This window comes from Varroa destructor, unplaced genomic scaffold (genome assembly GCF_002443255.2).
Source record: "Varroa destructor unplaced genomic scaffold, Vdes_3.0 BEIS01000004.1, whole genome shotgun sequence".
In the NCBI taxonomy this organism is placed as follows: domain Eukaryota; kingdom Metazoa; phylum Arthropoda; class Arachnida; order Mesostigmata; family Varroidae; genus Varroa; species Varroa destructor.
This window is the reverse complement of record NW_019211457.1, coordinates 7,986,251-8,130,429: the sequence shown is the minus strand read 5'-3', so window position 1 is coordinate 8,130,429 and position 144,179 is coordinate 7,986,251. Positions and strand designations below refer to the sequence as shown.

The 144,179-nt window shown below is 40.7% G+C and overlaps 3 long non-coding RNA genes across 7 annotated transcripts in view; 2 read left to right on the top strand and 1 right to left on the bottom strand.

The window, feature by feature from the left end:
- The first annotated feature begins 42,332 nt into the window (after positions 1-42,332).
- LOC147755797 (uncharacterized) lies at positions 42,333-107,620 on the top strand. Of its 3 annotated transcripts, XR_015326466.1 has the most exons (5): positions 42,333-42,443; positions 42,862-43,092; positions 92,163-92,447; positions 106,762-106,800; positions 107,485-107,620. It is a non-coding gene; the product is annotated as an uncharacterized LOC147755797 (long non-coding RNA). The 3 variants fall into 3 exon arrangements; XR_015326465.1 differs by lacking the exons at positions 106,762-106,800; positions 107,485-107,620 and having other exon boundaries at positions 92,163-95,686; XR_015326467.1 differs by lacking the exons at positions 42,333-42,443; positions 42,862-43,092; positions 106,762-106,800; positions 107,485-107,620 and adding an exon at positions 69,910-70,474 and having other exon boundaries at positions 92,163-95,686.
- Positions 64,639-69,919, bottom strand: LOC147755798 (uncharacterized). The gene is made up of 2 exons (XR_015326469.1): positions 69,360-69,919; positions 64,639-66,930 (listed from the first exon to the last, which is right to left on the bottom strand). It is a non-coding gene; the product is annotated as an uncharacterized LOC147755798 (long non-coding RNA).
- A 36,154-nt stretch (positions 107,621-143,774) lies between the features above and the next one.
- LOC147755796 (uncharacterized) overlaps positions 143,775-144,179 on the top strand; it is a 7,283-nt gene continuing 6,878 nt past the window's right edge. For 2 of the 3 annotated variants that reach the window (XR_015326633.1, XR_015326631.1), the window contains exon 1: positions 143,781-144,179. This exon is cut by the window's right edge and continues 504 nt beyond it. This is a non-coding gene — a long non-coding RNA (uncharacterized LOC147755796). The other variant, XR_015326632.1, reaches the window with a different exon arrangement.

The following is a 144,179-nucleotide window of genomic DNA, read 5'->3' as shown; positions in this document are numbered from 1 at the left end:
AACACCGCTTACGTCTTACGTTCATTAGTTTGGTTCAAATTGTCTATAAATTTTAAAGTTAGTAAAAAGTTTCTCCGTAAAATACAAAGGGCTGTTGGAATGAAGATTTTCCAAGGGCATAGAATACCGAGTGCGCTGACGGGTCTTGCCGTGACCGACACAACTTTCTCAAAGGTTAAAAAAACCGTCAGTGGAGTAGCGGTCTTAAAGGCTCTAAGGAAGCTGAGCGCAAAGCTACCATGGAGGCATGACAAGCTGAATGGGCGGCTCGACCAGGCGCAAATCCGGGAACCAGAGTCCGTTAACTAAAGCGTCTCAGAGGAAAGATAGATTTTACGTAACACAGATGATTACGGTTCATAGGAGTAGTACCTGTATGAGATTGGAAAAACCTCATCTGATATACGTATTCACTGCAGCCAAAGGACAAAGAATAATTCCATCCGTATATTACTAACCTATCCCACATTAAAATCACAAGGAGAAGAGCCAGAAACAACCTTGACTAAGCTGAACAAAAAAGGCATTTACTTTAAAACAATCCCTGCTTTCAAATTGCCTGAACAGGGCTACCCGAACTTATAAAGTTAATGTACGCAACCACTAAAAATGAACTCGGAGTGATGACAGCCAGAGATGTCCAAAGCGAAAAAGGGTACCTTACGTGGCAGCGGGTAATTAAACACTTTTCTGAAGCCGTGGACGTCGCAATTAGATTTCGGGTTTCACAAATATTGGGACATAGCACGTTTTGTGGATCTCCAAGATGAACAATTGATCTATACGCATTTACTTTTTTTGTTGCAGTTCGTAGTACTATTAAAAAATTTCTGACTCGCAGAAAGAAAACTGAAGTGTGCAAGCGCACTAATCGGTATCAGTCTCGGTCGAATCCGGCGCCAAACTGGGTGTCCGTATCATTTAGCACTAGCTGTGTGCGTCAGTGCTTCAATTCCGACTTGTAAGGAAAAGGTATACACTCCAGGAGGGCTTTGGCTTAGGTTAATTAAGTATTCGGCTCAAGACATACTCCGACATGTTTTTATCGTGCTACCACTTAGCGCACTTTTCCTTCTTGACTCTGAGCTTCTTTTCTATGTAGATTAGCATCGTCATCGTTGATTTGTCATGCTTTGTTACGATAGGACACCACTCTTGATCCATGCATTCACTTAATTATAGAGTGGCTAATACAGATCCTATAGATATTTAATACCACACGGCTATAATAATTTGCTCGACACTGTCTGTTACTATTTACTATTATCTTTCAATAACGACCATGCAAATTTTCGCAGCCGTAAATCGTAACCGAAAAATCGGACGTATGATAACATCGATCACAATTGCCGGGAGCTTCAAAATCTGCGCAAAAAACAGACACAGAGAATATAACGAGACAGAACCTTCAGAAATGAAGTTATTCGTATGACACTATACGAAATGTGTGCCCGTCTCTTCTATTAGGATAATTAGTGAGAAGACATTTAATGGCTAACCTAAGGTATGTTCACGCCAGCCTAAAGGATGGAAGTCACTTTGACCTAGAATTTGCCTCTGTCCCGACCACTGTTTGTAAGATTCCTTTGAATTATTTCCTTCTACGTTAGACAGCGCAGGGAGATGCTATTATACACGCACGTAAAGAGTTTGAACCCATCAAAAAGGGCAAATGGTTTGGATTCGATAGTGCATGTGTGTGAGGGAATGCAAAGCCAGATTTTTATTGAGAACTTAAAGTTGTGCTAAAAATGCCAGGGAATGGTAAAGAAATTTTATATATACCCTGGTGCCTGGTGTATAAAAATATATACCAGGCAACTGAATCGCACTCCCTGAGGCTGACTAAATTTAATATAGTCGCTTACCACTTGAACACGTGGAAATATATGTATGTCCACCACGTCTTATCAAAAAAACGAGACAATCTTTGCGTAGATTGTGCAAATAATCAGATTACATGAGACGAGCTAAGCAAATAGGACACTTTTTTGTTAGGCTTGCATTGCAGCGTCAGCGTATCAAGTGTGCAGTCAATCGCCACGCGCCTTGACTTTGAAACTGCCGAACTAACAAGATTTTCCTTTACAAGAATAAAGTTATAGCCTGTATGTCAGCTGCTTTCTCTAAATCCAACAGTTAACCCATCTTGCTTCGTTCTTCTGTTGTTTAGATCTTCGAAAGTGTGTAATAGCTTGATTTAGTGAATCTATCGAAACTTTCTATACCTTAAAGCGTTTCTGCCATCGCAGCTTCAACTATAAATGCCAGTTATCACGTTTGTTACTGACTCCCCGTTATTGGCACTCGTTGATAAAAAAATCCTCGAAGCATTGCCTAAGTCTGCTCGGTGCAATTTGGTTTTATTCCCAGTGACCTGCTCTGACAAACACGCGATTCTGGCAAGCTACCCTGAGCGCATCCGTCGAGACAGGCCTCCTCGTAGTTATCTATTCGTGCAGTGTTGCTACTTGGTTAACTGATCAGAAGCATAGCAAAGGCTATAAACGGAAAAGGGAAATGAAGATGAGAGAAACGCCGTCATTGTTTCAATGTTAGCCGTTCCCTTGCGGACGAATACTACCTCGATCCCATCTTTTGTCTTCGTGCACTATTTAAGCAAAGCTCAACGGCTCGTTAGCTGTTTGACTATCAGGCTGGAACATATAGACAAGCGCAGAATATGGCACTTCGGGCTACGGACGAATAGAACTCCAGACAAAACTACCTCAGCGGGTTTTGCCGACCCACCTTCTCCTCCAAGTGTCAAGCGTCACTCCTCAGAACTTTTCTAAGTCTAACAAAACTTTTACCGGTAAGTCTGCTACAGTTGTGGGCGATGGCGTCTAGATCTACTTCCTTCACTTGTGACACTAATTGTCCCGTGTCCATATGTACACGTGGTTTGATACCGGGTGTCGTTACGTCCAGCTCATATTCAATGCATGCAACTTTAATTAGGTCAGTATCCATGTCTAACTTTACGGTCTGTGGAGATGCGATCGTTTGCTATATTGTGTAGATTTAATTTATGTGCCGCTATGCATGTTCATATTACCTTAGCCGGGTTCTTTTTCCAGCTGAACGCCTGCTGAAATTTCCGGAATCGATATAACAAAACGGTGCTGTTTACTTTCTTTCACCTATATAATCTGCGAATGGCTTCTTACTGAGAGTTTGCTACAATAGGTCATTGTAAGGCCGATTTTAATCCGGTTCATTTTATGGACGTTAGGCGCAGATCCCTACGTAATCTACGAGCGATAATTGTTGCTGATTACTATCGTATGTATACTATCTTATTGTAGTAGTCGGCTTGTTAACAAGAAGTGCGCCTTTTCGCGCGATTTACTATTTTCCACTGCTTTCAAGTCGATATTGATTGTGTACAGCCATTATTACGCCGTTTGATACCTGAGGTTGGAAGAGGTTCGTGAATTTTTCAACTTTACGATAACCTCCTTGCTCTTTCCATGCGACGCATTACAATTCTGCGATCGTTTCTACAGCGGAAACGGCGCGTCCAGTGAGTTCATGTTGTTAGGTGCCGCTGGAAATCCCACCTTTTTTTTTTTTTTTCTCTACAGACCTGTTGTTACCATTTTGTCGGACTCTAAAATTTGGATCAAACAATGAATAGCATTTGCAGTGTCGGATGATGATAACCGAAGTCGGAAAAATACTCGACGACAACGGTGAGTTCAATACGCCCGACATTTTCTAACTATAACTGCTCTCTAATGCAAAAAAACAGAAACACAGATATTTCAGAATGTTTGTTAGGCTTTTTCTAATTCACAACTCTAATGCGTTGGGGCGCTCCTATTAATGCACCACTGGTGCATACTCTTTGCTTTCCATGGAGCATTATCCTGACAAAGGAACTGGACCAGGGTTATTGGCGGGGTGTGGGCGCTACAGACAAGCAGAATGCATAAGAAAAAGGATACGTGATTAGAATGTGAAGCACTCCCTTTCCTTTCTGCCCTTTTCCAGCTTTGCCTCATCGCCGCTTAAGCGGAAAGCGATGATTCGGCCAGACAATATTCAGCGAGCATCGGTAAACTCGGTCGATACGAATGCTCCGTGGGGGAAAAATGGGCGAAAACGTTTAGAAACAAAAAATAAGGTTTGTTGCCAAGGTTGGGCAAAGCGCGGGTGAAAAAAGACCGTACGCATCGGGGTATCTGGGGCACTGATATATATAGACGCATATACATACGTGTTTTATTTGCCGCTGACTCGGAAGGAAATAGCCGGCTGGCCGCAATGTGCGAACACGCATTTCATTATCTCATATCGACTTGAATTGAATCTAAAGTTATTCCGGAATAGGCACGCCATTTAGGCCTAACTTTTCAATTTGTTGATATGTCTTTAACTAAGTAGGATCCTTGAAGTACGTAGAAGTTATTCAGCATGGCAAATGTAGTCCCGAATGTGAGATGCAGTATATGTACACCGTACAACTAAAATGCGCAATAAAACGCTATTCGTTCAGATGCTAGTATGAAAAGACCTAAGTTTGAAAGAAGGAGAAAACTAAGAAAAGGCATAAGATTTTTATTTACTCTTCTCAAAGTCAACATACAATCAATGTTTACATCGGCGTAGTCATCGTCACGTGCTATCTGCTTCAGAAGACTTCGAGCCGGAGGACTAAGTTTCTTTAGGTGTCCTAGGTAGGTCCTATACCTAAGAGCACCAGTTCAATATCTATTACACCTTCATTTTTTCGTTTTCCCTCTCGGTATTGACATTACTGCTCTCACTCGTAGTCTTTAGGTTCTGGATGGAAACCTTCTAGGAAATTAACCGTACTAACAAGCAATATAAGTATTGTCGGGCGACATTTTATTTGAATGAATGGACATACAAATTCTAATAAAATAGGCCTCTATGACTTGTTATGATCTGTTGAGGTTCTATGCGTGAGGTCCCACGGTAAAAAAAAGACGCAGAAGACCTATTGATCATACAAAAGAGACCTTTTATGCGAGATCTATATTGCTGTTTGTCCTAAGAACAGGTGTAGTTGTTTTCGTAACCGTTAAACAAGTTAAACTGTGTAAAGTGTATGGCATCGATCTGTTCTGCTTTTTCTCACTTACTCGAACATCTATCACTTGGGTTGCCACATATTAGTTCAAATGCGGTAAACTATGGGTTGTATCTTGCATTAAATTCCCGGCTGAATTCCGACAAGCGAAATGATACGCTATATGGAACATAGGTAATTTCCCATTACTTTTTTTTGCCTTTAGTTTATATCTCTCTGCATCTTTTACAAAAACATACTTAAAGGCTATATATTTCCCAACGTGATATAAAAATCGAGGGAGAGGCATATACAGGTCACGTGGACAAGCGATGAAATGATATAAGTAGAAATCAGTTAAGTTCATAAAAGGGATAACTTTATCGTTTTCCCTTCACCCAGAACTAAAACCTTCGGGTATCAGTAATCCCAAGGCCCTTGCTTATTATAGAATTATAAGCTGAAATATTTGCCATAATCGCTAAGTCCTAATTTAGGGAACGAATCCCTCTAAAGAAAAGTCATTCATTAGTTCATTCTTTAACCTTAGAAAACAAAGTTCTCGTTGAACACTTAAAATATCATACCGATGTCTTCCCGGGCCCAATCAGAAATACGAAAAAGACCGGTTCTTAATTAAAAGTCATATATTAGCGAACAATGAAATTAGCTAACCCGTAATACTATGGTATGGTCGGTAAAGGATTCACAACAAGAGACTGTGCGACAGTACTAATGAAATGAATCCTTTGACGCTATTACTATGCTGATGCGTGTCCTGAACGTGCAACGTCACTCCTACCAACTACGTCTCTGTGAAGGCGCCAAGAAGATCCGTCTTGAGTCATAGCCCGGTGTTCCGCCTTTCGCTTTCCAGAAGTGCCCTTCCATGCTGTTACGTGCCATCTAAAGGCTGTCTTACCCAAAGCCAAGTGGATCAACAACGGCATAATCCACATAACGCGCGCACACTACGGTAGCAGCTGTAATGTCTGAAATGTAATTTTCCCCTCGGTTCTCCTTTCTCCTTACCTCACATGAAGCATCCGCTACAAGCAAAATGAGCTGTTCATTCATCTCGATGGATATACTTGGTACGCCCCTAGGATGCTCGGAGCAGAACCGTGTTTCGAGGGCTTATGGCGCAGCACATCTGTCTGGATGTGTCCCTACGAAACACTGTGCATAGCACACAAGTGTCAAGGCTCTGTCCCTGGAGTACTAGAAAAAGCCAGTGGGTTTAGACAAAACGACGGACACGATAAGGACAAGATCAATGGCAATACGTTTGGGGTAAGATTTGTAGTTGTAGTAACGTCGAAGCCACTAGTGAATACAGCCTGTCCAGCAGCCTTTCATCCAGGGGCATTATGAGACTGAAAGAGAGATCGTCGAGTTCTCAGTTAGCGGAAAGCAAGAGCTGAGGGACTGAAAGCTGTCTCAGTAGGTGCCCTCCACATCGGACTCGACATAAGGCATCATGCAGGCGTTTGCTAGCATATCACACAGGCGCTAGTCCATCATAACGTAGCCTTCTGGAGACCTGGTTCCATTTGACTTGTCTAGCACTGTTTGCTTTTTCTTCCTATATTGTCTCGTTCGCAAGTGCGCAGACGAACTGCTATCTGAATCAGAACTGGAATCTGGCGTATCGTTAGCGAATATCGTGAATTAGTCAACGCATCGCTATAATGGGGTCTGGGTTTTGGCCGCATTTGTGACTGCTCAGGCGTCGAACTGTTTGGGAGACTGTCAAGCACTGATAGACGCGACAAGCGAGCGTTCGCCCAACGTAAATGCCGTCTTCTCAAGGGACAAGTAAGCTATTGGTATTTGCCTTGGCCACGATCAGCAGTTGTTTTTAGTCGTTGTAGCTGACTTATCCAGTACAATTTAGCCTGTATGGTCTGACGTTGGCCACTACAAAGACATTGCATAAAGATAATCTATCTTTGGTCAAATTAGATCTGTTATCATAGCGACAATAACAATGAAAGCCAAGTCAATTATTTATTTCTTGACAATCATTGTCAATGGACATCGCTCATCTTAAGTACTATAGTAATTAATTATACGAATTATTTGCGTGTTTCTACTTTGCCCGATTATAATTAGAGCATCATCCTTACATACTATTTTTCTTTTTATTAATATAAACGCACACTCGTTATATGTAGCTATTTCATTAACGAAATCACCTAATTAATAACTAGATTTTCAAAATTCAACTATAACCGAGAGTAAATGATTTTCGCGCATCACCTGACGACCCGTGCCATTAAGCATGGTTCCTTTTCTTCTGTCCGGAGGCCAAAAAGCCATCTTGCCAGTCTGAATGAAATAGCTATTTTCTTATTTCAATAGCGTTTAAGGATCACACGTGGCCATCGTAGTAGATGATGGGAAGACAGATCTTCGTTGCAGCTATAAAGAAGCTATATATAGCTATAAATAAAATAGAACCTAAACGAGTGAATTTCTTATATTATTCTTATTATATTATTGTTTCGCTCGGGAACAGCCAACAAGCATTCGAAACCCGACTTTAATGTGCTCTGACAAAGCGCATTAGAATATACGTTATTTTACGAAACGTTTTTAGGTATAATTAAGCTAAATTGCAAATTATCGTAACGAGTGTACGCTTGTTAACGCTCTTACAATCCTTGTTCAGCTAAATATAAATTTTTACAATATGTACGTATATATAAAATAGTTACCTTGTAAGCAACATAAACATGCCAAGGTGAAGGTGTAGCCTAGAGCTCTGTTTTAGGCTGAATACTACTGCGTATGTTAGTGGGAACGCCGGCAAGCATCGCTGACGCAAAAGTCAATTCATGTTGTTATAGCAGATGTTCTATCGCAGAGAAGAGCAGCTTGTCGCTTAAGTAGATTGTGGCCATCGTGTTATTTCCGCAACCATTTGGGCAAACAGTGCAGTTACCCCCCTCCTCGCCCCCGAAGGAACTTCACGAGAAAGGAACAGAAAATGTAGAGGGAACATACGGATGATGGCTGGCTAAGCTCCGTTCGAGGTTGGGTCATCTCCGTGTGTCGGCTGCTAGGCTTGTCGGCGTTGGTCAGCAATTGCGATTTCAGTAGACGCCATCGTTTTACCGGCTAGATTCTTGTTCATTGCTTGTAGCATTGCGTAAGCTATAAACGGGCGGAAGTATTTAGCCTCTTTGCCTGTGGCTTCCCTTTAAATTTCCTTCAATTTCCGTTACTAACAGCATCATTGGGGCTGACGCAGAACCTATGGCGACGCTGGCTAGAGCAAGCTGTAACTCGTATGTGTACGGGGGTATAGCTCATCGTACTGTTGCGCGTGTCTGTCACGGCTTTGATCACCTTTACTTCAGTGTTCACGGAAGAGATAATGACTTAGATAAAACTATTACAAGACGCCACACAAAGTTGAAGGCATAATGTGACAACCATGAATTTCGACACACTTTCTTAAAATCAATTAAATAGGAACCTACTTAGGCAGTGAAGAGTGCGTTTATACTTTACGAAATATGAAATTATGTATAATCACGCTTGATTTGTTTATTACACACACTGTGCTTCCATGGCCAAACGCAGGATGTAGCCGTAGTCACAAAACAGTTTAATTATAACCGCAAACTTACAATTTTGTTTGTTTCTATGCGGGGGGTGGCTTCTCCACCCCTGGCTGGCAAAGTTAATGACGTAATTAAGAAGTCCAGCTTTAGATATTACTCGCTAGTATATGCGACGGACCAACCGATTTCATTTTAAAACGTCCCCATAATACTGTTACGTTACTACGCACTTCGTCGTTGAGAGCTAGCTTTACCTAGCAAGAATTATTACAGACGAGCTATCGCCTGTTGCTTTGTGGAATATTTGCAAGTTTATAGAATGCAAGATGTCCGATCTTTTATTGTGCTCGTGCCCCTCATCTTACTTATCAATTAGAAACGCTCTTGACAAGTTTGCAAATCTAAAATAATGCCCTCTGTTCGAATAAATGTTTAGCTTTAACTCAGCTAAATATGCTATGGAGGGACTCCATAGGCACAGCTGAGTGCGCGGAGTGCCTTTTTACTATAAACTGAATAGTCTCTGTTTTAACTGTGACGTCTGGTCCGCTGTTCAACGATCCTGCAGCGTCAGCTTGGGGGTTTCCACATCTTTATGTTGAAACTGATCAGTTGGTGACATTCAAGCTGTGAGGCTTTCGAAATCGAAATAGTGAGCATCTCGAATGGTGCTCCAGTAAGCATTCTCATAGAAGAATATGCGCAACTAATTTTGAGGTCGTATAGGTTCAAGGCCTTCTACTATCAGCGAGGCTGCGTACCCTTTCGAAACAGCGAACCCTCATCTTGGTGAGGATTTTTTTATTGAACAACAACTACTACCTTGTGATATTGAACTATAAAACAGCGTTACAGCTGATAGTTATTGTTACACGTTGATGATGCTCGACAAATATGGGTAGGTTGTTGACAGACATGTCGAAGGATTACATGTAACGAAAAGTAAAATTCAGAATTCAACATTTCAATTTTCAGCGCAGCGTACGACGCGACTATTTCGACTCCTAGCACCCTTTAAGAAAACCCTTATAGGCAAAGTATATGATTTTTAACACATACTCAGAAAATTGGGAAACAGTGCCAGTAGGCTGGTAAATTTAAGATGAGTGAAACCAATCGGACAAGCTCTAGCTGAGGTCAACAGCTTAAAAACTATCGAGATACCGGTACATTTACGTGGGTCAGACGTTTAATGATAAATCGAAGATGTGCATGCAATCAGACACATAATCATTACTACACATCACATGTATACATGAATAGTACGTATGTAACGGTTTACGTTTACGTGTAACGTTTACGGGTAAACGGTACATTTCTTGTTATTGAACACGTTCACATAGTTCTTTTTAGCTACTGCTAACAAACACCGAACCTGAATTGTTAGCTCTATTTATTTTAATTTTACTTAGACTGTCTTACTTATCTACGTCATTCTAAAGTCGCATGATGAAGTCTCTAATAGACAGAAAAATAAGAAATTTCGCAGTGAACCGTCGTTTGGCCGCATCACTCAGATTTTCTCTCATTGAAGAGCATTTACAGGGTGGGACAAATTTAGGCTTACAGTAAAAAGAACGAGGTGAGTCGAAACTTAGGACAAAACCGGGTTTGCATGTCAAACAGCGCCTGAGCGGACTACAAAATAACCATTTCCCTAAACAAAAGTAGATTAAGTCTAGATTTATGTCATGCCAAACTGCAACTTTACTTTTGCTCCACCCTGTATACTGTAATATCGCATAATATTAATCCTAACTTCTGAGTTCTTTTCTCGCCACTGCCGACAATGTTTTTTCCCGTTCTCGACCGCTCTAGTTATCCCATCCTGCACAAATATAAAAATTAATTAAATTTCGCTCCTAAATACACCGGCGACGGAGCTTCCTGCTGGCGGTGTTCTCGGTCGTTTCGAATGCCGCTATCAGCCCTGCGTACAGCTGACCCACTCGGCCGTCGAACATGAGCTAGACCGAATCGACCAGTGCACGCTAGCAAAGAAAAACTCGCCGTGAGTTGACGATGGTCAGTGTGTACATTTCTTGTTATTGAAAGTGGGGGGGGGGGGGAGCTAGGGCGACGTTAGCTCGAATTTAGACCTTATGCTTGTCGTCTGCTACAGCCTATACTGTTGCACAGATCTTCGACAGTCGCCAGCGTCAGCAAACGTCAGCCAGCGCCGGGCAACATCGAGTTCCACAGAGACGGAACCGCTGCTACCACGAGTGTTGCGTCCATGGAACATGGTAGCTGGCAATACTGCGGCGAAGCCAGGAGAACTTAGAGAAGTCCCATTAGAACCTGGGTGCCTTGTGTCCGCAGGCGCACCTGACATGGTTCGTTCCAGACTTTGGCGGACTATTAGAAGTAATAACAAACGCGGAAGGAATAGCAAAACTGCCCGTCCACTGGAGTCAAACCAATAGCAGGCAGGGTCAGTTCAGCTGATAGAAAAATAAAACCTTCATGCTTATCTATCAGAGTACTGAAACCGCGATGGTGGCAAACATAACAATCGTTTAACATGCGCGTCCGGAATACGTGTTCCCTTGGATGGGGATAGTGCGGACCGAGGATGTTGCATACAACATTGCAGGATAACTCGGGATAATTCTAATTGTCCAAGATACTTTCAGTGGATGTCACCTTGTCACCTCACTTCCCGTGCAGTTTGCTTTTCTCTGTAATCGGCAATAGAGATCTGACTCGTCAAATTAATTCAGAACGTAGTTCACTGGCGTTGGTACAGCAAGTAGCTACGACTCTCGAATTTGTGTCTCTCGAAGGTTTACAATAACGAATGAGGGTGTAAAGATTTAACTGAAGACTAAATAGAAGGGAAGAGAAAGTTTGAACAGATCACTTAGTAGAATTATTCAAGATGGAAAGCACGAGTTGAAGGTGAAGCTTTTTTTTGTGACGGTGCTATGCTAGAAATACTAACTGAAAGCTTGACTAATCGAAATGACGAGATTTCTTCGAGACTAGTGCGTAGAGACTTTCAAATTGTGTGAAACTGGCTGCCGGATTTGTTAGTAACGGCGATCGAGAAGAATAGGAGATGCCTGAGGATATGTGGGGTAGGTCAGCAAAACGAATAACAAAGAGGCGTTGCGCTGTCGAGGTTCTAATCAGTTGATTGATTGGCATGTTAGGTGACCGAAGTGGAGCCGGTGACGTAGGACATGTCAAGAAGGCAATGAGGTGTATGGGGAAAATTAAGGGGAAACAATTACGAATTCCGAAAGTAATACGTTAGGCGTTATTTTGTATATAGTTTTAGGCATAACCATAACCAGGCAGTGAGAACAACCAAACCAACAGGAATTTATAGGCAAACATTTGAATTTTGCCGACCAGACCAGGATAGGACTTGAAATAGACAACGAAGACATTAGGGACCAGGGTATAGTTACTAGGTTTTCTAGAAGCTTTTTATAACTCATTGAATAAGCCTTCTCTGCTCTCTTTGCTGTTACCCCGTGTCTGACAAGATGCCAATAGAATATATGGAATTTCCGTTATACACTGGGTATCGTTTAATTTATAGGGAATATTTATAGCGAATATTTTGTGTGACAAATAGCTAGCCTATAAACTTCAGCAAACGTAGATTAGAATTATTAGACACGTGTCCATTGCGTGTGTTCGCCTTTTAGTCTGAATAACTGTCATTAATCGAATGAATCTTTTAATAGCTATTTTTACTATCTCAGCTAGTCTCTCTTATAGAGTCGAGCCTTTCATTGTGCCCCAGATCTGATCAGAATTACATGGATAGATCATAGCTACAAGTGGTTCTTTAGACTTGTTGGCCGAAAAAATTTGACTTTTAGTGTTCAGGCTCCGGAGCGCTCACTCTAACCTTATCAGTATTGATTTTCAATTTCAGGCTTCAAGTGCTAACGTCCCTTATCGCTTCACAGCTGCCCATCTTGATGAAATTTAAAGAAACTAGGCCAAATAATAATACCTAGTAATAGTAGGCTTAGAGGTATGCCAAGTGCAACCAAACATACAAGCCAATGCTGGTATAGCCCAGCAAAGAGGCTTGGTAAAACAATAAGTTAAACGTTCGAACATTTTAACATGTGTAATTTAAGATGAAAACTTTTCTGACTCTACACAAATCGAATACCATTTGTCATAGGTACGGTACAGAGCAGAGACTCGGCCGTTCATTATAGGCATATACTGTGTACCTTTGCCCTATGTAATTGCTCCTTAATCGTAAAATCGAACCAAGCTGGAACATCTTTGCCACTTCGTATGGATAAGTATGCTGTAAAAGAAGCGAAACTATATTGCATACGTTTCGAGTAGGACTTGAAAATAACAATAATAAATAAAAGTTTATGAAGATCTGTTTGATCTAAAAATACTATCATTAATTTTCTTTCGTTTCTCATTAATTTCTTAATTCGTTTCTCATTTTACCCATCTAAAAACTGTCACAATATATTATGGGTAAATAAAATGTGAGGGTTGAAGTGGTAGCAAAAAATTTCGATAGCACCAATGGTCGGCTCTGTAAAGGCGCACACACTTATTGTACAAATACGAATTTTGATATATTTCGTAAAAAATTAAGCATTTAACTTCTTGTTCAAGTTTCCTACTCCAGTTTTGTTATATTTTTACGCTTATTTTTCAATGACGTTTTCCTTAAATCAAATCTATCCATCATAACTATATGTAATAACCATTAGTAATAATAATTATCATCATAGAGTGAAAGCAATTCCGTTTTATCATCGATCCGCCAACGCCAAATAGTAATAGGCTTGTCGTTGACAAAACTCGTTTGCCCCACTTAGTACTCTTCCTCTTATTGCTCACTATGCGTCGAGGGGCCTTTTCGGTTGAGAAGCGTTTTTTACCTCAATCATTTCCACCATCGCTTCTGAGACTCAAACGGTTCCTTTCGCATTCACCGGTGCTGCTGCTGCCGATGGGCCGTGGCTATGGATTATATCAGCATATATTTCGACTGAGGTCGCTCGCGCTCAAATATGTGCACGGTACCGCGCTATTCTCCACCACGTACACAAAATTCAAGGGGCTTAGTGTGACGAATCGGAACCCTAAACACTATAAACTCCCCGTGTTCTGCGACGTCTGCTAGTCCACGAGAAGGTCACTCCCTTTACTTTGGCCTTCGTCTGAGCCGATGGCGAACAGATGCAGCCGACCTTTCACGCAGTCGTTGGCACGTAGACTATACATTACCACCGAGTCCTGGTGGCCTAAAGTCCTGAAAAACCTTCCTCTAGGTCGCTAAGCCCCTTTGAGAGTGAGCACGCGCAGTTGGACTAAATCGATCAGTTATTTTTGCGTATTGCCCGCCTAGAAAAACTGCACCGTCGAGCGAAGCATCTAAAAAACATCTGTTTGAACGTGCAAAGAGCAAGCACTTACATGATGTATTGTGACGCAACAACCTTATTCAACAACATTATTTTTTTGTTTATCTAAAGCAATAGACGCGTGGAACAATCTACTTTTTCTTGGTCTAGACGGTGCTAGGAGGCTTAACCATAGGAGGATTATTCTACGATGGATCAATCGATCAATTGATAGACGACACTTGTCTCTCTTTTTTGTATTTCTGTTCTCAATAATCGAGAGTCGTATGTTTATCGTGTCGACCACTAGCTGCGTGGCAAAACTTCTGATTATTCAAGAATTACAATAAGTCCACTTTGTATTTAACTAGTTTCATTAAAGCCTCCTAGCAATAAAATTATCTATTATTTATGTATATATGCCTTACATAAATTTGCAAGTATTTTAATGTGTGTTGTTATTGTTGTCTGATTACTTCGGTAAAATGTCGTGGCCGAGGAGTCTCAGTACTTAATTAGTAAGCCAGTTCGTTTGATTTTGATTTGACATGTCTTTCCAGTTTCAGCAACACAGGGGCTTCAAATTATTTAATAACCACGAGCTTGCATGTATATACATATATAAAACGAGCGAGAGAGGAGAGGGAGGAGGGAAATAGTAACTTAATGCAATGCTAGGTATTAAGTTGTCCGACGCAATTCAATCGGTAGAAATAGGTGCACGATTACGTGCCATAAAAGAAGAGATTCCGAACGAGTATATATATATATACACTGAAACGTACGCGACATAAACTCTTTGCACAGGCAGGGATAAGAAAATTTTCGACTCTGGGGTAATGACAGAGGACGTGCATTATTTCGAAATAACTAGCATGCTCTGATGACTGTATGTGTATATATGGCTAACAAGACGACTTCACGGTTTTGCCGATGCTGCAGTCATGTATTTTACTTAAAACGGGTGGATGACTTTTTAGTGGTGATATTAGACAGCTGCTGTTCGCCGGAGCACAGGATACTCTCGCGAATTTACAACGAATTTTTAATATATTAAATTATCAAGCAAATTACAAGCTATTTAGTGATATGAAATAACTTTTTTTTTGTTGCCATTCCATAGTACTTTGATTTATGTGTTCTTAGACACGCAGTCTTAGAATTAGTACATTATTTCAAACCGTTACGATACTGAACAGATACGACTATGGGGCTTTTGAGGCCCAAAAAAGCCAGCGGAATTATTCGCTTGCTATCGATGCCTCTTTGGAATACCTACAAAGGCTTTCCCTGAAACGCAGGAACGCGATTAGTTAGGGAAAATGAGCGCTTTCAACTAGCGATGGAAATCAATAAAGACTTACAACGGAAGTTGTTTATCAATATGAGCCGTGTAACTTCACTGAACGCGCTATACTTAGAAGCCAGTGTTATGGTGAATTAAGTTCAGACTCAACAGTTTATCTGTCTGCGCCGCAAAATCGTTTAAGCCCATCAAGAAATCAGGTTATCGATTTCTAACGGTAGGAACTATACGAAACAAATGGAAGATTTTCCTAGTTATATGAATTATGTAGTCGGAAATGTCAGCTAGATACTTTGCAGCCGCTTGCCTGTTTTTCCCCCTTTTTTTTTCTTCTTTTTTTTTTTTAAATGATTTTCCTACTAAATTCGATTCCACCAATCATGGTAAACACTTTCAATTATGTAAGGTCAAATCTGAAATTGGTGAAATTATAACTAACATTTTTTTTTATATATAATATAATAATATATAAAATTATAATTAAACTCATTATGTCTATATAGTAATATCTGCCTTGCCGTACGCACTTAATAAAATGTTTCGTTCCACATGTAGTACGATAACAGAATAAATTCAATTACCTTAAATGATATCTTCTAGTTCAATTTACGTACGTTTATCTTTCAGCGATTATCTACGCTTGTAGTTGGTCCTTACAGTATCATTAGTTACCACACCTCACGAGTATACGCTAACAGCAAACTATAAAGAGTCAATACCACTGCAGAAGCCCTTAATTTTTGCTTGTTTCACGGAAGTTAAACAATGCATATATATATATATATATATGACATTGGCGTTCACACTATTCATCGTTGTTGTGTTCTGCCGTGGTGCTGATAAACCCGATAAATAGTTTAGTCGAACGAATCGTTCAAAAATGCTTAAAATGAGTGCTCCCGTCGGGCCGATTTCAGGACCCAACACGAAGTGGATTTCTCGCTGACATGTACGGCGGCGGGCAACGCTTTTCCGTTGGGCATAGAGATGAGACGCAAGCGACCAGCATCTCGAAGAAAACCAGGGCGAACCAGTCGGACAATCGAATCTCTTGAAACACTACTGTGCTCTTTGGATCGGCATTTCGGATTCGAATCTGGTCTCACGGGAGCGACCGCAGGCCTAAAAAAAGACACTGCTCTTTTCTAACTGCAATGGCTCCTTCGTCCTGCTCTTGTATACGGTTCCGTTAGCTGCTATAATATTGCAGATATCCTGCAACAGAGAAAAAGCTTCTTTATTGTTGGTTCCGGTGAATTTTTTCGACAAAACAAGGATAAAAAAAAATGCTACCGTGTCACGGGTTCGAGTATTAGGGAAGATGCGTCTAACGTTTGTAGATTATTTGAACCAAATACAGGTTCGAAGTGGATCCATTGAGGTGCTACACGAGAAATAACTTGCCTTTATTGCAGCTTACATCCGTTTAGACCCATTAGTTTGATTTTATTAAACATTTTAAAGTATTACGATTATGGGTTTCGTGGAACCTTGGTTGAGCTGTCTATGCACCAATCAGATTATAACCAAACAGTTCGATCTAAAATACAATTCTAAAAAACGTAGTTTATTATGCGCCGACGTGTATTTATATGTTTAAAAAAAAAGCATAACAACTATTGAAAAGTCAAAAACAGATTAAAGAAAAAGAGTTTACTTTGTCACTACAACCTACGGTCTTATATCTACAAAAAGCCTCTCGTTTCCAAATGACATCTATCTTTATACTCCAGGTATGTTAGTGAGTAAAGAAGTTTAACATCAACAAATAATCTAATACTGGTCTTTTTTTTTTTTTTTTTTTTGTATGAACACCGTTCTAGAACAGAATCAGCTGTGAAACTTTGTGAAGCATTATGGGGCATATGTTTATGAGAGTTTCGCCCTAAGTTTACAGTATCTTTATTTTTCACACGCATAGTTAGTGAAGGATTTTTTGCGCTCGCCTCGAGGACTACGTGTTTCTACAGCTCTGTCGCCTTCGCCAGACCCAGACTTTTGCTACATTAATTTTCACTAGTGTGTTCACAAATTTTCGTTGATGGTAACAGTGGACGGCAACAGTAATGTGAGGGGTTAAGAAATCGTCCACCTAACTCGAGTTACCCGCAAATAAACTAGCTGTATAATGCTCTGATCTGTAGAGGCCGACATGCTCTTGTTATGAAATGGAAGAGTGAAAAAAGTAGACTTGATCCAAAGATTGATCTTCGTTAATTTTAACATAGGCATGCCAATTTGAATAGGACCGTGGAAAATAACTGAAACCTGAATTTTTGTTCATCGCTTTATCTTCGTCAGAGGTAATTGGCTATCCTGCTATGACTTTAGGTGTAGAAAAAAGTTACCACTCCGTGATCGACTTAATATAATGATTTTATTTCTTTATCTATCACTGGCTATATTAATATGATTTTTTTTTTCTTTTAAAGACACTGTAGTATATACATATACAGTATGTATTCTGCGTCCGTTTAAAACGACTATTTAGATATTTTAAATAATATAGTCAAGGAGCTTAATTCGCACTGCGGCCTGCCCAGCTAGGACCAAGCGCGCTATGGGTTTGCGTTAGCGGAAGGCAATCACAACAACTAAAATAGCTTCAGCCAAAGCCTACCAAACATGCAGTACTAATTTAATGATATCATATCATAATGCACAGTTATATGCAATAATGCAAAAAGATCCGTTTCAAACGATTTCCTGCCTGAAACAGGACGATCTGCGCCCAGTTCCTACTAGCGAAATTGTCAGTTAGATATTTTATTTGTTATAAGTTCATTAGCCGTAATAGCAAAGCGCGTGCGTGATCTCCAAGCGTGTAACCTTCTGCAGTTTTCGCGTTTGATCCTAACGATTCGTCTCTGCCGCTGTTGTTAACCCTTCTAACAAATTTAGATTATTCGCGACAGATCGGTGTGCTCAAGATCACCCGATGCGGCGTCTAACAGCTTAGAGGAGTCCAACGATCGGGCAAGTCACTTCTGCGAGGTCTTCTGTTATTTGAACCGAAGCCGGAAACCCAAAGGGTCCGAGAACGATATTTTCCTATCGTAAATTTTCGGTGAGCTTAATTAAGGCCGTTTAGTCGCCTGGATTGCATGCCTGAGTTGCCAAAGTTTGCACAAACCAGAGCCGGGACATGAGTCAGGGACATATACCTTTCTAAATCGTCTGTTCTCGCTTCCTCCACACCCTTCTATTTGCCCCTCCGCCATACATTTGCTCTTTATTTAATGTTTAGCGGTATAGTAAGGCTACAACGAGGCTAGAGAGACTATTGTTTCTATTATTACTATACCATGGTTATCAGTAGCAGTACTGAGTCTCGGCCAATTAGGGCGACCCACTTTGTCTTTGGAATACATAAGCCTATGACGAAAACTCTATCACAGCTCCCTATGAACCCGACCATTGGACCCACGCAGTAGTCGCTATTGTGGGTTTTGGTACTGTGTGAGTACTGAAACAGAGACAGGAAACATTTGGGCTCGTGGGCGAAACTGCCCAACACAGAAGCAGCTCGGCCGATTGCTGATGCCACTACTCGTCGTTGATAAGTTCATTATCCTCAAACAAGACAATGTATTCATCTCTCTCCATTTCGTTGACCGACAGGCGTTGCTTGAATGGTCCTTATCGGAGAGTTTGTTGTTAAAATAGCGTGCGACAAATATCGAAAAAAGATGGCCTACTTTAGCTTGCTGTGCTTAGATCCTATGCGACATTGTTAAAAATGAACGGGATGTGGTTGGTTGGAATATTAAAAATTGTTTACCCATTTTTGACACGATGCCACACTACAAGCATACGCTCTATGCGTAGTGTTACTTTAGTGGATCAGTAGAGTAATAAGAATGTATAACTAATGTAGAATGTGCTAGTTAAAAAAAAGTCATAGGAACTAATAGTTGTCATCGTCTTTGTAACAATATAGTGGTGACGACTGGGAGACGTGAGGTGGTCTAGGTGCAGACCTGTATAATATAATAAATTTGGCCTTTCTAGTAAAAATCTGAGTAGCATTGGGAAGGGCAATAAATAGAGCGATCATTTGCCCTACCAAATCTTTCCGAATTGCTCTTATTAAGGCCGTTTCTATATTGACAACAGATTCTTGAAGGCATGCCATACAGCGATAGCGAGGCCCGTTGCTAAGGGTACGACTAAAACTGTTCGCTATGGGAAATAATTTTAGCTGATATTGCTATTACACATTAGCCTATACCATATTTAGTTGACGTTATCAATAAACATCCTTTGTCCTTGCACCTGTTTTCTGAATAATTTTTATATTGCCGCAGGTTGTTGCTTTGTTGTAGCAAGTAGGAGTGCCAAATAATGTGTGGAACTTTATTGGGAATATACTCTTATTGCACAAAGCTCGTATCAATAAATATGAAGCAATATGCCGGACAGAGAGGAAATACAAGAGAGTTTGACTGAAATCAACACCTAAATGTTTGTACTAGCCTAATATAAGGTTGCAAGTGCTGTCATACTTTATGTCATCCCCGCACATAATAGTACGCTTAAAGATGTTTTAAACAGAATTACTGCATAATGACAGTTAAGAGGAAATGGCAGTAAAAAGAGTAACCACAGAATTTTTAAAAAATCTGACTTTAGTCTTCCAGTTTTGAATTTTGTAATTTCATTTGCCACGGCTAGATCGACTGTAGCATTCATGCATCACATAGAGCATAGTTTGTGCTTTTGTGTAGAGTTTTTTGGTTGGGTTAATTGACCAGATCTCCGACCAAACCCGCTATCCCAACTGTCGTCCCAATGTTTTTAGCGTATTCGCTCATTCAGAATCTAAAAAAAATTTCTCGTCAAATATTGATACTTACTTACATTTGAATGACAACACCGGCGCCAAACAAATCATTGAACAATATATCGGAATTATGCATCTGCTTTGTATATTTTTCGATCGCTCGCAGCTCTCAATGGCTTGCAATCCCAGCAACTATAGCACCAGAAGAGCGGCATCTACACTGACAACGTTATACTTATTTCTGCTTGGGTCGGTTTTGTCAGATCTTAAGAACGACCCATTGGACATAATGGTCTTTATGTGACTGTATGTTTGAATATATTGTGAAAAGACGAGAAGTCTCGAATACTGGCCGGGTGTGTACACGCTTTCGGATTTGCCTAAGGTAAATGATAAACGAGAGAACCAGCGGAGTTCGAGCAAAAAGGCACCCAATGCTCTGTGTACCTCGATCTGGTCTTTCGGGATTTGTTCTCACCCCACTGTAATACACGGTCGTGTGTTCCTGTTTAAACGACACGTAGCGTAGGGCAAGGAGTACGGTATAGTCAACCTAAATTGACCCAGGCAAACGGAACTTGCACATTTTAGAGCTGCCGAAATCTTTCTGTACTAATTGCCTCAGCAGATCAACCTGGGGTAGATGACGACATAATGGCCGACAACGAAATCCTATTTCCCATAAAAATTCAGCGCTTTCAATCCAATTGTACATACACGCTCCAACGTAAAGTTTCTCAGAGGGAATCTCATGACTGAGTTTTATAGATGGCAGTTGAGAACAAGAGATAATTTGGCGCCTGTAGCGTCAAACGCCCTTGAAGAAGCAGATTAGAGTGTAACCGTAGTCATAGCAGGCGAAAGGGCAAAAATATATAGGGACTTAACAAAGCAACCGTTATGGTCGAAAAAAACAATCTCTCGATGATTAACTCAAGAAGGCTCATGGGGATAATGCTTAATAATTCGAGAATTTTACACATACTGAAATATTCTTTATACATTTATTTATGTTGGTCAGGGTTTACTTAGATTTTAGTTATACATTGGCTAACAACGTTGGTATTAGGCACGTCGCCTACATACCGGTTGATTACAAGCAGGAAATTGCTTCATTTTCTTTTCCGGAATGGGCCCTTTCCCTAGCTGCTGTGCAGGGTGGAAGCCGAGAGTGCTTCGAGAAACCGAACAGAAAAATTTTTGCGCAAATTGGCTCCGTATGAGGCTAGCATTTCTGTACCTAGACCAATGGTCCCCGATATACAATTGGGCCTAAAATAGGTGCATTATCATTTGCGATTTTGATGTTTTGCAACAAGACGTACCTCGTATTCTGATGCTTGCTCTCGCAATACTGCACGAACTACTGATCCACATTTGTTCCTGAAAACCTTTCCAAAGTGACCTTTTGCATAGTAACTATCTTGAAAAGGTCTCAGTTTCTTAAATTAACGAGTCAAGCGCCATTAGTTACCATGGTCAATCTCGGCAGATGGAGAGTAACTCATCCAGTCGTTCTTTTGCAGATGCTTTTAGAGAATCTCACACACGTCAAGCTCAACACTATCACATTTATCATTCGTAGTAGATTACGTAGTTTAAAACCAATAATTGACCAGTTCAAGCAATAAACATTAATCGTACCATTAAGGGTTCGCTTCGATGTTTCGAATGGCTTGTTCTCCTTTGCATTAAACGATGAAGGATATTTCGGCCTGGAGAAATTTGGCACCGCTCATGTAACGCACACTAACTTCTGTTTAAATTTGCATTAGCCTTGACTCGTCGAGGTCGCCATATTCCAGTAGGCCTAAACAGATGGTATACCACACCTCTAGCGTACTTCCCGAACGAATCTAATAAAATAATAATCATGTTCCATTTATCAATAACGGAGAGAAAATGTATCACAAATTAGTGATAAACGATGTAGATCGCCTGCCAGTAAGCTAAGATACTGCTGACCACTGGACGCCTTTCAGCCGTAGTTTTTCTTAAACTGTTGCAGGTATATATTTGAATCCTATCAAAGAAGCGCTGTGCTCTGTATTCATCTAAATATATTTGTTTAAGCATGATGCGTCTTAACGCTACAATGTTAAATAACCTTTTGTAGGAGCTTGTTCTGCATCTTGACAATCGTGGCCTTATTACTTTTATGTCTGCATTCCATACGTGTACAGGAACGTATTTTGTACAGTGGCACGTACAATTTAAAATCTTTCATAACAAACTTGGGTTGCGTGACGTATTCTTTAAGGCCGTACTGAAAGCGGCATTTCAAGGCCAAAAATAGGATACGGCCCTTTTCGGCACAGAAAGCGTGAGATCCAAATTAAAAGACCACCTTCCGAGCCGTTTTAGCGATTCTTGAAAAGTAGTCGTCTGGTATTCGTCATCGACTACTATCTACACTCTTACGTTGTCAGCGTAGACTTTATTATGTAGAGTGCTACACGTAATATGTTTACATGAATCAGTATAGAATATGTACACACGAAAGTCAGGAATCGTCCCCTACAGACGGCCTTACGTGACCGGACAATAAAAGGGGAAACTGTCGTTCAGGCCTTCTGGGCACTTAACGACTTTTTATGAAAAAAACGGTTCACGTTTTCTTTCTTTGCCAGGCAACTTTTAGTACTAAGTAAAGCTATCGTTCGAACAGAACCTTATTAGGAACCACTCTAAGGGGCGGTCTTTTAGAGCGACTACACCTTTAGATGAACCCTAATGAAAGACCGACCTGCAGAAAAGGAACGCTTGGGATACGATGGAAACTAGATCGTTTAGGTTGTGCCGTTAGGTCTGGTACGAATTTTCATGAAGTACAGAGCGCAGGGCCATCCACCTGTGCTCGGAGCTGAACTTCCGCGAACAAACGTCTCCTTTACGACTCTAAGTACCGCGGTGCAAATCAACGCGATCGCCGAACAACTGACTTCGATAGACTCGCTTATAAGTACCAACGATTAGTGATCTATAACCCTTGTGAATTGCGTACGTAAGTACTTGTATGAGTGTCAGCTTGGTATTGCCAATAAAGTACGCCTGAAATCCCTAGTCCACCATTACAAGTACTATGTTTTATAGAAAACAGTTGTTAAATATAGAATCATCTAAGGCCCTAAACATTCAAATGTACCGATACGATAGCAATGTTAAAAAGCCGCAAAGAACCGCATATAAGTTGTTTAGTTACGAGGTTGAGCGCGCTCAGCTTACGCCAATTCCCGTAGCAGTGAAGGTCCTAAGAGTTCCAAAAGGCTAAAACTTTGAGGCCACGGTAGCATACAAATGTTCTCGTTAAGTATTTTCCCAACAACTTTAATCCCAAAAACGCGCCTTAAAGCTTCTTATTGCTGACACGTGGGATACTAGATATGGAACTGCGTATTATATGTGTTTCAGTATTAACTACGTTAGATCGTGCACCGTTTGCAAGTCGGTTTTGAAGTTCGAACGCGGCTGTATAGATATGCCCATTTTGGCGGTTGACACACTCACCTCTGAAGTCTTTACTCGGTCCTTAATGTTAAAAGAGGCTACATTACATAAATGTGCGTATTAAAGCCACATCGATAAATGGTCTGACTTGGGGGTTTTCAGATTTCCATAAATAAATGACAGGGCTCAAACTAGCGTTAGGGCGATACGAACATGCGAATACTCCAATTGTTTTTAGCGAACTAAGTGGAATCGCCTTACCTACTTCAGTTTGGCTCAAAACAAGCGCGCGATTAATCTGCAACACTTCCTAGAGCCTTTATCTTGAAGTTGTCGAAGTTGATTTGAAGCAGTTTCTATTACTTGAGAGATTTCCCTTTCTTTAAAGTATCCCGGGCGGTCTCTACCAGCACGAATTGAGCTGCCCGTCTATCAACACCCGGCCACTTCGAACTTCAACCCCGTCTCCTTGCTTAACGTAACTTACTTTAGTAGCAATTCAACTGATGACCAGTGCCCTAACGAACATGGATAGAGTCACACGGCTAAGTTCGTTCCAAATGTTTAATGCGGTTCGGGGAATTTTGATGGTAAAATTTGAAAGGCTTTTTTTGCCTTTAAACGAAGCCGTTGGCTTTTTTAATTCTAGGAAGGATTCTTGGGTCACTTCATGTATAGTATCAAGGCATGTATGGTACCGTGCACAGAATAAAAGTCGCACGTGGAGTCGATATATTTTAGCGTTTATGAATCCATCTAATAGTCGGATATCCGCTTTGCCAAAATTTTCGCAGGAAAACAGTACAGGGTGAGTACAAGCTATAGACTTTTACGTTGTTGCTTTCCTCGTCAGATAGTTTTTTTCATATGAGGCTGTAATCCATTAGAATTCATACGCGTTCCTCTAGTTTTTAAGGACGGGGCCAAGCTCTTTATGGCTCACCTTCGTCGGAATACAGCGCATTCTAATGGGATCTATTTGATTTTTTTTCTTTCATATAGATTTTATCGTGCTCGAGATAGGTAACACCCTCGGTGACTTGCCTTAAATGTTAGGTGATCTTAACTCGAATCCAAGCGTAGACACACGAAACGTGAAACGCCAAACACTATACTTATAAGCAGCTGCATCCCCCGAGCCACCTCGAATACTTTTCCTGATACTCGACCTCCGATTTCTCTGATACTAAATCTCGAATATTCTGATCTTTTAGATCATCCAGCCGTTGTTAATTCCGCTCTCCATATTCCTTCTAGTTTTAATTGAATTAGGCAATAGACTCCGTAAGTACGACGGAAAACGTCGTATCAGATGGGGTCTCTAACAGGTTTTATTGTACGTGACAGTGAGGGGGGAAAGATTGGAATCACAAGGCAAATATTGCTTAATAGCGGCTTAACGGACGTGTGATAATATGCAATAAAATCATTGCTTTGATGTAATTTCAATAAACTCGTAGCATTCTGCAGAAGATAATGATATAAAGTCAAAAGGCTCTCTGAGCAGCCTATATTCCATCCGTGACCTTAACCTAAACCAGATGTAATACTATAATAATCAGTCTATTTGGTAAAGCTGCGAACCGAAGCCCGCAAAAAGATCTGAGGATACACAATAGTACTAAAAATATCCCTGGTACATTTTAGTAACTAGAAAAATTTTAAAGCCAATTGACGTTGAAAAAACAAACATATTCGAATAGGCTCAACTCCGCTTTGTCGGTGCAAGATTACAGGTCCTAGGTTTCATGGCAAGCTTTAATCACTTGACCTACTGGGTGCTTGTCGAATCGAAACGTATTCGTTGAACGTACGCCGACGTAGCTCTGAAGATCTAATGAAAGCTAGCCAGTTCATTGAGCTGATATCACTGAGCCCCTTGGGGCGTAAAGCGGTCTGTTACATGTTTATTTTACCTGGACGCCACACATAATTTAAACAGATTTTTTAACAGTACAACGAGTTAAACTCTATCTAAGCGTGAAGAAATAGATGTTGCAATGGTTAGTATACGGACGTTGCTGTGGCTGCTTGTACTGGTTCGGCTACCGTAAAGTATTACAAATACGACCATTTCAGTTGGTTTATGAGACTGATGAAAAACCGTGTATAGCTTGCGATGGTTATTTTATATTGTTGGACGTTGTAATGTTCTATTCTCTAGCAGTGACGGAAAGTAGAGCGAGGCTTCGGGAGACATTATGTCAAAGAGCTATCCCCAATGGTCGTCACGTCCTCGACCAAATCACGCACCCCAACAAAAAGGTAGTGTTGAAACAGCACGTTGCACTGGTAGCAGACCGCATCCGCCTGTTGCAGCTTTTATGGCAAGGGAATAACTACATTTGACACCAGTATAGCTCTCCTATTCTGGTCTCTGGGAAGTCGACGTTTTTCGGCCTGGATATGAATGTACGTTGCTAGGAACATGCACGTATAAATATTATATGTATAAAAATGGAAACGTACCAGAAAGAATGAAACTGGAAAACGTGAGATTTATTATGACCTGTGTATATAGTATATACACAGTATTCATAGTAGCGCTTGAATAAATATACGTGACTGAGATAGGTGTCATTGAATTGAGGGACACAGTGTAGTTGTAGGCATTAGGTCAATGTTGTATACAATATTTGTCTTTGTTTTCCTTTTTGATTTGATTAAATAACGGAAACTGAGTGAGACATTAGTCAGAGACACGAGCAGTCGACTGCGTTGGCCGTGTTATCCGATATTAAACGTATATAATGATATGTCGTATTATAAACATTCGGCCCAGGGTGCCTCACAACCCGCGCCGGCTACAAAGATGTCTCCAGATTGCACTGTTACTGTTAAGGCAGTACAATTTTTTCGACTTTTTATTAATTTCCCTCTATTTTAGAAATATTTTTTACTGCAAGTAGTTCTTGCGCTAGATGTGCGCGTTATATGCCCGTTCCATAGATAAACGAGCTGAAACAGCATCGTTGTCTATGGCTAGCTAATGGCAGCTCGAGTTTGGCCTTGACCGTGTCAAAAAAGGCCAAAAACTAACAACATGGAGCATGTTTTGTTTGTACTCTTCGATACCAGATTTCTCTCGATTAACATATGTTGCATGAGATATGTGAAACGTATCTGCATATAGTCAAATATCTCATCAGCCATTTGTGGTAGAGGTAATTCACCTACATTTCGAAGGCGCTGTATGGTTACGCAGATGCCAAACCGTCTCTCTGAAATTCCTTTAAACTTCGGTATCTCAGATTTGATGAAAATCTAATTAAAACTAAAACCTTTATTCCGTCTCGTGTACATGTATACATTAGGACGTATTTTGCGGATCAGCTATGGATACCACAACTTTGAGACTGCTTAAAGCCAGTGTAGAATTATCTGACCTTTTAAGGTTTGCTTCATTCGTACGTTTGACAAAGAGGCCAATTAGTACTCGAACACAGATTTCATTTTTAATTGACTAGTCATTGCCCTTATAGACCAGAAATCCACTGAATACGGCGCGGTATTAAAAAAAAAAAAAACTGTTCCGCTTCGACACACACTGGTATGCCCTCGATCTAGATTATTCATCTTTACAAAGCATAGGATAAGCATGATCTATCGCTATGTGCCTTTGGACATAACCCGAGGCGGCTGATCGTCGTCTTACGAGACTAAAGGCCCGACAGAACGATTGTTATTTTTGAAACAATTCAATAATAAGCCTAATTGCATTCAGTCTTGACGTAGGCACCCGTTCGAATACGATTTTTTTGTCGACCCGTCTGAAAATGGCAGAAGCAATGGACTAGGCATCCTAAAAAATACTAGGCACAGTCAGGGCCTTTCGCTAATCAAAGCGACATGGCTTCCGTTCATAATTACATTCAGCTAAGAGCAAATGTTCAGACCAAACAAATAAGCAGACGAAAAGTTGTAATAATTTAGTAGAATAAATAAAATTTGGCCTATTTGACGGTCCTCTACATTATTACAATATCTGCATACACTATAAATAAGGCTGTTTAGTGATAAATAATTGATGAAGTGTATACATAGTGAATAATATCAGCCATTAATAACTTACATAATTCAATTAAATAATAATAATTAAAATTGAATTATCATTTCATTTAAGATAAAATGTTTGTGTTTTTATAATTCATTAAGAAAAATAGAAATTAATTAACAAAAACAGTTTTGTGCTTATCAAAGATTGTGATGTCAGTCTTCTATTCAAATTTGACAACAGTTTTAGATCGCGGTTGGTGTTATGATTGTGATGCTTAACGCTGAAAGAACAACGTTTTCCTAACAGGTTTGCGATAGCATCGACTAGCTTAGCTGGTAAATGATCATTCTGTGATCGATAACGTCTGCGGCTATCTGATTGATCCGGAAATACTTAAATAAAAAAAAAAAAGGTTAGTGAATAAGAATTATCTGACCTGGGAGTAAACATGCCTAGGCTGTTCCGGAATCCGAACGTTTTCTTCGATAACAAAAATCGACTCGGTGATGTTTCGAGGAACGCCTTCGTTGTCCAGGAGGACACTAACTTATTTAAATATGAACATTTTTAAGCGTTCATAAGATTCATGTAATGGAAAAATTATAAGTGCAGGTCAAGGTGTCCTTCTGAGCTCAGCCATAACATTTTCTTCTATCGTTGTTATTATTATTTAACGATGAATCGAGAAAGGCGCGTTTCATGATAGGATTTCATATGTGATTTTAGTTTACATTTATGAGCAATAGAAACGTACAGCATTATGGGTAAAATGATGGAGTAGTGAGACACCTTTGTATGCATAGGACAATCTGTAGTGCGCCTTTATTTTCATTCATTATCAAAGTACGTACAATTAGGACGAGTATGGCAACCCAACTTGAAACTTGTTTTACCTTAGTATAGCATTTGAGGCGGCCCTTCTTTGCTCATAACCAGTTGTGATCGCTTATATTTAAAAAAGCTTGTATTTGAAAGCTTATATTTAAAAATTGAAGTTTCTGGTGTAAAAAAGTGCATTTTCGACACCTACTGCATTTTGCCTTCTGCTAAAACCTAGGCAACCAGGAATATTTATCCACAAAGTGAGCTCAGTATCTGAAAGGTCTGCTCAGAGCTGGTTTGCCTAACGGGAGACTTTTGAACCAAGGGAACACCTCTCGCTTTGGCTGGCCATCTGGTGCCCGTGAGAATCGCATGAAGGCGCTTGCAAAGCAAGCTAGTCGGTAAACAGCTCGTGAACCGGACTTCACGTGACTTCAGCCGTTGTATCGCGCTCATTACAAAATTAGCTTGAAAATTTATCTGAGAGTCTGACTGTTCGTTAGATCACGCGAAGAGTACGAAAAAATGGTAACTTTTTGGTCTTTTCTTAAGAACCGGCCTAACACTGAACCACGTACAGCCATAATAACAGGTTTTTTTTAATATAAAACTGTTACGTGCACCGAGAGGTAGTATCTCTGCGTCTATGTAAAGCGGAGAATAGCTCTAAAAGATACGCTTATGTGCATAGTTAGAATAGATCTCCATCCGTAAAAAGCCGTGATGCACGTTTGCTGAAATTGGACCGGAAGAAAATTCCAGGAAAAGCAGCCAACCAATAGGGACCTGTATATGGCCCAGTTACATTAATCCTTAAACGAAGCTATAGCATAGATAAAATAGATAGACAAATTCATCATCCTCCTCAACGACAATGCCAGAGATGGCTAAAGCCATCCGGCAGAAGAAAGGTTCCTTTACAGTCGACACGCCCATCAGATTTCACGTTAACCGATGGCTGTCGAATGAAGTTCGTATGAATACATTAAAAATGTGGTAGGTCTCAAAAGCTGGCTGGACGAGTTCTTCTACACCAACCTAGATATTTCTAGCGAAGAGCATAAATGAATTAGTGAATAGACGAAAAATGACCGTTAATGATGACGGCAAATTTATAGTAAGTTATTGCACACAAGCCACTGAGATCATAAGCACACAAGCAAGTTTTTTTTTGCTACTAGAATGCAGTAATTAAAAAAAATGACACAAGTCAGCAGCGGTAGATTGTTAATGAATTCCTTCACCTCAAGGTTGTTAAATAACAGCGAAAAATGATCATAGAGACCTTATTGTGCCCTGCGACGAGCTGCATCACTCGAGTCCCTAATCGACTTACACTCATTACTGTCTTGTCTATCCTAACCTAACCTGGCTTAGCAAACGATATTAGTAGCATATTCGTCTTACCTTTCCTTTTCAGTCGCCTTGTAACACCACTCGTTCTTAGTACCCAGTTCGCTGTCCATCGCCTCCAAATTGGATTACGTGGCAAGACCAACAAAGACTCCTGGTGCAAAGGAAAAGCTGAGCTCGTCCCGATTGTCGAGGGCAGTACCTTCACTGTCGGGCCCTGGTTCGCCCCTGTGTCCACGCCTTTCTTGCCAAGCAGTCAGGCATATTTATAGTGTTGGTCCGGGACTTTACACACGTCCTAGCCAAGCGCTGGTAAATCTCCGGAGAGCGTCGGGTCGTTTGAACTGGTTAGCTTTCGCGCTGGTAGCAGACGCCATGGACGTGGTAGCTAAGACTAGGGGCAAGTTTGACTAGCAGTGCTATGCAGCTAGTTTGTGTTGCTTTTTCCCTTTCATTGCTCGTCGCTGTCGTCCTTCCTACTTTGTCCCCGGGCTATATCCGCACTTATGCCCAAAAGCCCCGGGAATTATTGTACTCAAGGGAAAGTGGTATAGCGTTGTATTGTACGGTTGTTGAAAGACCGCTAACGCTGGGTGGACAGTTGAATCGAGCTGCAGCCTCAATCCGCGGTCAACAACTGTGGTAATGTGCGCAGGTACTGTGAAACTGCCACTGCATCCCCAGGACATCAAGATCTATCCAGGAAGTGAAGGCTTTTTGTGCACACTGCCCTACATTAATTCTGTGCGTAACATATTGTAGCTTCTAGTTTCAATAATATACAAGAATCTGCTAGACGGCGGCGGTAGAAACCTTGTGGCGTCCAGCTGTTTTCTGCTTATTATCATTGCAGGTAACGTACAGAGACAACTACCTGGAGTAGTAATCCAACAGTACATTGGCGCTTATAGACCGAAAAAAAACTGACAGAAAAGCGGTACATGATAAGTGTAATCAATATATCAAATATAAACTACTTCAAACAAATTTTGTAATACAACGCTAATAACTAGTCACGTTTCGTTATCATGTCTAAACATATCTTGTCTTACTTTCCCTGATAATATTACTCTATTTTTCTTAAAATTATGCTTTACTTAGCAGAAAATTCTTAAATCCACAATAAGTTCAATTATAATAAAAATGTTTTGTAGTTAAGAAGTTCTCTTACTGTTACAAATCCTCTTACTATCACTCGAGCAACTTCTAAGTGGTAATCGGTTTTCATTTGATCATTGGGTCATCATCACATAATTGTCCTGGTCACTACGCTTAACGTCTGGTGACGTATATTTGGTGAAAGATGAGATCGCAAGTTAGTCGTACAAAGTTATTTGCTAGCCTTTTCGCAATCCCTACAAGTGACAGGGATTAGCGTTAGGTAACTTCATTCTCCTCTCGCCATATAAGCCCATAGTGTTCTTTGTTACATGATAAAACATGCATTATTGCCCGCATGCTTCATTGTTTAGCTCAGCTTTAGCCCAGACCTCACTAGGTCTCTCGCTGGTCTTTTTTTTACCTTAATTTTACCTTGATGTTTGATTATCGTAACCTGTGTTTTTAGCTCCCTACTACATCGACCGTTGATTTCGTCCGTATTACAAAGTGATATTTTGCTTGTCGAAGAAGGTCAAAAGCTCAAACTTGGAACTAAAGGACTCATGCGGTTAGACTTCAAGATTTAAGAGGACAGTGCAGTATCTTTCGAGTATTAGTAGCCATCAGCATAAAGGACATGTGATCCTGCATCCGTTGTCTTTCCATCGATTCCTATAATGCTTTTAGATCTGGATGCTTGCGGGTGTATGGGCAGTCTGCTAATAACAAAACATTTAAACCGTACAGACCGATATGAGAGCATGCGCAACACGTTTCATTCCGTCCTGGTACGTAATGGTCTATGTACTGCATTCTCTCTGTCGAAAAGGCGTGTGGCTGGATCAACTCCAGGCCCTTCCGCCTCTGAATATTGACATGATGACATTGCCTTGCCAACTTAATGTTTGACTGCTGAATGTTGCAGGCAAGGACGGCAACCAGATTCGTAACACGACGATCACCATTTCTGCCTGGCCCTCAGCTGCTGTCCGTTTGTTCGGACTTCAGAAAAATGAACACAAACTACATTAGGAACGAGACACACTACCACTGCATACACGAAAATCAGAAACTTGATCCGGCCAGACATTGAGCATATATTAGTCAGATACTAAAAGCAAGCATATTGCGTCGCGCGAATTGGCTGACGCAAGGGCCATAATGATTATCTAACTTATACCATATCACAGCCCCGACCCACAGATTCGTATGGGGATATGGCGCGTGGCTGTGAGCTTCGAACGGGAAGGGAATGTTACAGGAGTCAAATAAAGTCCCACCTTGTCCATCTCGTTCGATAGCTGTTGTCCCTACTGCAATGCTCAAACCAACTGTTTCTAGTGCCGCGTCCACTCGACTTGTTCAGGATATTTCCACGTCAACTGGACATCCGGTAGAGACATGACTACATTACTGGCCGAGCTAAGCTGACGACACAGTTCCCACTCGGATTTTAATGCCGCAGCTAAGGTAACGTCTATTTATGTTGTAAAGGTGGTCCAGCTTTCGTATCATATAGCCTATTAGCTCGTGTTCTTCTATGCTTGAGGTCGAAATCCAAATAGAAGATGCTGGACAAGTAACATATAGTGTTGTATAAAGCTAAGTAGCATCACTTAGCGGAGCTGTGCTTGTTGGCAACACGGAGGGTCATTGAGAACCACTCTATGGGCTAAATATATATATATATATTTTCATCATGATATATGGGTAATCATTTTTTTCTCGTAATAAAAACATTTATGCTATATGAATGGAAGGAGAAAAGGAATAAAAAATACTAAAATTGTCCCAGTTATTACAGAAAATAATTTTTTTTTAATATTGAGAATCCATGAGAATGTAAGGGACAACGACAAATCAACCTATTCTGAGCCTTTGCTTTTTTATAGTTGTCTATTAACCCTAATGCTCAACTGCGTATAGCCCAGCTATTAAAATACTATGTTTGGCAAACTAGGACTTTGCGATAAAGACTATGCAATAGGCCAATTCTATATTTCTGTACGAACACCTTCTCCGTGCAAAAATGCTGTCCTGCGCCAGAACTTTCAACAGGGGACAAAAACACCTAGAGAAAAAAAGGTCAGATCAATACTGGATGCACTATTGCGATGATAATTAAATACTTTTACGTATAATAGTTCATTACACGTACGTATTTTCTATGGACTTTCCCGCAATAGCTCCTACTAGATAAATATTAAGGTCTATCGTGTAGCCGACTACGTCCTCTCTGCCTATCATGTAATATTCTAATTGGAGGCTTAGACGCAATAACTCCCTGATCCAATTGTTTTTTTGCTTGTTACCAACGGTCGAATGAAGTTCTACTTTGAGTACTTACTTTGAATGAAGTTCCACTCTAGAGCGAACGTGCGTTATGCCTTTTGTGGTAGTTGCTGAAAAATCAGGTAGTATTTCAGCAATTATCTTCCATATAATGTTCTGATTTTACTGACTTTTGTTACAATTCTTGGTCACGTAATATTTATCAGACTTATTACGTAACTGAGGTGATTTAGAGTTCGCAGCTTAGCTTAATTCTATACAATCTTACAACTCAAGTTGAAATTGCCAGATCCAAGCAATTTGCTGAGGCAGGGTCAGTGAAGTTCCTTCAATGCCGAGTTACACACGTTATGCTCCTGTCGAATATTATACATGTACAGTATTAGTTGAAGATGTCTCATTCAAAGCTGCCAACTATATTTTTTAGTACTACGTCACATCTTGCGCTGTCCTTCGTTCTAGTAAACACATGAAGTCGAACGTCACGTTCCGGTTACATAGATAACTGCCCAACCGGAGTAAGCATCGTATTCCTGATCCACGGTCACGTCGGGCGGGTCGACTTCCGATAAATCGAACTTAGAACAGCACCACTGGAACCGTTGTGTATCATTTCATACCGATAGTAGCAAAACACGAAATGACTTCGTATGGGGAAATTCACTTGCAAATGTAGGCTATAAACAAAAGCGGCAATGAGTCCCCATATTTTAGACTAGTCTATGCAAGAATTACAAGATCCTATACAGCGAGATGTTTCTCCACCGACGATTAGGATTAAGAACGAGATTATTACGCTTACTTATTAACATTATACCACACAACTTCCCTTTTCGAAAGATTGCTTCGGAGACGGCAGTGGTCCTAACGAAAAGCTTGGCTTCCACGTAGAGCATGTAGTAGGCGAATCCAATTAGCTTAAAATAGTCGCTATAAGCTATTACCTTATAGTTTTCAGCTAGATATTTCGAAGCAGTGAAATTAAGCTCTAGATCGTGAACGGAGTAAATGAGAACGTCTCGTCTTTTTTTGCTTTATCGGATCGGCATTTGATGGTTGCTCGCAAGTGCGTCGACGAGTAACCTGCCCAAATCATGGGCACCATTGTGCTAAAGATGTTATAGTGTATGAGCATCATAATACTCTTATAGGTGTGTTTATTTTTAGAAAATAGTATCAGTAGGTGCGACAGGCGATATACTAAGTAAGTGACAAAGCACTTGAGCCAAGCAAGAATATCTGGCTGTAAGACGTGTGTTATTTCCAATATTGGCCTGAAGCAGCAAAAATTTACTATTCTGTTTAGCTGCCCGATACCATCCCATCGCATTGGGTACCGCTAACAAGCAGACAGACAGCTGGTCATATTACTGACCCATGAAACATTCATATCAGGGCTGAAGCGTGCTCTTGAGAGTTCGTTTAAGCCGCTCAAGCGAAACAATATGTGGGACGAATGTGAGACAGTTTCTCCAGCTATTGCTGAACTCCTTAGACACTCTTCGTACAATGACTATCATTACTACTACGTTTGACCTTCAGATGGGCGACCCTGCGGAGTCACCTAGGCGACGCTAGTGACACGATTTTCGTCATAGAAGCTCCCACTGTGCCGTAGAGATGGCTGCCTTTTGATAGAAATTCCACACTGATGTATATACGACCTACTTGTGCGAAGTTCTCGTCAGTGAAGTCGAAATTGAAGCCCAGCTATCAACAGTACACACAATGTTGCCACACTTCGGTGGCGCGACCTCATCCTAGTCAGAGGTGGAGTAGGGCTAAAAGCCAGAAGGGTAAAATGCTGAAAATCTTGGTAACTGATAGCCATCTTGTGCATCTTGACAAGTCTACTGAAACGACTAACCATGGAAGATAGCTTTTGTACCACATTCGGCTTTAGATACTAATTCGAATTGATTTACTCCTTTGAAGTTATATGTGAAGAGACAATTTGAAGGGCTCAGTGTCTTCGAATTACGAAATGCTCATATTTTTTTAACTCAAATTTTCGAATAAAATCCGGGTTTTAAAGCACCAATCAGGCAATAGCTGTGAACGATTCATTTTTTTCTATATATAATTTTTATTGTAAGATACATTATGAATGCAATGTGTTTCTTCAAAAAACAGATATTTTTGATTATATAGAGGCCGTTTTTTTAGCTGTGTCGCGTTTTGAAAATTCAATTGTTCTTGATAGATACCTAGTTATATCAGTGGTCATTGCTTCTGTACCGCCTCGATATTGTCGAGTCCAATAGATGCATACTTTTCTTGAAACTCGATTTTTCTAGTGGTCATTGTTTTGCGATTTTTCAAAAACCCCAGTGCCCTTCTTTCCTCCGAGCCCAGCCATTAAAAGTCACAATTACGTACGTCACGCGTCGAAGCACTTGTGAACAACCGTCAAATTTCGACTATTGTTTCGCTTCTGTCGATCCTTAAACCGGAAATGGCACAATTTCCTTTCAAGTTATGTTCCTCTGGGAGAAAAGTTTGAGTGACGAAAGGATTCAAAAGATCCTCAGTTGATTTGAGATCATTAGTCAAAATCGATGTTCACACACTACAGTTACTGAAGAAGTTTGGTCAGTTCTTCCGGCATGTGAATTTAAATTTGAGTTTAAATTAAATAACTAGGATTATGCAGAATTTTAATATAATTGGCGTCTCCCCACAACATACGTCCAACTATTGAACGATATAAATAGCGAGCTCCGATAATGGTGAAATGAATTAGTTGTGAGAATTCAATAATCTACGGAACGTCTTACAGTGACATCCATCACTTTATTACGAAAATAAAGTTTTTCGCGTGGTCGAATTTGCAGCGTCAGGAGTTTGTTACAAGACACTGTTACAGGAGATGCCATGGGCTGTCCTAGCTCGCTCCCGTAGCCTCTACGCACCTCACATGTGTCCAAAATCAATAATCACTTGATAGAAGCAGTACGAGGAGTGAAGAAGTGTAAGCGGTTGAAAGGCATTGTACCAATCGAATTTAATCCTAGCTATTTGTTGGTCCAAAGACAAGGCCTAGATGTGAAATAATGCATTTAAATTCAGCCCTTCTTTTGATTTTTGTTAGTCCCTTCTCAAGAAATTTCTGAACTTGTTTAATATGTATCAAAACGACCGGCAACTATTGTCTCGTGCGACTTTCGAGAATGGAGAATTTCAGCTTTTGCCCAAGAACTCTGTTTAATAAATCTCTCGATGTTTTTGTCGATTGCAGGTGGTCTGTTCGACGTGTAGCCTGATTTCATTGTGAAGAGGAAGGCGGGTAATGTTAGGTAAGCTATTCGCAAAGAGACTTCTGTAAGTGTCTTGACGCCATTATCACGTGGCAGGTAGGACCTGATCGTCGTCTTAACAGCGAAAAACATCCGTAATTTTGTTTTTTTGTAGAAACATCATAGTGAGTAGGCGGAAGTCTTTGTATACAAAGCCCGTCAGAGAAGTTTGGTCTGTATTAACCTGAAAGCCTTCGAAATAACGAAACTAATTTAAATAAAGGTGACACGTGAATAATAAATAGTAAGGGTACCAGTGAAGTTGAACTTTTCGCAATTCCTGGAATCCGTATCTATTCGCTTTTTGCCGCGACGCAAGCCCTTATGCCGCTTTTTTAGCGGTGCTCAAAAGACCCATCAACCAAGAATGCTCTTTGAAGGCAGCGTTGACAAGTCAGTCAAGGGAAAAACTACAAACAAGTACATTAATAGCTTTTTCTATTGTTACTCAGATTTTTTAGGATCAAAGTGAATCTATGGCTAGATCGGAAATGAACGTTTCAAGTTTTACTTTTTACGTTCAAGGTTTACTAAGAGTTATTATTTCTGTAATTATTATTATTACCATCGAAATATGCTTACGTCTGCGTTCGGCCTTCACCTCGTCACCGCGGTTCCTCACCGCGGTTGGCAAGCGACCACTTTACCACTGCATTATACACTGTGGGAACGCCACCTATTTGCATACCGTGTGGGAAAGTTACGAAATCTTTTCACCGACTAACAATGTTGTTTTTACCCAAGCAATTGTTTTCTCTACGATACGATCCACACCTGCATTATTATCAATAAAGGTATCTTTCTAATCTATTGGATACCCAACTATTGAGCAGGAAATACGTATCCAATTAAACTAACGTCTTCCTTAAATTTCCTCCGAACCTAAAAGTCTGTGGCCAGTTTTTTTCAGGACAGCGTAGCAATTTGAGCAGCGCGCACCGAACCTGTCAAAGGCGACTGTGTAGTAAACGAGAAACAAACAAGTTAACAATTACCAGTACAGACTTATCAAAGCTGTTCTCTTTGAGTCGTCCTGGACTCGCATTGCACGACTGTTCCAGGTTCGTATTCAAATACCTAAGCTGTTACCTACCCGCCGACAATTTTCTATTGAACACCGGAAGTGAATACGCAATGTGTAAAGACTATGTAGATCTCTCCTTTATAAAATTGGCTTTCGGATAGCGATATATATGCATCGGCTTTGATATCGTATTAGATAAGTTGATGATGAGCTTCGTTCCCGGTGCCCCTAGCAATACAACTTTTTGCTATCAACTTAAAATTCCATTTGAAACCCCCAGATGGCCAAGTTAGATTACCTCTCAAGTTCTGATTCTCAAATTTGATTCAAAGGAACTCAGTTGAACCCTTAAAAAGCAATAACCTATTTCGGCGAAGTGCCACACCCTTGCTGTGGTACGTAGTCATGTAATGCTGTGACTGTTGCGCTTCGGTAACAGGAAAGATAGAGGCTGATGATAGATACCCCCATGACGTTTTTAAAGGCGTTAACGCGTAAATTAGGCCTCAAACCTCGCTTCCAGGATTCTGCCATAGCTGTGCAAAGTGCTAGTTAACGCCGTCTAAATTTATTTCGTGTCGTCCGTACTCGTTTCTACACAACTTCGGCTCTTTAGTAGTTTAATGAAGGTTGAGTAACGTTTGTCTAGCTGATCAAAAAACGCATGAGGAGAAATGCTTGTTGAAATTTATGACCATAGTGAAATACGGAAGTTATTATTGCAGCCATGAATTTGAAGGCGAAGGTTTTAATTAAATAAAGTGTCGACTACATACAAACACATAATATGAATAAAGTCTCTTGACATACCTTCCAACGTTATTTTCCTAATACGTTATGTTAAAATGTACATTAAAGCGTTACTGAATGTTTATTTTTGGACGAATATATTTGCACGAACTTGGAGGAATATTTTTAGATGTTTCACATATATGTGATAGTGACCGTGTAACAAGCTCATATAGAGATGCAACAACACATTTCTATTTATATAATATAGGTTCTCTATATATAGAGCGAGGGGAGGGGAGAAGTTCCGTAAATATTTGACGGCGAACTTATAATATTATCCACGTCCAGCTAGTTACATATAAATGCCCGCGTATGCCACCGATGTACACTAATTGTTATAACTATTGACGGCCATCAATTTTCCAACATGCCAACGTCACATAATCCAGGTTTGGTATATTGGCAATACTTCGCGCCCGTCGGACACAACATTTCATCGCTAAAATAGCAAGCCTAAATTAAACTAACACACCCTTAATTAAACATTAATACTTAACTTAATAGTAATTAAACAGACGCTTCTCAACCGTGTAAAAGTTACTCGCGGTTAGCAGATTTCCCCTTACTCCTATCGTTTATTGAATCGCTAAAACGGATGAGTTTTTCATTCAATGACAAAAATCCAGTCAATGCGTTCGACCTGCGATCGCCATCCTTACTAGCCGTTTATAAACAGCCGACAGCAAATATTCTGCAGTCCTCAAGGTTGTTTTAACAAGTAGTACCGTTACGATAGTAACGTCTGAGGCCCAAGTGAGCCTCAAGCGTGGGTGTACATATAGCCTAGAGCCATCATAGCTGGCTACGGTAGAACGTTCGTGCCAGCCGATAGTGACGGGTACCGAATATGTGCCGAGAAATGGAATACCTTATGGGATCGCAGCTTCATTTAGCTTTGGCAGTTCTGGCCTGTTTCGTTAACCGCTATGATGCATCTCGATTATCTTCATGTGTTTTCTCTTATGGTCCCTTGTTCTGTTTTGGCCTTCTTTTCGCGGTGTATGCGCCGCCTACTACCCGTCCTTACGTTTGTGCGCGTCAAACGTGAGGGCTAAACGCTGGAGTCTAGCAAAGAGGTTTTTACTGCTGTCGGTGGCGGTGTTGCTGCTGCCTAAGTCGCAGTAAAGCGGTAGTGGATTCAAGTGATATTCGTAGCTGGCTAGCCCCTGTGTGAGTTAGAGTCCGATGTAGGTTGGGATGGATTCGCAGTAGCAGGAGAGTTTCATCTAAAGTAGCTCATTCCGCCGCTACCATGGCCGGCACGCCATTCGCTTGGTGCTATATGGTAATTAATACAGGCTCGTCGTATGCTATTTACCAGCAGCAGCAGCAGCAGCAACAGCAATCGCAGACCCTGTGGTCAGTAGCTTGTCGAAATGAATGCAGAGACTTTAGGCCTTCAGGCTCACGCTGCTACGCGCTGCTGCTGCTGCTGCTGCTGCTGCTGCTGCCAGGGCCCGAAGGAGTCTCGTGGGAATTACTCGAGCGCTTACGACCCTCTGGCAGCAAAGCTACTAGTCTGTCAGCTGGGTTGCCTGCCTGCAGAGCAGTCGAAGATTCAGGCCGAATTTTCCATTAGGACGATGGCAGCTAGGTAGCACCGTTACGAGTGGCGTAGCGGGCGAACGTCCAGTTCTGCACTGCAAATACAGCTTTGCTACGCTATCTTGCCTCGGTACGGTACACCAGTCGTGGCCATGGCAGGAATCGCAGCAACCATATTCGTATAGTCACATATGCATATAATAATAACAATGAAATTTCCCAGTGTCCAAAAAAAATATCTCTTTTGGAAGAGGCCAGCGTGTTGGAGCAAGGAGTAAAGGGCTAGTTGGGCCTTGTAGTTCCGCCATTGGTTAAAAAGACACTGTGAAAGCTGAATGGACGGACGTGATTTTCTAAAAAAATCTTTCTTTATTGATATTTTTGCGTCGCCATCTTTTAGAAATGAATGTACAAATGAATGAATAAACAAAAGTTTAGGTTGAATATTGGAAGCTAAATGACAATGAGTTTTTAATGCGGTTCAGGTGACTTGAGTGACCATGCCGCCTACAGCTTTGAAAAACTCGATTTATAGGGGAAAGATCGTCACATTTATGTGACAGAAAGAGAGAGAGAGAGAGAGAGAGAGAGCTTTTTAGAGAACTTGTTAGCTCAATCTTTGCCTGAAATGAACTTTTATGCCTTTACTTGCATGGTAACGTGAAGAATGCGGAATCTTTAGCTCATTCATTAATGAAGACACGATCTATGCACTCGATAGGTTTAACCACCTGCTAAGTAGGTCGTCATCTTTCACTTACCAGCAGCAGTAATAGTGAAAAATCTTGGAATCGATTTGTTTATAACGCCGTAATGATAGACTGCAATTTCTAACCTTTGACATGACGAGTATCGCGCTATACCCTCTGTACTTAATGTAAGAACATGTCGTAGCTAGAAGATTATAAGAGTATACAAAGTCAAATACTAATAAGCTGGAAAAACGGGGGACACAGAAAAGAATGTTAACACTACTCGGCCTTCAAATCAACTCTGCTTTCCGACAACGACAGATAACAAGAATAGCTACAATGCAGTGCAACGATATCGTAAAATTAAGCTTTACTTAATCTGACGAAGCTCAATGCTCTTCCGAGTTACGTTTTCGCACAACGTAACGCTAGTTTTAACCACATCAAAACATCTTGTACCTAATACAGTAACATGGAGTGCTTTTTCAAAATTCACACCCTTAATGCCTGTTCTCCAGGCAAACAACTGTCAAAAAGATCATTTGACTTAGGTTACTTTTCTAAATTATTCCGTTCAGATTTGGAGAAACGATCTACGCACCTGGTCATCTATCAAGACTAAACAAGCCCCCCAAATGATGCTCCCCACCTAACCTACCTGACCTCACCCCCTATCTGTAGAAAGGATTAGGTAATGTTTACACAGCACGCTCGGCAATACCATCCCACTGGCAAATCAGACCTGTGAGTGGATTAAGAATCAGACCCGTTCATTTATGAATGCTAACGCATTTATTGAAGCCATTATGGTTTTTCATAAACCAATCTCTGCGAGATACTGTTGCATTTCGCTCAGAATGGGGGCGTCTTCGCTAGGGGTTTGGAATCCCTGAGGGTTTTAGAAATATTGCAGTACTGTGTATCAAAAAATATAGGCCTTATATAAGTCTGATGTATTTTTTTTTACCAACGCAGCTCTTGGGTGGATATTCACGACTTTTTTGGTTTCACTGCCCAGGAGTTGTTTACGTGCTGTTCATTTGAACTTCCTATAACGTTATTCGGCAAGTTTATTTTTGAATACAGATAAACATTAACGCGCTGACTCTTTGACAACTGGACCAGCGGCTGATACTAAGATCTCAGTCTCATTATTTTATAAAATTACAGCATTTTTTTTTTCCAAAGACCCGTTTATGTGGGAGACATTCGTTCGGATGCTCTAGATACTGTGATATTTTTAATGTCCTAAATAAATATGTTACACGTATTCATGGTTTACAAACATGGTGCAAATGGCAGAGGAGCTGGATAGCAAATTGTTTCGCTTTTCGACATCTGCTTCGTCCATATAGTTCCGCGAACTAGACCAGCAAGTTATTTATATAAACCCATAGTTATTATATTATATTAACAAATCAGCCCTGACAACGAATTATTGCATAGATCGATAAGCTTTGTTTTGAGAATCTGAATTTTCAAACGAAACGGGCGTAGTCTGAAGGTTAAACTCGGACCCAGAAAAGTGTGCTTGTCCTTTAGGCCCCTATGACTGATTGATCTGTTCCAGTCATCTTGTCGAAACGAACCGACATACACAGATGTTGAATTATTCAAACATTCATTCAGCCATAGACAACGAATACACGGTTGCTATTCTGACGCTTCCCGTTTTATGTAAGAGATAACGAAGGCGAAATACTTGCCGTTGCCGAAACACCCATTAAGCTAGAAATTAACAGTACATGTTCCGCGTTTGTATAGTTCACTGTCGAGTGTTCGATGACAAAACCTGTACAAGGATATACGATCGCTAGAGGACGGCCATCTGACCTTTCCATCAGAACGATGATTGGCACACACTTAGAAGATTAGGCAATACTTAAGGAAGAGCTATTTTTCAAACACCCTATACCTTTCTACTGGTCACCCTGGCCGTTCAATAAAACTTGTCCAACGAGTAGCCCTAGTGGCTAATAACTATGCTTCAATGAACCAATTTCTTATTATGACAGTCAATCAAGGACAGAGAAAGAGGGTAACACAGTTTTACATTAGTATTATTATTTGTATTATTAGATATTATATATTTTTTTTTAATTTTAAACTGTTCTGTAACTTGTATTTATGACAGGTGCAGTTAAATTAGGACGATAATTTTATATTTAATGAATTCAACAATTCAGCTGCGCAATTAAATAAACAAACAATTACTTAATCACATCTGTCAACATTGAACCAGCCACTCTAGTACTTTGATTCTATTCTATACTATAATACATTAACAAAATTCATTGTAATTGTCCAAGGACACTATATATACGCGTCATGAATCGCGCTGAGCCACCGCTGTGAAACACGCCTCCTTTTCATGTTGTTTTGCCTGCGTATATCGTCTTAGTCCTGGCTACGTCCTTCTCAGCGTTTTCTTAACTGGCTTAATCTCTATATAACAGCTCTCGTAACTATATGGTGGTGGATACTCGCTAAAACCTCCGATTGGCTGGATTCTTCTGACTATAAAAGATGAGAATGATGTTTAGCCTAAGGCAGATGAGTGCCAGCGCAAGGCCAGCCCATCAAAATGACAGCCCACATCCCAGCAACGCGCTGACGGCAAAAACTTGTAGGAAAGTTACATTATCGTAAGGACATCTCATCCTCCGAATCGTTGCATATTTTCCAAGGTGAGCTGAACGCTATCCAAAGCATTAAGCTGGTTGATCTTTTAAAGACTAACATTCGAGTTTTCACTCTGTTTTTATGGAAGGTCCAACAATTCCACGTTTGCTATCTAAAAATGGCTTGATTTATTTGAGATTTGCCACCTACTATATGCGTAAAGTGATAAAAACACTTCATGTAACTGTCACTACTTGTCCCTTATGTTACCTTTTCCATCCAATTTCTATTCGTAGATTTTTCTTACGGCGAAAATTCTTGTAACGTTTTTCTTAAAGCCGCTGGTAGGTTTTCCAGATATTTCTCATGGCGTCAGGTCGCATTTTTTTTAGCGCGTAACAAATATGCCTTGGAGATCTTTATTGCGATAGAGGACTTGTTGCAAAATTGGAGACTAAAAGCAAAATATCGTTTTCAAATTATACGTACGTATATTACTTCGGAGTATCAGCCTGCCTTAAATCAATTGGCCTGCCAATCTCGTAATAACCTAATATTCTAGGTTGGTTATGGTATAATTTTAAGTCTGTATGAAATTTATCATAAATATTTCTTAGAAGGTGCTATTATATCTTATATACTAATCAGAACTAAGGTATACTCAACCAAACCTCCGATATCTTTATTATAATGTATGCTATGCAATCAATTCCAAAATTCATCTGAACGCTTCTTTCTATCAGTCCGGTAACTGAAGAACTACTATAGGCTTTGATACTAAAAAAGCTATGTTATATTTAAATTTCTTATAGTCCGCTTTCTTTGATTGCCCCAAAACGTTTAACATAATTATTTCAGGTATGAAATAAAACTTGTCTACGGCCGCTTTTAAATTGAGACCACCACATGTGGCTCCTCCAAGTTTACTAGTTAACTCTAACACTGCACCATACACGAAGACCTCTTCGAATGTTCATTCTCGCATCGAAGTCTTGCCTGACCGTTTTCCGTTTAATTCGAATACACACATAATTCTGTCTGAAAGATTCTTCTGAAAGGGTTCCACTGTTGCCTCTCAGCACCGCTGCTTTACGACGTTATTTTCCAACTGAAGGTAGTCTTCTCTTTTTTTTTTTGTTCGATTTTGTTAGATGAACATTTCGCCTTTTTGCGCGCTTTGTCTTTGCTGTGCCATCTCCGATTGTCAGGTCGGAGCTCTTGCGATCTATCGGTCCTCAATAGCCTGCCGTCGGTTAAAACCTTTCGAGATAAGTGCGCAACGGGTCTTTTGTCACGGACCCATTTTTGCCGAGTTCTAGATTTTGCTGTATATAGAAAGTGATGCGTTCAAATTAGGAAAAAATTTCTATATTCTATACTGGGCATGCATTCATTCACTATTACTCGTACCAGATGAGAGCTCTTACCTTCTAGAATAAAACGACAAATCCGTCGTATAAAGGTCCGCTATCATCTAACATTAATTAAAAACAATAAAAAACTCGACTGAAATCGGCGCTCTGTATTATTGAAATATCTATTTATATATTTCGACACAATCTTACGAACAATATATAAGGGGAAAAATTTATTCAGACACACTGAGCTGAAGGTACGGTTGTGGCATACAGGTCGAGCTAAGTTAATGACGCGCAACGAAACTTCGTAGTGTACGAAGATTGTACGTTTGGCGTAACCGTGAGGTCTAAATGGCTGGATGTTTCTGAGCCGCAATGAGCAAAAAGGAGTGACGTGCGGCCAGTGCAGGTTAGTTAAGATGAACTCGTCCGCTTTTTTCGAATCCAATGTTCTTTGAAGACTTTGCCGGATACAGGGTATGTTGCTGCCTCTGCCTTTCGCGTCAAGACACGCCTTAACGTACGCGCGACACCTGCAAAGACGCGATGGCTCTTATGTATCCGAAGATCAACTGTACAACACTAACGGTAAGCATGCCGTTTAAACACGCTTTGAGAAAAAAGAACTAGCAAGTTTTATGCCGCGTTGTCTAGCATGCTTCGTTATTTAACCGCTTTTCGATGAGTTACTTATTAGATGTCATGGACAATGATACTCGAACCCACGTTTATATGCCCAGAAAAAAAAGCACACTGACATATGTACATATGAACGAAGTTCGTGCCTCGGTGCGGCATGTGCACGGAGTTGGACGATGATGTGGAACATCAGAACACTCAGTAACATCAAACGCAATGCTGTACTGCATTGCCCAGCAGGCAAAGTGTGCTCAAAGCTAAGACTATGGTTATCAAAGGTCGAGAGAACTACAAGATTAAACTAAGAAGTACTAATAATGTGACAAATAGTAAATGCACTATTCTCGATCTAAATTCGTGAGACAGACATTTTAGATAGCCAATATCATTTGGCTACTTTCACAAGGCAAGCAATATATAGCAATTTAGGAAAATGATCGGCTCGTGATTTTCCATACGAAACGCAATAACGGCTCGATACTATTCATCGAGCGACTTCGTCATAACTCATAATGGTAGTTAGTTTTATATAACGTTCGTCTTTTATTCTTTAGTTCACCCCATAATTTAGTATAGTACTTTTCCTTATATACTATAATACGACGACGCTTCAATCCAATATGACATGCCTACATATTCTTTCTAATGCCCTAGCAAATTGTCATGCTCAATGCTATAGATACAGAGGCATATGTCATCGTTTCGTATCCGTTCTTGAATACGCCTGCATTCTCAACCGTTGTCCCTACATAAGCGAAAGTGATTGTGTCTGCGCCCCCTAAGTAGTGTCTACGATCCGCGCTAATGACACGTGCACTATCCAAGACATGGGGTAGTCTCAGAGTAAGGAGCGCCAGTCACTTCAAACGCTCCAACCATTTCGCTTCCATTTTCTTTTTCCTGCTCTGCTGTTTCATTAATATATATGAAAGAACGACACTAACTGGAGCAGCAGTGTGGTCCGGCATCTCATATAGCCTTACCCTTTTCCCTTTTGTTCCTGTTATATTTTACTCGGTCCCTTAGATCAACACGAAAATTTCTCACCAATTTCACGCCGTTTGATGCCAGTATGAACCGCCTAGCTAGCGAATAAAGCAATGGTGTCGCTGAGGGCATTAAGACGTTTTGGCTTTCGTCGGGTGCGTTTAGTAGTACGTTCATCATCAGCATGCTGTGCGGTCTAAGAGGCCTCTACATATTACGCGGAAGCGCTGTTCTGGGGACTGATACTCAGGGTTGTAAAAAGGTTTATTTGAGGGTGCGGGTCAAGAACAAGTGTTCGCAGCAGAACAGATGTCCTTCTGACATAGCTAGCCATTGGTGCTGCCTGCTGAGATGTTGAAACTCATGGGGCTCGTCCGCGAGCGCAGCAGTAGCAAGCACAGTAGCAAGCAAGGTATTAACAGTCAATTGGCTTGTTTGGTACACTTTAGGGAACGATGGGCTTCAACTGGAACGCGTTTTGGTGTTTCGGAGTCTTACTTGCTCTTTTCCTTCCTGCTCCTGTGCCTTTGCGTTAGTCACAGTCCTCTCATAGGATCACCTGAGCTGGAGTGGGTTAGCACAGACTCTTGCTTTTCGACCCTAATAAATGACGACGTTTACACCGATTGCGGCGGCACGAATGCCTCTGCTAGATGAACGGTACTAAGACAACGGAAGACCAGAATAAAAGATGACGATATTCTCCTGTACGCACTTAGTAGCAGCGGACGACTACTTGTATGGAAGTCGATGCACTCGTGCTTCGAAGGACTTCTACAGCTTAAAACAGCTCCCTGTCGACGAGTATGTAACCGATACCAGAGAAAGGGACAGGATTGTGATTTCAAAACTATGGGTCCTGCGACAACTTTTTCCTTTTTTATTGGCACCCGCGCATACTCGATCTGTCCTCAGTCTCTGTAAAGCCTGTCGCACAGTAGCATTTGACCAATGCAATCAACGGCGCGTTTTTACTCGTTCGATAAAAAGAAACCGTAGTGACGAAGTAGCATCATGTATCTATATAGTGTGGAGTGAAGCTGGTGACTCGTTACTCAGACTGACTTATTGTCAAAGCACCTCTACTTACGTATGTTATTGTTCGCAACTCTGTTAACGACCGTAGCTGCGTCGAAATTTCCGTGAACCTAATTTAAGGTAACCTAGTCCATTCTGGGCATATGAAGCGCAATAGCTAATGTGGCTGGGTCTCGTTTAATGGCTATCGACCAATTTTTACAGGGATGTGTGAAATCAATTGAACCCACTCGCGCACGGGCCGATACTTCTGATCGTCGTTTTGGCCTAGCAGCGTCGATCGAATTAGAATGGGCCGATTTTCAGTGGCTTACGTGCAAGTGAAATATTCTTCGATAATAATATTCTTTAATAATATGATATTCTTCTGTTTTACCGCAACGTACGCGATGCACTAAATCGAGACGATTACGGAAATGCTCTCTAGCCAGCGAACGTTTTCAGTAGATAGCACCGGGCAGATAACCTAACTAATAACTAAAATATACCTTGCTAAAGAAACAAAACTTTGTCGTGGCTTACTTACTCATTACCGGTGAGCGTCTCAAAGATAAATAGCAATTTACGCTCACCATTTTTTTTGTGCCATGTTTATGCCGTAGATCTCGCTAGAGAAAAACCATATTTTTCATTCGTTTACAATCACTATTACTATTAAGATTGCCGTTATAACCCAGCATCACTGAAACTATGGGCCTTTTCAGTGAAAATGTCATGTTTCGCTTTCAGAATCAGAAAAAGACACTTTATGCGCTAAGACCTATTAGAGATCCTATAATAATGTACGATAAAAGGAACAGAAAAAAAAAAACTTATTTGACCTTTATCACTTTTCAAAACATTTTCAACGGAAACAGTGTACATTTACATCACCATTTCCTGCAGGGTAGAGAAAGATTTTAAACTCAAATGGTGTCGCCGCTATGCGCGCAGCTGTCCAATGCCAAAAAATTCGAGAACGTCGACAATCCTATTGTGCGCACCGTGCGAACATTTCCGGAACATCGCCAACACTATCAGATCTAGCCATACTAAGGCAGCCTTGTCCTTTAGCTTTTACCGGGTAGATGTGTCTCTCCTCACTCCAATTCTCTATCTGGACAATTGCAAATGATACTTGCATGCCACGTTTTAATGGCAGTCAAGTAGGATATTGCTAGGTCTTACGTTTGTCGTCAAGGTTCCTGGTGACTGACCATAGGGTGCAATGTGTTAGACGCATTCGCCTATCTGTTTAAATGAATGTCGAAGATGTTATATTGTCTTCGTTATTAACATATTTTTTAGTATATTGTAGGACACGACAATCGTGACGGCGCCACTTGATGTCAGTTCTAGCTTTAAGTAAAGCCTATAAGTAGCGTACCTTCACGCGGTTTGGCATTTAGGGCTGAATACAGTGGTATTATGATACACTACTATGGCGCTAAAATTCAATCAGCCCTCCAGCTTCAGAGGAAGAATGTCAGCTGGGTCTTCATCTGCAACTAAGTTGCCGTCGGCAATTGTAATAAGGTGGCTAATGCATCTACTATATTTCTATCAAGTCGTCTTTTTATAACTGCGAACCGTTTGGTTTTTTATGAAGAGACGTGACATGACAAGACCTTGCAGCCAAGGTTGCAACGCCTTCAGACATCTCAGAAAGACAGACAAGATGAATCTCAACAAGCTCATGTGTGAAGGCCCCATAACAATAAGACTTAAAAGGATTTCAGCGAATATTTCTTCGGCCCATTCTCTTGATATTATTACATTTCTTCCACCTGCAGTTGCTATCGTTTTTCAGATCTTTTTCAGGTCCACTGTTCAATGCCGGCCCATTTTCACCCCTGACGAAATGAGTACCTGTGAATAGATAGCCGGATCTGTAACACAAGAATGGATCATCGAATGGTTGAGACTCTGTTCCACCTCGACTATTCACAATTGTACAGCAGCAAGGAGCACCGCGCTTATCTACCTAGGCACAGAAGCTGCTAATCTGCCCAAGGCTAGCGCCCATCTCGCATCGCTTGGCTCAACGCGGATCGAGCTCGGACCAAACCCAAGCTCAGCCCCTTCATAGCGGCCAGCAATTCCCCCTGCCCATGTCCGATCCGAAGTAAATAACGTCGTATAAAACCAAAGACAAACACACTGACGTTCAAAGATAACACGTAGCAGAGGCAGCTTTTGCTGCCGGGGCTCTTTTATCTGCTAAATGTGTGACTCTGCTGTCTCATCCCATAGCGTTAGCTCTACGCTATTTGACGACCCCAGCCAATCTAGTCTCGACTATCCGAAACTGTGTACTTCACTTTGCAGTCAACCTATCATTTTTGCGCGAGTGATGGAAAACCTTTGATGAGGTTGAGGGTTAGCCGGGGTCAGAACGTCTGCGTTAGAGACGCGGCGCTTAGATGAGGATTTGGTTTTCTAACACCTTCCCCCACCTCTCTCGCACGCTTTCCCGTTCTGTTCTTGTTTTCAAATCTCCATGGCATCTACTACACGTATCACTCGATAGGAATTTTGCGCAAAGCTGTACCGTTAAATACGACCAGTGGAGACTGTCCGACACGAAGAAACGTACCAACGATAGGCTCTGATACGGAGCAGCTGGACGAGGAACAATATGGAGAAGGACGCGCTGATCCCTTGAAGTGTTTTTTCGCTTGCCGAATATCAAACACCGTTTGTAGAGAAGGACAATTTGCAACGAACGGTCTTGTCATTGATATACACATGAAGTTTGATCGAAGTAAATCCCCCAGAAAATTCTTTTCACAGTATGATTTGGGCTTCTGCAGAGAAGCCTGTGTATCGACCAGGGAAAGAGAGCAGGGAGAAATTTAAAAGGAAGATTGTTAATAAAAAGTGAATCGAGGTAGAATCGGACGTGGGTTAAGCAGCGAGATCGTCTTCATAATACGTCAGACGTAGCGCTGCACAGACCGGCAAGACGACGAGGGAGACGCATCGTGCGTTCGTTCACATAACTACAGACAAAATCGTTGATGCCAGAGTGGCCTGTTTGTCGTTTCAAGCACCTAAAGGCATAGAGTGAAATAAGACAGATTGCGGACTGAACACAATGTGATATGGTTTGGGACGACTTGCTTGCGATGTATTGCTTGTTTGGCAGCATGTGGTTGTTTCATTTTTGATAGGATTTTATCATTATTACCTAAATGTCAATATGGAAAACGTATGTTTTTTGGACGGGTGAATATAAGGTACCTCATAAGTGCAGCTGCATAACCTAGATCTGTGAATGTTTCTACCTCGAGTACTCGACTCAGAGAGCTAACTCTACACTTTTCGTTGTTTGCGCAGGCTCCTATGGGTCTATCCGTAGCTTATATCGACTTGAAATACTCGTTGTATGGTAACGCGTCGGTTGGCACCGTAAAGTAATCCATAAAGTAGGACAAAATTTAAATATCAGCAAAGAGGAACGAGTTGTTATAAGAATATCACTTCAATAACCTATAATAAGTGGCCCATCAACGTCAAACGAGTTGTTTATCGTTGTACAATGTAGTGAAGTTACGTCGGAAACAACAAACACGTATAACTTCATTCGTACGATTGAATGCTTCCTTCTCTTAGCAAAGGTCTCCTACGAGGTTTAGAAACACGATTGTCTTCGTTGATTGAGCAACGTGTTGCTCATTTAGTTCAAATGAACATGTAAAGATAGCCATGCTAATACCACAGGATTGCTGGTTCACGTGCCGAGTCCATAGGCACCATAGCTAAATATCTATACGAACTAGAAGAAGTACGTAGATCTTTATCAGGCTCGAATCACAAGAGCGCTATATGCATCTTAAACCCTATAATAGTACCCTAAGCTTGTCTTCAGTGCCAGCTTCGTAAATAATCATAGATTTTGATAGAGTAGCCTGCGGCTGAACTTTGTTTCGTAGCGGCAGCAGCAGCTAATCGCCTATAGCAACGCTTAAACAAAGCAGCGCAGAATGTAAAACTCGACATGTTTGCAGGCCACGAAACGATAGGATTAGACATGTTTAAAAAATAAACTGCTTAATTAGACGCTATCCATTATATGTATAAACCAACTGGGATACTTTTTATAATATGGTCAACCGGTAATAAGGCTTATCTTTTATATGTTTTCGTAGTGACACCAGTGGCAGGACGGTACTCGGTTAGTAAGTACTTAACTCCAAGGCAGATTCTTAGGGATTGGGAACTTCTTCCGGGCAGGTGTCGTCTAAATTTTCGTACGTATCTAACTTTTTCAAGTTTTCTTAAGGAAAGAATACTTGATCAATGCATTTGAGGTCGACTACACTGCATAGTATATCAGGCCTGTCAAAAGTGAGGACTTCACTTTTATTGCCTGCATGGTTACGTCGCTACCTTCTACTGGGCAAAGCTCAGTAAAAGCATCTCGCACTAAATCCTCTGAAGTTGGAGGTTTTACTTACCGTTGCAGAAAGCCCGTAGCGATGGTTAATATTGAATAGAACTTGACGGATTTGCTTAATATACATGCATCGGCAATCATAATTCGGCTGAAATCTAGTATCATACGAAATCTCTTCTGATTCACTGAAAAAAAACATCCATATGAATTACAAGTTACACTGTATGTTATGTTAAAAAGAAATATAAGCTTCTTGCAAGCTGCGCAGGGAACAATCTGAAAGTTATTTTAGCTGCCATGAGTTCTACCATTTATCAGGTACTAATACAGGAGTAGTCACACTGACGCAGAGAGTGTGGAAGAAAAAGCGATGTCCTTGATTTAAAGTAGGCCTCATCTTATTTTACTGTCAGGACTAATTTTCAGCTCAACTGCCGCCGTCCTTCACCCTGCTGCCTGTCGACAATCTAGGAACTAGTTAGAAATTTTAAATAATCTAGTGAAACATTTAAATTCGCACAGTTACCAAGAATCCTTATTCTTTTTTTATCACTATCTTTATATTAATTATTTATATTTATTTATTTTATTTTTTATTATATATATATATATATATATATATATATATATTATTTATAATAACTAATTATAACAAACTGATTTTGAATTTGGAATCAGCATGCAAATGTGTACATCTTTCAACGACCCAGACGAACTTTATCGAATATTGGGGATGTTAAAGTCCTCCGTTGTCCTATCTTGAACTGATAGGTTTTTAGTTTATGTAGTATATATTGCATTGTAGATCATTGGCCAGGTAAATATGATATAAAATATTATAAATGTAAAATGATGTATTCGGATCTAATAATAATAATAATAATCTTTAAATGGATGCTTCGATGATAGCTGAATATATATATACTTCTATGAACCATCAATTATCGCTCACCTATTTATCATCACTACGTATTAATAGGATCTTCTGTTGGGATTTGCTTTACTGTTGAACACCTGCATACTTGTAAAATATGAACAGTAAAAGTAAATAATAAAATAAGGCAGATAGACACCCTGGTAGGTTACAAGTCACTGGGCAAGTTGACGGTACTTATCTTTCTTGTATACGAAACGAGCGAAGTGCGGTAAAAGTATAAGCAAAAGAAAAATAGGTGAAAACTCTCAAATTTTTATGGAACTTTTAGAGAAACTCTTAAAAGACCTTTGCCTTCCCTGTCCGGTTTATAAGTGCAACTTCCCGCCGCGCTAGCCTTATGTATGGTGAGTACGATACTATCTACACGTCTAAATCGAACCGGTCCGGTGATTTGGACCACCTCGAAGAGTTTAACATAATCTAGCAGTTTAAAGTGACCTAGATAGGCCTAACTTTCGATACATTGTCGGTGTCTATAGCATTTAATATACAGTATAAATTTATTTCAATAGCTGGGTTACAGAATAGAATTGGATGCAAATGAATATTTACACGGTATTGATGTTAACCACTCTAAAAAGGCGGAACTGATTTATCTGTATTATACAATAGACGCGTGAACACCGTTTATTTCTTAAACAAAAAAAGTACATTTTGCCATTGTTTCGGATGGTGCGCCGTATAAAGCCGCCGGTATCGTCTCGAAGCTCTGTTCTTTGTTTTAGTCTCGCGGGAGTAATGTTATTTGTACTGGAACCATGGGCATTTTAAAGGAACTATCTGCAATTTATACGAGGGCCGTTACGACAGAAAGTGTAGACAACTTTATACAGTGGATGCTGATAGAAGCGGACTCTGATTTAAGCACAGATCGGCGTATCAGTAAAAGTGTGCATGGTATGATAAGTGAAGGCTATAAAATAAACAAAATGCCATAATAACTTTGTTTGTGAACTATCGTCACGATGTTTATTTTTTTGTCGTGCCGATATATTTTTCGCCTGCAAGTAATTGTCGTCAAGTTCAATGCTGAATGAAATTTCATGTTGTGTAAAATGGATTCTCATTTTACCTTAGTATCATGGGCTCATTATACTATATACTTATATTCGATGGGTATTTGTTCGTTAGTTAAACCGGCCTCGCTTATGTCCAGTAGAAACAGGAGTGGTGGTAGTACTAACTGGACATATATACGACGCGCGTAATGCTATATCATGTATGCCTTCATAGAGGCATGATAATTTTTTGCCTGCGCGTATATGTGTTTTTCTGATGAGGAACACGCGTGTTTTAGCTGGTGCGGACAAGGCCAAAAACTTGAGTATCATCATAAGGAATAAATAGGATAGGAAAGATTCACGTCAGTTGCACCTCTATGTCACGGATACGTACAGGATATAGGTATAATTGTAGATTATGTCCTAATTGGTAATCAGAAATGAGAATGAGATCTACATCATTTACTACTATTCTTCTAATTAACAGGGTCTAGAATTATTTTCGGATGATGTTACCTTAATAGCACGCATACGTACTCTGTTCACGAGTTGCCATAACACAGAGGCTTTAAAAGTAAAAAAAGAAAAAAGTGCCCCCTTTGCAAACGGAAGTTCTGGAAAGGAGAATTGAGTCTGCAAACACCGGGGGAAAAATTTTCTATTACCCCTTTGGCACTTCTACGCACTCTGTACAGGCACTTCGCATTGACTAAATAGACATTTGAAATCCATGATTCGAATTAAGCTTAACAATAACGAGCTCATTTCGACGTTTATTATAAACGTTGCCGTATGTTTAACATGGTCGCTCATCTAGATATTTACATGACGCCCATACAGCTCATCCAAAATTTTTGGACTTAAAGGACACGCTTGTTTATACAACAGACGTGCCCGCTTTCAACGTGGCATGTTGTTTAATTGGACCCAATTAAATCCGATAGTGAATCCCCATTACGGTACAGTGGTATCGTGTTTACCTACCAGGTGCGAAAGCAGACGCACAAATACTTTATTTCAAAGTTAAATTCGAATCATCCAGTATGACTATTTATGCGGAACAAACGAACACTAGCAAGATTCCAAAAGCACAACTTTCTTCCCAGCTCTTCTGTAGGTTCAGCTGTGTTTTTTTTCTCTTTTAAATACTTAAATTGCATCCCTCTCAGAGAGCCAACGATGTTTGGACTATGGACAAGTTTAAGCAAAGCAGAGTACTTTGCCCTTCCGCTGAAGCCAAAAATGAAAACGAGATATGCGTATCTTCATTGTCATGTTTATTCTGTTTTAGACCGCCATTGTACAACAAACGGTATCTGTTCGACGAAAATGGCTGGCAAGCTATATAAGTATTTAGTAACAGCCCTCGATTGGTATTCTCAAGCAGAGAAGATAATCAATAAAACATATTTACGGCATCCAAATCACATCTCTCTATTTAACGATCTAGTTTTAAGCAAAGACAAAGGGTTGCCAGCACTTGACCAAAGGTTGGCGCATCGTTGTTGTTGTTCTTTATAGTCGCCTTATAGTCTCTTGCAATATTCTTAGAAGTGCCAGTTAGATACGCAATCGATAAATGCGCAATAGATCATATATTTTCATCTTTCCCCCTTCTCTTGGCTGCTTCTCGATTTTATACAAGTATGCTCTCGATGTTTTTGCCCCAAAGCAAACCGTCAGGAAATTTTCTGCGAATTAAGTAGAATGATCTGCGTCGCCATGATACCTTGGTGCATACGCCTCTTAATCCTAGGAACACATTGTGGACTAGGTTCGGATACGAAGATAGGCAAACGCTATTTTGTGGATGAGAACCAATCGTGCGATAGGATGCGGAAGGGCAATATCGGACGTAAGATTTGCAATATAGATAGGTAAAATTATCTTTTTTTTTTATTGGAGGTTGAGGGAAAATGCGTTATGCAGACCGGACTTCACAATTCTGTTGTTTTTCTGATACTGTGGGAGCCTCACTCACTAAACCCTGGACCCCCCAAAGGCTTGGCCTTTGGTTCGGGATATAGTTTGATATTACTTCGAAACCGTAGCGTGCAGGAACAAGCATCAGGCTACCTTCCCCTTTGTCGCATTTCGGTAAAATTATCTGTTGACTAACAACAATGACAAATTAGACTATAACCCACAATTGCATAATTTAACCCTGGCCTTCGCACTTGCAGACGCCGCCTAACTTCGAACACTGCACTGAGATGATGGCCATATTTATCAATGACACTATGATATATCTGATCAAGTTTACAAATAGTGCCCATACAGCATATCAGATGGGAAAAGGAACAATTTCAGATACACGAATTGCAAAAACCTATGTGGAAGGTACGATCCGTGACCGCAACCTACCCCTCGAAGCAGTAATAGGAAAAATCCCAACAGGCACTTTCACAATCATCGATGTCTCTCTTCTATGACTCGTAGGACTATTTAAGTACAAAGTATTAAGACTATCTGTTGAAGCGTCTCATAAAACGAGAAAGCTACCATCGTTGAGTTCATTTTCCCCCTTGCACTATTAAAGACTTGATCGAAGAGGCGATTTCGAGTAAGATTTAAATTTGTAAAACTCAGAGGTGAATAGGAACCGACGACGGTGGGGGGCATGGAGCGTTAGACCCAGAAGCTACTTATGTTGATCGTTAAAATACATTGGCTGATGTTCGGCATTGAGCCGCTGTGTTTCTTTTTAGTGTGGGTGATTCGGTAACATTTCGTTTCCATTTATCGGTGCAATATGGCATGGAATTGTAATGAACATGGCGACTGTTTCCCGCGGGACGTTATTCAAGCGGTGCGAACAATATAACGATAAGACAGTTCATCTTATTACTAAACTTTTAAACGACTAGATATTATAATAACAGTGGACTCGATAGTTTAAGCGGCTAAAGCTCGGATTAAAAGCGACCTGGGGTAGCTATTCCAACAACACATAAACTAGCCCATTTGAAACAGTGGTGATCGTTACAGACCCACCAACGGGCATGTTGTTGCACACAATATGTATGTTATGCTTACATCCAAATAGCGTTATACAAATAAAAACACGTATGTATATTTGTTTGGTCTAAAGAGTACTGGTTCTTCCTATCCGCACTCAGGCATTCAGATACCTTACATATCGCTATCAAGTGATTATTTGTTCAATGTAGAAATTTGCAAAGGCATAAAAACGTCAGGAAATTAACGAAGCGAATCACTTCTTGTCCATCCCGCAACGAACAAGATGCGACAGAACCAGGCAGAGGCCCAAGTACAAGCTACTTTATCGATGAGAACGAAATAGGACGTCGTTTTTCCACTCTCTCGGGGACAATTTTAAAACAGGCAGATCTCAGCAAGCTGCTAGAGCGATAGCACTAGACAATGAAGCAGCGCTGAAGGCAGTGGCGCTGTCGTTGTTTCTATGCCCTGCTGCTTGGCACAACAGCGATGAAGACGAAGAGGAGGAAACATAGGAAATAATAGAACCGCTCATTTCTACCTTTCGGAGGAGCAGTTCACTATGGCAGAAAGTTGCACCAAGGTGAACGCCACGTTGGCTTCGTCGAGCCACTTGTACAGACCAGACCGGTTAGAGCGAAGGACCCGAGACGCCATCGAAACATTGCGCCAGTCCGGAAGTACGAAGCCCTGGCGTTCTAAAGCCAGGCAAAAAGCTTGTTCAGTACCCTTAGCGTGACAGGCGTTTTCAGCACTCCAGCGCGCAACTGCCTTCGAGTTGTCGTTAGTACTGCTGCTGCTGCTGCTGCTGCTGCTACTACTAATAAAAGTTTTCCAATATCCACCACAGAGTCCTGCATTGCCCCTCAAGCAATGCAATAGATTACATATGAGTTTAATTTGTAACGGCTTTTCAGCCCTTCCTGGGGGATAGAACGGCGGGAAAAGGAAAAAGCGGTCAGCGCTGTCAGCTCTCAACACATCAGCTATAGCAGGATTGCCGCTGGGTTTAGAATTGCCGCTTATCAATTAGCCCCGGTAAACCGGAATCGAAACAGTAGCTTTTTAATGTAAAGGTCAACACAGGGGCTGGTAGGTAGCGCAGGACTAAACAATGTGATCTTTATAGAGAGAAAACACCGTACTAATGTCTATTAAGTTGTTGCACGATTGCATCGATGGATAAGCGTTCGTCGACTATGAGTTATATGGATCCACAAGGTGATGATAAACCACGGTGATATATGGAAAAGATCATTTTGTAATTAATAGCGATGCTATAATATAAATATATTATATAAATAGCGATATTTTTGTAATAGCGATGCTGGGTAGCAGCTAATGACATTGACTTTAATTTTGCCTTTGTCTGATCCTTAATCAGGCGTATATGGCAGGCGAAAGACGTTGGCCATTTTCTTATCTTTTTCTGAAGAATCCTGCCGGCTGTAGTTATGGTACACATCATACGAAGCCTCGGATCCCAACGAAAACTCAGCTAGTGGTGGCACCCGTTCTGTGGGCCTTAATGCTAAACACAGTTGTAACAAGGAAGCGTTTTGATCTATTTATGCCTTCGAGATATTTGATTTTATTTATTTAAATTATCTTATAATTCGCTTCTACAAAAATCATATCCGGCAGGAAGATCGAATACATAAAATTTCATAGTAAAATCCATGTCTAAAGATGTTGAGCAATGAGATTGCTCATAATTCCATCTAAATAAACCAATGATTAAGTTGTCTTTGACTGCCTTACGAGATATTGACATAGCAACTATATGTTTTCCCTAAGGAAATCCAAAATCCATTTAATAGCGATGCGTTAATAAATCATCCATTGCCAACAACTGTGCGCATTAAATGTGTTAGTGATAAAAACAGGCGTTTCGTGTAAAATAAAGAAGGGTCCACTTTTTATTTAATATTTATTACATACTTTTTTTATTTATTTCTATACACGTTCATATGCGTTTACGTCTATATGAGGCATTTCGGAAGTAAATATTGTAGGTTCGTCTGTTTATACCCATTCCAAACTTATATATGTTCAGTAGGAACATATATAGGTCTCGTTCCACCTCGGTTGATATCTAGTTCCTAAGCTGTCGGTGAGTTGTTAATATCAAGCAGATGTCCAATCAATCAGTTGATGTTGCAGTTTGATCAGACGTTGACGAAGTGTCCAGTAATATTTGCTCTGAGTTTGCCTTTTAAAATTATTACCTCAGATCCATACTAAGAAGACGATCTGACATCCTTGCCTGGTAACCATTTAGTAGAGTTCTTTGCATATATGTATAAATCGATCAGGCCAGATTAGGCTGTTGATCGCTAGCCGATAATAAATCGGCAAACGGCTAAGGTTTTTACACTTTAACAGTAGTCGAATTAATAACTGTTCATTGTTTACATTTGTTACCGTAACAGTCGGCTACTGCTGTCAGTCATGCTCCATCCATAAAGCATTCGCGTGCCTCTCCTGCGGCTGCGTTTTTGCATTTTCATGCCTGCCTGAATCTTCTCGTGTGTCTGATGCGACGCCTCCGGCTGCTGGCCACACCCCTAGTGATCGTGTTCCGTCACTGTCGGCGCCCGGGCATCTCCGTCGAACGTTGTGGTATGTACCAGACGCTCTTTCTCGGTGGAATTTTGCTGTCTGAATCTGACGACTCTGTACGGTATACGGCGGCTTGCTGCCCTTACGGCAGATATCTTGTCTCTCTTGTCGGATTTCCGTCGGTACCGGTACTTCGTGTTTGTTTTCTCGTCCCTTGCCTAAGCACCGGTGATTATATGAATCGAAAGTGGTCTGCCTACTGCAGCAATCTGACTGGCAGGTCCCAGTCTGATCTAACGACAGTTGACCGGTTTTCAGGTCTCACTGTTTGGCCGCTGCCACAGGTTCGATCAAGCATAGGCTTCGTAACGTCGGGATTACACCGACCTGTGATGGACTGACTGGCTCGTTGGTCGAAAACTGTCAATATATGAACTAGCAAGGAAAACTTTTAAACCCTAACCACACCCAGCCTAGTGGTCATTTACTATTTATATTCTTGAGTATATATATTGAGTTGTTGAAAAAGTACCGGGCAATTTTTTTAGCTAGATGGCTCCAAAGTCATATACCTAGGTGTTCGTGTCGAATGGGCATTGGGTGGCATTTGAAATCTGACATATGGCAGTAGTCTTTTAATATTGTTGAAATGTCCTCATTTCAATTTAAAGTAGAACGCCTCGAGGGTAAATAAAAAAAAACAAGTTTCTGCAAAAAAATTACTATATTTCACAATTTTATTATAACAAACACTCAAGCGCTACCCAGATCCATGTAAACAAAAAGTCTGCTATTTATGGTCAAGATGCGTAAATCGAAAAGACGGGCCAAACATGGTCTTGTCTGGAAATTCCTATGTTTTCGGTAGTGGTTAACTAATTACTAGAAATACTGTATAGTGTAGTCTATTCAATCAGATGTCCACTAAGTGCTTAATCTTAAAGACTGGAACTGGATGTAAGCAGCCATGATATTACCATGGGACCAAATATTTACCAGAAAACAGTTTTAAACCATTTGAATAGAGCTGGCTAAAAAACGAATTTGCGATGCAGTAACCACTTTGAGCTATTTATGAAGCGGTTGGTCACTGGTGATCAAAAATAGATTACATACAATAACAATAATGTGCAAATAAACAAAAAAATAGAGAAGAATGGTATCATGAAATGCTGTCCTCGGACCTCTAGCGTCAACAACCTACGGGATTACATCAGATCATTGAAAAAATTATACCGGAAAAAAGCTACCCTAAAACCGCCGTGCAACATGCATGCTTAACTCCCCAGAAAACTTAATGTATCCGCCACATAGCGCCGGATCCTGCATTTCCAAAGCAACATTATGGTGCTATTAGAACAATGGCAAAAGGTCCTCGATTAAAGTGGCGCATATATAATTCGTTTTATTTCGGATGAAATCGGTCAATACTTTTATCGATAACCTATTATATATATATATATATATATATATATATATATATATTAGGACCCAAAAAAGAGCTAAGGAACAAATCCCCCCTTTATAGTAATAACCATAGTAGCTTTCCTGCATGAGATCATGCTGGTGGCCAATGAAAGCTACCAATTCCTATTAAAGTTCTCTCGTCATTATTCTAAACCGGTTACTTGGACGTCGGGGCCATCGAGTGCCATTTATCATAATATATGCTCGATGGAAAAGTTGAGTGGTTAGGCGTAGAAGGGCGCGAAAAAATGCATATCGCTGCCACCGGGTTAATCCACCCTGTTCATATCAACTACTGGGTCATAGAAAGTTTCATCCGAGGGTCAGCCACTTCACACGTGGCAAAGCAAGTATTGTTGCACTAGGAAATCTACGAGGGTGTTTTTAAAAACAACGCGATTCGTGGAGGAAGATGCGTGTGAATCAGGCACTTCTATATTATCTCTTCTAGGTACTCCATGGAGAAAAATAGTTTCTACAGGACGTTCTAAACGCACTCAGCTACTTTTTTTGCAGGTATCGTGTATAGCTTTTCTGTACATATTGATCTTGAGTTTTTCTACTATATCTCCTCTGCGCCTGCTATTAGATGCATATACGGCTATCAACTCTGTATTTTTGCAGAGATATGAAAATTGATTAATCCTGAGGCTTGGTACCAAAGTTGCCGTTCGAAGTTCTTTTCTAGACTGGCCTTTCTGTCCTTATGATACGTGTCCATCCGTGCCATCTTACTCTATTTGTTTGTCTAACTATAATAATAGCGATGTTCCTTTTATTGTGCAGCAGGTAACATGTGCGCGTCATAGATGTTGCGCTATTTTAGCGATGCTCTGATCGCTATAATATTTGCCTAAAATAATGGGCACTGGGATTGGTGACTGCAAGCAATCGTGTATTCCAGACTGTAGTGTTCCGAAAAACTCAACCGATATTAAGGCTAAGTATCTTCTATTCGAATATTAACCGTTCGCATTTTAAAAGCTAGCTGTGTACTAATATGTTTCTGATTTTTTTTTTTCTACTTTTGTTTACTTGAATAAAGAATATTTATGATTGTCCGTTGCGAGAGTTTGTATTTCAAGCGTAACAAACGTGAAGTATAGAAATTCAATCAAGCCGAGTATTTTTTTTATTATTCATTAATATTACATACACAGGGTAAGCCCTTGATAAGCGATTTTCTACTCTAATTACATCCGCTGTGGTCAGCTAAAGCTTATAGGGTCCTAAACCATGTTGAAAAAAGCAATTTCATTATAAGTGATAGACTCCCCGCAGTAAGTAGCCTAGATAGCAAAAAGTCTTCCTATGATTTTTGTCTCTAATATTAACCGACTCCCCTCGTCGTTATATGTAGTGAATACGAACACCTGCATGCTTCCAAGTTGGGGTGCGCTACTAGAATACGATTCCTATTGTAATGCTTTGAACGGCGATACTGACGCCGAGATCTGTTAGCTGTTATAACAACTTGACTGTGGTTTAATTGCAACTCGGGGCAAGTTCTACACTTAGATCTGAATGTTTTTTGAAAAAAAAAATAGCCTGGTGGTTCTATTCGTACATAAATGCATTTGACCCACACTGTCTAGAAAAGAAAAATCCCATCGAATTACCTTTAAGAGTGCTTACAAAGATAATATCTCTACCACCTAACATCAATATATCAAGCAGTGTAACGCATGAGTAGTATTAAACGGACTTCGTCTACCTGTTTACCTGATCGATCTTACCGCAATGTCTTGATTTTCATTAGTGCTGCTGGCCGTGTTATTTCTAATGTCCAGAGTCCTAGCCGTCCCGCCAAATGGCTGTTTTTATGCTTTCACTACTTTGACTCTGTGATTTAAATCTTTTTCGTACCTTCCGACCGCAAGCTATTCTCTAACGAACTCTACCGATAAACCGTAAACGCCCCTGTAGCTCTGGCGTTTGCCTTGGCGATTTTCGCAAAATGGTAGATATAATAAATGGTTGACGAGTTGCTTCAACCCCCGTCTTTTGTATAAGACTGGTAGCATTCATTATGGAGGCATTCGCGCAGGACAGATAGGCGGTCTTCGGCCTGAGGAAGTAGGCGACGCGGTCGGTTCCCTTAGCATCGGCATCGGTTGCTAGGCTACGAGATGACTGGTCCAACAAAAGAAGAAGTTGCCCTAGATAATAGCGGAAGCTCTTTTAGGACAGCCACCTGAAACGGACGTTTTTGGCCACAGATTTTGCCGACGCCGCGTCAAGGTCGATAGAAATCCACGGGATATTTCAAAGCCGCGTCGTGTATTTGATGCCGTTCGCCAACGCTTGCAACGTTCCACGTTAACAACAGAGGGTACGCCATGCCTCAGCCCCCTCAAGACGCCCACAGCTGAGAAAACGTTACAAAACAGATTATATGAAATTGCCCTCGAACGACAGGATCGGGTACCAGGAGCAAAATTTACCATGAAGGTGCAGGACACAAATACTCGGCAGGACCCAGTGATGGGAAGAACAGCGCTAGCTGGCTGTGACGGCAATAGAGGTCTACGGCGTAAAATGAGATAGGAAAAGAAGCGTGGCGCCAGCGAAGGACGGCCGGGCCTCTCATGTGTGAGCCACTGATAAATTTCAAGTTCAAAGAATATATAATATATCCTTTGGGAAAACGCTTCTTAGGGTTGTCGGTACTCACCTTCTTTTGGTTATCCAGCCCTTTGCCTTACGCTCTGGCTGCAGCTTGAGCAAGTGACCTGAAGGAGGATACGACTAAAGACGTTGTCGAAAATAAATGGTCCTAAGGAGCAGCATGGTACGAACATTATAGGATATAATAGATAACCAATATCTTTTGTTTTATAGCCCGCTTTATGTTGAAGGAGATTATTTTATAGCGATTTGTTTGCTAGTCGACGTGCAGGATTAGCAATAAATTAAAAACGATTTTATTCGGCAAAGGGCGAATGGTGTGACCCATATTACTACTATACATGGTATGCGGAGTTAGAAATTTTGATTATTTTTGAGGGCAAAGCGTTGAATTCACGTCCTTCGCACAGTTCATAGCAAAGGTACATTTTCATAATTGAATAAGACTGCTAAATAGATAGAAATAAGACCATAAGTACGAAGTAGACGATTTCTAAGTTTCATAGAGCTGATGATAAATACATTGAAGATTAAGCATTTTTGGTAGGGAGAATTGAGAAAAAAAGCCTTAAACTTATTTATAACCTTACCCTTTCACGCGATTATAATAGGTATATTTATTGAAATTTGAAAGCTTATTTGTTTTACCTGATTTTGTCAGCAAAAAGTAGATTGATCACAATTCATCTCGCGTTTATGTGTATGACCGAAGCGGTGGCACTATCACAATATTAAAAAATCGACTACGCATATTTTCTGGGTATATATTCAAATGTAAATTGTGGGGTTAAACCAGACCAGCTTGCAACCCAGGTACACTACAATCGCAGGCCCATACCACTCTTTTATCTCATCGAACGGACGGTGATGCCTCACTACTTCAATTTAAAAATTTCAGTCTATTCGACTAGCAAGAAAGCAGTATCTGTACGAATTACAGATGTTAGCCAACCAAGCAGAACGCAGTAGCAAAGAGAAAGAAAAAATTTGCTTTCTATAAGGGGTGCAGTACTCTATCGAGAGGTTTCAAACGTATGTGAAAATAGAAGTAATTTTAAAATACCTATCCCAGCCTCTTGCCGTTGGCGTTGGCTTTCTACGGTGATGCCAAAATCAGTCGCGTCGTTCGATCAGTTCGCCTGTATTTCCTGTTTTGGCTAAGTGTTTCTATTGTCGATATGTGAAACATCACTAGGCACAACCAGAGACAGCTTTCCAGGATTGGAAGCTGTTGGTTTTGTCGGGGGTAAAATGAGGGTGGAAGGTGGATGGGTTATTCGTTGCTCGCCTGTAGATGGGGCAGACTGAATCGTGGTAGGAGCCACTGCTAAAAGAGATAAGCCATTTCTTTTTCAAAGGGAAAGACAGGGGCGAACTGGCAACAGGTAGAAGGTTTTCCTAGTCGTCAGCTGGAGTAGCTAGCTTTTTAGTTAGTGGTTGTCGAAAGCGTAGGTCGCTGGTTCGTGCGGGGCCTTGTCTCCCACTGGCTCGACTAGTCGTCGTCAGTACTTCGTAAGTGTCAGTAGTAATACGTCCTTTAGTTCGTACTTCGAGGTCGTTGCTTGTTGCATTTAACGCATGTACATTAGATGATTTATTACCCAATTCAGTCATAAAATATTGTTCAGCAATAACAGGGAAGAGACAGATACGGATTGAAGTACAGAAAGAGAACATTCGATTGGTATATTTTTTTACGATGCCTAGTACGTCAAGCCTATAGCTGTGTACTCGTCAGTCGAAACACCGCGACATAGTATCTTACTACTACTATTATTATTAGTATAATATAGGCTCGAATATACACTAAAGCTTGGGAAAGAGTAAACTTACTGTTTATATCCAAGGGTGCCAGTAATCAATTTTGATCGATAAGGGAGCGTGTACTAGAGAGAAGATGCAAAGTACATCCTATAGGGGCTTAACCCTAAACTAGCGAGATTTTCAGTTGACCTTATGTTGTATAGTATTTACGATTTCGATAAAGAAATAAGCTCTACTGCACTGTATATACACATTAAGTTTTCGAATTCAAGAACCGCTCACGTATATTGGAGGATCTGTGACATTTCAGGCTGCCTTCAATATATTCTACAATTTTATGGATTTTCACTATTCAATATGTCACAGCGTCCGTGTTTGCACATACGCCCGTGCATTGAATGTACAATTCATAAATTAACGCACGATGGAATTACAGTTTTCAGTTTCATACGCTTTTTGGGCCATTTTCCTACGCTGGAATCTGATACAGCCGATTCGTATGAGGTAAAACAACAATGCTGGTCAAGGAATTTTTTTTTCAGTCCTTAATTTTGCCCCGTTTTTGTCAAGCTGGCAAACAGCATTTGGACATAAAATTATCGGTAAGACATTTTCTTAACTAAGATACCATTTTGTGAAACGGCACCGATAACACAGTAGTGATCATAGACATAGCGAGATTCGACGTTGGACGGCGTTAGTCGCGTCTTTTTTCAAAATTCAAACTTCAAGTAGATCGCGTAAATCTGCTGGTCAGCGAAATCGATTTTGGGTATCTGCATAGTGTTTTCAAAGTAACTAATTAAATCGTTCTTTTTGATGCAATCTGGTAGATGAAGGGTCCAGCTATGGTCCAATGTAATGCAGCTGAAAAAACCTCCGCTAAGTAGTTCTTGGAAACGCCAACGTTTGAAGTAGCGAATACTGCAAAAAATTTCTAAGTATCTATATTTGCCGCATATTCTCGATCTCGTCATGAACGGCCGTTGTCCTTGTGGGGACAGCCAACATATATATATAATTTTCTGCCAGCTTCCACACGACATTTGCTCGAAGCGCCGGCTAATCTTCGTTTGGAATCGACTACAAAGTACCTGCTGAACTACTAATTAGAATTGTGTCGTTCACACATGTACATACGTGTATAATACACGTAAAATAGATAATCTTCTTCGCCTTCAGCTGTTTATTGTCACAGAGTAACACCGTCCAGGTATTGATATTGTCATCCAGTAACAATCCGTAAAATTTATGTAATACTGCTAAACCCGTTTCGAGCAGTAATGCTTAGGGAAAATTTTCATCATAATCATGTTCTCTTTATAAATTTTTCGCTCGACCTAAAAGGTGTGCTACAGATTGACGTCGCCATGTTACGCCGTAAACACAAACAACAACCGGCACTGATGTCTAGGCACACCGATGCCAATATCACAACCCGGGTTTCAATGTGAAATTGGCTGTCGCGATTCACTGCTACCTAATGCCATTTTGTCGATGACGTCGAGAAGAATTGTTCAGCTGAAGAAAACGATTGAAACTCATAAGATTTTTATTATGTTGGGTTGTGGCGAACGCCAGTTCAAATTGAAGGCAACAACCTCGATAATAATAATACACTGTCTCCTTTAGTGCCGTCGGAAAAAATCGCACAGTCGGGAACACGCTATCAAAGAGGCGAGACAAATCAAGGCAAGACTGTTGGCAATCTGCGAGTTATCAGTGTGGGGACGACTGTGTGGCCAGCAAGCTAGCTAGTTGGTTGCCTTTTTAACGGCCGAGGCCACTAAGTGACCAACTCGATGACTGCGTTTACTGCTGCTGCTGCTTGAAGTATCTCCACAAGAAATAACAGAAGCAGTACTTGTGGTCACCTTCATGGGCGCGGCTACTTGGGTTTGGTTCTGTGCGTCGGGAATAGAATACCAATGACCATCACAAGTGGCCGGGCGGATTCGTCGGCATTGAGGGTGAAACACTAAGAATGCGTTCTCTTTGCGCCCACATCGGCGTCTTGTGCCTGTCTTATTTCAAAATGCACTTTCTAGGCCCAATGTCGACATGCGGGGCCAAGGGGTTCATTGTTTGGGTGATACAGTTTGCTTCGCGGTCTACGGAGAGGCATCTACCGATTAAGAGTCCGGTCGTGTTTGTATCCCTGGCTCATTGTTGACATCAACCTACTGAAAAACAGAAAGAGAAATTGCACGGGCGAGGGTTTGCGTTTTAGATTGAAACGATGTGCAAAAATAGCGTGAAACGTTCCGATGAGACAACGTTGTCACAGTCTACTGACACCATACGTCCTAGCTGATCAGCCTTCGTGTTGTGTTTGCCCCTGACGATATTAACTGTTAGGCTGAGATATGAGACTATGCACATTGCACAGTCATTTTTGCGTAATTTTCAAGTTGCTGACTGTGATGGATGGAAGGAATAGTATTTGTAGCTCGTGTGTGCAATGGCGATGGTGGGGCAATCACGAGTGTGATGCATAAAGTTGTCTAGTCACTATAAAGCCAGTGTTAATTCAAGAGGCACTTTGAACCGTCAGTCAGTTTTGCAGGGCCTCTTGAGAAACGCCAAGAACGATAAGGGCCGAATTCGTTTTCAATAATAGTGCTCTTCGCTTACCAAACGTTTTAGTTGAGGTCGAATCTAAATAAAACTTCATATTCAATTCAAAAACAGAGGAAAAAACACGATTCGATTCAGCTTTCGTACGCGAATTCAATAGGTACAGTTTATACCGAGGATGTCGTTTATTAACTTCAGCAGCAATCAACCTCACACGTGTCGATGCATTGGGTCCTCCTTTACTCCATGTTAAACAAGACCAAATCACGAACTGTTAATTAATTTTCGGCGCGTCGCCCACACCAACAACAAATACACCTCAATTGCGGTCAGCTTTGGTAGAAATAGGCTTTCTGTGCATCGGTTGCTACCCCCAAAAACGTAGAGCATTTGGGTCTCTCCGCAATACAAAAATGTGGGTCTCCTATAGAGTTCTTAAATACCCATGTGAGGATAAACATTATGATTTATCATTCGCGAACGTTTATTTGCAACTGCGTTTCAATTCGTTCTAATCTTTCCTGGCTCGTTGCGTTCCACATTAAAGTAGATACACATGAAATGGGTCACTTGGTACGATACTGACCCACCATCGCTTTTGCAGCAGATATATAGCAAATAACCGTATCGACAACAGCCTTATAGAGTGTAATCGAGAAATTCCGTATTTTTTTTCACGCCTAGATAAACATGATAATTGCCTTTCAAGTAATAGGACGATTTGTGACGCCTTCACGGAACCAATACACAGTGAGGACTCAACGAATGTTTGCCAAATGTCAGCCTGACAAGTTCAGGACCTTTCGTATTCGACTCTCTTGTAGCTGACTGCTGATTCATCTTCTCTCACTTTTGTGTATATTGTTTCGAAAAATCACTTCTGCCCTTTCGGCATGAACTAGAAAGATGCAATCAATCAGAGCGGCACCGCTCATTGCTTACCGAACGAAACGCATTTAGTGTTAAACGACGTTGTGCCCCACAGGCAGCAAATATTCCACCGTGTAAAAAATGCACTCACGGAAATTTGCCGGCCTTCCTTGATGCCCGAGTAAGCACAAATGGGGGCATATCGCCGAGCGCGCTCAGAGTTCACTACTTCATTGCGTTCAGTGGTTCGTCTCTTGATTAAACTGAGATCAACAGCAAACCTTGAATTTTCTATTTCTGTGGTTTTGGCCATTTCATTCGAAAACGAAAAGTGTTTTAAAGTTAGGAAAAGTAAATGTACATAGTTTTTTTTTTTGCCTCAAAACGTTTTATCTCGTAGTTGCTATACGTTAGTGGGGCGTCCGATTGTGGCTAAACTATTTACTCATTCAAATGGCGACTGTCTGATTTAACCGATAGTATAGAAAGCTGATAGGGTAAATGAGAGTGATGTTGTTCTGATATACTATGGCAGAATATGTATGCAAGGTTTCATGTAAACACATTATATCTACCGGCACTTATTAGCTTTTTTTTTTTTCTCTAACTTAGTCCATTCCCTTTCGATTTATATACACCCACGTGATCATGGCAACTCCTGGCATGTGTAGAAACCTGAACAGAGAAGCTGGTCTGATCCCGACATGAACTGTTTAGTTGTTACTACTTAAAACGATGCCTCCTTCGAATTCTCTCGGGAACAGATAAACTAAACCATGCAAAAATGTTGGCATTGAAATATAATTAACAGTGAGACACACAGACGTCCTTCAAAATTGGAGGTTCTTCTATAGGTTATAGGTAGCGTTTGAGTCGTACGTCGCTCCGGCTTCACCAAGATATATGGTAGGGCACGTCCTAATGCCACCGGAAGGCACATAATAAGCGCTTCCACTTGGGCCAAATTATTATATTCTTGCGTCCGACTTAATTCAATTGGTAAGGCTAGAGAACCGATAGATATAGGTTACGTAGAATCAGGCTTGGAACAAGGGTTTTCGCTTCAAGAAATACAACCCAAACAAATAGTAGAACAAATAATAAAGCAATAGCCTCTTTTAGAAGCCAATAGTTTACTGACACTACAAACAATTTGTATACTGACCTGTCACTATGCTTGGTTTACTAATCTGTGACAAATTAATAATACTGCACAAATGTCCAACGTTTTTATCCAACTTAGATACTACGTCCGAAATATCGAAAGCTCTATTTCACCTATATAATATACTCATATCGCGCCCGTGTATTGCGATAACTTCTTTCATTTGGAGTCCCAGTTCATATATGGTCAACACCTTCGTTCACTGCATTAACTAGGCCTATCCCGTAGGTAATTCACTACTTACACAGTCATCAATTATTCCTATACCTTCTTCTTGTAGTATTTCATATTTGCTATATTCGTACAGATATATTATCTGGCTATCTATATCTAAGGCTCCTCGCCAATGTTGTTTCTAACATCGGCCACCATTATCGCCTTACGCCTACAGCCGTGCACGTTTACATTCGAAGTGATGAGCGGCTGGATCGAGATGTTTATGCTAACTATAGCAGACTCTCCGACATCTCCCACCTGCGACACGGTTTGTTGTCATAGAAGGTATTATCGTGATTTTCCGCCAAAACGCTAACATTGTCATGATGACTACTGCTATTACTACATTGAGTGAGAAACGCGAGTATCTCGACGTAGCATCTGGTTTAGGAGCGGCGTTTCTGATCAGATGTCCGACAGACCAGTCCTTAAGGCCCTAGTCTGTGATAAAAGACAATGGCACTTTGCCCCACCTGCATACAGCGGCAGGGGAAAGGAGATAAAATCGGCTGATCAAACATGCGTTCGGCGACACCAGCAAAGCACTAGTGCGGTGTGCAGCTTATGTTTCATTTTCAGTGAGGCCTACTTGTACTGATTTGTCTGTCTAACGCATGTGGTGAGCGTCATCTGGAGGCTTGGTAGTACGAGCGGCTCTGAGCGATAACGTGCCGCCTATTTTGGCAGTAGTTTTTTTATAATATATATATACATGTGTGTATATGTCCTTCCCCGAACACATGTTGACCTTCGCGATTCGTGCGGTGGCATACACTCACTTTAAGTGGCTCGACTGTGGCTGTTAGCGGCTGATGCCTGTAACGAATTGAGGTTAGCACTTGAGCCGACGCTGAGGCATCGTCTCACCGTGTCGTCAACACGTAACGCGTGAATGTCCGGTAAGGATTAACGGGTAGAAGTTAGCATCCCGAAAACACTTCGCGTGCGGTACTGATTGATTAGTCAGATCGTAACTTTAAGTAATCGAAGCCCGCGGAGCACTGTAGAAACGACAGAGATATACGAAGGCCAGCATTTTTTGTATCATCTCACGAGCAGGTAAATCTGCTACTAACATTTGCTGTTGCTTCGTGGATAAAACCGCAAGGCATATGCGTTTATGGGAGCAGCCGGGTCAACTTAAACAGGTGACGACTGCACAATAATTCAGTCCCGTGAAATTGTTAAAAGGGATTTCGAAGGATTTCTAAGGCAGCCAATGTCGCCGTTATTATCTAATATTCTGCTTTCTAATACATTTAAATCATCCATGATTGCGCGATAAAGGTAGCTAATATCCTGTGCTGAATACGGTCAGATTTTAATATACCAGATGTAACAGTGTCGGATTTGAATAGGTTCGAGCCTACTTGCAACAGCTGGACGCTTAGTAAGCCCTTGTAACAATTTAGTGACCTATGCCGTTTTTTCTGCTCTCGCTTCCTCATCTTCATACTGTGAGAAATACATCTTCATAATGTCGGAAACCCTGAAATGGTCAAACTGAACGTCGTGACAATATCCGAAAATTTCAAAGAATACGGGAATAACAGAACATTCATCGTTCTTCAACATTACGAAATGGCGATCTGGCGATTTGATGGATATGGTATACTTCATCTTTGAAAATGATTTTCTTGCTCGAAATGAAGCAACGACCAAGAAAGGATGTACGAAAAACAAAAACCTTTGAAGTACGCCAGTACAGTCGATAACAACCGATTGTATGTTCCACGTGTATGATACAATCCATGTCAACACGTTACTGTCGATAGGATTCCAATATTTTCGCAATCATATCGCAATAAACCATTTCATCGTTGAACAGTTTCAGGTCTAGGGACGATTACCTTTCAGATTAGGACACAGTCTAAGCTGGACTTTTAAAAATAAAAATGTAGTTTGACTACAAGTTTTTTGCGGCGGTAAAGCTTACGAGTATTATTGTACTGTGAACTTTTACCAAAAATAACCAGACCAACTTTACGAGCGATCTATTCGACATCACTTCTTACAAATTGTCGATGTGTGCGCATGTTTCTCTACTTTTACAAGCTGATTTTTGCCTCGTCCTGTAAATCCATCCGTTTTCGTCTTCTAGGGGACTTCATCCCAAGGTCTGTGTCTCGCAGAATTGTTGTATAAGCACTAGGTACTGACCACTAGCGCTTCATTCCCTTGTTTTACATGTCATCAATAATGACAGTAACGGGTGTAGAAATATTCGTTTTTGAAGCGGGTACTGAACGTGACATTGTTGAACGTGACACGCTATCAAGAAGACATAACCATGAATGAACATATTTCAAGCAGGAGAATATATCTGTGATCATTCGCTTACCTTTTCGCTGTTCCTTTTTTCTTTCCAATCGAAGACGCTTTTGAAAGGTTTTGGGGATGCAGTCAACAAAGCTTCCATCATTGTCCTCGGTCTACATTCAGTAGGACCACCGATTCTTGAATATTTTATGTGGAAGTTTACACAGATATAGCAGCATGCAAGATGTCACGGGCGTACGGAAGTTTGAAAACTGTGTGCGGGACTGAGTAATGCCAGTATTCTTATATGTGTAAATCATTCTCTGCGTATGCACTGCGCGCCTATGTTCGGTGAGTCCTTAATTTCCACTGCAACGTTCACAGCTTGAACATACGATACAAAAAGGTGGGCTTCACTCCGCGCATCTTTCGACTAAGGTCTAATGTAGTTAGTAACTAATTCATCTATTCATTTGTGCATGATAAGCGCCCTTCGAAAGACGTTCTTCGCTCCACAATATCTTCTTGATGATACATTGTATTTTGTATATATATAGAAATATAATCTGAAATACTCCAAATACCGCAGTATAAACTTGTACGCTTAGGGAACTTCCGAAACTGGAAATTTTTGTTGGAGCATTATTCAGATGTGGAGAGTTGCCTAGCCCTCTAGGAATGGCATGAGGGAACGAACGCCTTTTAAAATTGCTTAAGGAGGACATATTGTTCAGTTTATTATATGATACGATACGACCACGCTTCATTTGTCACAGATGACGCCTGAGGTCCCGATATAACCGAAGCCAGCGGTTTATTGATCTAGGGTTGTGCAGAAGTGCTCACATATCATTTCTCTAAGTGAAGTTAGAGTTTTCCTGTGCTTCCTATTTCACTATAGGAAAACAGAAAAGTCATACGAAGCTATAATTTATCACATTTAGATCCATATTTATTGATATAGTGCAATGTCACGACCTTAGCATATTCGTATTTTGTCGAATATATATATATATATATATTTTTTTTTTTACCGTATTTTGTATAAGATTTAACTTCCTTCTTAAGTATATTCTTCCCTTATAGTTTGACATTGTCTTTCAAATATCTGAGATGTACATACGCGCTTTGTCGGCGTCGGGGATTAAGTATTGCTTGTGAAAGACGTAAAGTGGGAATAGACAAGGTACGTATCATCACCAACACCCATAGCGACGAACACATATAGTCTCCGTCTATTTCGTTCAATGCGTCACTCATTGACAGTATGCTCTTTAAACAAGAAACCTCCTAAAATGTCACCGACCCGTCGAATGTAAGCATAAACTCACCGCCTTTTAGTTCCTAATACACAGTAGCTAATATATATACATATATGCATATATATCTCTTTTGAAAAATGAATCGGCTTTTATCTAATTATGGGTACCCTATACTATATCCCATGTAAGCTAGAATATGTATCAGTCGGATCGATAAAGATATTTTAAACAATTTTTATCCATCTAGCATCTTCTAACGAATGCTTAGTTCACTAACAGAAAAATAATACTTTTTTTTAGCGTGGCAAGTACATCTGATCTGTATGGTTCGAATTTTACATCCGCTATTGCCGTTAGGCAAGCATTTCATCAGATAGACGGCCGACTCCCAGCGATCACGAAACAAAGTCTGTCTCTCTATGCACCCACTGGAACCTAGATCACAGCGTGTCCTTGAGATTGGTAGGCAAATACGTTACCCACTAGGCTATCACAGGAACGTAACCTCATACAAGTCACAAGTCACCCACGCGTCAGCCGCCGCCTATGAAGCAACTGCTAATAATCGCAATTATTTAGGGCGTGGCAATTTTTTTCGTAGTCCCGCGTACCTGCTTGTACTACTAGAACTGCTACTATCGCTATTATCTTATACTTACAGCCTTGTCATGTCATGTTAAACAGGAAACTTACGTGTGTTTAACCACCAAACCTGTTTCGAAAGAGCTCAACTTGAGACTTCTCGAACGAAACTTTAACAAAACGACGAAATAGACTTATCAAACCAATTTTCGAAGAATGGATGTATCCGCGGCGCTAAAAGACACGCGATGTTGTTCTGTGTTAGAGATGAACTACTAAATATAGATTTTGAATAATCAAGCACCATATAATATTCTCAGGGGACAACAAGCGGCATGATATGTATCACCATTTTTACTGTTGTTAAAGTATCCACATGTGTCATCGGCTGGTAAAAACCTGGGTTCCTATGGAGTCTATAGTGGGACCGCTGCATGGAAAAGGTAATGACGTCATGTCTGTTAGCCGATTGATTTCTTCCCACTCGATGCGTCTGATCGCACCCTAAACAAACAAATCCCTATCGACCTCGGCGAGTTTTTGCACTCGTTCATACCGCTTGTTTTGAAGGCTTCTGTTGCTCAAAACGATGTTGAAGATCCTCAGACACTAGTGGGGAGTCGACAAGAAGATACGCCAGGCCATTTCAAGTTATTACGTTTAGTCTTAATGCTTCTTTTGATGAAAAAGGCTTGGACGTGATGTTAAAAATATTATAGGCTATTAGTTGGCCGAGTTTAACCTAACGAAACGGGTTTTTAAAAGACTGTTGCACAAGCGAGCAAATAGGGCCATAACTGACCTTTGCATAGGGTCAGCTTACAATATGCCATATATGAATATTTATGCGTGTGGCTTAATCTCTATATATAGAGAGAGAGAGAGAGCGCGCGCGCATGGGGAAAGGTCACTTGACAGGTATATATGGTATGTAACTGTATTATTAAGATGTAAAATGAAAATTTTTAAACAGCCAAATGACTCTTGCGTTACCCTGTACGCTTACAACCGGATTAGAATTACGGATAAAATATCTTAAATTCAGTAACATCAGTACTTTGTATTTTGTTGTCTTCTAACAAATTATTCCTACAACTCTTACAATCATCTGTTAATGTAGCAAGTATGCCTCCTTAAGCATTATATCAAGCGCGCCCAATGAACACGTTTTTAAAAGAGGCCCTACGGGAATCCTTAAGAAAAGGAAAAGAAGGTAAAGAAACACGTCAGTTTCTTCCCCATGTCCGTGTACTCTAATTGACTCGCAAAAGTTAATAGCTAACAATGGGATGAAGCCTCGGTCTGGTTTTCTCCGGAGACCTTCTGGTTAGCCACACCTACCTGATAACGGCTCATATTCGATGGTCTCGTTGAGATTTGGTCAGCTTTGAGTGGTTTCCCTCTATCAGCTGCCCTTTATGATCCATTGAATTTTTTTCAGTGTGAATGGGCCATTTTCCTTTTCTGGGCCTATTGTTGGCGACAGCAGTTTTCTAAAGTGACCGCATAACTGATTCATACCCGATCTACAAACGAAAATCATAATGGACCGGGTTTAGCAATCGATAGAAATACTGGTATATTGCAAACTTGATCGCGACCGTGAAAAGAGAAAAAAGCCATCCATAATGCTGACCGGATAGCCTGGATATTTTTCCACTGAATAGCAGAGCAACCAGCACACGTGCATGGCCTCAGATCATCAATTTAGTAAATTCAAAAGGTGCTATAATCAACTCAATAAGTTACTTTAAAGTATATATATAGCGTCTTACGGTATCCCCTGGCGGTTCAAATATATCGTACACAATCACACAACTCTTCGCTTAAATATTAGAAGGGCCATAAATCACTATATCCTACCGTCTTTATTTTATTTCGTTGTTTTCCAGATGTTTGGATATCTGTGTACCTTCAGGCACTGCGTCCCGATACACATGTGTAACCAATTTTGCAATTAACTTTTACGTATTACATATGCAGCTGTCGATGTACCAGATAAAATATTTTGGGAGTATTAATTCAGGTGACCTTTAGTTGTCTAGCTCTACCACTGATATTTCGTATACTACCTAGTAGCCAACCTGCACAAAATCCCATAGAAGGTCTAACTACATCGACGGTATGGGCGGCTAGACAAACAGCGTGTTTCTCAACGGAGGCTCCATCTGCAATCGACTGAGATAAATCTGCATATGTGTTGTCTTATTCTGACTTCTGCCCCATGTTCAGCCGTACAAAGCACGCCTACTATGTCTCAGGTGTTTCAGCCCGAAAGTAGGCATACATAGCGAGTTTTTATGATATGAGTTTTGAGATGTTCCCTACACCCTCGAGGCATTTCGGCTGGCTGACCGATTCACTAACCAAGAACTCTGAGGTGAGACTTAGTCTAGTCGGCGTCACCGCCAGCTTCGCCGCTGACTTCGTTGTACTGGTTCTATTCTATAAAAATCTAGATCAAACGACCAGCAGCTGGCCAGTGAATCGCTCTCGGATTAGCGGACGTTGGCCGTATCAGAGCTTTCGACTTAGTACAACTGAATAAAAAAAACGGCTTTTGCTTCTTCATGCGAACTGAAGAGGATACTCTTTCTCTTCTTCACTGTATCTTTGTCCCTATGACTACCTCCTTTAGAGCGCACGTGCAAACTGTGCCGCATCGTTGTGCCCAACTTTCAAGGGCAGTGAGGCGTAAGGAGTTAACGCATGGCGACCTGGTGGGGCGTAGCCGGGCTTGAGCAAGTATAGTCCTCTTGCGCTTGATTATTCCAGTAAGAGCTCAGTGCATTAGTGGCCTCTTCAACAGAAGTATGCATGATGCTAATGCTCATGAACGAAATCGTGGAATAGAAAAACACGGCGGTATGCAAGGTCGCCTCACTGGCTATCCGCCGACCGCGCGCTTCCTCCACCGCAAGGGCACTAGAGAGAAAATCCCAGACGTCTCGCTTTACCCTAACTTTATTTGTCTCGCTTTCTGTTAGAATTCAGAAGAAAACAACGTCGCACTATTTCATTTTCAAGAGAAATTATTGGTCAGATCTCTTCCTTTTGGCGGTAAGATTTTTATACATTTCTGTTCTTTAAATATCAATATGGACACAAGATCGTTTAATCTGTGAGGCGGTTTTAGAAGACGCGTGTTGCCTTAGAGCTGTGTACTTGACGAAGAAAATCCTTTTTCATAATGATCCTATTGATAGGTCTGCCTATTTAATTAACGTTACATAGATTGGTCGAATTGACCTTACGGAAATAAACAATCAGAAGTGAGCTTGGGGTCCCAGTTTTATGGTGCTAATTCTTCTGTTATATGCTGGTAGGAAATCCTTTCTCAGATACTATTAATTATGCTCTAGGTGCAATTAGAATTAGGTAAGAAAGTGTTCTACTATTAAAAAAAAACTTAATTTAAATTTAATTAAGTTAAAAACACATTACTTTTTCACTGTTTCCAACTTAATTGTACATAACGGCACTTGGAATTGATACAATAGGAGGTGAGAATTTGTTAATAAGTTTACTGGAAAACGTGGCTTTAAATTATATCTTGGTAGAGTTATATATATATATATATATAAAGTGTGATAAGAAAATATTTTATAGTATATTTATAAAAGACACAATCGTCACAATATCCAAACGGATCTTATCGATAGAATGTTTCAAAGATGTATTTTATTTGAAGGCTGTACTAAGTATAAATAGTTGCGAAATTTAGTCAATACCGATTTACATAAACTTGGACTTATATCGCGCACTGGGAAAGTAGCCAACTCCTTTGAATTTTCAAGGTATGCCTCTATGAGCGACGTAATTATTAAGAATTTTCGATGAGGAACAACACTTCAGCAGTTAAAAGCTTCAATAATCTTCACTTAATTTCCACAGCCATATATTCAAGGCTTTGCAAAGGTTTATTCATTATTTTTTCGTTAGCGCACGCACTAAGGCCTGTTCAAGCCGGAGGGAAAGAGGCAAAAAGAAGCTCGGAAGTATCTGATATACAATAAGGACAAAGACCTCTTCACTTAGATGATGCAATAATCACAAATACGTAAAACATACGTGAGTCATCTTAATTTGCGAAAATTAATTAGTTAAATTGGCAGCTGAGTGCAGGGACCACTTTCATATATTGCCAGATATGATTTCTATCAGTTATTACTATTCATATATTCGTATGTGAGAAAAATGAGCATGTATCCAGACGCATATGTTGGCATACCTTGATTTTAAAATGCTACCAATCTCAAAATTTTTTTCCTACGTTTGCAACTTAAGGTTGCTTTTAAGTATTTTTAGTTAACGTCCGATCATCAATTATTTTGAATTATATCTGTCTTTAAATATTGACTATGGATTAAATCGTTGACTTCCAATTCATGCTGATCAATAATTCATGTGAAAATTTACCTGCTTTATTTATTTTAAGATTTGATAGAACTATCTTAGGTGAAGCCATGACCAGTTTACCGTTTCGCCATTATCACACACTTACTGACGATGTCTCTTTGTTCCAAGTAACGACACCGTAATAGACAACAGCCACTGGCCAAGCAGCCAAACGGAACCAATGAAACAATAAGTGGAAAGAACCCACAGGCGAGACCAACCTCTTCTTCCCAAACATATTAGTCTCATCAAAGATAGCTTACCACCCCTCAGGTGCCTTTTGGCCCTGTTTGTTTGCTACTAACCCATTCCTGTTTTTTATATCATACACAGTGTAACTGTACTCCGCCGCCGTGACGGCAGCGCCTGTCTGAGAATTCCACTGTGTTAGCTATAAGCAGCCACTGCAGTCTAAGTAACGAACAGGGACCTCAGAAATACCCAGTAGTGAGGCAGTTGTAAATAGGGCAGCTACTAGGGTTATTGCAGTCTACTCAATGGCCCATTTACTTGAAGTCCCCCTTTGTCCCCGGGGCTTTCTTGGCCCGTTGCATACGTCCCTTCCCCGACGCCCTACCTGACATCAGCAAGAGTGGTCACTGCCAAAGAAATAGGCGAGTGTGAAAGACTCTAATAGTGGGTGACGCTGCTTCCTGCTGCTACGTCCACTACAGCTGGCGCCGACGGCACTGCCCGTGTTCGCCTACCGACCTGTCTGTTTTTGTATCTCATATAGAGTTGTGTATTGGATGACAGCCATCTGAGCTTGTCCTAAACCTAGCCCAGTGATGTCAGGCAAGCTTGGCGTGCCCTAGTCAGGTCCAATCCAAGCCAACGACGGCCTGAATAAAGTATGAACGTGTGGTAACTTTCTGTGATCGCGGAAGGGACGAGAACGGGCGAGGGGGAGGGGGAGGCGGAGGCGGAGGGGGGTGTATGAAGAAAAGCAAGAGAACTCAACTTGCGATTGCCGTGGGACATCGCCGCTCCTCCGCTGCTAAAAATGCTTATCGCATTGTGCGTACTTTGAGGCCGACATGAAGCTAGCCGGAAACGCGACTGCACGAGCAGGCTGAGAAGCCACTTTTTTTCTTTCGAAATAAAAGGCAGAGGCAAACGTTATTCAGACTAACTCGCTTACGCGTCAATGCTGTGAAAGTCCGCTCACATACAGACACTGAAACAGCAATGGAGACAAACCTGAAGAGAGCGAAAGAAAAACGAGGCCAAGCAAGGACAAGGAGAGACCTCGAGTAAGCTTTGGTAGCCCGCAGTTGTGTGAATGTGTACGTCTCGACGGCTGCGACCATTTTATTCTTGGTCAATCGATTTTTATCTCATACTTTTCTTTTTCCCTCTTTTAGCTTTTTCCTTTCCTTTCTATTTGCCCCTGGTTATAACCAGCCCTTATACCATTGATGCAGAGGAGCTGGCGAACGACAAGTGTGAGCAAGGGCAATTTCACAACATATCGCAGCAGACATGAGGTAATGGAAGACATCGAGCTATCTGAAATGCTACTGTAAAAAGAAAGGCCCTGCAGTTCACGAATATATATATATATATATATATATATATATATATATATATATATATATTATACTTGTGTTAATAACAAGGAGCTATCCGGACATTGCCCACGGTTTATGGTTCGCAACACAACCTCGCATTACCATTACACCCAATGACCCTTTGTAGCTTTATGATTTTATCTGGGTGACCTCTTTCCCTATCTCTTAAATAAAAACAAAAATGCACTTTATTTAACTATTTTAACCTGCATTTTGCCCCTCTTTTCGCGTGCCTTAGTCCACTTCTTCTCTCCTCCTCCTCTCATCAGTCATCATCCTTTATTACCTATTATAACTTCGCTGCGCTGACAAACGCTCCGTTTACTGTCCTTTTGGAAAATCGCCACAGCAGCAAAGGCTCTGTGTGGAATAGGCCACAGCAAGGGTGAAAGTTTGACAGAGAAGAAAAGCGTACATCTTCTACCCAAAATGGTCTATGACAGGAAGAGTCTTATTTTTCTGTCGTTTTAACAGCAGTCGCTGTCGAAGTAACCCAAGGGCGAGTGTCTATCCTTCACCGAAGCGGCAGATCAAATCCAGTCAGTAACCAACGGTGGCCGTTGGTAACTGCTGCCCCTAGGCGAAAACCAGACACACCGAGAAACATCCGCTCTGGTTTTTCTGACTAGTGCCTCTTCTGACAAACTTTTCTCTGGTTTTTAAACGGGTTCGTATAGAGCCGGGTATAACATTGTCAGTTGTTGTATAAAATGCGTTACTTGCCCTTGCCTTGTCTCCTCGCCTGCTCTATTCCTCAATCCGGTAAGTGATACGTCACTCAGATTCGCTACGAGTATCCTTTTTTTTCGTCGCTTGCTCCGCCTCTAAACTTTTGCTACCGTGTAGCGAGCACAGTCAATATTAACTCTAGTTGCACCCGATGCTTATCCTTTTGCGCCCCCGCTGTAAGAACCAAAGCTGCCGTCACTACTAAACCTTTTCTAGCTGTTTCGTACCCCTATTAGGGTTAATTAATGGCTAAGCGATGTAGTGGCGCAGGCACCTATGTTGATGGACACGCTCGCTTGGAAGGTTCGAGGTTGGGGTAAGATGAGCTCTCCACAAGTTAGCGATCGTGTCTGCTGTCGTGGAACGTCGATTTTAGCAGCGCAAGCGAATTTAAAGGACTTTTTTTGGATGTAGGGCTTAATTCTGTAAGGAGTCGTTGACCAAAGAGAAGTTAGTGTTTACATACCTAGAACTACTCGTATGTTAAATCTAGGTTTACCTAGCTAGTTAGGTAGGGAGCAGTCAAAACGTATAATGCAGAGTAACGTATATGAATGTAGACCTGCTTTTAACACCAATTTCTCCTATCGCAGATTCTACACAACACATTTAAACACCTTCGATGCAGCAGCCAAGATAACTAGGTCAGCCTTTTTACGTTTCGCAGACACAGTCACCGTCGATCGGTGTAACGACTCTGTTTCCATTGAAGAATTTAATTAAGTTGTTAATATTTGAACGATTTATTATTATTATTTATTAGTGTATTTTTTTTCGGGACGCTTCTGGAAAAAGTGGGTTCAGTTAATCAACATTTGGCCGAGGTTTTTGAGTGAAAACATTGAATTCACGTCGAGCCATATCAATAATAATTCATCCTAACCCGCCAGAATATATTGGCTGACAAAAAGTATTCCTTCCCCCGTCACATGTATTTCTACGTGATACTTGGTCCGTATCATTACACAGAGGAACTTCAAATAGTATTTTTAATTCCTCTATTGAGCCTACGTCTTCGTCTCTATGGCTTTCCAGCAGACACCTAGAAGAAGATGCGGATGTCAGAAACGAGCTAATTCGTCTGTGTCTATATTCTTTTTGGGCACAATTTCTAAAACTAACTACTATTTTTAAGGGTTAGCCCATCAGGTTAGTCATGCATAAACGACAGGCCAATAAGCCCAGTTGATGGCGAACAGAAATGAAAACTCCTTATCATAGATTCTAGCGCCGCTGGCCTTTTGCCTTGGCGTTACGAGTCGATCGGCGACAGCTGCTCGATGGATCTAATGCTGAATTTTTTTCCCCCACAGACTGAATATAGCCAGTCACGATATTGTTCCATATACTCTGCCTTTGAGCCGCTGACCAAAACTCGTTCCCTGTCATAGCTTCCTGTTTACGCTTCTTCTGTTTACCGAATTTGTCTTAATTACTCGAAACGTCAAATGAATAAAAATGAGCACAACCGTTTCATGAAGTCTGTCCTATAGGTGACTTTGTTTATTTACACAAATTACATAACATCTACATTTCTGCCGTTGATGGCATTCAAAGTAGTCCCGAACAAGGAAGATAATCATTTCTATTATTATTACTCCTCAATCGTCACAGCCTTTGGCGCCTAGGTAAATATTAAGGCTCCTTGTTCACTATAAATGTTGATAATACATACGCATGTGTTGTATGTTAGCCTATCTACGTGTAGCTGAATCTGTCTGTTCCTTCTTAGAAAAGACAACCGTAAACAGATGCCTCGCTGTACAGTTGGCATTTTTGCCTGTAACCCCGTTTCACGCCCTTTGTATGCGTTATAACAATGCATACAGCATGTCGGCATTTCATATCGTCTTGTCAACTCCATTCTCTCCAGTTGTCGTACAATTCTCTAAAAACTTGCCGTATTTTGGGGTGTTCCTGACGATATACGTGCGATGCTATGCTGGTGTGTTTATGCTCAGCGTCCACCGATCTGCCCCCAGGGCGGTCACGAAACACTAAGAAATCATTACAGTCGTTAGTATATGGCGTCGATTGTTACTGCCTGCGCGGACAATGCGTCCGTGAATGCTTCTTACTTTCTTCAAAACCCGTGGCCCCCTTTTGCCAACGCTGACGCGTTCGCTCCCGGCGTCAACAGTTCAGCGCCTCCATTTCCCACGACAGAAATTTCGTTATCGTTTGCCTTTTCGCGAATGTTGGCCAAACAACGGGCGACGACACGGCCCTCGTCGTTGTTCGGACCGTCATAGTTCCTACGCAGACTCACCCGCAGTGCATAGTACATGCGATACGGGTCGTGATTGAATAGACGCGGTTTCGCTTTCGAATAGAAGACCATAAAATCCACTTTGCCAGCAGTAGCGAACCGTGCGACCCTATATTTCAGCTACCGGCCGAGCGTTTGAAGTGGTGTCGAAATTTAGAAACTAGTAATATCTCAAGTTGCAACCACACCGAGATTCACTAGAGTTGGCACTACATCCAGCTAGTTATAGCTTGTTGTGGCGCCTACATCGACCCGGCGACGTGTGGGTACGAAGTCGGCTGTAACAAGAAAAATTCAGTACACAGAAACAAAAGTTTAAACAACGCAAGAGAACAAGGCAGAGTAAACGAGTCTGCTATGTGACCAAGCGGTCGAGTGAGATTCTACGAGGTGCAGCCATTGATTAGGTATCAACCAGCCAGCCAGCCGACGGTGGACCAATGGAAGTGGATGAGGCCGAACCTATCTATGGATCGATGTCGAGATTAACCTCTGGTAACTTTTTGGAGTGCACGTGGGTCTGCTTTGCGGAAATGGCCCACATGTTTATGGTAACTCCATCTCGAGTATGGAGGTTGTATGAGTAAGTTTATAGGGGTTCAAAGATTTGAAGCAGTGTTTAGCTCCAGAATTATGAGCCTGCCTCTCCAAAGACAAGACATTTGTTGGCAATCGTATCGACTTTAGTTCTTTTTTTACAGTGTAGTATAGTTCGAAATTGTTTTTACTTGCGCGTAACTTCGAATTGGGTACCCTGAGAAAGTGTTTCGGAGAGGGTCTAGTAGCGGAGCTGATTTAAAAAACCTCTATGTTTCGCGTTTTACGTCCAGTATCGCCGTTAAGCGTTCCATCAGATAGACGGCTGGCTCCCAGCACGAACCCCAGACCTAGTTCGAACCTAGATCACAATGTGTCCCTAAGATTAACAGAGGAGTACATTACCTACTATGCCATGACTTCAAGGATTTGACGGATGGCCAGAGTCTGACAGTTGTGCAAAAGAAGCCACACATTACCCATAACATCAACCCAAAATCAAAATGATAAAAAATAGTACACATTTGGCAAGATCAAATCCAACAGAATTATTAGACAAACACAAATAATAAATGGGAAAAGTTTTTCAAGCTATCTTTAAAGATAACGAAGTGATACGCCGCAAACCAGCTTACCTAAGTGAATACTCAAGCTCTTAATTACGGTAATGCTGTTTACGTTTGATTAGGGTTTACGGAAATGATATTGGCAAAAAAACAAGCTGCTCTGAAAGTTTTTAAAAATAAATAGTTGTGTATTATGCGCCGTTGCTTTATTATTTGTTCACTTCCGATGAGCCTGTGGCAGTTGGGTCACCCTGTTGGACCGCCTGCCGACACGTGCTTTTCCAAAGGACTTGACAACAAACGGCCTTCTATACGTTTGTAGAAACAAAATCGACATCCCTGCTGACCAATCTTCATTTCTGTTAACCGTACAGGCGCTCTGCATTTTTTATATGTGGCGAGTGACGTAGATAAGGTAGACATACCAGCTTTTGAAGAACTCTCAAAAGCGAACCCACGGAAGAGCTACGCTGATATTATAAAGGGTTATATATAAAGCTGGGTTATGAGTAAAATGATATAGGATGTAAAAACTATCGGAATAAATATACAGATAGGTACGTTTTATATATGTTAATAAGTGCATGCAGTAAGTAGTGAATCCGTCCGTTAATTGATTTTCTGGATAGGGTTCATCAAGACATATATTGTGGCGAAGTCAATGATAAAAATATTATACGTCTGACTGACCTCACTCTCTTCAGTAGTCGCGTTATTGGCATTACAACAAAACTTACGACAGTATGTCATGGCTTAGCATAAAACTTCAATCTTAGGTCTTCGATAAATCTCATAGTTTTCAACAAAGGATACGCGAATTATTTTTTTTTTCTGTAGAGTCTCATCAAAGTCGAAATCTATTGGTAATCTTCGCTTAGGTTTAATCATTACTATGAGCTGGACGAGTGCATTATTTTTTTTCTAAATTAAAAAGTCCGTGATATGAGATAGGTTTCAATATTCTTCTATTATTAAGTTGTCCGCGGTTTGAAGCGATGTTGCATCTGCTTCAAACTACTGCGCCTTTTTCATAGTATTTTTCACGTATCTAACCTGAATTAGGTAGTCAACTCGCTTGACCTTCAAATTAATTTGATGCCCACCACGTTGATTTTTAGCGTTCTAACGAATTTCTACCATTCCACGCAGTGACTTCCATGCAAGGGTACGAGTGACAGTGAACGTTAACGCGTTTTTACCATTCACGTTACCCTGCTAAATATAGCAGTGCATTATTAGTTGAACTAGGCCATCTATTGTTTTACCGTATGCGCACCACCATGTGCGCGTATGTAGGTACTGAAGCAATCTATTTGACGCGCCATTATGAAACGACCGCTGCAGTGTAGGAACGCAGACGAAATTACGTGTGAAATATTTGTACATCTGTAAGATGTCAGACTACAAGCCTTTGCACAAATTTGGCTCAGCACGCCAATTTCGCCGAGAATCCTTCCATCTGCATTGCTGTATCATTATCATTCTTAGCTTTGCGAGGAAGACCGAGACAACTGGGCCTATCGCAGGCGCACGGGGATTTTAGATGAATGGGTGAGCTCTTATAAGCGTTTGAGATCTCAATGAATGACCTACGAAACTGGATTGTACCCAGATGCAGGCTTAAGGGGAAATGGGTGCAGGCGATTTGACATAAGAATGAATGCGTAAAAAAAGCTGTTTGCCAGAAGGCGGCGGCGGCGGCCGTTTGTAGACAGAGTTACATGAAAACTCGATCAGGACAATAAACGAGAAACTAAATAAAAAACGTTTCCTACTTAACTAACAAAGCAGGCCTAAATCACACAGGACGTGAATCTGTGTGAAGAACTACGGAAAATTTCGAAGTTTTTAGAAACGCCATTATATTTCTTGGAAGATATTTTGCGAGAAGCAACACCTGATTGCTTGACGGAATTTCCGAGTTTGTCACATATAGTCGTAATGAAAAACGGGCAGTGATCAACAAGCTTGGTCTCAATAAATGACTTGTACTTCGATTACTATTATTATTACTCTTACTTTTCTAATTCATGAGAGCCCATCAACGGCTCTGCGAGCCACTCTGCTCTCATCCGGCTCTGCGACGTTTCGCTATTGTCACCAGCTGGAGAACACGGCTTGGTCAACTGCGTGTTGTGGAACAAGGCGTACTCTGTGGCTTCCAGTATATATCATATTATGTCAATTTCTTTTGCAGTCGATCCTTTTGAGAGCAAGCTTATCGGGAAGGACGCCTTCTGTATAGACAAAACTAAAATTAACGTAGTGGTAAAGATTAGAAACTCATCAGTCGAATTACCAGCTTTCACATTGCATTCAAACAGCGGACGCTTTTTTCAGCACACATAGAAGGACAACAGAACAGGTCAGAAGAATGAGGTCTATTGAGAAAGATAGAACACTATCCACGAGTTGCCTTTTACTGGCCTCATTTGTCTAGCCGTCGGGTTCCAGTGTAGCATTCTTCCTGATGCACATGTTTTTGACTCGCAAAAAGATCAAAAAGACTGTACCCTTTATGAAATGGCGCTCTTCAGGCCATAAGGAAAAACAGGCGCTATACCTCGGATTTTACCTAAATCTCAACTGGTGACACTATTGATAATGTGCCTGTACTCAAGCGAAGGACCTGTTTTGTGCGTAGCTATTTTTGCTATATATAGCTTAACTAAATGGCTTGTGGAGTGCTAATGTAAGTGTCCTCCGAAGTATCGACGTCTGTGAACTTGTCTGAAGATTGGTACCTGTGTAAGCTCGTGCCTTGTCAATAGTTAAGCTAACTTATAATAAGCTACGCCATATTTGATATTTTTGGTATATCGGATTTGATATTTTTCGATGAAAATATTTTCACCACCTGTTTGATGAAACTATTTTGGTAATTAACGTAGCTTGATTTTACTTTTCATAATTGTGAAGCTATTTTTTTTTTACTTAATCTTTAGAATCTCTCACAGGTAATGCCGAATTAAGACCCTTATACATAGACTAGTTTCATTGTTTGTCAATAGTTTTCAACAATTGGCTAGAATTTTTGCTGAGGTAAAATTTTTACCGGAGGAACAATCATCGATATATGCCGAGTAGCTTCATTTTAAGATTTCTTCAACTATATTCCTTCTTTTTTTCCCTTCGTACGAACGTCCTTTTAAGATACATAATGAAGCAATTGACTAGCGCTTGTTCGAAGGCAAGGCAAGGCAAATCCATACATGTAAGTACTTCGACTAGATCGTTATCCAATTAGCACGCCTACAAAAGATCGACAGGACGAACCATGCTTCTGTCCAGGTAATTATCCAGCTACTATATAAACTATAGATACCCACTCACTATGACGATCAAAGCATAAACTCCGTTAGCTATTTGTAAGTACTTTGCTCATCATTTCATTTGATTTCCTGACGATAGTCTTTGTATTTGCCGCCAGGGTCCCTGCCTTATCCCGATACCTTCTGCTTGAAGATTTGGTGGTGGCCGATTATGTTACTAAAGTAATAAATTAGTTAGCATGGTGCAGCTCAAAGATCGTCCTTCTTTTGTGCCATGTTTATGTGCACCCCTAAGTAAATGTACGTTAAGAGATACAGATGGAAGAAATTCATATTAGCCGGTCCTAGTATCGAACACCGCAGAGGCGCAAGAACTAAAATAATATCCTTTCACTTCAGGACGGCACACCTCGACAGGCGAAGCGTATGAGACGAATCATATCTGGAACACTGCATAAACGTTCGACCTTACTGGTTGGCCTAATTGAAAAGCTAATTGGTTGAATTGCGTTAGAAAGGGTTATTGACTCTAGGTGTCGTGTAGTTATTGTGAGCTGCGTAAGTGCTCATTAACAAGTTGATGAAGATAGAGAAAGAAGGTTGCGTATACTATACACTATGCAGCTATACAGTAGTAGGAATCTGAAATGGACTAAGAAAGAGAACGACTTTTCGACACTTAATTAGAATCACCAGTTAAGTTCACGATTCAACTTACGCTCATAAGCAGCACTTATCGTACTGTATTACTTTGCTCGCTTGTTTTATAAAAATAACTATTATAGAAACGGTTTGAGTAAAAACTACACTTAATGTATATCTTGTTATCACGAATATGCTAGGGGTTCAGAATGAAACCACGTTTCATGTACATATTTATGTTTCTGAAACCCCTTTTGCCTTATTCAGCTCCACGTTACTTGCTAGCTTATGTTTATGGATCGGCTATGGAAGTTTTGCTAAGGAATCAACAACCTTCTCGTCTGATAGTGCTAAGTTTCCACACTACACTGACCGGGCGGAAAATATGGCTAGCTTCTTTACTTCAACTCGTCCCCGTTGAGGCAAGCACAATCACCTAGCCAGCGTCGAGCTTCACCGTCGGTCTTCCTGACCGTTCGTTCCGCTCTTTGAATCGCCCTAGGTTTTTTCCTGGGAAATCGTGAGTTGAGATATGGATCATCTTACAAGCCGTAGCTCAACCTTGACTTCTGTGCCGCTAAAAAGGCTCGAAATCTGAGTATAAGCATGTATTCAAATGATGCCATAAGTCTAACGGGCACAAAATGCGGCTAGTTAGCGCAAAGCGGGTTAAGCTGCTTGAAAAGCAACTACTTCCCAGAAACTGCGTCGTTTGTGGTTAAGGTAATGTATTATCCAGTGCTATTGGCTTTTGACTCGGGCGAGCCCCACTTCCAGTTCTGCGTCCTAGTCAGACCTATTTCGTTTTTAAGTGCGCCAGCTTGCGTCGAGCAGCATGAACCCGATGTCGCCTTTAAGGAGATTTTGAATTGACGGTGTTATATGTCTCAATGTGTCTTCCAACTGTAAGCTGGAGTTAAGGATGTGGTCTGGGTCGAGAAGCGTTCCTCAGGGTTTTCCGGAGTCTTTTGTTATCGACGGAAATTGAAAGTTGGAGGTACTTGTAAATGGCGAACTAAACCTTTATGCACTAACCCATCTCATGCTATGCAGGCAGCTGTATTTATTGAACGGACAGACCAGTGGTTGCCTCCAGACGATCAGAAGAAGTTAAGTTCAAGGGTAAGGAAGTTCCAATAGTTAGTAAAAACCAGAGTAATCAAAGACAGGATTGGGACGAGTTTGCCGACCCCACACTATGCGGCTATCGTTTCTAGCTTTCGGTGTCTTATTGCTGATACTCAATGCTCAAGATAACTTGGTTATATGGGCCATGAATACAGCAAGAAAAGCACAAAGGACTAGGTAACATTGTGCTATGCTCCTAGTTGCTCTAGAGAGAATTTGTACGAAAAACATTTTGAGCGCGATGGAGCCCGGAACAGCAAAACTATGTAGGCTTTTCTGGCTTATCCATAAGCGTAACAAGAAGACTTCGACTGATTTGCTATACGAATATATGCTACGTTTGATCGTAGTATAAAAGAAAAATCAAAAATAATTTGTCAAACTTATTTGTATCTATGTACAGTCACCGTTCGAACAAGCGTTCTGCAATTCCGCGTAGTTTGTGATTGTGATGAATGATAAAAAAAGCACCTCCAGATTACTTACCATAAGACTCATAAGAGTATACCTGTTAAGTATACCTGAGATAACCGTGTTAAGTAACTTTTTCTTGAGTGGTTTTATGTGGCGCCTCTATTGTTCCTCCAGATTAGACACCAGTAAAATTTCATTTCAGCTGATTTACTTCTCTGCCTTTCCATCCTTATCGTACCAGATGTTATTTCAAGGCGAACGCTACACCCTTTTCAATCGTATATTTTAGTCACCTACTTAACAAAGAACATTATGTAGATCGCCTGGCTGTCGTCAAAGCGGGCCAAACCTCACACAGTTATTCCTAGCGGTCCTAGTGTTCCCTGTAACGAAACAGATATTTTCGTTTTTTAGCAGAACATGACGACGAGGAGTCGTAAAGGCTTGTTTATAGACGCATCTGTGTGCTGTTGTTTACAGTATGAGTTCAGGTATCCAGTACTGCAGGCCGGACGGATCTGATGAGTAGCCCTTTTAACTAATTTGCCTTCCCAAATAAATATCTGTTTCTAGTTTTGCATCTGGTGCTATTGCCCTAGCTGAGCAGTGCTCCCGAACTTAGAAGGCAGGAAGTATAGCGAAATGTAGTGCTTCTGCCTGTGTTCTCGAAAACACCTTCCGGAACCGTGCTAAAATGAGCGACGGCCAAAAGTGAGCAGCTGTGTAAACTTGATTTATTTAGGGTGGTCACAAGGGATTCATTGCCACGACTGTCAAGACAGTAAGACCCAATTGTAATCCAGCCAGTTAGCTTCAAACGGTTATGGACAGTAGCGAGGAACAACGCAGCTTCGATGGGGGTTAAACTGGCGGGGGTCCGACGACAGATTTGTTTGCAAAGCGGAAACGAAACGCAGATCGTTTTGTCGCTTTGTCGCCTATGGAGTTAACGATACTTTAAAGACCGCAAATGCTTAAATTTTCGTGCGTGTGTATATCAGTCACCTTTCGATAATCAGGGATATTGCCCTATTGCTAAGGCCACTTTGCGCCATTAAGACTTTGAATTTATTTGTTCATTAACTAGAAAGTCTGGTTAAGCTCGCCCTAAGCTACCATTTTTCAAAGGTAGCTACGATGTATAGTAACAGATACGGATCAATGCGTGACCACACGAGTTGAATATTCATGTAATCACTATTTATATTTCACGCGTGAAATAAACCTATAGAGCATTTCCGAACATGAGCTCAGTGTACCTGGTTTATTTCCTGCACAAAAAATTCGTTTGAGCCAATATAGGTCACTGTGTATTTTTTCTTTTAAATTATATGATCTAGGATCACTGAAAACATCAGTTAAAATTCCAACATTGAAACTAACAGACCAATGAGCAAACCATGAGAGATAGATTTTGCAAATCCTAATAATATAACCTGCGAAACCGACCAAAGCTTACTCTGCCTTAGCTATATATAAAAACGTCTCCATACTATAAGAAAGTAATAACTTAGTTCTTCCCAAATTGCCCTACATATACCCAGCACGATGGTGATCACTTACTGTTATCGTATCATACATTCATTCTATAAATGGGCGAGCACGCAGCTGCCCAATGATCGTTCAGACAAAAACAACTACCTAAGTCAATTTTACACCAGTCAAGTAGATTATTTTACTGAAAAGTGGTTCAAATTTGTCCCGTTTATGCAACTGTGTGGACCTAAAAACAACGAACGAGCTTAAAATGACAAGAAATCGACTTTGGGTTCTCTCTATCGTTATTTGCATAAAATCTAAGCATTACACGGTACAGCCGTGTTCGACGCTGGGATGGCCCATGGCAGAAGAGTCGGCCGGTGGACTTATTTAGATCCCCGATTATTTCGCTAAGCCTTCCTTTGTTTATGTACTACAGAAAAAAACGCACATATTCTTATACGCTCAGATCCATACACGTACTTCCATCGAGGCATCGAGGACTGAAACTCTGATGTGCTCTATGTAATGCTAACAGCGGACGAGTGAACGCTTTGAAAATTTGTTATACGCTTTGCATGGAGAACGTAGAGGTGTTTCAGTAATACTGGAGCTCAGTTCGAAATGGAGAGCGTAAATGATAGATAAAAATAGTTTATGTTATTTAATGTAGAAAATTTAACGAGAAGTAGTTGAGGAAAGTATGTTAGAAATCATTGAAGCGGCGTAGATATTTGCTGATATAACTCGTTTCTATCTATCCATTATTCAAGTACGTTAAAACGTGTTTTTTTCTCCTTGAACGATTATGCGGCGTAAATTATACAGATCCTCGGGAGTAGCGGATTGAAGGCCGGCCTAAAATGCATTTTACCCATCTCGTTGTATTTTGCTTATCAAAACGAAGCACATCAACTATCACTAGGCAATGGTTGTTCAAGTCGAAACACGACTTCAGGCACTCCGCAATCACTTAGAAACCAAGATCTGATACCGAGATCACTTATAACGTTATATTTAGCTTCCAAAATAAGTAGAGACAACTTACTGAATAAAACTTTCAAGTACTATAAGCAAAACAATCTTATTCTAAACCCGAAATGAGAATCGACTGTTCTTCAATTGAACGTTGAGATCTTCGGCAAAAGTCCCCAAATATAGAAGCCTCTATCCACGTAGATACGTTTGTTGCTTCTCGCATTACTACCAGCCTCACAGACACGTGCATAAGAGCGTGTCTGTGTATAATATATCAACTGCGATGAATGCAGACGTGTCCGACCTTTTATTTGGAACATTACAATACTACAGAACCGTAGCATGCCACAGTGAGTGCCAGGCGAGCTTAAGTTAGTGCAGTAGCCGAACACTGGACTAGGGAGTCTGTTGGCGTTGAGGTTTGTCGGATTCCTTCGGTGGCGCGACGAAAGCCACCGCTGAATGGCCCTCTTTTTACTTTCCTGTTTCCATTGTATCTAGCTGCGCTGTCGGACGTTCTTCCAACGGGTTTTGGTCATCGGGTCTCGATGAAGGGCGATCTCCACAGGCTGCCACGTTCACGGCCATAACCACCGGGCCATCAATGCTTTCATCCAACATTGGAAGCCACAGCGTAACGAAAAAAGGACATTGCGGCGTTTTCCGGCCACAGGCACACCGGATACCGCAAACATACACAGACGTCTATCAGGGGACCGAGAGCAGAGGCGCGGAAAGGTTACTGATGACGGGGAAGACTAATGCTGGTCAGTGAAGAGCGAGCAGGTATGGCAGAGGTCAAGCAAATTAGATTACTTACTCTAATAAATATTAGAAATAACATTTACTATAGAGAAAATGTGAATGAATTTACAGGTGTTGCTTGTCGGCCTTCGAGATGGACGTGGTCTTAGTCAAAATACAAAGTACAAAAAAGATCTACCGATTAATACACGATCAATTTTTCAAACGTTGTTATTTTAAATTGAGCATAGTATTGTTTTTGTTAAGCTAGTTTATATTTTTCATTATTTTTTTTATGTCTTATTTTACATTAGAAAACTCGCCAATTTGAGTAAAAAATGTCAAAATATTTAACCTAAAAAAGAGTGTAATTGCAATGAATGGATTACTTGGTATGGGCAACATTAATCTCGTATCTCATAACTCCACTCCAATTTCTTCGGTGCTTAATACGCGGTTATACTCCCCGAATTCTAAGACCAGTTACTTGAATACCGTCACTAAAGCTTCTAACAAGCGAGTAGTAGTAGTAGTAGTAGTAGTAGGGAGCTGCGTAAAAGGAGGAAATTAGGATGTTTTCTGATCTCGCCGTAGAAACCTTGTGAACAAAACAGCCTCAAAAAATCCAGAAGGCAAATCTTCAATTGATATTGAGCGCTCTCATAAAACAAACGATATATTTATTTAACATATCTTAACAGCTCAATTTTATTTTGTAAAACATTGTTAAAAAGGTGCCAGAACTTATAGTGGGAAAGAAGAACTTATAGAAAGGGATCTAATATTGAAAGAAACATATAATAATAACAAACGTTTATAGCCATATTTCCAGACAGCCTCTGCTAGAATTGTTGTTCTAATCAAAGCATATGGCATTAGCCTTCAGACAAACGAACTTACTGATTCCTACTATCTGCTAAATTGCTTTTAACCAGATGCAATTTTCAACCCTTCTCATCGACAGAGTCCGGACCTGCATTTAAAACTATAGCGAATTCTATATTTGTTTTTTTTTTCTAAATATCAACATACACCTTGTGTGTATGACACTTCATCTAAATGAGTTCTATTAAAGTACTTAACAGGTGACATGTTTTGAAGGGAGAATGATGACCGGGAGGTTCTTAGCTTAAAAACGGTAACTCATCCATTTTTTAGATACCTACAAACTTCTCACACAAAGGATTATCATTAAGCATATTAGCTTCGACTCTTCGTCTGTGTTAGCAGCTTATCCATGTATCATGTAAGTCATGATTTTGTCCGGGTTTGGTGCACGGACCGCCACTTTTCCGAGGCCTGTACGTTCGAACCATTCTTACTCGTTGCTTCGTACGAGACCACTATGGTACTAAGTATAATTATGTTTAATGACTGTGTATCAAGCGCGACAATGACGATGACGACGACGACAACAGCAATAGCTCAACAACAGAGTGAGCAGAATTGTCGCGCCTGATAACGTGTCAAAAGCGTCTTATTATGTTATCATACCAAAGCAAGCAGTACATCCGCGAGGAGGCTTTGCCGCGTACCAACATATCTGGGCATGTTTTTCAGACAAGCTATGACGTGCTATAGATACGTTTTACGTAAATGTAAATTCATACATCCGCTGTGGGCACCATGAATCTGAAGTAGCGTCATGAAACATGCGCTGTCAAATCACATTCCTTTATCCTACAAGATACGTAGAATTTCCTACACCTCAGACCTCATTTAGGTTTTTCCGACGAAGAAGTTGTAAAAGAATCGGCATTCATCCATCGAGTAGTTATCTAACAAACGCATCCAGCCCAAGCGACAACCTAACATTGTGTCCAGCTACCTTTGTGCATATACACTGACGTGTTCGTGCATCTCTCGAACTTATAGTAAATAACGCCCCATCTGAGGCCATACATATGTACGCCCACAGCTAGCTCAATGCTAACATTCTGTTCCTTATAGCGACCGCAGTAGTCGAATAGAAGCAATCCTATCAATGCTATACGACGTTTATCTGTACCTTTACCAAGAAGCACTTGATCGTCTCGTATCCTGAAGAGACGTCGTACGTTGCAGACCTTGACGTCGGTTAGAGGCTGCTTTAATGCTTACTGCCACACCAATTGCAGGCAGCGAGCATGCAACGGCACATATCCAACGTCAACGGCTATGCGCATTGCCCCTTCGGTTCTATGGGAATCTAGCTTTGTTAGGCAAACTGGGACATCGGACGACGTATTCGGAACAACTTTTTCGTGTGGCTGGTCTCCGGCTTTTCGCAAAAATAAATTGTGGTTTGCTGTCGATTTGTCCTCTTTCCCTCTCTTTCTCTCCCTCTTCCTCTTCTTTCCCTTTTTCTTTTCGAGTGAACAAGGAAGCGAAGCAAGACCCAGACATAAAGATCGAGTCTAATTTCAACGCATCACTTAACATAAGACAAGGAAGTGTAAAAGGAAAAAACGTGAGAAGAGACACGAACAGTACCATGTCTCGACGCCGTTACGGGACAGTTCCTGCAGTCGGTAGAAGTAGTCGCGGCGAAAGCAGCGGACCAGGAAAGCAGCGAACATGACGGGGTGTACGGAAAACTAGAATTGACTCCGTGGGAATACGTCACAGGAGGAAAAAGCCGAAAAAAAAAGAGGAAGAATGGGGAAGAGACAACACGATAGAGCGGCACCGTAGGCAGGAGGTACGCTGGCTAGCAGGCAGGGCCGGAACGACAATAGGGATCGTTTCAAAGGCAGCTTATTGAGTACCGTGGCCGACCATCGACCTTGTTCAAGGTCGCTGCGGCTCGCCACGGGAAGCGTCGGCGCATTTTGGCAAAGTGCGACGTGGTACAACAGAGCTGGCTTGAAGAGTAGGAATCGGACGTCGGCAAAGACGAAGGCAAGCAAGACAAAGGTAGGAGCAAAAGGAAGAAAAATAGTCGCAACCAGCGAAAAGGCAAGCGCATCCGAAGAAGCGGGTTCCAACGGACTTAAAAAACAACACAACTGGAGAATCGAGTAAAAACGATGTACAGGCAACCTGAATCGATCGGTTACGCTTTTCGCTGACTTTGCTGACATCGGATGTATCAGAAAGAGCTGGTCTAAGGTTCGAACTGAAAAACGTGTTTCGCGTGGTGAAATTTTTTTTCCCAAAAAGTATAAGGGAAGCGGAATTCTGAATCTGTAATACATAGTCTCCATTGGATTTCTGCTAATCTAGGATGTAACTGTAATGATATGATCGCATTCAAAAGTGTTTAAGGTTAAACTATTAATAAACAAAAAACAGGACAAAAAGTTTTAATGTAGTGATTGCATAATGGTTAATACAAGATGCAAGTGATATTTAAGTGCAGGAGAATAGTGGAATGATTAACACTAATCAGTCAAATAATTTAGTTCAAATTACCTCAGGGCCAATCCAAAAGCGCCTATCTGGCTCGTAAGTAGATTGGTGTAACTAGTAACTTACACCGAATTAGAACTTAACCCCATTTTTTACGTAGCCATGGTTAATCAACGTGTTATAATTTAAATAAGCCGGTGTTGTCACTGCCCCACCCAGCCAACCCTAAATCAACAAAAAAATGTCTTGCCAAACATTTGATTTTAACAACAAAACGATTTTTAAATAGTAACAAAAAACAAAACATCTTTAAATACTACGCGACAACAAACTATACGGACATAAACCGATACATTTATAGCAGTAGACCAGTATTTGAAGGCGATGACGTATTTTTCGAAGGGTCTGAAGGGTACATAAAAAACAAGAAACAACTTGTGACGCTTATGACTCGTATCTGCCGCTACTGAACTAGGCCGATCTTTCATACCTGGCCGTAGGCAACACATTATGCCGATTCGCGCACTCTGCCGTGTTAAAAGCATCAGCAAATGGCCCACATCCGCGTAGCGCTCACAGTTCAAAACCCTTCTCGAATGCTGGGCGAGGGAGGATCGCATATCGAATAGCGTGGCATCAGACTGGATGGATCCAGCTGGCTACGGGCATCGTGTGTACGATCTGCACATCTTTTCCTTGTTTTGCCCCCACAAGGGTATGAGGAAGGGCCATCCTATCTTTTTCGGAAGTAATCGTGAATAGATCGTAAAAAAGGCTCGTCTGAAAGAAGGCGCTAAGGAGTCCAAACAAGGACACAGAGTGCAGCGAAAAACAATGATATGCAAAGTACACAGTTCATGGCTGCCAGGGCATGTCATCCAAGGAAACAGGAGGTAGCTTAGTGAAAATTACAGAACTGTGGAATAGTAAGCGTTTTGACGGGACATTTCTTGCAAAGCGTGAACATATTTTGTAGCACCTATCGGCATCAAAACGCGTAAAACTACAATGACCGCTTCTACGCAGTCTCACTTCTATAAAAAAATCTAATTGTATTAAGGCGACTTCATTCCATTCAAAACTAGCAAACGTTATTATATGTAAATCAAAAGCCTCACGAAGCGGCGAGGTCAGCTAAAAATTGTAATGTGCCAACTCTTTTTTTACTACATACTTCCACATACACGTTTCTGTTTTGTTGTTGCTTTAGCATTACAAATATTTGATCTTAGAGGGCCTTCACTGGGCCGGCGAAAAAAGTCTCTTTACCATTTCTGCAAAGTTATTTCTGTTGACTTCACATCGAACTACGACACGAGAAACGTAGGACGTTTTGCCTACCTAAGTCGTTATGCACTGCTAAGATGCAGAACCCGTTAGGACCTATAGCGTTAAGTAACCTAAAATCGACGCTTGAGATCTGGGGAGCCTATGTCCTGCCAAGTAAACGACCCACTTACATAAACTTTACTACGATTTTTCATTTGTTCTCGGCCTCACCTCGAAACCGCGCCTGGAACCGATTTGTATAAATGAACCCGCGAAACATATTTTTCTATTTCGTCGGAAGAAAGTGAACTATGTTGAAAGAAATCATCGGAGTTATAAGTTTCTTCCATATCTCACCTCTATATGATTTAAAAACTTTTCATAGAATCATCAACAATTCGAAACCTGTTAACCTCGACGGATCTTGCTTACAGGAAATCGAGTGGCCTCATTCGCTTTTGCGTTAGTAGAAAAAAGACAAAACAGTTAAACTGGCAAAACATTTTAACCACCGAAACGAGGCGTCAGCTCACACTCTTCAGATTGGAACCTTTTTCTGAAAACAGTATTATGACATTATTAAGCAAAAAAAAATTTAAAAAAAAAAAAACATCAACCGATTGCCGCACTGAATATCATCTAAAATAAATGCACAGTATTCTGATAGACAATGAAGCGAATGGGTGCGTCCAGGTACCATAGATAAAGAACACTCAGATCCGTTCGATGTTCCGTGACAATGTTTTTACGCATACCCTTGTGCTGAGATCAACGGACGCAGGTTACGGCCTCACTAAACCACGTGTCATCTAAGCGAGGTACATCAAAAGGCGGAGAGCAACAATTAGTAGACAAGCCTTTAGGGGCACATAGATAGTCTAATTATGTGATTCAATGATTGTATATATATATATATATACATTGCAGCTCAATATTGATCATAATGGAGTTGTGCAAAGTACCTGCCCCATAAATGACTCGATAAATGGTAAAAGGCTGAACAGTTTGGAAAAGCATCTTTTACATTATTTTTCGCAAAGGCAAACATCTATGAACAGGTATTATTTAAACCCTAGACAATGTACATTCTCGTAACTCCTTCTCTAAAGTGACTTTCGCTTTTGTTATCATATGTTGATTATACAGCATCCATGACCGCCAGCGAACCTTTAAGAAGCAATTTCGCTGTGAGCAGGGATTACTTTACTTTGTCGATGGCTAGCGAGTTATCCTATGCCATTCATAGTCAATGGGGGCCCCCCTTTAGTTCGCATGACACCCTTCTTTTCGGACTCATAGATGAACGATTCAGCCATGAGCGTCAATGACGTTTTGCAGGCGACGGTGTGGTGGCCAACAAGCTTTTCCCAATGCTCACCCCATCCGACACCGCTAGCTGAGTCTCAATATTAGTACAGCAGTAGCTGTTAACAATCCACATGGGAAAATTGGATGTGCTAGGGGATCTTATTAGGAACGCGGAGTAGACTCGTTTTCGCAAAATTAACACTAATAAACGTTTTTGGACTCTTATTTTCACATCAACGGGAGCGTCGCTTTATGCTGAAAGTGTTGTAAAGCTCTTCTGATAGACTAGTTTGGCAGTTGTGCAGTTCTTGCTATCAAAGGATTAGACGGCGGGCGTACCATGAACGAGGGGAAATGCCTTTTGAAGGTCCGTTAGCATACTGTTCCATTTCAGGAGCAACGTCGTCCAACGTGATTTGCTCGGTAACAGTAACTTGTTCTGATGCAGTGCGAGATAAAAAAAAAAACACTTCACAGCTTGACTAACGCTTCATTCTACATCCGTAAGAGTAGTAGGATGGTAAAATGCAGTAGAACTGCGGTAGAAGAAAGTACATTAAACCGCCATGTGCTTTTGCCCCACGCAAATTTATAGAAACAAAAAATTACATTTACAAAAAAATAAACAAAAAATGGTTCGCTTTAACTGAGCATACACTTTTCTGCTAGTGAGTTATGAATCAATGACTCTTATGTACCGGGACAGGTCCTATTACTATGGTAACTTTAAATTTAATTCTATTGGGGTGGCGTCGCCTGGGGGGTTAATGCTGACTTTTTTTAAATGCGTTGCCATTATAACTATCACTAACAAGCACGCTGCCACACTAATTTAGATCCGAACGCTGGACAAAATAAGTATCAGCAATGAATAATAAAGTATTAAAAGGAAATTTAAAAAAATATTATTAAGGGTAGTAGCTGCTTGTATGGCCGCGATGTCGTTTCATAGATCTGTTGCGGAAAGCCCAGATAAATCTAGGTAGATTCCCAGGTGGGCAAGTACTTGATGCTGTACTTAAAAATTCGAGTAGTTGTTTATACGAAGAGAATAACTGAAACATTTCAATAAATACATAAACCCGATTCGATATCTGGCATCGACACACTTCCTTTTCATGTTGGCGATCAGCCCCTGGAAGCAGTAACACCTGACGACACTGGCCCTAGACATCGGACTCAAAGCACTTAGTACCTTTCAACCGTTCATTTCATCTTTCACAATAATTCCTATACGATAGTGTAATGTTTATTTGATACGCCAGTTATCTTTCATTCCCAGCAACATACACAGCTGAAAGGCCCACACATGTAGCTAATTAAGCCTATGCCCTTCTGGTCGATAAACTCTCGTACCACTACAACGAACAGAAGTTCTACATTTGAAATGACTAAGCTTCTTTTTTGTGTTTAAGACAAAGCACGTACAAAACACAACGAGAAAGCTCAGCAGACAGCGATCCAGTTACGAAAAATCACCAGCTACTCTCGGTAGGCAGTCATCGTTCAGAAACTTTCGTCTTGTACCTGCCTTAAAGTTAACGTCCCAGAACGTTTACGCAAAAATGTAACTTGTTGCTTAGATATGGAGCACAATGGGATAGCACAATTTGAGCTAGAGATGATGCGGAAGAACGCGAATCAGTTAGATCTATTGAACTGGATCTGTTGTTTGCTCCAAACAAGTTTGCGAGTGGTTAGAGTTTGCCGGGTGTTTTTAAATCCGCATAATTCTGCTAAATTAGCAATTATCGCGCAAAAATACAGCAAATAATTTCATAAATCTAGATTACTTGTCACTTCCTTTTAGGTCTATTTATGTATTCACGTTGGCTGGGTCTACACTGCGCGACATCATAATAATAGCGGACTGTTTATTCCAAGGAATGATCCTAAACAATACGTACGAAGGGCACACGCAAGTACTCTGGACCACTTCAGCCTTAAGCATCCGACCGCTGGCCAGTCCAATAATAGTTGCCATATTCGTGTTAAAACATTAGTCCACTTAGATATATCCACTATTACAGAAAGGCAGGTGTCCTTGACAGGGTAACACTTCCTTCAAGCAGAGAAGGCCCAAGGTTTCGGATACTTAGATCCGCTGCGATTTCTGATGTTCACTTTGCTACTCCGTTAGAGCGAACCTCTCGAAACAATCTCGATCGGCCTGTACATCATATACAATGCATTAGAAACATGCCGGGAAGGCCAAATAGTGAAGTTGTGCAGTACGGCGGGCCGAAGCCGTCTACATAGGTTCCGCCGACGCGTAATAGGCTCATGGTTGACGGCTCGGTGCTACGAGAAAGGATGTATAGAAAAGGTGTCGGGCACTGATAGGTGACAGATATTACTTTTATACAGCTGTGGTCTATAGTAATAAGTAGATGGGTGTGCACATAGTGTCCATATGTACACACGATACAGGCCTAAGCGAACCCGCTGTTACGCGATGTGTTCGCAGTAGATAGGGTAGGCATAAGCCAATATATAGAAAAATACGGTGACACGATACGATCTAGTTAACGGTCAGTTAGCTTATCGCCCGAAAACATTCTTCGAAAATGTTCTATTTCTGTTCAGAATCATTTGTATCGTCGATTGCGTCAGCTCTTCGCTAGTAAGTGTCCTAGGCAAAAAAAAAAACTAGGCTTTACGTCCGGTCTAACCTAGTTGACGTTGTACCTCTATGTCATAACGAGCTAGCGTACGACAACGCTGCGTCAAACCACCGCCTGCGTCTTCACTTCAAGACGTCATCGTTTTCAATTTTACCCTTCCTTCATTCTTTCCGACGATGTTTTCACGCCTTCAAAGTTACAGAGCGGTCGAGATTCGATGGATACAACGTTCTAGAATTGGCGCAAGTTATCGTTGCTTGGGGGGTGTTATCGGGTAGACTCAAGCTGAAACTCGACCGTTTTAGCCACACGTGCATTGCATCAGATGAAAAATGGCAACAGCAACATGGAAAAAGTTCTATCGTGGCCGAAAGAATGAATGGAGAGGTGCATAGCTAACTTACGATCCTCAGCCCAAAAACAATAATATAAAATACTGGTTGTCATTTGTATTCATTGATGATCATTTACATATGTACGGGCTCTGAATCGAAAAAAAAAATACAGAGCAGAAAATTATCCCCTAGTGGCTATCTTATCATCGTAAATCAGTCGGAACCATACAGGAGTAGCATTTTTGTATTATTGTTAACTCATAAATGTACCGATGAACCTGACGGCTCATAATTACAATCGCAGTGGTAATCGCTTTTGGATGTACGCGAGAACAACCCCCGGAATGGGCATCCAATACTATATCAGAGGAGTATTCCTTCTTTTTTTTGAATACAAGTGATTTTTTTTTTTATCAAACCTCATTATTTGGTAATGTGTTATTTATATGATTAATAATGGCAACAACCATGACTATAACGTGATTGTAATGCCAATAAATTCGTTATCTAATTGAAGCATACGTTGATGCAACCTTGTTCAGATTTTTAAAAATTTTTGTTTCCTAAAAATAAAGTGTTATATACTGTTGAAAAGGATTTCTTTGCCATTTGCTACCATTTCGTTTCTATTGGGAGACCGCATTCCGAGTTTAGACTTCGAGGCGCATGTGCTCGTTTTCAAAATGCTTTTCAAAAAAATCGTTTTCAAACGTGATATTGTGTGAAGAAAAAAGTCGTTTAAAATCCAGAAAGATAAGACTCAAACGCCGCCACGCTACAATGTAACAAGACAAGGCAGATTAAAAATCAAAGACAGCAGTTATAACAGCCAAACAACAAGTATCGCAAGAAACGGAAAAACAGTTGGGGGCAACTAAAATATAACGAATACAGTTGAAATCTCTAATTCCCATTATGAACTTATAACTATTTACTAAGTTACTTTGCGTCTGTTTACCTGCAATACTTTTTAATATTCTTCTTATGTGTTTCTAATTAATGTATCTGCATCTCTGCCTTCTAACCAATTTAGATTTCTCATCCTGCATTATTACAGCTCAATTTTAGCTTTTTAGGAAATTTAAAAAATGTCACATTTTGAAACAAGGTGCAACAATTCAGCTCATATGAGAGACCTTTCGATCTGCACAAGATGGTGGCAATGGGATTCAGCAAATAAGCCATTGGAAAGATGCAGTAATGGGAAATGGCAAAAATAATAGCTTCAACATAATTATTTATCATATCAATGATATTCATGGGCCTATATTGTCCACTTTCATTTGACGTAAGTTTATCTTTACTGAAAACTACCAAGTTTCACTTATAACTATTAATCTTTGCAGTGTGAATTTTACCCCAACCAGAATCGTATCGGCTTTATCCTTATATTGGGTCAAGGCCCACATGTTCGTAATAAGTCTCACCTAGTCTACTGTTTTTAACCGAAACTTTGCTCGTTAGATCATTAAAAAAAAAAAGCAATAAAGTAGACTGCACCCACTGATGTTAGGTTAACGATCGATCCCACCCATGAATAGGCAAAGTAGTACTACACTCATTGTTACAGTCTCAGGATAGTGAGTATCCCAATGGCAGAATTAATGGGACACTGTTAATTGCCTTACCCTTAACTCTACTCCTTTTTGACCTCGATATATACCCCGTCCTGAGTGAACCTATATGTCGGTGATGTGATACAGTGAAACCGGATAGCGCCAGGTCTTTTTTCCTTTCGTTCATGTGATAATGCTTATTCTATCGCTTTTTTTGCCGCGTTAGCCTCCTGGCAACGAAACTTTCCTTTTGCCTTTAGCAATTTGGTGAACGCAATAAAACCCTTACGAGGCAGACGCAGATGAAACGGAAAGCAACAAAGTATGTGAAAGAGACCGGAGAAGTGGAGCAAGAGCTCACGAAACCGAACGGGCAGATTCCGAAAAAAGGACCCTGTCGGGCTACAGTGGACAGTTGTTTAGGAAAAGCACACCGAGGCGACCAACGACAAGCGCAACTTGAAGCGACAACCCTAGACACCCCAGCTCGGTCAGGGGTTGCTTGTTGAATGTGTGATCGAAAGCCGCATGTCCCATATTACCCTAGCATGGCGACACAAGTGGCAGTCGCTTAGATTATATCCCAGCGAAATTTATTGTGTTTTCAGCAGAAAAGAGCCACATAGGGATAGCAGTTGAGTATGATGGTAAGAGATCGGAAGGTGAAAGGAACGGCAAGCAGGATAGGAGAAAAGGAGAGGCAAAACAAAATGACGCGCAAAATGTACTACAATGATGGAACCCGCCTGCGGGAAACTGACAGGGCTCGCTAAGGCACAGTAATGGCGAGAGTACCAGGCGAGAACACTGGTAGTATATAATACCGCAGACAGCAACGCTGAGCAGCACCCCCCCCCCCCCCCCGCCCTTCCTACTGAGCGTGGTCGCGCTACACTGGAAGGAGAGGTACCACGACGAAGCTTCGCCGTGCTTCTCTACCACGACACTGGCACCGTACGGCCCTGGATAGAATAACATTATTCCTAAGTATAAAGTGAGGATGCGGAGAAACACAATTATTGCGCTTAACGCGTTGAACTTTTTTCCCATGTGTTCCCCATTCCGAAACAACCCGTTGTGCCCATTCTGACGCAATCAATCGTGGCTCCTGTGGCAGTGTTGCCTTGCCTACGCTTTGCGTTAACGCAATGTCACCCCATCTCTGATCTTAGTGGGTAAGTGAAATATTAGAACTTAGCTTAAGCCGGGAGGCCTGCAAAAGGGACCGTTGGTAACTACCCCATCTGTCCTGACTCCCACTGGGTATCCTACCCAAGATCTGTGTGATGGGCGGGTCCGTCGAATAACACATCAAGGTGTCAAAGGCTCATAGCAAAGTGGCCAGCACCAAGAGGCGAAAATGGTGTGGGCGATGGATCAAGCTTCATAAGTTGGCTTTCGAGAGCTTAGTCGGAGAGCATCCGCTCGGACGTAAGGGCTGGTCGTGCGTCTAGCGTCAAGCAACGTTTATGAGAACGGGTAAACCGTAGGATTGTCGCGGCGCTGAACAAATCTAACAGGAAAAAGCGAGTTGGCTCTCAGCTGGGTTGCACAGTAGCAAAACACTGAAGAACATAGAGGGGTGTCAAGGGGTGACGCGCAACGAAGTGAAGAGCCGGTTCGTCGGGAATGGGTAGCAAATTACGTCAGAGTGGGATATCTTTCTGCGAGACGATTCGCAGCGTACGCTGATATTATCGCTCTTGTCGTTGCTGCTGTCGTCTGCTCTCAGCACTGTTTTTTGCTGTCTAGCCTCAACTACTGCTGTAGGACGGCGTTTGGCTGGCGTTTCATGAAAGGCTCATCTGCGTTGTTCCGCATAAGTTTTGCCCTCCCTTCCTTTCTTTGAAGCTTTTATTAAGACCTGCCACAGGACTTGCCTTGATATAATTTTGCTCTGTCACTTCGTCTGCTCGTCGGCCGGTCTGCTCTGGCTTCGCTTATGGCTTTCTCAGTGAAAGACCTGTTGCCAGGGTGGTGGATCGTACTTACCCAATTTGGCCGTTCCCAAACACTGGACTGCAAAACGCACTGCGAAACAAAAAGAATAAATAAAGTATAAGAGCACCATAAACGCACTGTATCCTGGCGGATATAATCTTTACGTTTGGGGGAAAAGAATTCTGTCGCGGAATGCCTTCTTTCTTGAACGGGATGGGCATAGAAACGGGTCGAGATGGATGCATTTTTTTTAACCATTCATCTGACCAGTTTGTTGTGGCGTACGCACTAACTGAAACAATTTACAGTCAAGGCACAATTGTCTCAATCTTACAATTGTATTTCGTAACGTCCTAAGTAAAAGGTCAAATAACGATGCGAGGTCCGAATCCAATCGTATTGTGCATGTTGCCTACTAACCCTAGGGACACGTGAGTTCAATAGGCGAAAAAATTGTTTTTTCCGTCTCGATTCGAAATTGGACGTGGACACACTTTATGCCCTACTAGAAGGGAGCGCCAGTCGTCTAAAACAATGTTGAACTAAAATTCGAAACTTTAAGAAGATTTATTTAGCTTCAAGAGTTTAAGGCTATTCTGAGAAACAATACCTAATATTTCTAAATGAGCTGTATTGCTAACTTCTGATGTATGAAGTAATCCGCGCGCACGATATGCATACCGTAAACATGGGTTCCTGTAATAGCTTAGTGGGTAATAGCTTAGTGTAGAACGTGTTCGTCTGCTAGTCTTAGCGATACGAGCACACACAGAACTTGTTTCGTACCGGATGTAAGACTTCAAACATATGTAGCTAAGCGGAAGTTCGATATCCAGAAAAGCAGAGACCCACACAAGGTATGTCGTCTAGTAGTATACACACAGTTACACGGATAATATACGATTTGGGTCGAAGACAGAGAGATAACTAATTTCTCTGTCTGGTGGGCGCCTCTTTTTGGAACACCTTAAATGGAGATCGACGACCTATATACCGTGGCGTTATAGCTTCGCCGGCCTGTGGCCTGGTTGCTATGGGCGAGCTTTTGTTCTTTCCATATCAGAGAAACGGACAACCAGAGACCTTTAGAATTTTTGTCTACCATAGAATGTTTTGTTTCGCTGAAGTAACTTCTACGACGCCAGTGGGCGCGAGCGCGTTGAGAAGATAACGAGAATTGTAAGGTGGCCTGGCTTCACGGCCCGTTTTTACTGAACATCATAAACAGTCAACAGCGAATAGGGACGGCAGCAGAAGCTGATCGTGGATTTATCTATTCGCTTTCAGCTAACGTTTTGGATATCTAAAACAATACCGGTCGAATTTACTAGCAAGTCATGATAGCTATATAGTGCGAACAAGAGCTGACATTTGGACGGAACGTTTAGCTTTCGACATTGAAAATTCAGGGAGACGCAACTATCATTTAGGATTGCCGTAGGTAACAGTTAGATTGTTTAGTTTATTTTTATAAAGTTAATTGTGCATTTACTTGATTGATTCAACTAGATAATTACGATGAAAGACAGTAAAGCATATGTTTGTATTATATTACTCTTTAAGGCCATTGTATTTATGTAGAAATTTCGATTCTGTATCACAGATTAGTACACAGCGTTGAAAGTTAACAATGCAATTTGTATTATTTAACTTAATGTAACTCTGCGCATTATATACCATTGGTTTTATCAGTGAGTATCACATTCTGGATATAAGTACTTCATTACCTAGTTTGTCGTGAATTACTATCTACGTGGCGCGTATTATGATTTTCAATATAATTAAAATCAGCAACGGTAGTGGGGAACAACATAGATGCTTTTCGACTTCTCTTTTGGGTAAACAAGCTATAAAAATTTCTTCAACTTCAAAAAAAGTTAAACTGCCCTTAATTTGCTTACAGCTTACATTAATTGTTTGAGATGAACATAGTACATTTATCGCTGATAGAAATTAATGCAAGGCCGGATCATTAAGATAGTGCCTATTACAGGTACGACATTTCAAGGAAATTTGCGTCATAGTTTTTCAGGTTAGTTCGAATCTATGAAGTCTAAGTACTTGAAATGTAACGCAGACTTGAAATGTTTTTTTTTGGCCAAAAAAGGTTTTTGAGTTAAGTTTTTTTTACCTGTGCCGCTTTCTTGCCTTGGAAAATACGCTAAGCCTTACTTTAATCGAGACATTTGGCATAATTCGTCACCTGACTTATATTAGGCCCCAACTCAAAAGTAGCTTTATTAACACGTTTGGGCATTGTTGGCCCTAACGGTGTCCCTAGAGATCGCAAACAGAATAAGTAGATATGCTATTCCCTTGCCAATGACGTACGTTGGAAAAGAATCAGCTTAAACCTGTGTAGGCAGAAATAGGTGATAATCTCTCCTATCGGCTTATATTAATTACAGTAATCGGAAAGGAATTACCGATTTGGAAGATCCAATTGAAGCTGTTGATTTGTCCAAACGCTAACAAACTTTAAGGGTGTCCACTATCGGCACTTCGATCAGAATCGGCTCAAAACTCTCGGACTCAAAAGCTTTTACTTCTAGGCAAACATGTAGCTCAGCATGTAAGCCCCTAAGCGTTGCAAGCATTGCCATATTTAGAAACTTAAATAGGTTTTATAATTCGCTTCTCATGTCTAATAAAGAAATTATGTTTATCTAAAGCAGTCAACTGAAGTTACATCTTCTCCTCCCTCTTTTTACTACAGCTACCAATCAGAACGTTGCAAAAGATAAGCATGTTGATGGCAAGGTTGCCGCAGGATATAGGCCCCCCGGGGGCAGCCATTATTGCCGGTAGCATAGTCAGGTTGTGGTCCAGGCGGTCGCCGACGCTGCAACGAGAGACAGAAGGGAGGGCTTGGTGTAAAGACTGGTGCCGACGAAAAGAGGCTTGGCTAACAGAAGAGATGAGACCTATGTCGTGGGAGAAGCGAGAAATCGTGAATCGTACGAAGTTGCCAGATCCAGGCCGCCAAAACTCTAGGAAGGGAAAATGGCGATGGACGAAAGAATCAACGATTTTTTAAGACAATTGGAGAGTTGTGATGACAGCATCAAGCCATTAGAGAACTAACAAGTCGGGAGGCGTTGCATCAAGCGCGCACGATGCACTAACTTGCGAACGGCACACCTTCACGGAGGACGCGCGAGGGCCACCTGGACGCAGCATGGCTGGTCGAATATTACGGTCAGAATCGGACGGGCTTAGGGTGCAACAACCGCAGATTGGCAAGATCGAATTAACGGCCTTATAATATACATATCTATATATACTTACTGTACAATATTGAGTATGTCAACAAGCTTCATCAATATGCTCGACAACAATAGGAATCAAATAATGGCACGCTGGTTTTCAGTTGAATTTAAAGATCCTTTTTTTTTTTTCCATAGATAATGATAACGAGTTAGTTTACTGTGGAAAAAGTTCAAAGACATTTCACCATGAAAAGTGCAAAAAATGTTTCGCCCTTTATTTGGGGGTATTTACTGGTTCTCTCCCACTATGTCCGTATAGATTTCAACGTTGCATGATGTCTGCGGCATCGTTCTCCTAATAGCTTTAGCATAACTCGTGTGACTACATTTATGCCACACGTTTCTCATGCGACTAGATCTTACGATGGATAAATAAACTATATATTATGTATAAAACTATGACCTTATTTATTTTTGATCATTTAAAATAAGATTAATGAATATTTACATTTATTTACAATTATTTTATATTTAAGAAAATAATTTTTGAGAAAGTACGATCTCAATGTTGAATTAATGTATCTAGACAATAGAATTTTTGAAGCAGGCTGCTTTTCTGTTAAGTCGCTGTTCAGACCGACGCAAGTTAGGCTGTTTTCCATCTATTGCAAAACTAACTTACACTTAGTACGGAAGGAGTAGTAAACATCTTTACAATGAATAGTATATTATATTACATAGAAATCTAAAAAAATTGAACGTTTTATTTGTTCCCCTAAAAAGATAACAGATTTAATATGATAAATTTATTTATGAAATATCCTTTTGCTTTATTTTTAGTTCTACATCTGGAGCTGAAGGGCTTAACTAAATATTGCTTCAGACAACTGGCCCCTTCCAGCGCGAAACGATGTGTCTACGCCCGATGTCAAGCTAAATGGCCATATGTATCGCATAACATAGTAAATTAAAAAGCTACTACTGCGTTATCGTGAAGGCACTTACCAAGGCCTAATCCAATTTGCCTTATGCTACTATACGGGAGCCGAGACGGCAGTGAGCCTGGTGTGCCCATAAGGCATAAGTCACGTATTCTTCACGTAAACCTTCCCAAAAGGTTGTTATTAGCGTATTCGCTAGCCTGAAAAACTACAAGAGGTAAAAAGCTAAAGATCTGTTGCTGTACGCACTTCCTTGTTTGGACGAGGCTCCAAAAGTGTCCCATGCAACTGACACCTCTGAATACGTACTATTTTTACGGGAACACCATGAACTTTTATTATTGATTTTATTATTATGAGAGCTATTACGCTACAAATAACGCATATGAAACGCGTATGCGTATGGGTACATATATAGGTGTTGCACTGTGTAAATTTCTTGATAATTCATTCGTGTTAATCTTAATATAGACAAATTAACTTGATCATGTTGCTGCTTCTGAGAGGTTGTGAGCATACATTGTAAACTTCAACACATCTTTTTTAGGTTTTCTATTGCAGTCGAGCCACATTCATCTCGAACTTTGTAATCTAACCGCATTCTATCGCAAGCCCTGGTAACGGTTGGCTACCGTTAGCTAACCCAAACAGACCTTTTTTTTGCGCAGCTCACATGCTTATTATACACCATCACCCCATTAAGCGTGCAAGCAAATCTACATTTGTATACATCTACAGAACGTTACGCCAACCACGAAGAATGGATTAGAATGAGTCACTGAGCTATTACCACAACCGATTTCTAGTTTGAGTTCAGAGTTCCGATTTGGGCCAAGCACGTGCAACTTATGGACAAAAATATCCCGCCATTTGTTTGTTCAATGATTAGCTGGCGCAGTTCTTCGAAATCTCATGGCGTATCTGCCATCAGCCTACCGGGGTCCTACGTCCCTGGCCTCTCTCGGTCGGAGAATAATTGTTATGCTAATTATTGTTTTATACGTTGGCTGGATAGTCGGTTTGGACATGCAGTTCTTACATTCAAAGCAGGCTTACTATTGGGTAGGGCTCCACTGGAGTTCCCGGACGACGCTCTGGCTAACACCGACCCGTGGAACGGTAGTATTCATAGAGCTGTTTTTATTTGATGTTTGTGCCTAAATTGTGTTTATGAGCTGATTCGGCCTTGCGATGTGATGACTGAATGTATGTCTTTTTATTCAAGGTAGCCATCGGTATATGCAACGTCTTCGTCAAAACTCTACTCCTTGGCGGGCTAGTGAGCTCATTGGTTCATAACGATCAAATGTTTACAATTTGTATGCCGACATATATGCTAAATTAGCTGAATACGTCTACTGGCGGATTGTTGTTTACCGCAGTGCAGTACACATCCAGACGGAACGATGGTGCACTATGACCGCACGACAACATTATAGAGTTTTCGTCCTTCGCGTAGGCAGCTGGTGGCAAATGAAAATGAGGAGCGCAAAAACAAAGCTGCATAGCATATGTGTTCGAAAAACGAAATAAAAACCAAACAGTCACGAGCGTTTAAGGGGTCCATAAGTAAAGCTATAGCCAACTGGTTCTCCCTCTTTGTATATATATACATATATGCAGGAAAGATACCAAGGAAATGTCCTTAAGCAGCTCTATATATTACAGCAAATCAGGCGTATGTTTCTAAATAAACAATTACTTTCTGTTTTTTCCCCCATTTCTAATGCCTTTCCTAATTTTATTGTTTAGCATCCGCTCAACTTCTGCTCGCAGTGCGACCGAAACCTCTCGTTTGGCTCCAACTCGTAGTTCTACCCTCGAGCAATTTGCTTTTTGTGCCCCCGTGCCATTGTTTTTCTTCACCTAACAACAACAACAACAGCAGCAGCAATTTATCGACTGCACACGAGTAGTCTGTTGCATTTTATAGTCTAGCCACGCCGCGCAACCCGCAGCCGGCCTGGTGCCAACAGCTAAACAAATAACTTACTTTTGCCCTGACTGGGGGTGGGGGGCAAGCTCCGCATCAGTTTTGTCAGGCCTTCAAGGATAATAAGCGTCACACGCGACACTGCCAGACACGCAGTAGACAATAAGTTACCGACGCTGCGGGGGATGTATCCCAATACTCGAGACCAGCAGAACAGCTTACGGCAAGATGTGTGGCATTTTTCAGATAACCACTCACGTGAAGTACTGTACACAGTAAACATCCGCGACCATTAATCTCTATCGAAACCTGTTCCCTAATTTCCTGTTAGGACCAGGATCTAATGTGTCAAACGATCGCCAATCCACGAAAGGATTCCGTGCAAAAAAATGGAAACTAACGTGTTGAAGGACAGACAGCCTATACTGAACTTAGAGCAACAGGCGGTTCAGAGGGGTTTTACATTGGCAGAGGGTATGAACGTTACTGGTGATGGACCGAAGCTTGAATGACGTAAACATTTAAATGGCGTTCGAAAGAGTTCGAAATTTAGCCTACGACTCGAATAACCCATTGCTGAAAGCGTGTGTTTACATTTTTACCGTTTTTTTTGAAATTTTATCGTTGAAGCTAGACCTTGCGATTACTTAGGGACACAAACTTGTTCAACTTAATGAAGAATTGTTATGTTTAATCAAACTGTATTTTCTATTCTCTAATATCTTGCATAGATACATATAAAAATCATATCGAATTAGCATATTAAATAACAATATTATTAATACTCCATTAAAACCGATCATAATATGGGTTCTAAATCGAGATTTAGAATTTATACTTAGCCAATCAGCCAACCCTACCTTAAAATATACATTTAATTGAATACAAGACTGAAGTTCCGCGTTTTGGTTGGCGTATATGGCATAATATGCATTTTTCATTATCAAAAGTTTACAAAATCAACTACTCGACATATTGGTTTGTGGTTCGCCTCAAAAGAGCATGTATAGTGCCTTACCTATGCAGTTCCGTTGTTCAAGCAAATACCTGGCATGCGCGCAACGAAGCTCAGGTAAGAAATGCCTTCATTCTGTGTACTCCAAAGATATTCACTGGTATTTGCCATGATAACCTCAGGTCCATTCATGCGTCTGTATTGCTAGAGTATTATTTTGTAAGTAATCTCAACTCGGCCTTTTGGCCTCAAGTTTTTTCCGCAGTTCCTGATGTCAGGCCAAATAGCGAAACGCCAATGAATTGAGTGCCAATAAATGTTTTACTCTGAGCGCTTTCCTGTCTTCTCTCAGGTTGGAAAAAAAAACTTTTAGACGTTTAAGGATCCGGTTTTTCCCAAATTATGTAGATATATGAAATAATCTTGAAAAAAATAACGAATATTTAAATGGGCCATATTTGATGAAGAAATATATCAAGTAAATGTGGTTGATTTGGCAAAAAAAGTAATAGTTTGTTAACAATAGTACCTCACTTTTATTTTGTAGAACTTAGTTTAAAAACAGAAAAATGTTGTTGAAGTGGAAAAAATTTTCAAAGCGCTTATCTTTATCACTATATCATATAGAATTTTTCAATGGTTTTCAAGTTATTTACGGATATAAGCAACCTGTTGGCTTGGCATTTAGATACGTTTCTTTGCACTTCCGGAATGGGTGATTTTGGCACACATTGATGCCCTTTACGTCTACTAACACAGCTCTTCCTTTAAGTAGGCAGCCGGCCTCCGCTATTCCATCATGACATGGTTTCCAATGTCCATCTGCGTGTTAAGATTCTATCTTTTTCTTTATCCATACACCCTTTTGTATGCCTGCGTGGTGTCCACTGATCTAGACTTTGCGGGATACCTTCCTTTGTCCACATAATAGGGTTTTCTTTAACCAACCATTATTCCCCGCATTTGTCTACATGCTCATCTCTTCCCGAGCCTGGCTTGCGTTGAAGAAAGTGATCATTTACACGAACTTTTATACGCTTCATCTATAAAAGCTGACCCATCCACACACAAGTACACTGGCTTCCCATGCTGTTTATTACCAAACATAAACCAGTTGTTGAAAAAAAGTGAGTGAGTCACAGGTTTCTGATGATTCCTCCTCGTGCTCGAGCTAGCTAGAGACGTACATGTACCGAAAAAAGGCAGAGTGCCTTTCGTCAATGATACTTCTAGAACTTGTTCTACACAGCGATCACTGTTTGTAGCGGAGATCGCTATTAGATAAAACGTAAAGAAGCAGGAAACCTTGGGTAGACTCAGCTACTAGGTATATCCATGAAGGAGAAAGGACAGGCGTGTCAGAGCGACAGATAGAGCACAAAGCCACAGAGTCTCGAGGTTTCGCGCTAAGCAGCGACGGAGCTAATTTCCTTCACCGGTTGGTCAGGGAACCGGAAAACTACGAAGCCCGAAACGATTGAATGCCTGTCAACCAGCCGCTGGCTTCCTTCGAGTGTAAAAAAAAACCGTCGTCGTATAGTGCAGTCCATGTACAAAGGCAATAGTTGCCGTCTGCTAAGGCTCATGCTCATTCGGTTAATAGGATTACTAGCAAGCGAATAATGCCACGCACGGCCTTGGCGTCCCCTGATATTTCCACATTGTCGATATGCTCCGGGAATCCTTCCGCCTTATATATACCACAATAGATGAAAAGCATTAGGACATTTATGCAACGTACAGACACCAGTTCGATGCTATTGATGCGTACAATCTGCTAATAGTGTTAGCGCGGAGTCTGAGTGTGGCTGCATTCAGACATTTATTCAAATGTTTCATCTATTCATCCTTTCCTACCTTCAAGATTATAAATAAGCATGCTAACACTAGTTATTGAAGTTCAGGGCCGGAGATCGTCACATAAATGTATACTAAGCTAGATAAGCCACACTCTGACTTTTAGCAGGTAAACATTGAATATAATAGCCAACAATTTCAGACCTCACTCGCATACTTTATCAAATAAACAAATAGCGTTATTCGAAATCAGAGAGTCGTCTAAAATTGGACAGCTTCACGGTTGACTGTACTTCAGATAATTTTCAATTAACACGAAACGTGTATATGTGCCTGGCTGCTTTCGCAACCATGCAGTGTTTCTCAGTCCATACTATCTCATAAATTGTACATTTTTTCATAATGGTACTTATTTGCTCAGTAACTTTCAGTATACTAATGACATGAGTGCCGGACGCACGCTTACGAGTCATGCAAGCTGTTCTACGACGCAAGGTTTTTACTTATACTTCCGTTTTACTTAGACTGCCTAGGTCGTCGCTGCTTTTAGAAAGCACATCGTGTCCGATACTACTTTAAACCAATAACATATAACAACTAGTTCGCTTAAAGCATCGAATACTGTCGAATCTAAGGCGACACAAGCCTCGAAGGTAATCCTAAACGGTAACGATGTACATCGATGTCAAATACTTTGCGTACCCGTAATATTAAGACATCTTTTGCGCATTATTGTTCATTATAACGAATAGAAATATCGTGAATTTCAGGAATAAATCGAAGCCTACTACTAGACATACGCAGATTGGGTCGTTGTGAAGCCTTTCGTTCGTGCCAGCCGGTAAAATCGTGAAGCCGCCCTGCCTATTTCATACCAGCACTGTGGACGCAGTGTAGGACCAACGAATCGATTAATACGGTAGCGCCCGACAGGGTCCGGCTAGAAAAAATGGGAAACTATTACAAAAAAAGCGCTCAAGCTCAATCGGCTTTCAGATAATCTTTAGCTTTTCATGAAAAAGCAAAAAAAGAAAACATTCGTGAAGTCGTTGAGGTCAACAGAGCGCTACTTGACAAGCTGCATCTGGCTTTCAAAGTCCAAAAATGGATAGCGTGATCGTTTCTTGAATTTTGAATTTCAATGTAGCAGCACTAATAGGAGTGATATTTTTCTTTGGTCCGTTTGAAGTTGAAATAAGGGTTTTCATTGTGATGGACGCCACCCGGGCACCGAAACCGTTTTCCGGAGATTCAGTCAAGGTAGCCAGCAGGACAGTTAGGGTTACCCTAGCTTCGTTATCGTCTAGAATGTAATTATAGGTTTTTTTAGCGCTTATATAGTCCTTGCGAAATGTGTAAAAGGCGCCAACAGATCGGCTCTTGCTGGAGCCAGGCGATAGCTGTGCTGTGGATCGTATCTCGGTTGACATTCTGCCATTTTCCGAGGCGAGCTGTTCAGAAATACGTGTACGATATTTGCGATTAAGCAAGGCGTAGCATCAAATGCCTAAGAATCTACTACTTTATCAGAATACCCCTTCGGGATCAATGTGCGTTTTTTGTACAGTGCCGTGAACCGCTAGTCCACGTCAACAGACAGCGGCGCCGTGGGACAGAAGAGTCGGCAACGGCTGCCATATACGAAGTCAGTACTAGTCGCGACACTAATCCTATTGAACTAATAAGGACACCAGATGCGAGAAGAATTATAGACCAAGTGGCCAAGTTGTAACCAGTTAAGGTATTAATCAATATATCTACGACTCTAGATAAGCGCAAGACGTGTGATTTGAAGGCGTTCGTTTCTGCCAACTACGAACGAGACTAATTTAGTTAAGGTCAATGGAAAGCAGCTACATCATACATTTGACATGTATAGAATCCTGTGGAAAAGTGTGTGGAACAGTTAGCAAGTACCACGGCTAGATGAAGAAAAAAACGAATTATCGCCAGTTTGCGATATCAGTGGCAAGTATCCTTTCACGCGTCCTAGAACTCCTCTTAATAAGCACTAATATTTTAGGTTTTCTTTATGACGACCCAATGTGTTCGTGGGTCCTCATAATCTACATATAGAACCAGAGCTTTTGAGCAGTCAGTATTAGTTTACTAAGCCAGGGCTTGTTCAATGGAACGTTTCAATCGGTATCAATAAACTCGCCAACAAAAAAGCCAGCAGGCTTCACGGGCCACAACGGGGCCATCCTTTACTCTCCGACAGTTGGTTGGCCTTACATATATATATACATGTGCATATTCTTTCCGCATGTGTTGGAATTCCTTGGGGAGCAAGGAAGGATCTACGTTCTCTAAGCAACCGAACGCGTGTCATCGTCTGCGAGGGACAAATGTCCAACAAACCAAAGAAAGCCAGAAGAAGTCTTCCTTGAGACAAAGACTTCTTCTTAGCTGGTCCTTGTAGCAGCTGTTTCTGATGGAAGAAAACCACCCACTATCCGGCATCGCTCTTCGTTAACGTCGCGCAGTGTCCAAGTTAGTTATCATATATAGGGAAGAACGGTGAGAATATACACGAAAGGAAAGAAAAAGGAGACTGATATAAGGTTAGCGAAGAAAACGTATCCTTAGTTGACATCATCGTACATCATGTTCGCTGCCGCCCAGTAACAACAACACTAGAATAGACAGGGATATGTTAATCCATATTTGGCCAGCATACCACAATGTTCAATAGTATCGGTGGCGTATGTTAGCGTCAAACTGGACTAAGCTTCCTTTTTGTTTTATGTCGTCTCCTTAAGACGGCGGCGATAATGCGTTTAATTTAAAGACTAGTGTGGTAGTTCACCTACGCGCAGATGCACGATCTATTCCGCATTGGAACAAGGTCGTCAACAGTTTAAAGCGACCATCCTTAAAATAGCAGTGCCTAAAGCAAAACTTAAAATATTCATTATTAATACTGCCTTCTTTTACCTGATAGATATTTTCAACCTTTCTACGCTTGAGTGAGCTCTGCTTAACCTACCAATCAAAGACTCTAGCTCAGGCCATGTGTTTACATCACTCTTTGCTTGATTCTTCACGCTTCATGCTTGACGTGCAACAATTAACATTTCATTTGGCGAGTGACGACCGTAGATTCCTCAGCGAGTGAAGCCGCTGCTCCCTACCAAAAAACCCAGTAAAATTCCCTTCCGAACTGTCTGCACTGGGCCATAATTGTCTCCGCTAAAAGTGACCACAAAATTAAAATCGTATTAAGATTTTAATATGAGGTTTCAGGCTGTGGTTTTTTTAAAATGCAAGGTTTCTGTATTCTCAATTGAAAAAAGGTTTGCTATATTTACGAACGACTGTAGCTCTTCTTCCAGACGCTATTGTTATAAAACAGCGTCGAATCATCTTGTTTTGCTTAAATTTATTATAGCAAGCACTATTTTACTTAAAGCTTAATGTTACTTTCCTCTTTATGATTGTTCGCTGTTATTTTTATATGAGACGCCTATCAATATCAAACTATATATGGTTAACACAAATCTCATGTATTCTACGATAATTACTTCAGGGTTCTTTTCGTTAGAAGAATCTATAATATTAGAATCTATATAATTATATAGAAATAATAAGGAAATAAACAATAGGAAACTTTTTCTATTAGACACTTAACTACAATTTCTCATTTCAGCAAAATTAAACCGTTGCCAACTAACAGTTTTCTACGATCGTACTCTGGCAGTTCGTATTTAGTACATTTATGACAAGTTCTCTACATACGGAACTAAAAAACGAAACAAAATAGTGTGACAAACAATACTTTGCCATAGCTCTATTGCTGCTGCTATTTTTATTATATAAGTTAATAAAAGCAAGTGATTTTTAGTTTTGCCACGGTATCCAGTCTACGGAAGGGGAAGCTAGGCGGTCTGGTTTCGACTTGAATTACACGCTAAAGAAGATAAACAAAACACTTAATCTGGGTGTCGTAACCAAAACTTTGAATTGAATTTTTTTTACCAAACATTCACAGACGTTAGTAACCGATATGTGGTACATATTGATAGATGCAAAAATAAAGACTCACCGTTACTTTGCAGTCAGGAGAAAAGTTATACTAAAGGAACGTATTATTTAGTATCGTACTATCTACTCCTGTTTTATCATATTGTATTGTATGAAACTATGAGTACCACGCAGTGATTTAAGTCTATATAAAAATTACGCAATGGCTTGCTCTAAAACAGTTATCCGCTGAAAAATGTAATTAAAAACATAGTGACTTATACACTAATAATGTGAAGACAAATCGATCGCTTTCTATCAGTATACAACATTCGCTGCTCGCCTACTTAACGGAGTAGATTTTTCTACTTTTGTTTCTATACGACCGTTCGTTTATTCTTGACTCGCGATTCTATATTGAAATCAATATCTACATGGTTTTATGGTCTGGTAGTTTGATTCACTACCAATATATAGACAAAGTATGTTTAGATTTCGTTCGTGGAACGAGAACGTCTTCGATGAAAGAAAGAAAATGCAAGGCTAGTTCCATACAAACGTGTATCACGCCAGATCTCTAGTGTCCTAGCTTATTCCTGAAACAGACCAGGAGACAGTGCTTCAGTTCTCGTCAACGACAAACACAACAGAGCCTGGGTAAAGAAAGGTTAGTTCTGTTCTCACATCTAGCTCATCTAGGTAGAAAAAAGGCGGGAAAAAAATGCAACAACTTCTGTTTGTTCCCGCAGGTCAAGGGGCAACGGGAGTGCACATGCTGAAAGTGACGATGCTAGGGTGACCCATAATGTATTTGTCGCCTATGTCCCTAATTATATCTCTGACTGATTAGAATTGCTATGGTGGTAATGGAAGTGCACAGTTTATTAATCTAAGATTGAAGCACAGTTTAATTCGGTAAGAACATACAAGAAAAAAATTGTTTGTGCCTTCTAAATGATACAATCAGCACGTCGGACAAAATATCGTGCATATATTTGTCACGTTTATAAGGTTATAGTAAATTTCCTTTAAGCACGCCAGAAACCTTTGCCTCACCCTGTTCTGTGTATTAAATCCTTGATGAACTGAACAAATTGTTTAGCCTCTGAAAAAGACAAACGAATAAGAGATATCCTGCGGAGTTTACTGTTGTGACCAGTAAGATCCCGAATACAATGGCCTCGAATAGTTCGTCAGCGTATTGCCGTTGCCAAACGTCTTTACCACTGTTTAAGACTTGATTTAAGCTATTTACATTTACAACAAAGAAAGCATCGCGTTTGCGTCTAAGTATAGCCTACCCGAAACAAAGTAGTCAGAGCTCTTCGACAAAAAACAGAACCAGTTCGCTTTGCACCAAGTGGCAACCGCGTTTCCCTTCCTTTAGCCAGGATCAGCCGGCGTCCAAAAGCCTTACCTCGTGACTGTCTAACGGAGCAAGCCTAAAGTTCGTCCTTGAAACGAGACCACTGGCAACTACGAAGGTTTCGCTCACATAGAGATTACCTATGCTCATACACTAAGTATCGTGACGATCCACACATGAAACCACAATGAGCCGATGACTGCAATCGTTCTTTAGTCCATTTCATCATATATTAAATAATGTATGCAAAGTTTCTCAAAATGTCTTCCATAATGAAAATAAAGCTGTTATTACGGTTATAATGTTCTGGCGTAATTGGAAGGAATCGTTTTCTGCATGCAATAAATAATATATACTCAAGCCCTATGGCGAAGAAGGGTGTTATAGCATAGGAAAAGCGAGCCAAAGCGCAGCGATAATGTCTTGGCCTTTTCTTTTTTTGACTAAGGTCAACGTTCTAAACCTGCGAAAAGATTTCCATTATTGACAGATGTCGCTACACGCGTGCATTGTCCCTTTTCATACAAACTTGCTAAAATGATGATGTCTGTATCTTTCAGAATTGTTCGTAACTTTAACAAACGAGGCTTGTAAACTTGCTATAACTGTTACATTAAGCCAGTTTTTCAACAACGACGAAGCAGTGAACATTCATGTAGAGGCAGTATACTGGTAATTACCCATCCTTTCTACAACTGCTCATTAATAAAATTTATGATTAAATCGTAAATTTTTCTTTTTATGTTTGTTTCTAGTTCTGGCATTAGTTTAGCGATAGACATTACCTATGGCCGCTCTATTTGCCTCACGGTTCATCCTGGTGTCGAAATGGAAATAACCTTGTTAATTCCGCCAGGCATAACTCTCGCTCCCCTCAGCGGAGTCAATGAGCGGTAAAGGAGCACAATAATGGATCTAGATCGCATTCAACCTTCAAACGCTTTCTGTGTTTCAGTGCTAAAAGGAAATCTGACCTCACGGTCTGTAAGGTGTCTGTGGCCTTGAAGGCCGTCCATGTGCCTTCATTTGAAGTTTTCCTCGCTTGCGGAGAACTGTCAGTTGCAGCATTTTTCGGCCTCCCGGATGAAAATCTTGACTTGGCAATGAACCGCTACATCGTTTAGCCATTACAGATCCTCGTCAAAAAGGACGGACCATTGAATGTTGCGGAGAGGGACGGCGCGTATTCTATTAGTTGGTTCATCGGAAAATGAAGCTGACGGGTAGTGTGAATAAGCTTAATAAATTAAATAAAACTGGTTTCTATGGCTTCTGTGTCGAACTATGCTGTAGCCTAATACTTCTCACATCAAAAAAGAAACTTATACGATGACGAAGATGTTTTAGAAATTTCTATAGAAGTCTAAGTAAATGCCTTAATCACATTTGCTATTTCGTATGCTTCGACTTTTCTATGTTGGAAGACATAGTACAAATATCTTCATTTGCAATGTACCGCCGTAACATATGCTTCTGTACTGTGTATGGACTAGCATGGACGGGCATCATCCTCTTGGATGGTCCAATTAGACAAATTTTCGGACGCTATAATTGAGCGCTTAGCTAAGGCATTTGCAGTTGTTTCTTATTAAGAAACCTTATTCGTTCAGTAGAACTTCCGTTCTGTTGTATCAGTCACTATCAGTTTTCACACCAAATTTTCCCGACAAACAATCTGATGCATCCCCTAGCTCCAAACCAGCAGTCCTATTAGGTTTTAGCGTAGGGCTACAACGGCCGAATTCGACTTCATGCTCGAGTAAACTGTCCTCAGTTGCTCAGTAACGTGACAAAGCTATACATATATTTAGAAAATAATCAACGGAATAATTGCAGGTTGTCCATTCAGTCTTATAGGGACACAAAGCATTTTGAGGTTTGACGTTTTCTCCATTTTTTTCTGGTCTTTCATATAACAAAAAATTCAAAAATTCATAGTCGAATATAAATCTTCTTACAGCCATTTATCATAGTTGGAAAATTTTATAACTGTAAAGTATGATCTCTGTGTAAAAGTTCTCCCAGTTTCGACATCCTTGTAAAAAAAATTAGCGTCTACTCAGCAATTCCTGTTTAACGAAAATAAAGTGCTGGTTTTCGTCAAACAAATAAGCTTTAGAATAACACTATACCATTGGCCTTTGCCATTTTCTTCTCAGTAGGTGGCATATGCCTGAAGCCCCCACATACAGGCAAAAAAAAGCCGGAACAGCACTCGTACATTGTCGTACTTGCGTTTGACACCGATGACCTACGCGTTATGCATTTAACAGAAGAAACGCTTTGTTTCACCGTCTGTAATAAAAAGAGGATCTCTTCGTTCAAAATTCACTGTTTTAGTACGAAAATAAGGTTAGATCTCAACTCAAATAGAGTTATCTAAAAATTTATCTGTGTCCATTGACGTTCAGCCAGATGAGAGTGTTTCAAATTCAAATTCTATTGACAATCTTCCAGCCATCCTCATGGAATTTTTCCTCGGATCTTTAGAAACCGCACGACGGCTCGCAATAACGGCGATTTTAGACAAAAAAAAAGTTATTAATCTTGTTGGGGGGTTCGTTCAGCGAGGTGAAGTTAGACAATAGCTGATCTTCGCTCAAATCTTGAAGACAACGAACGTTTTTTTTGCTATGCTGAATAAAAAGAACTGGCTTTCCTCTGACGCCAAAAATAGCCAATTAATGTATGCCCACTATGGCAAACGAAGTTTGTACAACATTTAATGTCCTAACTTGTATATCTATGGACGCCAATTGCTGTCTGATACAGAATTTCTATATTATCGATGATCAATATGATATTAAAAAAAAATAGGGCTGTTAGAGTAGCAGAAAACAAGTTAAGTCGCGAACAGAAAATATATCATTGGTCGTCGACTGTCTGTTTCTCCAACTTAACAGAAGCCTTTAGCCATCTAGTCTGCGCATTACATCGAAAACCTTATAGACCTGTTATGGGCGTATGGTCACATGAAAGGTGTGGTAAACGGCAGTCACTTTATTACCACGTCCATTCGTAATAAACCGATCCGTCTCCGGCAGATGAATCTTAGAGACTGATTGTTGATGAACATGAGTTATTACTGTCATTAAAAATCGCAGCTTCTCAACGAGGTAATCTCGTGGTTATCCCGTCTTGATGACTGTGTTTATAGGCAAATCCGATTAAGACGTCTCTCGGGAAATTTGAAAACGATAAAAGAAGCGCCAGCAACAGGAATTCAAACTGGACGACTTATCCAGCTCACAATAGAGAGCTTAGCATCCGATATGGGCAACTTATACAGATTATACTAACTGTAAGTCGAATTGCTTACAATTTATGCGGAAAGAAATTGACCGATGTGGTCTTGCAATACGTTTATGCTGGTCAAGAAGATATAAAGGGCTATAGGGGTTTGCTAGTAGTGTTTCTATTCTGAACTATTATAGGACTGTTACCAGTGGATCTTGCGGGGCGGTTTCTTTCAGCTTGAGTCAAGCAAGGACCCCAGATTTAAGCCGAACATGTTCTTTGTAGAGATTGGGACGGATGACGGTTGTACAACGACATCCATCTCGGATACAGAATAGACATAAGAAAAAAGCAGATTCAAAATTGAATTTTTTGTTTGGGAGCGTCTCACACTGAGAAATGAATAGTCTATAAAAGACATTCGTACTCCAATAAAAACAATTACGTCTTCAGCTGTGGCGCCTTCATGTTAGCGTGTCTCTTGTATTAGCTATAATACCTAGTTTTCCAAAGCCTATTCTCAAAGACTGGTTACAACTGAAGAGGCACAGGGTCCTCAAAACTAAACAGGACAGATGGATAAAAATAAACTAAAGTCGTATACGTCAAAGGTCAGCCTTTAGAGATGAAATAGATAGAAATAAGATGTTTTATAGTGCAAGAGGTACCTATTTTTGATATTAATCTAACTGTTTTGATTTGCATTTTATGGCGCGTACGCATTCGCGCTGTGGATATGCCTCAACTTATAGTTGTAAGATATATGTGAATCTCAAAACTCGAACATATAGAGAAGTTAGCCCAACAGTATAATTTCCCCAAAGAGATTATACGGATTGAATCCGCTAGAAGTCAGGCCTCTATAATTCTCAGAAAAAGTGGAAGCAAATGCGAAAAAATCGAGCATAAGTAACTTCATGGGGCCAGTTGGGGCAGCGTGTGATTAACTACGGCGTACGTTTTGCAACTACTGGTGCAAGGGTTCCGAACGAGTGATTCGTTGTCACAATAATCCCGGTTAGCAATAATATCGAACTCGTATAACCCAAGCCAGGAACACAACGAAGTACACGCTCGCAAGACGCTGAGGTTTCTTTGAGAACAAAAGTGCCCAAAGGCGATTGTATGCCTCGTAGCAAAAGTAGAACTTTTCTGTATATTTTTGTATACGTAAATATATTGCAAAATAATCCTCAGTGTGCTAGGTCGATACGAGTGTTTATTTATGTAATTTTTATTATCACAATAATAACAATTGGATGCTACGTTTATGTAAACGAAAAATATATTATTTATTAAGACATATACTTGACAGGCAGTGACTTCGCGAAGTATTCCAGATTTATTAGTTTAAACACTGTCTTAAAATTAGTCATTATAACAGAACTATTATGTAATTAAAAAATTTCTCAACGATAATTACCATTGTAACATTCAGTCAAATAGTATGTTTTATTTAACACTACCTATAATCAAGGCTGACCATTAGGACGTTTCTCGCTGAATTCAATTGACCTGGCTGAGCGTACTTATGCTACCGTATTTAAACTTGCTTCTTTATAGTAGAATTTTAACGTTCAGTACCAATTCTAAACTTCTAAAACAATTTCGTATTTACAAGTTAAGCGATCGCGGCTAACTCAGATCGGTCTGCTAAGCTTGTGGTGTTTTTTGATATCGTTGCAATATAGCTATTGTAGTACAGCTATATTGTAACTATCGCAAAACAGCCCCTTCACATATAGTGTAGCTTGTCTTAACAAACCTAATCAAAACCATAGTAACGATTTCCCGTAACAGCAAGAACCCTTTTACTCACCATAATCACACTCTCAACAAAAACGATCTAGTTCCATCTTCACGCCATAGCTTCACGATACGCTGATTGGGAGGTCTCAGAACATTCAGTGCCCAATCTAGTCCGCCCAGATCGATCCTGGTCGGTCTATTTTAGTCAGAAACTGGACCATTGTGCCCTTAGAGATTATGAGCGCGCACCTACGTTCACTCGGACAGAAAGTAACTTCGTTTCGGGAAATAGCGCTGGTTCGTATCAGCAATGAGCCCCAATGGACCTTTGGAGTCCATCCAAACCTAGTCGAATTGTAGGTCAAAGATAAGCTTTAAGATCCTTGGAGAGTACTAAACCAAAAAACGGCATAGAACGCATCCAATGACTTCCTTATATATATATATATATATATATATATATATATACACACACACAACTACTTTTCAAAGAGAACTTTTACACCAAGGAACTCCTACGATTCGTCTCGTCCGCGTCTCATGACGCTTTCTCACGACGAAACCCTGCCAAACAGGTATATCTCAATTGCTATTAAAAGTGAAGGTACTCGTAAAGAAGCCGCGAGGTTTGAAGGCTGAATCGATTGAGAACATACAGGGAGCACCGCAAGGAAGGAAGGCTATAGAAAGTGATCGATTTTTAACAATTTTTAGATTTTCCAAAGGTTATGGACACATTTTACAAATCCAGAGGGGTAAAGAAGGCCGAATGAGGAGCATGATGGTGTACTACCTTAGGTGCTTCAATACACTTCACAATATACAGCCTGAAGAAGACTACGGATTTGAGAGCAAATATTACGGACAACTGTAGGAAAATCATGACTGTGCGAACTCAAATTCGGCCGACTTCTGCGCATGTTTAAATGTTGTGGGACAGAAGAGAAATAAAGTAGCGGAAGACGGTTTATTAACTCTCATGGGAAATAAGGTAGGCAAATAGAATACTGCAATCAGGGTAAGACATTGCGTCTACTTTTCGTATAGTGATTGATTGAAAGCAAGAAACGTTTTGTCTTGGGAGGTCACCGGGCGATTCGAGTAAGACTTTCTTTGAGATGGTTGAAAGCTTTAAAAAATTTGATGGTGTCTGTATGTTATAGTTCACGTATTATACTTTCAATTTAGTTTGTACTCTTCGGATTAGTTGTGGCTGTGTAAGAGCCCCACCTATCTTTACTTTACCTCGTTACCTAATTAGACGCACGCATAATTTACGCCTCGTATAAGCAAGCCCACAACGGAGGGAAAACTGTTCCGCTCTGACAGAAAAAAAATTTTAGGCAGTTGTTAACGTTTGACGTATGCGGCGTATTCAAGCAAGATGTAGTCGTTCGATCATGCTAATGACAAACTTCGTCCGAAACGGGCCTACCCGCGTAATTTTATAGGTTTTTTGAGCGATGGAAGGCAGAGCTATATGCATCAATTCGTCCTTCTCTATCAACAATACTCTTAATTTCGAATTGACTTCAAATTCTAACACCATCAAGTTCACGGAAAATTTGTAATATACACGGGTCAGAAATTCAGTGCGATTAGTGTGACTGAATTTTGTTGTTTGGCCAGATTTCAAAAAGGCGGTGCTACATAGGGTAATTAACTATCTCTTTTTTGTATTTTGTCAAATTTAATTGCATGAAGCCACATTACCCTGGAAGTAATATAAATCATGGTCTCTAAGGGCTGCTGCATTTCAAGCATATATGCAACGGGACGCCGTCTATATTAATTTTACAGAGAAGTTGCAAGAACTAAATGGCTTCAGAGTAGAACTCTGAATATAAAGCATATATGGCTATATATGCAACTCGTGGATGCGCCAGTACCCATAATATCTAAAACTAAGCTTCACACGGCGCAGCACAGCTTCATCTGAGTTCACCTATTTGTTTATTCCTTTATTATATTTATTAAATCTATTGCAGATATATAGAACAAAACACTGCAAAAATATTATTAGACTTTCTACTTGTAAAAGATTCGAAAAGGTACCTCTGTACACGTCGATGACCTAACCCTCGTAAATAAATCGCACAAGCCAAAGCCACGACTCCTTCCCTTAGTCAAAAGCTAATATACAAGTTTAGAAAACTACGTATACAAAATCGACGGTATAACGAATCTTCCCAATGTTTTAAGGAACAGGTGGATGTAAGTACAATGCGTGATCCTAGACGTAAAATTGAATGCAACATATTGGTAAGAGCTCCAGGCCCGATTAATAGAAGACCAACAACGAATATAGCCTTCGTTAAGGAAGATCTAACGAGCAAAAGTCTGGCACGCGCGTAGCGTACGGTTGATTAAAGATAAGTTGATTTGTTTAACTGTTGCGTGAAATCTGCTTCATCTCCGATATTGTCAATCAGCTGGGCCACAGTGTCCTTGTTGAGGTGTAGTCATTGTAAAAACAGGTTTCATCAAATACGTTAAATAGAGGATGTCCTCGTTCGGGCCTTCTGGACATTGCTAACTTAAAGCCATCGGACAACATACAAAGGCAGTAGCAGCATATGGACAACAAGTGGAGCTCTTCGGCTTATCAAACAACCGGAGTAGCTAATAGCGTAGCTTATTGCAGGGGAGAAAGATTATTGCAATTCCGTTCTAAGCTCGATAAATGTTGTCAAAGTGAGGACGGCTCACACTCTAAGACGTTCACACTTAAAGATTTAATATTCTTGGTACAAGTTGATAAATTGTTTAGATTCTTAAAAGGGCCTATTATCCTAAATCTATCCTATTAGATGTACATTTAATTTTACCAGGGGTAGCAAATCTACCAATTTTGTTCAACTTGTCTAAAGTCTCGGGTCATGTCACGCGTAACGCCCTTTGTACGTACAGCTTTGATTGACGGTATTGTCAAACTATACCAGCGTTGTTCCATTAGTAAAAACCCACTGACCGGCAAGCATAAAAATGTAGTTTCTAAAAAAAAAAAATCTACAAAAGTTAATTTTTCTTAGTAATACGATTTATGTATGATCAGGCGTCATTAGGGCAAAGCTTATTTTGTGTTAGTCGTGTGTAGGGTTCGATTTTGCCCGTTAGACCTATTTCCGCCGAGAACACCGTCCACTAATTCTTAAATCCTCTCTTTTATGCGTTTCACTTAGAGTCGACCTGAAACTTCTTCTAGCAGCGCCGTGCATTGGCAGAAGGTAGTGACGTTCGCTACCTGATCAACTGCACCAGGCAAATTAGGTTCCTGGCACAAAGAGTTGAAGTCTCTACGCCTTGTCTGTGAACCTAACATGTTAGCCATATAGTAGGATTAGTAGTAATATTTACAATGGTATTATGCTACGTAAAATAAGAATACATTACGACATAGCTTATTCGTCAACTCAATGGCAAACTAAATACCATTAGCAAGCAAACTTAACACCTGGTTCATAGCAGCGACAAAAATGGCTGACCATGGTACGCTCAATTAATTCAAGACTTTTCTCTAATTTATGAGAAGAGTTTGGCATATAAGAATAACTATACGGCTTTAAAAATCAATATTCAATTATATGCATAAGCACATGTGAGGCTCTAGGTAAGCGCATGCCTCTCATTAGGCTTTTCGCCTAAGTCCTTAAAGCCAAGCCCATCTAGAAACCTTAAAGTTGATGACTTTCTATTCGAACGCCTTGTAATTACGTTTTAGGTGGGCAACATGGCCGCTCCTTTGGGAATGATTAATATCTTTTGCTGTGGGCAAATAGATTTCTATATGCGTGTGTTGATGTAGCACTATTTGACATCTTTTAGAAGCTTATACCCCGCACATGTCCTATTATAATATCAAGTTGTTTTGAACCTAATTACCCCTTAGCAGTCGTAACAAATCGTAAAAACTAACGACTGAACACAGCCTAGCTTGGGTAACGAGCACGTAGATGGATGTCGTACTGGAAGATGTCACGGACGTTTCTCTAAGACCTACCCATGGTTTTACTACTACATCTAATAAATCTTACCTACTACATGTTATAAAAACGATTTGGGGATGTTAATTGGAAGAGTGCGGAATTTCCTTGTACTAAATAAGGGAACTCAGCGGGCTCAAGTGAAGATTTCGCAGTGATGATAGCGGTTGATATAAAGCTATAAGGAACATAGATACAGCTACGGAGCCTTAGACTGCACTCAGGTGTTATAGAGTATTCCTATCTGTTTTTAGTTCACTCATTATCCGCATGTGTATTACGAAACAAATATGGCTACAAGATATCGGTCCCCGGAGCTTCATTTTCTGGCCGCCTTTATTTTTATTTGGTGGCTTTAAATTGCATTAACAGACTGGAAAGCTGCCTAATATGTTACTTGCTATCGAAATTTGTTTTTACCGGCATATTTTTTCTTGTTGTTACGTACAATCATTACAGTCTGTTTACATCTTAACGCTTGCCTGCACAGAATTTGATACTATAGACATTCGTAGGCGCGAAAAGTCATTATAAACAAGGAGCTAATGCTGGCCGCGCTAGCAGTCTTCCCGGATTGCGAACTTCATTAGTCGTCGAGCCGCGAATGATCGGTGGCCTCTTGGCATGTTCTTCTCCAAGATAAAAGTGAGTACATCGTGGAATAGCTTTTATAAAACGATGCGAACACAAAAGAATTTATGTGAGAAGGGGCTGCTGTCAGCTGTTACTATTACTTCTTCTTAAGCGGACAACCTGGAGCTACTGTTTTCTTTCGCCCACTCTTCCTTACGCTCAGACCACCTGGATCCGGTCCAGAAAAATTGCCTCCCCCCCCCCCCGCCTCTCTCTTTGTCTCTCCATTTCTCTGTATTTCTATTGCATGCTTCATGCTTACAAGTAATAACAGTCAAGCTTTCTCCAGAGATTCTCCATCTTCCACCTTTTCCTTTTACAGATCTAAGCTCTCGGAAGATCGGTCCTTCCTTCCTTCCGCTTAGTATAGGTCGACTTACCAGTCGCTGCATGTCGGCCCGGCGACGACTTTTAACAGTTCACCCATCAATTGAGTAGTCAGTTCGGCTTTTTCCTCGCTTTTCTTTTTCCTTTTTGCCAGACTTTACGTTGGTTGCACCTGCTGTGCGGCTGGGGCATGCCTGCCAAACGCTCATGTATCCACATGAGCGCGCGTTTCCATGCTAGAGGAGTGGCTCTATGTTCGACTGCTTCGTGTCTGTGTGTCTCTGCGACGAAACATATGGCTGACATTATTCTGCTTAGAATTCCAGCCCGAGCAACGGTTTCAACGAAGGAAAGAGCGTTCGACGTTTTTTGGGTTCCGTCTGTTATTACTACAAGCCTCTGCGGGAGTCTACCGTCCCTCTACCGTCTAGCGTCCTGAAATCCTTCTCGCTCGCCTTCTTCTTTATCTTTTTGCTCGACCTTACAGTGTGACTCTGCGGCTGTCCGGGATAAGAACGATCAACTAACTTTTTCTTAAAAGAAGCTTCTTCTGAGGGGTTTATCGTTTGGCCGCTCCAAGAATCCCTCGCCGAACCGCTACTATATTCTCAGTTCCCGCCGTCTGCCCCTTCGCACTCCTCATTCGCTCGTCTGGTTTTCTCCGTTTCATTTCTATGCGCAAACGAACAACCGACCGATGTGCACCTCATATAGTGTTGTCTAATTGATGTTCTGTGTGTTACTGAGAAGGCAATCAGTACCGTTACCGACGTGGACAGACACGAAATCGAGCTTGGCAAGCTGAAGGCGTCAAAAGTTCGCTTCCGTCCGTTCAAACCTATAATTAGCTAGCTAGAGCGGCCGATTAACCATGCGCTGAAGTAGGTTATCCTGCCAGAATCAACAGAGCACAAGGCTAATAATTTAATTATATTTCATTCTTCTCAACCCATTCCCGCTTTACAATCCAGAACAAATCGAGCGTCATAAAGCAAAAACGCTCCGAATATCTCCGGACCCATAGGTTTCAAGTGGGGCAATGCCACTTTCCGGTTTATGTACGCGTTACATTTATAATTCGCTGCCGTTGCCGACAATGTAGCAACTGCTGCTGCTATTGTTGCTAGTGTCAGCATGAATGTCAGTGTCCATGTTGGAAAATCGAAAGTCCTCTGCAGCTGTCTGTTCGTTCAGCGTACACTTTCCCATTAGATGTACGTGAAAACGGGGGTTATTTTGTTTACGCCATTTCATCTGGTAGCATAACTATAGAACAGAGCCTATGGTGGCTGGGTTCGAATTCGGGCACACACATAGTACGTTTCTGGTGGGAGCCAATCGATGCAGCACGTAAAATTCAAAACATCGAGAGTCTAAAAGAGTGAACGGTATTACAGGTGCTTGTAGCATACGGGTTAACTTGAGGCAAGAATGGCAACGAGTGAAATTAACTCTTAGTCAAAAAAACAGCAACGTATACCAACCGAAAAAAAAAATATAACGTACTGTTATTAGATTTCTAGCCACAATTCCATGGGCATTTTACAACGAAATTATTTAATTCCCTCCATATAAATTCGTATATATATATATATATATATATATATATATATATATATATATATTCGAGGTAAAAGTGGCGAGGATCAAAGGATCATATTATGGGTAAGCTACGAGTGCTTCGAGTGAATCTACATAGAAAGATCAACGTAAGCACAGAGTTCAATAGATGTAATTTAAGGTTGATCATGAGCGAAACACATCGTCCTAATCACCCAGAATGTTAAAATTACCTATGAATTCTTATGCACTCGTTTGTATTGCAGAATAACTTTGTATCAGCTTAACTATGTCACATAACCGATTATACCATTTTGTATGAGCGAGTAAAGAAAATATAATAGAAATGTTGCAAGTTTTACGCCCCGTATTTGAGCCACAAAAAATTCCCTCTAGGTATGTATGATATCCTTTATAGTAACTAAGTATGTATATATAAGTACGATATCCTTTAGTTGACATTTGAATATGCTGCCATACCTGCATAGACCGCATTTGAAGGGTCATTTCTTCTGTTGAGTCGACTTATATTGTCTATTTACGTATCAATACATTGCCCAGAAACTGACGTTTTTGACTTTGTACGCCGACATGATTTTTGATGAACACTCTTACAAAAGTCGGACAAGACAGCGATCTATATTTCCAAAAATTCCATTGCGTTTTGCCCCGTCCATGCAATCGATGGTTCTCGACGGCCTGAGCACGTACTGTATTTCTGTTATACCGATAACCGATCAAGCACTACGGTATTCGTCATGGTCCTTGTTTTCGCTAACAGGATCAAGAGGCTTTAGAAGCTCCAGAATGGCAGCTCCTTACCACATCTACGAAACGTTATACACGTTTGCTTAAACTGATGTCCCTGTGTTAGAGTTAGACTTGGGGTATATTTTTGTCTTTACGGGAACAGATGCGCGTGCGCTAATAATAGTACGCTGATAATGTCTCATTGTTTGACGTACTAGGAATCGTCAAATTATATAAGTTGGTATTATACTTTATAAAAATTCGAGCCATTCAAACGAAGTAGCGCTCACATTGTTGCTGGTCAGCCTGTCAACTTACGTTCAAATACGCTCGTAGTCAAATCTTAATAGGTGGGGCATTCTATGCTAGCTATTTGAATAATCGGAACATGAGCGCAGGCGCCAAGGTAATCACCTGCCGAATCAAAAAGACCTTTGCCATAATACGAAAAATATTTTGATCATCCTCGAGCTGTCGAAAAAAATTATATTCTGACTTTAAAATTATGTCCAGCATCGACCCGATGATATTGCTCATTTTTTTTTGCATTTGGTTATTACCAATGTTATTTCTGGAATAATGATTCCAGAACAACTTTTGCTAACAACTTTCCTGCCAGCCTTGAGCTTCAGGAAGTAAATCTCGGACAATAATCATTACTGTTTGGTTTTCGTCTCCAGTCTGCACAAAATACCTAAGCGATAATCAGCACTAATCCATTTTCATTATTCCTTTTCTGCATTATTAATGAGTGGTTTGCCGTTGTCCCTACAACTTCATTTGCCACCCGCTGCCATTTCGAAGCTTACCACTCCCGTAGGTTTTCGCATCTTCTTTGTCTTTGTCGTCAGCATTTCTACATCATTGTCAGGCTCTCCTGTCTATCCATCTATCTCTTCGTCGATTAGCAAACTTGAAACTGCCCCCTTCCTATGCATCATGCTAAATCGAGCGGTCTGCTTGGGGATCTACTTAGTATACTCATATAGTACACGAGATGTTATCCATCAATTTGTCCTGGGTTCGTATGCACACATAACGAGTCAATCAAAAAGGCGACGAGCAAACTGAGGATAACGGAAGATATGGCACACAACAGTAACTAGTACCTAGGAGTCAACGGTTCTCGGGAGGACATTTTGCCAGGTGAGGTTTATAGAATTAGGGTTTGTAACGACGAAGATCGCCTATGACCTCAATTGCATGGCAAGGTCACATCACCGATGTGAAACACTGCTTATCGGCTTATTTTTCTTCCCCTGCTACTGAAATTCGCAGTTTCTGTCTAGCCATGTCGTCATAGCAGCGGGGGTTCCGAAGGTCGAGAGATAAATCTTTTCCTTTAAGGTCACGGTTAAAATACAGACGGTCTAGTTCCCACAGGGAGGATAAAGAGACTGATTCTTCATTAGAAAGCGTCTCACATTAGAAAGCGACAAAAGAAGGTTGAAAGTATATGGGGGTTTGCAGGATCGGTGTTCATCAAGACTCCGACCTGCTGAGAAAATGACAAAGAGGACCCCATAAATAGGAAAAGGATTGAGGCGAGAAGAGCTAAGAACCGACAGTAAACCTAACACTCAACACTATCTAACTAGAACTAGACTAACAGAATCAAGGACAGCTGACGGAGCAGTCTCCCAAACGCCAGACGCAGCTTTCGTGGCATAGTCCGATATCAGCTTCTGCCGCGTAAAAGAGCATCGGCTGACTTCCGCTCCTTGAGGAAAATAGGAAAAGTCAAAGGAATGCAAGCTGGATGACATCGGCATCAATCCCTCCCGATCAGAATTGATATAGCCAGTAGAAGAGATACATAAAGTGCAACAAGATACGACAACATCCGATAAGGACAAACGAAACCAGATGGAACGCAACCAAATAGTTAGATATATGTCACACCGCAAAACGAATTTTCATTGACTTGGAATTGATTTTTATCCCTTCTAGGTTCTTCAAGGCTTTGCTCACGATTTTTGCGGCGGTTGTCTAAGAACTTTAATAAGCTTGTATTAAAAAGCAAAGTTGAAAAATCATTCGTATAGAACGATTTACTAGATGTGAAAACGTTTATTTGTCGATTTTTGTTCACGCCATGTTAAGTAATTTTGCTGACGTTTTGCTCATATATAAAGCGCGTAGTAGTGGCAGACAACATTTCAACTTCAGGCAACGGAAGGGTATTCGTACCCGGATAAAACTCTCTATTTAGGATACTTGATTTTCTAGTTTATGATGTGTTTATTTCACACTGGACAAAACCACGTCTCCCCCTGGTTGTTTTATAGGGTTGTCGCCTGTTTGGATTCATCAAAGCTTGCCTAATATGCCCGAATATATTCTCTTACTGGTTAGTCGATTCTTTGAATAACTCAATCAGGCCAATTCTGATCAGGGAAACATATGACATTGTGCAGTAGCAGCAGCAGCAAGATATGCATCCACTTCACACGCAATATTGAAGCTCTAGTATACGGGCATATCTTTAGACCTTCGATGGCTATAACATTCCATTTACCGAATTTGCGCATGTCCCTACGAACTTATACAATTGGCGTAAATTTATGATTCACTTGACCGTAACGGAGCAAAAGTCTCGAAGTGACGTTCATTGCCTGTTTTCCGATCACCTTCCGATGAGGTACCCTCTCCGTTAAGGTTCCTCACGGAGGCGTGCACACAAAGCTGCGGTCGAAGACTACCTATAGAAACACTTCCGTGTAGCGATATGTAAAAATCCTCGACGAATGTCTCCTTTACCGAGAGGAACCCATGCTCGCCCGCTATGGAGCACTCTAAACAGACAAATTATTTTTTGCTTCATAGCGATTTCTACGACCGTTTAACTCGATCGAAAATGCGCTGACGACCAATATTTACTTGATTGCAAAACGATGTTTAAATATAATATTTCAATAGCCGCTTCGTCTAGAGTGTCTGTTCTTCTACAAAATGGTCGATTTGAATGTAGAAATTAACATATCTGAGCATCCTGCCAGCAGTGCAACGATTGAAGGTATGGCAAAAGAAAACTAAAATGGTTAAAAAAAATGCTAATTCAGCTATAGTTTTCTAGCATCGGACCCGCTGAACGTGATATTGGTGACTATCAATAGGCCGACCTGACCGACCCCGATGCGTCTTTTCCACGGCGTCATCCGCATAAAAAATTACTAAGAACCACAGAAATGATAAAGACTGCGCTTAAGGAAAACTCATTACGACCATTTCAGATCGTCTTTCGTTTGTGCTCTTTCTGATATTGAGTATGATCTTTAGGCTGATTTAAAGAGTCCACTGGAGAAAGGCGTTAACTATACACCTTTGACTATATATATATATATATATGTTTACCGCTGCTAAATATACCGAGTTATGATGAACGGGAATTGTCGTAAGTTTGTATCCCATTTGTACTCTATCGAACATAATTAAATTGTGACGGTAAGTGACAACTGACTGGGTGAAACGGCAGGGTGATTTCGAATAACGAAGTTTTCGCTAGGGAAAATTATCCCTACGCTGCAAAATTTGTCTGAAGCTGGAGCTGTCGCCGTCACTAACTGTTATAATCAAATATCTTCCTGCGCTGCCGGAACCGTCATATCGCAAGCGATTTCAATGAAAATACGCTATGGCGATTCGAAGGGGTTTCTCGTTGCCGTCAAAGCTTCTGGCAAAACTGCCGACCTTAAACCATTTGAATAATAATGCAATATGCAAAAATATTCCGATTGCGGTTGGCAGCTTGCTATATATACGATGTCAACTGTCGCGGCAAACACAACAACAAAATAGCGAACGTGGTAGAGTTCTATGCTCAAACTGTAGTGGGTGACCGATTTTGAATAAATAACGGGCGATGGCAGTCGGTTCATGATCATTGGCAACATCATACTTCGAGTCCTTTCTTCTTATTGATATAAGCTGCTAGATGCCATGACTAATGTGGTCTTTTCTCGAAAAATTTCGAAGTTGTTCTTGAGTTTCAGCCTGTGGTTGCTGACAATTGTTCATAACTTCCTTGATAATACGAAAACGCAGACTGGACACATACATTCGCACGAAGGCAAAAATAAAGAGTTTTATCGTGTGGCTGCTTTACAGAAAGGGACCTATGAACGGATAAACGGTTTTGTGACAGAATATGTAGAATATATACATAATTGGGTTTAATATACATGCGCGATCTATGTATATTAAAATTTTTTTTTCTAATAAAGGCAAATATGGGTAGATATGTTCAATATCGACCTGCCTAACATCACAGGCAGGGTTAACAATAATCACTTCTTAATATGCGTCGTAAACCGCTGTAACCGCTGAAACTTCAGGTGACATGTTTAGTTAGTACTGGGTTAGGGTCAGAATAAATCGATATAATATCGCCCTACCCTTGATAAATCTCGGTCTTTAGTATAAAGCTCTGTGAAAGGTATTCTAAAATCATGAAATGGCTTCCTTCTGGAGAAGAGGTGAGGTAGCAGAAGGAACGATAAAGAAGCCTCAGAGCGCTAACTCTGTATACACGAAGTTGCGTGCTCTGAAGCTAGCAATTCCTTCGCACTATTTTTTTGGTTCAATAAAATGTTTTTTTTTTTTACTATTATCCAACTTGCGGTAGATTATTATTATTCATTTCAAAGTTACTGTTGTGTAATGGCTGAGCCACGGATAGCTCGTGCACCGTGTTACCTTGTTTTCTGTCAGCACCACGTACTCGGCGAATTTTGCAAATCGTAATTATAATTATTAACCGACATTACCTATATGTACACATATGTCTCTAAGTGTGACCAAACTTGAATTTGAATATCTATAATAGAAAATATATAGCGATCAATTGCGCTGAGCTTATCGTATCGAGTATTAGTAATAACCCGGAGTTGATGCCTAGCTGGACTTAAATCTCGTCCTTTACTATTATATTTATATATTATATTGGCCGGTTTAAGCTGTCGTGTTTGTCTCTTTACGGCTTTACCTTGCGGTTGCCGGTGCTCGCCAAAGCAGATATTAAGAAGAAAGAACAGAAATCAGTAATTATCTAGGGCGTTATTCGCTTTAGTTCAGAAGATTATTATATTATTACTACGTACACAGGGACAGCAGCCATACGTCATACAGGCCGATAACTTTTGCGGTGTTCCTGGCATCTGAAAAACTACTCGAGCATAAAATAGGACAAGCCACATGATCGTGTCTGTTTAAATTTTTGATGTTGTGCACTCAGTAGATAGTCAGTGGATCCTCAGATCGCCATACAGGGCCGATACGTTATATCCAGACAAAATAACGCATACGGCTGGTCATCATGCGTACAAGAGCGTCAGTTTCGAATTTGTTTATCGCTTTCATTAGCAAGAAGACAGCCATTATAGAAATCCTTTACATTTTTTCTCAATACGTATGTATGTAAGCATAGAGATCGAGAATGACCAGCGATCTAAGATAAATTTCATCGATGTGTGTAGAAACATTTTTTTTAGACACTATGTGCATATATGAACATTATTGGGTTGTTAACGTGGACCATATCTAAGCAATGCGTTCGAATAGAAATGTTCTTAGCAATTGCTTAGCTTATCTGGCAGTTGTTAACATATATTCGCCACCAACAGTCACAAAATATTAAAGTATCGTCTATGTCTTGCAGTGTGTTTGCTAGACACCCTATATTTTTTTCTAGCTTGGTTCTAAATGAACTAGAAAAACAGTTCTTTTCACTCGTTGGGGCTAAATTGTTTGAATGTCCCGTTTTCCTGCGGGAGACGAATCAAGTCTGCCCTAGTCTCTCTTTACTTTTGGGAGGAGAACAAGTGCAGCATGATCTGTGTCGTCTCCCGACTCAACTGACCATGTGAAAAGGGGTATTTGTGTTGCATTGACGTTAGCAAAACCAAATAAACCTTTTTGAAATGCTACCGTTGTCATTTTTAGCATCTTAGAACCCTAAACATATCTTTCAAGGTAATTAATTATACGTTAACCATGAATCATCCAGAACCAGGAATATAAGCAGAGTTAGAAATACGAATGAAAATTAAGAGCACAAAGTATTTTCAGAGCAGAAAGTATACTCGAAACTTTCCCAGGAATAGCGAATTGTGTTTTCTAAATAATAGATATTGGTATCAGATTAACAACTGTATTTAATTAGGGCTATCGTTATCGTGGTAATCCTGTATTGCACTAGAAAGTATATGAAAAGTTCCTCTACCCGTTGCTAAATAAAAACAAAGAATTTTTTTGTTGTTATTAGAGATCGTGGTCTCGAAGCTCAACCATAATTGTTCGAGTTAGCGTAGGGTTTGTATAGAGTGTTTGGCAGAGTTCCATATGTTCCAGGAAACCAGGTTCATTCGCAAAAGCTGGAGCGCTTAAGTTTTTTCGCAATACCTCTGCAGAAGATACTCAAGCGATGTAAGTGTAGCAATCAATCAACTTAGACGTGCTAATACAAGCGATCACATTAAATCTCGCCAAGTATATGACGATGCTTCCTATAAACATTCGTACACCACCGAACTATATGTATGAAACATATGTATTACAGCCTTAGGTGCCATAACTTAAGAGACACTTGTTATAATTGTGCAAAAACAAGCTTCTATAATACACCATTTTTTAGAAATTTAACATTGAATATTTTACCTTTTTTTCTGCTAACTGCATACATAATATTGACATCGTATTTTTCGCTCTACATATTTCTTGTGTTTTAAGTAGCTAATAGCTAAGATATAATAATGGTAAAATATAAAAAAAAAAAAAAAAAAAAAAAAAAAAGGTTTTCTAATGCCAACCGGAATGCCCGTCATACATTTCCGAACCAACGTCCGTTAAAGCTTTTAGCCAATTTTTTTAGAATGATGTTAAAACGGGTCCCATCGAGCTGAATACTACAGTGATGAATATCGTTGAATACTAATGAAAGTTATTCGTATATTAATTAAAATTAAGCAGCCATGCTTGGGGACGCCGATGGCGAAATGTATTTTTTTAATGCATTTCAGGCGCAGAAAAGTAGTAAGGCCCATCAATCATTCAAGGGTTCCAAAACCTACTTGACTGCTACTCGGACATTATTCGCATCCCCTAGCAAATAAGTGGTAAGAAAATTCCCCGTTTTATGATTTCTGACACGATAAGCTGCTCGTCGTGCATTAGTTTACATCTGTATTATAATAAATCATTGCTTTTCGCTACATATGTTTTTATCGATCAAGCCTATATTTCACTATTAGTCTCGAGTAACACAAAAGGAAAAAGATGGCCAACAGCACGACAACAAGCTGGTTAACATCCAATTTTTATTACTATCCAATCAAATGCCTTTTTTTTTCCTCTTCTATATTGAAAACCTTACAATTTTGACACTTCCTTATTCCGCTCGACACACAACACAACATCACTTAATGACGAACTTTCTATAGAAGCAGTTACAAACTATATGACCACTCGTCGCATCCAACAAGCGACATATCTATCTCATTTGTCTGGGTTCCAGCGACCGTCTCGGTTGCTCAGCTCCGCGTGAATCTAGTCGGACCTCTCGGACCCACCAAGTCGGCTCGTCCCTTTGTCTATGTTTCTATTCATTTTGACGCTCCTCAGGAAGAATTAGCGCAACCCATGGGGTATGCCTATGGTGTCCAGTCTTTGCAGTTAAACAGCAAGCTCCTTGCTTTGCCCGTCGTTTCCGCTTCTCCATTCAATGAAATGCATTGCCGTAAGAGCTGCGCCATAATCAAGGCTGAAACGCGAAAAATTTTCGGCTTGGTTTTCGTTAATAACGACAAAGATGACATCGGAGGCTGCATCGGCTCCGCTTAGCTCGACTCGACCCAGTCGATGAACGTATTTACTTCCGATGCTGCGGCGACGGTGGCCCAAATAATTTCAAATTGCTGGGACGCTCATACTGCTGTCCTTGCTTTCTCCCTGCTTCTGTCGCGAGACGAGGCAGTAGATGATGGCCTTGTTTTAGGTCACTGGTTGATGGGACGCTACGCCAAAGTCCCAAGGAAATTAGTTCCGAAGAGACCCTGGGGAGCTTTGGAGCGTACGGACTCGCCCCCTGCCCTCATCGGGGTTTTTTGGGCCGTCGCTAAACATCGTCTACCCTTTGACTATATTGGTACTCTGAACTTCTCTCTGTCTTTTTACTCAGTCTCCCTCCTTTACCATGATCGACAACGGCGGTTGCCGGGGGCTGCACTATAGGAAAAACCTTTGCCGCGAATTCCCTCATTTGCTGTTATGGTTTTGCCTTACTACACAGCTACAACCTGTCCGTTCGTCAGCACTGTGGACACCATTATCCGCATAGACGGAAGAATGATGTTGGATCGCTAAAAGCTCGGCCTGTGTTAGAAAACATCTAATGTTCCTGGTCTTTTCATCGATACCGCTATGCAAGCAATAGGGCCAATATTTTCGGCTCGTCCTGAATACATCATCGTCGCAAGCATCGCTTGATCACCCTCAACGGAAATGTATGAAGGCTTGCCATAGATCTAAACTGTCAATGTATTCCCAGAACGTCATCCAAGATTATATATAAGTAGCCGGGCTACTACGGAGTAAAAAAGGCAAAGCAAAAGCAGGAGATACACGCGTGGTCTAACACTAACTAGAAGCTGAGGGATTGTGCCTAGGACTCCCGCTTTTTCAATTTACCAACCGCTACTTCGCTTCACTGACGAAGGGTGACCTTCAGGCATTAGCTATGCTCCCAGTTCAGCTGACTAGATTAGGACGTTAGACTGTTTAACGACTCACAGTACTCTAAAGCCTATCTTAGCACATAGCTGACCTGGCTAGATGGTAGTGCTCGGCTGCCGGTGGTGGACATCCTGCTCGGCATAACACCACGGGCTGCTCAGGCCATCATCATTACATCGCACCACAAACCCTTGAGGTTTCATCATCCTGCATACGTTTGTTGTTTTATCTGTGTGTGTCTACGTAGAACGTCCGCCTGTTAACCCTCTTTCCATATAACGGTGATACCCTTTTCGTATAAAGATGCACAACGATGAGAGGGTCGACCTTAGGAGAGGACAAATGACGGAGAATAAGTTTTATGAGGTAAGATCACCTTACATGCTGAAGATTTTATTTATTTATCCTATGATGATGCACTTGATTCGCGGTATATATATATATATATATATATATATATATATATATATATATATATACATGTATATATATCTTTTTTCGATCTGTACGTTTAATCTTTCTGGCACGTGCACTGCTTGTTAAGGTGAAATTAATTTTACAGAACAGAAATTGCATCCAGCATGTTTTTTGATACCAATAGGGTTAAACTATTCTAAACGAAACTAAAGAGGAGTCTATTCTATGAGAAGTGGTAATATCTGAGAAATCTTTAGAGGGAATTAGAGAATAATTTGACGTTCTCAAAAGTTTTTTGTATATAACTGATTGCAATAAAGGTAACTTATTTGACTAGGCTGGATGCAGTCGCTATGGATTAATCTTTCAATGCAACAATTTGCTTATTTGCATTATCTGACAGAAGAAGTTAACAATGACAAGTTAACAGTTTGGCTAAATAAAAGCTGGTGCTGGATATGAAAGCTTTCCTTACTTTAAATATGAACCCTACCTTTTTCCAACTGCAAAGCTACGTGTTTCTAACTTGTCCTCTACGTTAAGTTTTTCAAAAACATGCTAAAAGAACTGTTAAAAACGAAATGTTGGCTTTAATCAGATATTTACTCTTGAACGTGAACAGACTGCCTGAAGAAGCCAGTGCTCATACAGAGTTGGCGGCTACGTCAATTCGGTGGTCCTCTTCTTCACACGAACGAGAGCTACTTTTAACTTTAGTTAGTCCCAGTGAACTTATAACCCTAATAAATCAACGGCAACGTGTAACAAATAATGTACGACTCCACTAATAAGGGTGTGTCTCCTTGCTGCCAATCTGTCTTATTCAAGGAGGCTGTACATTCTAGACAAATATCCAAGCTATGATGTGGAAATATAAGATACGTTAGGGCGCCAATAGCCTTTGCTCGTGCTATATGACGCCTAAATTTGTCTCTATTTAAACATTTAGCAGAGTCACCGAAACTTCTTAAATTAAATCTAGTTAAATAGAGCTGAAAACTGGAACCTCGTACTATCTGGGCCTAACCTTCGTAATGTTGAGATGATACCTACGTTAGCAATATGTACCATTAGATATATGAATAAAATACAATGTAATCTACGACGCAGTGAGTGTTATGTTCGTTAATACACAAGTATATTTTGAGTAGTTTCACGTACGGTCAACTGGAACCCCTACAGACTGCCAGACGTTGTTTCGCCGACATCGTCAGTATTCAACTTCGGTCACTTGCGGATACACAAACTTTTAACCCAAAAAAAAACCCTCTTAAATAAAGTATATATCGTGTAACAATGTAGTAATAGTGCAAATTGATCAAGACGAACAACGCCAGCATAAACAGCACGGAACGCCAAGGCCAAAACCAGCTATATGGCTTGCGGACCGACCTGCTTAAACGAAATGTTGAACGAGATAGCGTTTCTAGCAACGTGCTGTCGTAACTAACGAAATAATAAATGTGATAAATCAAACAAAAACAGGCGGGTACCCCTGTACACCTACTAAAAAAAGTCCCTGAGACACGTTCGATGTCAATTCACAAAGGCTGTAATTTCTTTTTATTTTCTAAAAAGATGTTGTATTAGCCCTACAACGTATTATCTGATCAATAGGATGAAGTGCCACTTGGACACACTATGTATTTCTGTAGTTACTGAAATTAGCCGGGTGAGATGGATACAAAATACCTACTTTTTTTTTGCCGAGCTTCAACTTAACGGTCAACTTCCAGCCCTCAAGTCTCGTTGAACTTAACTTAGGCTGCTGTAAGGTCTAGACGTGATGCCACTGCTGCGTAACTACGCATTGTCAAAGTATGTTGCCAGGATACTATATTTTGCATTCTCGTCTTGCAGTAATCCTCTTATTTTCGTACACTTGTATGCATAGACGCGCGGCCTAGTATATTAGTGAAGCTAAACTGTGTATCCCTTACAAATTATCGTTTAGACACGTTTCAGCTTATCAGTACTACTTTTGCTTACATAGGAGAATGTAGCGTCTAATACAGCCATTAGCCCCCTAACAAAAAGAATGACTACGGCACACTTGCCCTTCGCTGAGCCTAAGACATGTCTAAGTTATAAAATCGTCAACTGTACTTAATAAATGAAACAAAACCTTAGAAATCATTTTCTTCCTTTTCTAAGCTAAGTTCATTAAAATGACAAAATAACTTTTGTATTAGCTGATAATGCCAGTTACCTTTAAGTACAGTAAACGTCACCATTAAAAACTAAATATAAATTACGTAATATAATAGATAACAATAACACCAGAAAAATAACACTATCTATAATATTTACGTGCACATTTTGACCTAATGATCCCCCGCAACTCATGCCAAAATATTTTACCGCCACCTTGTAGGACCATCTTTTTCTGCAATGGATTTGTAATTGCACGGCGACATCAGCCTAATGACAGGTTCTTTCAACATGACAGAACGGAACTATTTTTCTTGCCTGGTTCATATTACCTTTAACGTTGTTCCTTCAATGCAGCCAATGTCAACGTCTCAGCTTTTGCTGCACTCTTTCAGTTAATGCCCCCTTCTGGCCAGCGATAATAACACTTGTTGTATCGAGATAAGTAAGTGAAAGACGTGTCTTTAAAGGGCAAAGCCGAATTCCTGTTTACAAGCGAATGAGTTCGCTCTTTCAAACTTGCACAGTTATGAAGATCAACTCTGCTGTTTGTTGTAAATACAACAAAAAAAATCGTATACAAACAATAATTTAGAAAAGGGAACATCATTCATTGGAAGATAATATCTCGTACTACGTATAAAACATGCGAAAAATACTTACAAGATTCTTTAAAGAGATAGGTTAATGTTGATAAGCTACTAATGGCTCTTTCCTGTACAAATATAAATACACTAAGCCCTTTATACAATGACAAAGCGTCTTGCTCATAGATGAGAACTCTAGCAACATCCCATCCGTACGGCTGAGCCCGTCTGCCTTCGTCAATCACTCATTGTAAGTCAGTTAGACAATATTTTTTTCATGTACTTCACGAGGTAAAGGTCTCGTTCAAAAATAACGAGGGCCTGCGAGTCGAAGGTCAGCCACGGGTAAACGTCGAGAGAAAGCGCCCTTGCATTATTGCTTTAACATATTATGATAACAGTATAGTATCATCAACGACTAGAGGGTTGTGGGCGGAAGGACTTGTCTCCTCGCTGCCGTTCGGCTCTTTCTGGCTGCTTTGCCCACTCTATCGTCTGCGAGGAAGTGGCCTACGCAGCAGAATCGGCTAAGGAAAAACTGTGTCAGTTGAGCTTTCGTTTTCACAGCCCCTACAACAATAGCATCTGCGGCCATGGCAGTGGTGACTTCTATAGAAATACTAGTCTTGCCAACCCCGCTGCGCCAACAACAGTAAAAGCCTTAGTCGCCATGAGTCAGTCGAACAGAATCGAGCTTTAGTCGCTCTAGCGCAGGTAAGGATTGCCAGCTAGAGGTACAGTACGTATAATAAGTTCGTGAAGTGCGAACAAAGCCTTCTCTCTTGTACTTTTTCGCGGTAGGGGTAGTGGGCAAGAGAATTTCACTAGCATTAGTTAAGCTGTGCAAGCGATAGGGGAATATGTCGTCGTCATGGCGAGGCAGAAACATTGTCATGGAAGGAAATGCTATCCTAAAAGCAGGAAGAGAAAATCTGTTTGCACTTCTGCGTTGCCTGCCATGTCCCTATTCGAAGTTCCCGGAGTTTGACTGTACTCATCTTCCTTCACATTGTGTGTTTGAGCGTGATAACTAAGAACCCAATGATGCGAATAGAGAAATTACGGACTGCTTGCTACAACGCAGACCAGAGGCTTAGTAGAGCGTTCAGAGGGGAGGAGTTCTGCA